Here is a 144,179-nt window from a genome sequence, read left to right as displayed (position 1 = left end):
TGAATCGGTGTAGAAATGAGAAAATTATAGTAAAAGGCAATTTTAGGTGGGCGTGGCCTATGTGGGTGGGGCGCCCCAGGGTTGGTAATGGGGCCATGCATAGCTGAGATTCGCCATATTGTCATAAGAGAGGTCCAGTATCAATTTGAAGTGAATCGTGAACTCGGCTATTACGTGATAAGATTGTATGTTACTGTAGTGTACGAAACGACATCATGAAAACAAGCAAACAACAAAATGGTAAAAAATACTTGGGTAAAATAAATTAATATATAGGTTTATTTATCATAAAATGCTAGATTGTTATCACTCCTTATCGCCAGTAAAGAGAGTGCACGCAAAGACAGTTCAATTTGCATCATATGCAGTTCTTTTGTTTCATATGTATGCTAAACTGTATGATATTGTCATTCGATGGAAACGAAACGATAATTCATTCAATGGAAAATAAAATGACTACAATGTTAAAAAATTGTAATGTATTCCGCTTTTAGGGTTTCGTTTTATAATTGATTAAATGTACCTTTTACACGTTCTTTCGCTTATGAACACTAACAATATCTACACCACTTATAATTATAATCAAATTAATGTATGTGTTATTATCTTTGAAATATAATTTATCAAAATCTTACACAATGAATACGAAAGAATATTTATTGTTTTGTTTTTGGGACTGCCAGTTTTTAGTCTTCCGACCACGTTTACTCTGATGTTAATAACTAATTCGTATTTTTATACAGAGGAAATTATATTTATGAATATACATTTATTGGTACTAAATATTATATTTTGGCGCTATTATTTAATAGTTTTAATGTTTATTTCGGATTTTTGTATCGTTTTATTGACTAACCAAAGACATTTATACATGTTTTACGTTACTGTAACCATTTTTTTGCCAACCAGTCAGTGCGCATGCGCGGAAAATCCCGAATGTAAACAATAACATTCAACTGGTCTATAAAGCAAAATGTGACTTAAATTAATAATAAAAAATACCAGTATATCATCAGTATGCCAGTTTTGTCTTGTCAAGCTGTCGAGATCCAGAAAGTGCTTCATTCACATCGAATATATCCTTCGAATTCCATTTATTGTTGCATTACTAAATAGCGAAACAAGCCGATTTAAGCTGTAAGAAAGTTTTGAAACGCGTGTTATCAAGTCTCTCATGGGCGAAGCCATTGTTGTAGAAAGTGATTCATTCACGTCGAATATATCCTTCGAATTCCATCCATTGTTGTCATTAGCGGAGATTTAGTAAATAAATAATTCATATAAATATCTAAATAGCGAAACAAGCCAATTTATGCTGTAAGAAAGTTTTGACACGAGACTCTCATGGGGGCGGCCATTGTTGAATGTTGAAACACGAACGACAACTCTGCTTGGAGAATGTTATCAATGAAAATCAACGAGGTCGAGGTATTTCGATTAGAAAAAATGAGTTTTCTCAATCGGACTGGCTCTTTCTTTTACATAGGTCGTCATTGTGAAGAATTTTTTGATGGTATCATACCTTAGACGATGCTGAAACAGCATCGTCAAAAATACGTTAATTTACGAATTAAACATTGCAGTAAATGGTACGTTCATAAACATATTGGTGACGGGTGGCGCAGAGGAGTGACGCGTTAATGTCAGTACATGAAAATGAATAGAAATGAAATGGAAATACATTAAATGAAGCATTTAATTTTAGGCTACAAATATGTTATATTTTTTAATGTGGTTGATCGATAATTTAATACAATGCTCATTGATACCAATACATTTATTATAAGATTTATGGTGTGGTTCATACTTTGTTAGACTCACAGACTTTTCCTTAGCACCAACTTAGATATACCTTGAATTTCTTTTTTCATCTTTGTAATCATAAGTGGAGTTTGTGTGAATCCTGTATAAAATTACGAGAGATTGTAAATCAATGGCATTTTCCTCCTGTTATCTAAATCTCACCACAGTAGACATTAAACGTAAACTACATTGGTGTTCAGAAGTCGAACATCATGTCCTGTGACTGTAAGTAATATTAAATACGTTAAAAGAGCGAACAACTGAAGAGCCTTCAGCGCTTTGATTTATCTTGAGCTTAAAACAGCATCAAGTCGACGAAGGAAGGATATCATTCAGTGTTCTTTTGTTAGTTTGATTGGAAATTGCCTGATTGTGGTTGGTCTTCCACGTGAGACGCGTTTATCTGCAGAAAAAGGTAAGTGAAATATTGATAGTTTATATGTCAATGTTTATAATCATTTGCATAGTTTATATTGTTATTTTAACGTCGTTTTCAAGTAAAATTTAACTACGGATATGCAAAATTAATGGTTAACTGAGTTGCTATGTACTCTGTGTTATTTTTATCTATTTTATCAACGATATTGAACACTTTCTGAACTATAATAATTACGCATCTATAACCTTAGATTAGTGATTCATTGACATATTTCCATTCGCCAATTATACTGTAATAATTTCAGCAACACTGAAAGATCTGCAAAGTTATTTTTTTTTTAATGTACAAAAATTGCTTGCGCTTGAAGCTTCAAATCAATGTTAATAAAAAAAGGAGGAATGTTAAAAAAGGCGGGAATTACACACTAAATGACATGATATATATAATTGAACATCACATATCTTTTTCGATTTAAATTTTCATGTACCCAGCTCATCAAAATGTTAATATTCCCTGACGATTGAACATAATATATCACGCTATTGCTTATATTTAAATTTTCAACTCGTGTTGGGCTTAAACAAATCCTTTAAATAAAAAATGGTAAGCGCATATCAAATTTTCTACGACAACTAAATATTTCCAAGTTGTTGCTTTTCAAAAACAATCTGCACATTCGACTAGTTGTTATTGAAAGACAGGAATGTTTGTTACATATTATATAAATAGCATAGGCGGTTTAGGGAGCGCCCCAAAAATCCGACGAGCGGAAATTATTTACTGTACCTCGAAAAATATACCCCGCGAGTGGTGCTTAAGGCCCAGTCTCTTTATGATGCCGGTGGAGCCCGGTGCGTGATCCGGATTCTACCGTGTTGAACCGGGGCTCTACCGAGGTGAACCGGGGCTCCATCGGAGCGACCTGGATAAACCGGGGACAACCGGGGCTCCACCGGGAAAGTATTTAAATGTTTTATACCTCCGGGATTCACCAGGAAGGGCCGGCAACGACCGGCGCAGCACCGGAAACAACCGGGACGGCACCGGGAACAACCGGGACGGCACCGTAGCTCCACCGGGGCCCATACAGGCCCCGGCAGAGCTACGGCAACGCCCCGTGTGTCGCCGGTAATGCCCTGGCGGAGGCCTTGTGGATGCCGGAAGAGTCCCAGTATATCTACGGTACATCGGTAAACCGGCGCTCTGCCGGGACGCCACCGGCATTCACCGGGGCTCCGGCTGGGAATTACCGGCGGCGACCGGGGTTAAAACGGGGCGTTGCCGTAGGTCTGCCGGGGTCTAATGCTGGTATGGCCCCGGTGAGTGCCGGCGGAGTTACGGCATACCGGGGCTCTGCCGGGACGCTGTCGGCATTCACCGGGGCTCCACCTGGGCATTACCGACGACAAACGGGGCTCTGCCAGGGCTTCACCGGGATAACCCGTAGCTAGTCCGGGGTTGACCGGGACTCTGCCGGGTTGTTGACCGGCTTCAACCGGGGCGGCACCGGAAAATAGTGTGACCGCGTTGAAAACAATTCCACGAATCATCCCGGTTCTCGCCGGTCGACCGGCGTTAGCAAACCGGGATGGACCGGGGCTCTAACGGAAATAGTGAGACTTGGGCTTTACAAAAGAGGCACGGGTTTCCGAAAATTTCGACCAGAAAGCGCTTGTAAGAAAGTATGTAACAACTCTGTGATTATCAGTGCTAATTTTCATGTGCTATATTCACGTACACCTGATTTGTTATTATCAGTATACCAAGTTTGTTCGGTGTAATAAAATAAATATCAATGACAATTTTCGGCTTGTCCCTCGAGGTATTATGTCCTCCTAGTGCTACGGGGACAATACTCTTCTCAGGTGTACTATTCACTATACTTCACGTGACTGCCATATGCCGTATGTCTATGTGCAAGTCACAGCAAACTTGTAATATCACTTGAAGATCGAAAACATTATATTTCAATAGGGCTATAATTCTGAATATGCTTCTTGTGTGGGGCTAAACGAAGTAACACGGGTTTGCCAAAATATATTGCGTTGAAGCAAAAAATGTGTGCGTGCTTATTTAAAAGTCTAGAACAACTCATTATTTATGAGTGCCTATTTTTTCTATAAAAATGGAAGCTCGCATTGTTCATTATAAAAAATGCATGTTTGTTCCAGACAATAACATTAAATCATAAACGACACCTCTGCAATGTTCACTATTCCTCTCTCAACTGCCTGTGATATTTATATAATATTATTTATGAGTCACTAGAACACGTCAAGTCATTTATTTTAAGATTTTATCACCAAGTAGTGGATTGTTTATGAAAGCCACTCAAACTCTATCAGATAAGCGGTAAATCTCGTAGCTATTTTTTGTGTGTTTTATTAGTTTTTTGGCCCTGTCATAAAGCCAGTATACGAAGTAACAGGTTTATAAATGTCCATGTTAAAAATTATAGCGGTGGCGTAGTGAAAAGGGTGAATATCTAGGTCCCAAGTTCTATCAACATTCTTTGAGGAAGTGGCGTTCACAAGTTGTACTCCATAAACATCAACTTAATGTTCAACCCTTGGAAACAGCCTCTAGAGTATCTAGTATGTGGCTTACTGCACAATAAACTGTAATAAATGATTAGAACTAATGCTTAATTGTATGTAAATGTGTAGAACGTAGACCTTAAACATGCCCTCATATCCTGTGCCTACAGTGGTTTACTTAAGGATAGTGGCCAACAATAAATATCTTTAACAAGAGCTGTGTTAGTGAAACACAATGCCCCCTACTGCGCCGCTTTGAAGCCATATATTTGACGTTTGACCTTGAATGATGACCTTGACATTGACCTTTCACCACTCAAAATGTGCAGCTCCATGCGATACACATGCATGACAAATATCAAGTTGCTATCATCAATACTGCAAAAGTTATGACCAAGGTTAAAGTTTTGGGACAGAATTACAGACAGACAGAATGACAGACAGACAGGCCAAAAACAATATACCCCCGATCATTCGATCCGGGGGCTTAAAAAGATATTCAGCGTATGTCCTAACTTTGAAATGAAGGTAGAACATGTGTCTTTCTCTATTATTAAATTAAGAGCAACGGTTTACATATTGTTGTGTACTTTTATAACTGAATAGTAGTCGCATATACACCGCATTAAAAGTGTGTTATGAAGTGCACGTATATTTAAACCGCGTGATAGTGTTCGTAGATACACATTTTACTACGTGAGAGCACGTCATATGCGTCCTAATATGGTTTATTGAGAATTAATTATTTCGTCATCGAATCATATGACCCGTTAATATTTTATTAAGACGCATTTGTCTTTCCACACATTCGAATAACACGGTTACATCCGCGTAATGCTAAAATTGATATTATAGCGTATGCACTTGCGCATTCTGGTCAAAGGCTACGCTTTTCGTTTAAAAAAACACGCAAGAGTTCGTGGTATCTCCAGAGTAGCCTATTCAGTATTCATACCCTGATAAGATTGCGCGGATGCGCAGGCTGGGCTGCAGTTACGCTTGCAGCATATTGCATAAGACCGATTTTCGCATGAAGCGGGTCTTTACAAATCTCATTTCGTCTTGCAAATGGAACATAAAACCACGATACTTTAAGATAAAAAATTGAAGTCACAATTTTTTTGTCATAGTAAACTGGCAAATGTCAGTAACCTTTTCTTGCTTTCATACGTCACACATTTGTGGCTAAATAATTAAACGATTTCCCTTCTATCATGGACACTATACTGTTTCGGTAGTTTTGTCTCACAATGCAAGAAACGTGGTATTTACTGATTTTCATTCATTTCTTTCTCTAAAATTTGTGTTATTTGATATCTTCAAAGCAAAACTGTGTTATTAACATAAGGCGTCTATTGATAGTACATTCCGTCTTGCCCTGACGATTTACTGACCCAGACTTGACCCTAAAAGTTTTTGGGTAATTTTACTGGTAATTCGTTATTGTACATGAACCTGGGCCAAAATGTGTCCGCATCTTCCTACACGGAACAGTGTTACATCCTATACTTCAGAGACTCGGTGATGCTGCCAATGTTCTGGGTGATTATGCTCCAATCAGCCAATCAAATAAATGAATTGTATTCATTCAGATCTGCTGGCGTTACGTTCATTTAAGGTGAAATGCTGGTTTAAAAACCTACGCCGAAAAAGATTGTCATCATAATTTAAGGATTTTATGTGCATCATTTTCCGGCTTGAAGAAGTATACACCCAGAGAAATATTCATATAATACAGTTTCTAAACTAAATTCATTACAACAATATCATTCCTTTCGTGGTATGTTATTCTCAGCGTATCTGCTAGATTGGATTCTCAACGGGATTGCAGAGACTCTCAATCTTACAAAACAAGCGCAGACCTCTAGGAAGAAAGTTTAAATATTCTTTATATTCTGAAGAGGTTTTAAACAACTTTTATTCATTTTACCATACCAAACTTGTTTGAAATGACCAACAATTATATATTTCAATTAGCCAATATTAACTTGCACAATGTTTGGATTTTCAAATATCAAACCAAATCCCAAATTATGTGCATGGTCTTTACATTTGAGGTCCACATTTGTATAACCTTTATTACAATCGTTTAAAGCTTGTAAGTAAAGCTCGATTGGTCATTGTCGGCTCGGGTACTACTTACATGTACCCCGGGTACACAAAAGTATACTTACATGTACCCCGGGTTCGGTAAATATACTAAATAGCACCCGGGAATTTTAACGCTAAATCGGTCGTTGTCGGCTTCCTTTTTAAACATTAGTAAAGTTCATATTTATGTCAATTATCTGTTAAATGGCCTCTATATTATCAAAACTCGTACTCAAAAAGCATGTTGATACAGTTTTTTTCGTAATTACGGTAATCGGTAGCGTGTTACGAAATCGGATTTCGGGCGGGAATAAAACTCGGGTACAGTCTAATATTGAGCGGGTACGTTTTAGTATATTTACCGTACCCGGGGTACATGTTAGCAGTACCCGAGCCGACAATGACCAATCGAGCATAAGGAAACAATGTACATTATTGTATATTAATTGTTAAGAACTTTTAACAAATGCACAGCGACATTATGTGTATTTATTTTTACCTGTAGCATTCGTTTGCTGAAATTTAAATACATGTGCTCAATATCATCTGACTTTGTAAACCCCATTTTTCTGAAGCAAACATTAATATAGAACCCACACAAGAGTCAAACAACTGACAGACTATTTTGGTATATTTCTAAAGTACTGCATTTAAACAATCGTGTATTGATGGCCTTAAGGGTACTACCAACAAAATATTCATGTGTTAATTAAAATATTCCAGTATAACTGTATCTTAATAGTTAAAGATATCAACCACTGCAATATCATTGCCATTGTATGCCTCGTTTTCGCTAAAGTTATTTAAAATGTGTCAGTTAACTGATAATTTGTCACTGGCGGGTGAATTCCAGTAACCGAAGCCCAGTGAGTTAAATAGTTGTTTTGTGCCACCACAGAGTTGATGGCATTAAGAATTACACGTGTCCGTCCTTACATCAATAAGTTTCGTAACGTGTGTATTTAAATCGTTTTAATTACTGGGTTGATTTCGCTCAAACTTGTTCATTTTAATCAACATATGTGTAAATGATCGAAAGGTCGGTTTTTCTACAAACACTGCGACCAGTGTTTGTAGAACTATAGTATTTTTTCGTTTTGAATGTATAGTCGGTTTTCCTGTATCCGAACATGTGTCATTATTGCATGCGTGTCTGTGACACATATGTAGATCTCTTCAACGAAATCCCCCATATTTATTTTGATAAGTCACGAGCTCTTTGAAGAGTTTGAACTGTAGACAATAGCTTTTCGCTATGCACTCGTTTAACTACATGTATAAGTGTTAATGAGTGTTCCAGTGTTGATTAAAAATATTTTGAATAATAGTATTTAAACTGCTCTAAATAGCTCACGTGAAGATGCGTGTAAGAAATTGTAAAAAAAAGTATTTTCAACTTTGAATAAATATGAACAATAAATAAATTGATAGTAAATGCCTCTTATCATATTGACATAAGCATACAGATTATTTTTGCAGGTGATAACATTGATTTCATGTTCTTTATGTTTATGAACATTAGTCTAGCTTCGAATGTACCTTCTGAATATCAGAATCTGTATATGTTCACTTTTGTTCTATTATTTCAGCAAAGAATGGCAGGAGAAGAATGTTTATCTAAAGTAGCAAAATTCCTTCAAGAAGGAAAGGCACTGAGATCACTTTGGAAAGGCACACGATTAGAAGAGCCTAAATTATCCGACATATTTACTTGGATCAGCCACGAGCTGTTCCGAGACATCGAACTGACGCCTATTGCTCTACGACATGCGATACAAAAACATCATTTAACCGGCCGGAAAGATATAACAGAGGTCCTCATAGACATATTTACCGGATCTGGGCAGAACGAGAACAAGTTAGAAGAACTCCAAAATCAAGTACTTGACCCACAGTACGACAAGGCAAATTATGTTATATATTTCTATTGTCTAGCAACGTTTATTGACATTGACATTTATGTCGTCAATTCGGAGAGTAACAATGAATGCAAATGGAACGAATACAAGTCATTGAAATTACTGAATATTAAACAAGAAATAGATTACAGAAACAAGATGTACAAGTTTGATGTTAACAGAAATAAACAACCCGGCTTCCTGATGGCGTACATGCACATGGATGCCAGCGGACTGCATATGTACATAATACGATCACAATCAAGCCAACCTCGGAGACCGGAATGCAAAGGAATGGTCGAGCTGGCGGCACGTCAATTGAAAAGTGAATAATCGTAACATTTTTTTTTTAAATTTATCTCACTTGCTAAATGCACAGGATGAGCTTTGGGCCGTCTTTTTTATTGTACGTCGTCAGACATTAGTCATCTATAAAATTTCCATTCAAACGAGATCTCCTGAACCGCTTGGCAGATTTTAACAAAACTTAGCAAGAATGATCCATATTTGATCCTCTTTCACAGTAGTTTACATTTCCCGATGCGCTGCAGATGTAGTTCACTATAGCTTAAAAAAGAATTTAAAAAGATAAAGTCTCAACATATCTTCTCTGAAATTGGTAAGTTTAAGGGTTTAATATTAATTGTGTCACATTGTATAGAATTCCCTTACTTAGTTTGTCAAAAGCATGCATGTGTGTCAAAACTAGCCACAAGCGGGGGTCACATCATTACCATATACTAACACAGTAAATAACTTTTTTTCTTTAAAACCGCAATGGTCAGGATTTAATGTTTGGTGTACAACCTCGTATAGGGGTCATCTGCTGAATTTGTTCAAGTCATACCCCTGGGGTCTAAATTGGCCACGCCACAGGGGTCGCATCATTTATAAAGTCTTGGTGTGTACTATAATATAAGGGTAATCTATTTATTCAGTTTTTAAATAATGTATTGTGTCAAAAAACGTAACATATTTATATATATTTATATAGATGATATCTTTACAAATCTTTTTTCTGACACCGCAAGGTCAGGGGTTAAATATTTGATGTGTAAACCCGTATAGTTGTCATCTACTAAGTTTGTTAAAAAAATTCCACTGGGGTTAACACTGGCTACGCTCCAGGATAAAAGCTTTATATAAACATAAAAAGTAAATAACTTAACAGACACGATTCTGAAATCAAAAGGTTTTTTGTTTAATTTTTGACAATAAATAACGTATGAAGGTCCTCTACAAAGTTTGTTCAAATCATGTCCATGTGGTTAACACGACCCTCGCTTCAGGCATGAGATGATTTTTTAGACTTATATATTAAACTGTTTTGAAAATATTCTCAAACCAAAAATCCGCGAGTGGTATATTTGACCTGTAACACCATATAGGCGGCCTCTACTTTGTTTGTTCAAATCATGACCTTGGGTTCACCGCCTGGGGTTAGAGGTAACATGGGTTCAAAAATGGCCACGACCAGTTCCGCAGGTGAGCGATCAAATGATTATCTTGACCCTGGTCTTTATGTTTCACGCCTAAAAGCACTTATATTAGTTTAGGCGATAATAAATATACGCATGTTGACGATAAATTTAAATAACCTGTTTGATGGTACATGTATTTGAATAGCTTATTTTCGACTGTGTTTGAACGCAAATAATCAGTAATGTTTTCTGTTACAATAGGTACTCCACTAGTTGCGATTACAGTTCCGCCCTCGTTGGTTGTTGATGTTCAACAGAATGTCGCTCAGATACCAGAGAAGTGCAAGCGCATCAGCTTGTGGGTAGAAGAATTTTGGAAAGCAGTGTGACAAATATATCAGTGTCAGTGATAGTATTTTATCGATTTATGCGCATATTACGTACATTTACATTTATTATCATATTACGATCGATCGAAATAAACCTAACCTAACTCTAGGTCCATTGTTTATATACTTTAGTCGTGAAACAGACTGCTGGCATACTTCTGAAAGGGAAATTGAGGTCCCAAATTTAGACTCTTGGAGTAAACATAGAGTACCAAGTTCTGATTCCACACTCCGCCTAAAGTTAATAAAGCATTTGTCAGACGCTTCAAGGGATCACGTGTTAACGTTCTGCAGAGTAAGTACTAAATACACTTATTATACCATTTGCTATTCATGTCTGTTGAAAAAATCAGGCCACAATTGAAAACTTTAACTTAAATAATTTGGATTCGTCTTTGTAACCAAAATGAACATTTGTGAAACGGCAAATTGCTGTATATATTTCTTGAGTTATTCCCTTTCAAACCCTTATACTAGCATCATTCTTAATAAATAAATGAACTGCGCAGCCATGCTCGTGATCAATTTAACAACATCTTACTTATAATCGTCACGATCGGATATGAGGTTACCGAAACAAAGGCTATAATGTGTTCACTTATGAGTGTAAATGTGTTATTTGACAGCAACATTATTAAACCAGAGGAGAAAAGTTAAAATCTCAAAGCAAGTTAAGAAATGCAAGAGTGTTATGGAAATTTACACACATATATTAGAGTTATTTTCCAACTTTGGTTTTAATTAATACTTAAGTTTTAACGTAATAATAATATAAATACATGTTAAACTACACATTAATAAGTGAAATTTTTAATTTTTAGATTCTTTTAAGGCGTTGCGAATTCAAAGTTTTAGAGTGTTTGAGTGACCACTTAAAATCAGACGGTAAGTATGGAATGAAAACGATATAAAGGCAATGAATTTAATACTAGTCTATGTTTAAAGTTATTAATAAGATTTATTTGAGAAAATAAAGATGCAACGAAATTTACACTTTAGCAAGTTTATTGATTTTTGCATTTAATGAATTCAATCTAGTTGTAGTTATTAAAAAGCTACTTATGTTAGGGTTAAATCATTTATATTTGTCGACATGAAATTCATAGGTTTAAAAATAACCATTTTGTGGACACTAACTTCGTCGATTTCAATAAAATAAATGTTCCCAAAAACATAAAGTAATGCGGTATTCTGTCATGCGTGAATATTTTTGTCTTAAGAATAGCACTAACTTTCAATGTGATGTTCATTTTGGATTTATTTCAGATATTCCATTCAAACATAAATACGCAGTTTTAAGCAATTTTGAGACGGAATTAGGAAAGTTCAATGCAGCTATATCAATCGGGACAAAGCCGTCTGAATTGCAAGAAAGGAGGGGAAGAGTCAACAATGCAGTCATTGGTACATCCATATCCGGTTTGGTTGGAGGTGTTCTCGGAGTTGTTGGTCTTGCTCTCATTCCAGTAACATTCGGAGTATCCTTAGGTTTAACCATTGCTGGTGGTGTGATTGGTGCCTCAAGCGGAATAGTGCAAGGCGGTTTCCGCGTTCACGAAGCGGTTAAGCAGAACCAATCAACTGCTCAAATTAGGGAAACGTTGGAAAAGGTAAGAGGCGACTTTGAAAAAGCGCTTACAGATTTCACGGGAGAATTCAATCTAGATGATATTGGAAACAGCGGTCCTGAAAGTCCAGGTTTGAACATTCGAGGTAGTTTATCGATAGGAGCGATTTTACGGTCAGTTCATAGCGGTGTTGGGATAGGTTTTGCAGCTGCTAAAGTTGGGGCCTCCGCTGCAACAGCAGCGGCAGCCGTTCTTGCTCCAGTTAGTCTTATCCTTGACGGAGGATTTATGGCAGAAGCGATTTATGGCAAGGCAACAGGTAATCACACCGAAGTCGGGAGGAAACTTGAATGTTTACGAATTTTTCAGACTATTGTTAATGCGACATACCGAGGAAACGCTGACTTTAACACAAACATTGTCGAAAAAATCATGAAAAACATTTAAGAGGTAAACATAGGCGAAATTACCATCGTTAACATATTTCTTATGGCCGGTGCAAAATATGTTTGTTAATACACACGTAATTTTATCTTCAGTTCTTGCAATATGAAAAAGACCTTTTTTTAAATCTGAAGTGAATTATCTAAGTGGACGGCTATCTTCTTATTTGGTCTCTTTTTTCCTCCTGTGTAAAATCGCTTTTCAATAGTATAATACTTATTTGGCATGTATCAACCGAGGAGAATACCGTTATGACATCAAGTTTTTAGACATGAAAATGTATTTAAACTTTACATCACTACTGTGTTTGCTCTTTAAGATGTATTTTGAATACGTTTGTAAATACATGTATGTTGTTTTTGTAATTGTTTAACCCCAATAATTTCTAAAATTGTGTTTGAATATTTGTCTTGTACCTTATTAACCACATAATTTTTCTGATTGTGTGAAAGGTATGTTTAGTTGCCATTAGTGTGACAGATCTATGTTGCAGTTGCCTTTATATATATTTCAATGTGAAATATACACATATGTATAACCTATTGTGATGTTTGCAGTGCTCTAAACCGGTATTAGCTCTACTTCCTTTGCAATGACCGAATGTTGCACCTCTTTTGATTGATCCGTATGTGTTTAGTGCTGCGTTGTTTGCATCTTCCGATCCAATGCGGTGACACCTACGTTGGTATATTTGTATGGTTAGTGCTGCGATGTTAGAAACGAAAATTTTGGTATTGGAACTTGGGTTTGTTTTATGAAAAAAAAATATGGGTCCGCAACACCGCGAATGGTGTCAGTAAAACTATTCAACTTATTATTAATTGACGTTCTACTTGAGTAATCTATATATTGCAAGATATAAATACAGGTAACATAAAAATAGTCTTTGAACGAAATTGCTCTCGTTAGACATCGTCCCATTAAAGGACATCGGTGTAAGACTGATACTCAAACGAGACATAATTACATACAAAGAAAAAATTAACGAGGCATAATCAATAAATATGTGAAATCATGCATGGTATATCCGATATACCTGAAAATCTGTATTCTTGTGTTAACAAATAGTCACTGACAAGTGGACCGTTATTGGCATAGAAAGTTTGTCAACTATACCATTTACAATATGTAGACATATATATGTACATAAATCAAGTACATTTTCCCCATGTAAGTGAACTGAGGCTGAGGCCCTGGACAGTATCTGAGCAGAAAATCAGCGCCATCATATCCATTATTATAACCCCCTTTGGAGAAGAGGGGGTATATTGTTTTGCACATGTCGGTCGGTCGGTCTGTCAAATTGTCCACCGAATGGTTTCCGGATGATAACTCAAGAACGCTTAGGTCAGGATCATGAAACTTCATAGATATATTGATCATGACTTGCAGATGACCCCTATTGATTTTCAGGTCACTAGGTCAAAGGTCAAGGTCAAAGTGACTCGAAACAGTTAACTGGTATCCGGATGATAACTCAAGAACGCTTAGGCCTAGGATCATGAAACTTCATAGGTACATTGATCATGACTGGCATATGACCCTATTGATTTTCAGGTCACTAGATCAAAGGTCAAGGTCACAGTGACTCGACACAGTCAAATGGTTTCCGGATAATAACTCAAGATTGCTTAGGCCTAGGATCATGAAACTTTATAGGTACATTGATCATAACTGGCAGATGACCCCTATTGATTTTCAGGTCACTAGGTCATAGGCCAAGGTCACAGTGACTCGAAACAGTAAAATGGTTAACGGATGATAACTCAAGAACGCTTAGGCCTAGGCTCATGAAACTTCATAGGTACATTGATCATGACTGGCAGATGACCCCTATTGATTTTCAGATCACAAGGTCAAAGGTCACAGTGACCTGAAGCAATTAAATCATACTCTAACGTATTCACACAATGGCTGCCACTACAACTGACAACCCATTAAGGGGGCATGCGTGTTTTACAAACAGCCCTTGTTTATTTTGCCTTAAACAATATAATCACATGTATTGCAAACCCTGCTATAAAGATCAACAGGACAGGAACAACAATTTTACCATATTCATAAAAACATGTCATATCGCTTGCTTAATTTTCAAACAAATCCACATTAAATGTGCTACATACAGGATACCCATGCCGCCATATATAAGTTACACGGAACAAAATCCTCTTAGATATTTAAACATGTTTGATCAAGTTTAAACCAGAAGATTATATTATAAAAATTGTTATATCCTCGACTCCACGTTCTCCAGCTTATTTTTCTTTAATTTACACAATAAGTACATCACTATTAGTACGAGCTTTTATATGCTGACATTTTTTCAAGAAGTTAAAAGGCAAATATACACTAAAATTGATATCACGAGAACTCTCTGTCCAAAAAAAAAACAACCTTTATCATAAGAGCAAAAAATATAAACAAAAATAAAACATCACGTTTTAAGTTGTTCGTTTGCGAACAACTAAGGGTAATACCACGTTTTGCAACCCATATTTACTAACTACGAATAACCTGATAACTGCCACATCTTGTGCCGATAAAGAGTTTGCCATTTATGTCAGAGGTTTCAGTTTTTCCACTATATTCATTCACAAATGGACAAATGTGAATATCGTGTTAAATTGAATATTTTTTAACGGAGCGGATATAGCAAACAACATTAAACAATTTTTTAATTATACGTGTCGCGGAAGAGAATGTTTATGAATGATTATGAATGATTTAAATAGTTCATTTTTTTGCTGCGTCTTAATCACGCGGTATTTTGCGCAGCACAGTTCATTCGAAATCCGAGGCGTTTAATAGATACGGGAAAATAAAACTACTGCTGATGAACAAGAAATATGGAGAGTCCAATACACTATCACGAGTCTGTTGTGCAACTTCGTTGAGTGTGCTTGCTAGTACAGCAGGGTTATATCTAAATATTAATATTAAGTTTTCTAGTGATTTTCCGTACTAAAATATTTGTTGAATAATCAGTTTTTATTTAAGTTGGTCTTTTCGAAGAAAATGCGTGCTGTATTACTAGCCTTTATTCCGGACTATTTGACAGTTTTTTGTTACATTTATCTCCGACAAGCGAAGGTTGGGGGGATTATATTAATCTATTAGATGGTTTGTCGGTTTGGCTGTTCATTACTTTGTGGGCTAATTTCTCAATTACAAGTGGTTAGCGTGTGGCTACGATATTAATTAGTAAAAACATCATTTCAAATGAAAAATAATCAAATTATTACGAAACAACAACTTTTCTGAAAAACAAAATTCACAATCAAATATATTTAAAACAAGGTATTCAACTAAAAATTCATCCGACAGCAGGGTGCATCGATTTGAACAGCCATAACTTCATCAATTGTGTAGCGATTTCAATGAACATGGTCTTATTTAACGCAGAAATAAATTTCCTTTCTGGAAATGTACATATTTGGCAATAGTTTTACAAATGCATGGCCAAATGTTAAGAAATAACACGATAAACTTTAATCGACCTTTTACATCGCAACAAACATAAAACCTTTATGTAAAGAAAGACGCAAAACAAACAATTAAACCAGCTTAAAGTCGAAAGCTGGATTTTCAAAATTGACACATATAGCAAAGGAAAGGAAAGTCAAACGGTAACGATGTACTAATTTTTTGCACCCGAATATCTGATGGTCTGACCTTTTGCTTGCAGCTGAAAGAGAGAGGGCGGGGGGAGGGAGATGAAAAAAGATAGGGGGGATAGGGGAGAGGGAGAGGGGGTAGAGGGGAGTGTTCAGGGAGAGAAAGGAGAAAGGTTAATGGAGGAGATAGGGGGGAGGGAGAAGGAGAAAGAGGGGGAAATCGAGATGGAGAAAGAGAGAGACCGTGAGGGAGATTGGGGAAGGTAGAGGGGAGAGAAAAGGAGGGAGAGTGGCAAGAGAGGAGTCGAGGGAAAGATACAGAGAGGGAGATTGGGAAAGAAAGGGAGAGAAAGAGATGGAGAGGGAAGGAGAGAAAGGGAGATGGACAGGGGAAGGGAGAGAGGGAAGGGGAATTGTGTGTATGTGACGTTTTGTGAATTTGCTTTCGTTAATAAAAGATTGGATTGGAATATTTCTATCAAGAGTTTAAACGCATAACCAAATCGTTACCTAATTAGAAACTAGAGCTTATTTGAAATAATGCTATAGTTTGGGAATTGAGGTTTTTGTTTTACAATATACAATTATTGATTTTATGTGGAATATTGGTACAAATATATGTGTGATTTAGATATTTCCGTTCTAAGAATGTGCAAATACAGTCTAGTCTCGTGGTTTGTTGTTGATAAATGCAATTTTCATTTTAAATGTTCTAAACCTGTTTAAATTTTAAATGGTAATTTTCATTTCTATGTTAGTGTTTAGGGTGTTAATGCGCTATTTAGTTCTGTTTTATAAATTGTATTGTATGTACTTTTTGAAGTGTTATTAATCCAACTTTTGACTTTAAAACATTTGTCTTGTATGTTTGTATGTTTGAACAAGGAATAAAACTTATCTAGGACTTCCTTTACTATGATCTCACATCCACACCGACTACATTTTTAAGCGACCCATGATTGGCGTATTTATTACACTTATTCTCACACATTCCATTACACAATGAAACAACATTTTCAACATTTTTGAAAACAGATTTGGCATACCGACTATGCACCAGATTGTATGGTTGAACGCACACTGGACAGAGGTCAGAATTCCTACAAACAGAAAATGCATATTAGATGAGAAGGAAAAACATAAATAATATACAGTCGGACCTGAGGACGCGGCCACATGAGCTATGCGGCCAACCTGCCGTATGTGGCCAGTTCCGGTCCGCCCGTTAATTTCTGCTCTTTAAAAGTCCGTGTTAAGCACTATTCTCTCGTATGCAGCCAGCGGCCAGGCTTCTTTGTCCAAACAAAAAAAATTGACATGTGTATAACGGTCGAGTGACCGGATTAATGACGCGTGTAATTAATTTAGGTGGTAGAAAAATGTTCAAACTGTAAAAACCGCAAATCAATTATAGACTTTGCCTGTGATGAACAAAACCGATCAATAAACAGAGATAAAACGGATTATACGGGGGTGTGAATTAGTAAAGACAATTATCGTCGATCTTTACAACCTTTGTTTAATGCGAGTTTTTAATTTGTCAGTGAACAGGGTGTTTATTATAGAAATGATGTTGATAAAAGAAGTTTGTAACGGTCTAATTAAATGAAATTACACAACGTAATTTTGATTGCCGACAATTACATTACAGTTTGCGTTTACTCTAAGGTATTAGTAGAAAACTGAGAAAATGAATTCCCATAAAATGGACGGATTTTATGCGATACTAATCATTTATGATGCTAAAATGTCTAAACGCAAATGCCTTTCGTTAGAGGATCGGGTAAAAGTTGTGCGGCTTCTTGAAAGCGGACGTTCGTCGAGAGACATAGCGTCCGAGTTTGGTGTCGGAATTATCATCATCATCATCATTATCATCATCATCATCATCATCATCATCATCATCATCATCATCATCATCATCATCATCATCATCATCATCATCATCATCATCATCATCATCATCATCATCATCATCATCACTATCATTATCATGATCATCATCATCATCATCATCATCATCATCATCATCATCATCATCATCATCATCATCATCATCATCATCATCATCATCATCATCATCATCATCATCATCATCATCATCATTATCATCATCATCATCATTACACCACCATCATCATTACACCACCATCATCATCATAATCAACACCATCATCATCCATAGCAGCAGCAGCCCATTATTATTATTATAATTATTATTATTATGATTATTATCATCATCATCATCATTATCATCAGCAAGTTAGATGGCCGAGTGGTTAAGGGGATGGACTGCTAATCCATTGAGCTCTCTTCGAGTAAGTTCGATTCTCATCTTACTCGATGTATTTTATTCGGGATCAATTTTAAATAGCTGTTTATGAAAAATTGATACATTAAATAGATATATTACATTTTATTAGTTATATGTCACCGCATTCAAAACTCACACTCAATCGATGTAGCTTGTTGTATATAACAATAGTAATAATTAAAAGGACATAACATGTTATGTTTTGGAGGCGTATTACTTAACGTTTAAATAACATCGTTACACTGAAATACAATAAGTGTTGAACTCATTTATATGGAACGAAATTTAAAGACATGTAATATTCATATAAATGACAATATCAATTTCAATTGTGTCATCATCGTCATAATGAGGGACGACTACACAGTAATCATCCGCCAGTCAAGTTTGTTTTGGGCTGCTGTGAGTAGCTCTCCCATGGAAACAGACGCCGACTGTTTCACACTGTTCATTCAGCTTTTCTTTGTACGGCCTCGTGATCTCCCTCTGGAGTGCCCCGGATCACAGTCTTGCAGAATGAGTGGTGCCTGGTGACGAGTCCACATCAAGTCCGCGTTCGCCGTTCGACAGTCGCCAGGAGGGAGTCTTACGGGCAAACACGTGCTGCTGGCTTGTTCCTGACGTAATCGTTGGCCATGGGCTTCATGTAGGATATGCGGAGCAGGCCTGTATCATGCGTTCTGTTATTGTTGCGCCACTTTATCAAAGTGAGCACAAGACGAGGTGGCCGAGTGGTTAAGGCGATGAACTGCTAATTCATTAGGGTCTCCCCGCGTGAGATCATCCTCGTCGATCTTATTTCAATCGGGATCACTTGATAGTAGACTTAAAACATAAGTTTACATTTAATGAGCACAGTACCTATATTATGTACATGCCATCGCATACAATGCGCACATTTCAACGATATAAATTGTATTACGTAAAAAAGTCGATGTCTATCTGTAGCAAAACCTAGAGGCAAATACATTAAAATGCTTGAGACGTATTACTTAAGGTTACAGTACCACCACATGTTTCACTGAAATGCAATAGGTGTTGGCCGTGTGGGAGGGGGGGCCACAGTCTTTCACAGTGAGTGGTGCCTGGTGACGTACCCAAATAAAGTCAGCATTCGTAGTGTCACAGTCACGGTGTAGAAGCATTTCGCTCACCTTTCTGTCAAAATGCTGCCTATCTGTTCATTCTTCGCTGCCCCTCTGTCATAAACAAGAAAAATGGATGCTCGGAATTCACAAAACAGGTAAGAACATCTAAAATTAAAACCTGTAAACACATTTGTGCATAAAAAGAGGTGGTCCATGAGTTGAAGCATATATCCAGCTACATGTACATAGTATTCCGCAGGTCAAAACACTTATTGCAAACTCTATCGAAGATGGAATGATGACGAGGGTGGTGGAACAATCGTTCATACATGCCACTTTGATGACTTTTAGCATAGCTTTTCCGTAATATGTAAAATATCTAGTGTCATTGATATCATCTATATGATCAAATCTTTACGTTCAATGTACGTTATATAGTAAGTTTTATCAATTTTACTAAAAAAATGCCTACTTTCGCTTTCGTTGAGGCACGGAAAGCATCTCGATCGGCTCACTTTTCTGGCACGGGAAGCCTAGTCGTCGAACCAAACCGCTTGATATATCAAAGTTCTCTTCTCGAGTGGATGTGACTTATTATAGGCTAGACTTTTACAAAATTGAATCTTGTATTTGTGCCCTTTTTTAGCTGTAAAAATTTCATAAATATATTATATATATATATATATATATATATATATATATATATATATATATATATATATAATTGATTGGGATTACCATGCCTAGATAGCTTCTATATAACCGGTATATGGGTGGAAATATTGTACATGACTGTATAATCGGATGAGCACAACAGATAATATTAAATATTGAACATATATACGTATGTGTACCATTTTATGACTACAATTTAACACCTTGATATATTTGATATGTTAGTGTAGGTGTTCGCATCTACAAACATGTGTAACGTTTTGTGTAAAATAATGTGTCTTTTGGACATACGGCAATTTATTTACTTAATAAACTGAGTTGAGTTGTCGAAACCCTGCTTTGGACACAATTTACTAATTCAAAGTTTTAGTTTAATGTAACTCGCCTTTTCGCCAGTTTCTAGATGTAGTCTCCAATCTTAAAATATGGAAGTCGTTAATAAGTGTACATCAATCCTTTCCCAGCACACAGGTCGAGAAGCTTATAACGTACCGAGTGTCTTAAATCATTTTAGGAAAAATGCATTGAACATTTAAATAAGTAAGCATACTGTAACCTTTCCTCCCGTTGGCTACAATCATTCGATTTGCATTTCTTAGGAACAACATGACACATATTTTTATTGCAATTTTCCGAGGACATAAGCAGCTCTATATTGATACAAGTCTTACATAATATGTAGTAAATCTAAAGCAACAAAAATGCAGTGAACATTGGCCTTTTTTATAACAGGAAAATATTGGACTTGAATTTTGTTAAAAATATCCTATCCAGGCCTTAAATTTGAGATATGTACTTGAATTTTTCCAAATCCGCCGAACTTCAGCTTGGAGTCAAAATATCTCAATGTATTTTGTATTATAGATATTCCTTTTTTCAATGTCGATATTTCAGCTATAATACAAAGTGTCCCTTAATTTGTAATGGGTTCTATCCCAATGTGAAAACGTTATTTAGGTCTCCCCCATAAACGCCGAGAGAGTTTCAAATAAGCCTTAGGCTTTTTATGCAATCGAGCTTAAATAAATAGGTTTAAACTAGTGTCCCTTAAGGATCATCAAACCTTTGGCCATGGTCAACTTACATCATTTCTTAAAATGCAAACAACATTACATTTTTACAAACAAGATTTTTTTTATATAATGACTTTATTCATTATTATTCATGTTTCAATACAAAGGCGATATTGCAGATGCAAATTGACATATCGAAATTAGTCGTTACTTAATAGCATAAGCACAATGCAACACTAATTACTTGTATTTGCATACCACGAGGTATTTCAGAACATTTTGACTACAATACGAATGATTTATAAGTTGTATTTAAAAACTAATAAACACCACCGAGGGAATTCTAGATTTTTAATGATCGAATGCTTTGTCGGCTATAGGGTAACTTGTCAACGAGTCTGAACAGGTTAACGATACATTTCTACAATAATAAGCTATTGGTTCAAAGTCGAGACTAAGCGGGTGCAGGCGTATAGTATCATACCTAATATCTACTTTGTTCCCTGCTTTTTGTTCATAGAAATATAGTTTAACATGAAAATCGACTTAATACGCCCATGAGTCGAAGTCAGTCGCCTTTAAGACAAACACAGGTTAAATGACTTAAAGAGGCTTTTTCACAGATTTTGGCATGTATTTAAGTTTGTCATAAAATGCTTAATATTGATAAATGTAAACATTGGATCTAAAAAGCTCCAGTAAAAAAATCAAAAATACAATTATAAAAAGAAAAGAAAACTCAACAGGGCTCGAACCACTGACTCCTGGAGTCCTGAAGTAAAAGTCTACCCACTTAGACCACTCGGCCATTCGTGCTCAATCAATGAGTGATGTATTATATATATTTTATAAGCAATCCTCGTAGTTTTACAAAATATAACGACAACAACAGAACTCTCCAAATTATTTAATCGTTTCGTGTTGCAACGCTTTATAATTTTCAGGTTTTTAAAGCGTCAAAAGATGAATATAATGTCTATTTTAGAGGATGGTAAATGTTTAGTATTACTCTTTCCTCACAAATATTATAACTAAAACGAAAATTTATAAATCTGACACTATTTTTTTTTCTTTTAATTTTGTTAATTTACCAAAACGTGAAAAGGCCCCTTTAAATGACATGGTGACTCCCGGTGTATAATGGAACATAACTTGTATAGTAGGCAAAATACAAATCGCCCCATCGCTTGTCATGTAAAACGGATTCCAATGTTATGCAATATACTGCCAGTTTACTGCGGCATTTAATCGACATAATAAATCATTGATTCATTTAAGAATATTTATTTAAAAAATGGACGTGTTTATTGCGTTTATCAATCAAACTTATTAGTTATACGGATATTTTTCGTTTTCAACATATTGCAACAAATATGTTTTGCTGTCGCGATTTTTTTAAATAAAAAATCGATTTTGTTCTTCCTGTAGAACGACACACTTGGCCACATGCTCACCAATTTTCCACCTAAACTTTCCACTTTTTTATATGGGCGTTGTTCGCCGAACAAACAGTCTGCATGTAAATAAATAATGCGCTAATAGAATAGCGATAATCCTACTTCATATATTCCACAAACAACATAAATCCAAACGAAAATGTACCGCTGGTTTAATGAATGTAGACGAACATCCATTATCTAAACTACGTAGACATCGACATCTTGCTTTAATTTTACTGTTGCATTTTTAACATTTACCTTTTTGAACCTATTCTGAATAAAAAGAGAAATGAAGACACTATTATGTTTCTATGATCTGTTATATTGACCCTGAATAGGACTGTCAATCTGTTGTTAAATCACAAACAATTCCTTTACATACGCCTGACTATAATCACTAAATTGCTGAATTGACTGAATAGGTAGCAAGAAGAGTTAGTATAGTATTATATGTTCGGATAATATATATTTTGAATATGGATTATACACGAACGGACAGTTCAATGAACCGTTTCGTTTATTAACTCAACATATTATTTCACTTGAAATCAATGGTACAATAATAATGTTATTAAACATGTAAAATGTTATAAACGTTGACATATAAAACATAAATAAGACTCTTACCTGTATCTGTTTTCTTACCTGACAGATGAACGCATCATATGTGGAACCCCAACAGTGGTTCTTCCATTCAACTGACACATTTGCAATTGGTATGAGCATTTGACGACATGATGTAATTTATAGCTCAAGATAACGTTGTGAAAGAGAATAACCCGACGCAATCTGGCTTTCAAAACTGTTTATCGCATCACATGATATTTGCTTTATTAAATTTTCGCAGAAATCTCCATCCATTCGATCAAAAGTGACGTGTACAAATGAAAGAGATAATAACTCTACGTGACTAGAAATCACATTAAATCTATCTTACGAAGTCTCCTAAATAGAATGTATTTATAAACAATTAAACCATGCAATATAATCGTATATACAACACAAATATTATTCAATATGATATGACTCGGTACACAGTTTGTGTACCTATTATATAAGGTTTGTCTCCTTGAGGTATCCGCCGATTTTTAATTTTCTAATTATAAACGTATTATGCAGCCATGCGACGTTGTATACCTTAAACTCCATCATTTGATTGACTAGCGTCTTATTGTAAATATTTTCATGTGCATCGCATTCGTCTTCATTTAAATCAAGGACTTGGTCTTTATTATGTATTTTACAAAAACTTGCACTTAAATCATATATTATAAATACGGTATATGAGAAAAAACGCACCCTATACATACACATGTACACATATGACTTCATTTTAATTGATAAAATAACGATATATTGTTTCTGTAATACCAAAATCATCCACGCAAAATCATCCACGCATTATCAGCCACGTGAGTGGTTCAATGTACATTTTCAACAATTGACCGGCTGATCACTGGAGTGTAATGTTTATTTTGAATAACATATTATATGTGAGTGCAATTTTGAAGATATGTTTATCATTATTTAAGAGATAAGTTTGGGTAATAACTATTAATTCATTTATCGCACCACGATAACCTTTGTCGTGTCTCGTGATTTGTATGGACTTCAATCCTCCCATATCGCTGACCTTAGTTCGCCCTCAAAAGGAAGTAAACACTTTATATTTAATTATTCACATACCCATGTTGCTTACGTGTATATATCATGGATACCGAATATATTTAATACTCGTATTAAATTTTTTAATTACATTTGTTTACTTGTACGTCTTTTTAAAACAAACTTAAAGTGATGTTAGCCTTTGCATGTATTTTGGTGAACGTTCGCGATGAAAAGCTTTTAAATACGGATATAACACACGTTGACAGCCATGTTGCATCAATACACCTTAACAGACCAGACTTTGTTATCACTAAACAGTTTATTAAATGTTGTTTGTATAAGCTGTTCCTATTGGTCAACCATTGTCTGAGTAGACAAGTAATGTTTTTTCAAGGAAATCTTCGGTATCAGTAATGATAAATGTATATGCCTTAAATTGAGTACAAAAGTGTTATCATTTGGTACATGTTTAAGTATTCCAATCAGTGTAGTTATGCTTCGCAAATGAAGAAATGTATCATGAATACAATTTCTACTTATAAAGAGACTTGTTTTCCTTAATATTTTACATGCAGAAATATGTTAAACAACATTTGAAAACTTCTATAGGAGAAATATAACTGGAAAAATTGACAGAAAGTGCTATTATACTGCCAGTCTCCAGGGTTGATGCTGCGACAATGTAGTTAATGGAGCTAACCCAGCAATCAAGATGTCAGAAAATGGAACATCAATAGGAACATTAAAACCTACGAACACGCCATGCTTGCGGAAAGATCATTGCACTGACCCACGAAGTGAAGCGCTATCGCTGGGACATCATCGGACAAACCGAGGTAAGATTGATAGGCTTCACAGAAACATCAACGGACGAAGGGGACAAGACGTTGTTCAGCGGGAAATTCTCCAAACATTGCCACGGATTCATCGTAAGCTAGTCAGCATCGCCATCAGTTGGGACCCAATTTCAGCCGACTCATTTCCATCCGTATCTCAGAGAGATCACACACCATGACCATTACGCAGGTCTACGCACCAACATTAGACTACAAATACGAGGAGATTGAACAGTTTTATGAAGAGTTAGAGCGCATCACTGCAAAGTTTCCAGAGAAAGATATCCAAGTCGACCAGAAAAAAATATGTTTGGACCAAACGGCCACCAAGACTGGTCAATGACAGTAGGAAGATTTGACAGAGGGCTTCAACCACACAGACCGTCAATAACAGCAACATGGTATGCTCCAAATGGACAAGTACACAACAAGATCGATTTAATGCTGGTGCCGAAACGTTTAAAGTCAAGCATCAGCAACGCGAACACAAGAACGTTTCCTGGCGCAGGCATCGGCAGTGATCAGGACCTTGTGCTCACCACCATCAAAGTGACGATAAAGAAAAGACGCATGGCCCAAAACTCTCGCATTAGAGGGACTGAAAGATAAAAAGATAGTAGAGGCAATTCAAGCACAGATATATGGCAAGTGTTCAGCCCTGGACATCTAAGACAATTAAATTGCCACCATCAACAACAACACCAAATGAAGTCCTGCTGCCATCAAGAAGTTTTTGGAAGAGAGTAAGAAAGAACCAACCTACGAGACACAAAAGAGAACTGATGACTAAGAAATACACCAGCCTGGACACTGGGACAAAATACCAGAAAACGGGAAGGGAGGTGAGAAAAACGATAAAATGGGCAAAGAAATAGTAGTGAGGAGCAATGTGTAAAGATTGAAAATAGACTACTACGGGCAACAGTAAGAGGGCATACAGTGCTCACGAACACAAGTTAGCGCAAGGCCAGTGTTATACTAGACGCTGACGGAAACCTCCTGACCGAGAGCCTCGCAGTGCTGAACTGGTGGGTCGAAAGCTGCAGCGTCCTGTATAACTGCCCGCTTCAAACACGCCCAGTCTTCTTCAGAATGATCCCAGACAATAAGCCCACGACAAAAGTCATCCCATACTGAAGGCAGAGAGGGGGGAGGGAGTGCGCAGTCTGAAGGCAGTACAATATCCTGAATAAAGCAACGTCCCTTCCGGACTGATTAAGTACGGAAGCGGGGCAACGATTGCAGCAATGACAGCAGTATTCCAGAAGATCTGGGAGGAGAAGAAGTGGCCGAAGTAGTGGACCCAGTCCGCAAAAGGGCAACGTCAAGCTGTGCAGAATTTACGAACGCTCATCCTTAACAGCCATCCTAGCAAAGTCATACTTCGCATACTTCTCAACCGACTGAAAAGTAAGGCAGAGTAACTGCTGGCGGAAGAGAACGCTGGATTCAAATTGGACGGAGCACAGTGGAAAATGCAATGTTCAGCCTAAGAAGGTTGTGGACAAGCAGCTCCATCGGCTTCGTAACCAAAGACAGTCTATACGAGAACTTCGTAGTACCCATACCGGTGTACGGTTGCGAGACCTGGACACTTAACGCTGACACATAACGCAGGATACAGGCCGTTGAACACACGTTTTTACGAAGACTGCTCCACATCTCCTACATAGTGCACAGGACCAACGAGTTGGTCTGGAACAGGTTGGCCCACAAGAAACCCTTCTGGCGATCATCAAACGAAAAATGTTTGTTTTGTTTTGACAAGACTTTGCTGCAGGGCATGTTTGAATGAGTTCGCCGTTGAGGCCGTCGGAGCAAACGCTGGATTGACAATGTGAAAGAGTGGACGTCTCTCACCATGGATGAGCTACTACCAGCAGCACACAACAGACCTAACTGGCGAAATATCTCCGTGTCGTAGTCTTCCATCTCTCCCTATCAGCCGTACCTGTCAAGCGAATGATAATAATGATGACGTTGAGATGAAATTATAACCTGTTCTTCATGCAACCACTAGTCCAATAAAAATGATTGTTAAAAGTAAGATAACACAATAAAATATAATATAAAATAAAAAATATCTATTAAGTTTCATTTATTGAAACTGCTGTGTTTATTATTCTTGTTGGGCATATTGATGAGTGTCGAAACGATTGGTTTATAACACACCTATAAATACAACTGTACCGCGCGCTATTAAAATGAAATAACACGTTCACTGCACCTGAGTCGCCTTCACTCTTAACAGGGATAGTGAGATAAGTTACCGCGCAAGACTAGAACGATTGCTCATGTTTATCACGTGTTTCTATATCAGATTACTGATTAACTGTTTGCAGCTTAGCTTTAAAACGAGACCACACAAATACGATGAATTTTCGTAATAGAGATAAGTATCTGCACGTGATGACAACTTACAAGCCACACATTGCCCCCGATCTTCTTGTCTGTAAACAAAGTACATAAAGTCGACTATAATTCTTATCGTCCGCTGCTTCATCAACAAAATCCCAACATCATAACTATTAAACGAGAATATAAAAATATATTTGATAAAAATATCTATTGACAAAATATATAATCGACATGCATATTATTATAAGGAAAACATGTAATACAGCTAATGTCTGAATCAATACAATTCATTGTACATATTTGGACAGTGCTCTCGTTATTGTTCACCAACAATTAGAAGACTGGTCAATGTGAATATTTTAAGAAACACAATTTTAATTGTTGTCATGTTTTAAAAGGAAAAATGTAGAATATTTTCTTTACATCAAGTCAAAGCGAAGCCTATCCAAGCTACGTACTATAATCATAAAAAAATATCCAAGCCAAGTCATATATTCAACACAAAATCATTTTACAATAATACTCAATTGTGCAAGAACAATCAAGTAATACTGCTTTTGTAAATTCTTTGTTACGACATTAACCCATTCACGAACTCGAAATCATACATGTAGAATGCTTGCTGAAATATTGATTAATGGACATTTAGTATGTCAGTATATACAAATACGCTTCAAAATCAACAATAAGTCACCAAAAGGGAACAGGAAACATTCAGAACGCAAAGCAATATATCTACTCTAGTGAAAGGCCTAAACGATTGGCGCGCAGTAGTTCCACTACATGCGAGCTTGAACCATTATGTGATGTATGTGTTACCTTGGTCCCTTGTTGCGTTATGATGTTATCCAACAAAGAAGAAATCTTTGTATTCGAACGAGCTGATTGTCTAAATATTTAATCCATGATGCTCTTGACAACAATAAGTTCTTCATAGCATGGAAAGGAAATTTAAACAGGTAAAACATGCTTATACTTACTATATGTTACACAATTGGCAACAAAACATACCTTTAACATAATCGAAAAAAAGCAAGATATCATTGACCTATTTGATAATTGCTTTTAATGATGGTTTTAATTGGAGGTACTGGTGTATGGTAGCAGTGTAAGAGGATGATTTTATCAACTGCCATTGATTCTTGATTAATAATTGAGAATTTGCTGTGCATAATAGGCTTTGTGTGCACAGTTTGTCAGGATATAATATCTTATTCTAGGACTGCGTAAAGGGCACTACTTTCTCGGACATATGGAATGTTTATTTACTTATAATGTCTATTATCAAATTTAGGTTTTGAGACTGTATCCATATTGGTTTCTTGTTTTAAGTTTAATTGATCCTATGAATTAAACTATAACCATTTTCACATGCAGTTTTGTTATTTCTAGGTATGCAACAAGGTTTGATTGGACAGCCACCAAATGAGTTCAGAAAGTAGCCTTCCTTAAAGACAACAAGAAATTGTTTTGGAAGCAGAGAATATCAGAAAATAGCTTATATGTTGTCAAACACCATCTTTCAGTAGGTGGAGACTGCTTCAACGTAAGTCGTAGTAACTCACTGTTTGTTTTTTGTAAATAATTATATTAATTGGTTTTGATAGAGAGGTTCGATGCACATTATATTTTGTCAAATTCGCATCAAAATCAGCTTCAACATTCAAAATCTAGGAAGTTAACAAGATGGATGGGTTTATTGTCCTCGTCAAGTACAAACTACTTTAGAAAAAGCTTGTGAACATTTAACATAGGCGGCAATTTTCATTATATGGCATCAGATAAGGTGTGTTTGTAAACACCAAATATTTGTCCAATAAACATGAAACGTGGTTTAACACTTTCCTACAACAGCGAAGTGAAAATGAAATGTACAAACATCATAACACCAGAACAGCCTGTGAGTTACCTGAAATCTGTTCAGGTGTTATGCTATTTGATGCTCATCAGAATCTAAATGTTAGAAATGAACCTTACAGAATTTGAATCTAGTTAAAAATGACTTTAATTAAATTTAACTTTCTGAGAGACGTAAAATGTCAAAATACGTATCTAATTGTTAAAGGATTAAAAGTGATCCCATTCATTTGATGTGTATTGCTGTCAGGTTTCTTGGCAGTTTCCCTAGTTGTATGGCTAATGAAAATTACGTGAACAATCAAGTACAGTGTAGTCTCATGTTATGCCTTAGAAACATTAAACATAAAAACATGTATTTCAGAAATACCTCAATATATGTGATAAATTGTTCCATTTGAAAATACACATTGCCGTAAGAGAGTGGGGCAGTGTTTCTGTATGGCTTTAGAATGAGTTTGGGATGGCTGATGTTTGCCATGAAATTTAATCAGATCATTTGTCTTAATTATATCCTGTGTGAATTCAGAAACGATTGCATACTCTTATGGCCACCATTTAAAAAAGCTTATTTAAATTGTTAAAACTAAAGTTGGTCTGCATTCTAAAGTAAAGCTGATAAATCGATGAAACATTTATATAAATCAGCATATAAACTTTTGCCCTTTGGTATTTTGCAAAATTAATTTCAATATGACCAAAGTTCTGAGACGAAAGTGGAATGTGTCCCTGTCATAAAACATTATTATAAGTGTCCGACAGACACATGTCTAGATTATATATGCATTTGGTCTTTGGCCATTGCCATGGGTATGATGCTTTAATTAAAGAATGGTCTAAGTTTGAACTGAGTCTAAATTGAAGTGGATGGAAGTTAGCTGCCTTACGGGAATTCCACACATTCCTTATTCTTTCTATCACATATTTTTGACGATGCAACAGGTCTAACACTTAATGAGTCTGATAGCCTATTGCTGTCACTGGATATTAACCGCTAAACTGAACAACCTTTAAATGTATACTTTTTAAAACATCATATTGCTCCTACACGTACTCTCTTTAAAAACAAAAGTTATTTAAACATTGCTTTTGTTGATGATATAAGCTGCCATATCATTTTCTTGTTACAAATATGTGTAATGTCTATAAATTGTATATGTGTTGTATGTTGTTGTTTTTAAACCAATATTTTTCAGGCTGAGCACGTGTTTAAAGACTACCCAGCAGGTATGCGGTACATTGGCTTCTTTCACAAGGGGAAAGTCACGCAGCTCTGGGCAACCAATCTGGCTATGGGGCCAAGTTCACACTTATCTCAGTTGTAATTGACTTCAGTCATAACCATTGACAGGGTGACAGAACATGATACTGAGTCCAACACTCCCGTGTCTTAATAAATGTATATGCATACATAATAATTCAAGCTTTAAACTAACTTATTAATCACATGTTTGAGCTCACTATTTCAGTTCATTGTGAGATCGCCAGTTGTTAGTCATGTGATTAAAGCAGATTTGAATAAAACTTTATAGGAAGATTGTTGGATTACCCTTTTTAGAGGTCAAATCGATCTAATGTGCTGTACAAGAAGGTCTCTTAATCTGTTCTATATATCTAAAATGATTAACTCCTGTAAAACAAGAAAGTTTGTTGTAGGTGTGTATCATGGAATAATGATCGTTTTGTTGGTAATAAAGCAATTTCTGAAACCTCAGGATTCACAAGTCTCAGGTCTTCGATATTTGATATGCAACATCAGATAGTGGTCCTGTACCAAGTGTCTTCAAAACATATCACAGTGGTTTAACAGGCCTTGCCAAGGGGTCTTTAGAAAGATTTGATGAATAATACTACCTTAAGAAATTGTCTTATCTGAAACAACAAATCCCACATTTGTTATTCACTAAACTGAGCATAACATACTCATAGTGAGCATTTGTAATCACCTTTTGTGTGTCGACTGTGCCCAATATTTGCCTAGTTAACACTCTAGAGGCCACATGTATTGTTCAATCTCCATTATACTTCGTCAGAAGATTTGTCCCAATGCTCTCGTCTGATAAAGAAACTGGGCAACATTAAGCCAATAACTAGGTTACTGGGTAATATGAAAGAAAATGCTTATTAACACTCCAGAAGTCACAATGTTTTTCAAATGTTGATGAAACTTTTGTCAGAGCATGTGTTCTTATGATATTTATTGAAAAACATGGCCACAAGTGTGGGGGGGGTTCCTTATATGGAAATAGTGACACTTAGTAAACACTCTAAAAGAATGTTTTCCTTTATGACTGTTTTGATACATCGTTAACTGTGTTCGATAATCGTTCCGTTCTATTGAAAAATATAACTGCTAATGGATGTATTAGTAAAGCTTGTGATTTTGGCTAAAGTGGAAATTTTCAACACAGGTTGAGGTAGCTTTTTTAGGTGATCACAACTATGAAAGTATAGCAATAACAGGGTAATGTTAAAGTTGTTATTGATGATGGGTTGTTCCTGTCATGTTGTCTCCCATTTATAAATAGTATGTTTAAATGTATACATATACATGGGACTGTGTTGTAAATTTTTCCTATTACAAAAGCTTTTACAAATAATGTGCCAGTGTGCCTTAAATTCTTTGTCATGAAGCGTTTTTATTCTAATTTTTTATCACAAAACCAGTTTCAACAGATGACAGTAAATCTGCCAGTGTGCCTTTATTTGGTGTGTAATATGTCATCCTGATATAATTCAAAAAGTAAAACATAAATAGTTCGATTTTAATCATAGGAAGCCTTTTAGATGGTCTTTTTGTATGTCATGTCCGTATTAAACATGTTATATTGTAAACACCTTACAATCGTCTTGAAACAAAAAGCCATAACAATTGACCAGTAAATTAAAATTTTGTTTATGTGACATCTCTTTTGAATTTCATACTTTGTCATGAAGGGTCAAAAACTAGGTCAGTATGTCAATTTGAAATACCTTTATGACACATTGAAAGTCAGATTTCTTTCCTTTATCATCATGAAACTTGCAAGAAAGCATTTGTTTCTATTAATATCCATGTTGAGTTTAAAAATTGGTACATTCCGTTTAAAACATTTCTGCTAGAGTGTGGGGCAGTGTTTCTGGTGTGATTTTATAAAAACCTTGTGAACAACCAAGGAGTCATATTTTTACCTAATCACCATGCAACTTGCTTAGAACTTTTTATATTATACCCGGCCAAAGACAGATGTATAAAGAATTCACGTTGTCCGTCTGTCACAATTTTTTAGGGCCATATCTCAGAAACTATATACGATAGCAACATGAAACTTTATGGGTGTATAGATATCAATACGTAGATTTTGAGGGGTATATCAATTAAAGTAATTTGCTTTTAATTAATAATTTCTCAAAGAGTTTAAACATTTTTCGATGAAGTACCGAGCTAAGTGATGCAGTTTTCCTGGTATGACATGATAGTACATGTATGTGTAACAGATTTTTATTTAATGATTTCAAAATGGTTAAACAACCGGAAGCGTCCTTCTTTGTCTAATGTTCAGACTTGGGCTGACCATTTAATCTTTAATGTCACTGCCAACATGATATCTGTGCCATTATGGGTAAAACGCTTTGTAACAATTTATATCTATAACATAAATGATACAAAAGCAAATCAAATACATACATTTTCTCTCTGGTGAGCGCATCAGGGCATTTGGCCTTCATGTATTTGATAGTTGACTCTGTGAAGATGTCCTCTAAAACACTTAAAATATGAAGCCCCTGTATTAAAAAAATATCTGAAAATGTTTGTTTTCCAAACTATGATGCACAGAAGTTACATTTGGTTCCTAACTTTTTAATATTATACGGTAAGGTAAAATGTTTGAAGAAAAAAAGCAAAATTACATTGATGTAAGGATTTGTTTTCATACTTTGTCTTATGGTATAAAATTGATTGCAGTGTGAATATTTGATGCATACACTAAGAAGTAATATATATATATATATATATATATATATATATATATATATATATATATATATATATATATTGTATCTTATTTATGTGAACCGTGTGTAATATGTCGTAATATTGGGGTATAAAATGGCCACAACCTGTGAGGTTAACGATACAGAGTTCCTCAAATGTGATAATGTTATGCTAAGCATAGTATAAAATGCAATAAAGAATTATTCATTTTCCATTTTTATGAAAAATGATATCTTTTTGTAAAATCTCTGTTCTTGATACAACTTGTTTTAAAAGGGTTTAACTAAAAAGCACGCGCTTTTCATTATACGCACACACTTACAATTATATAAAGGTTCAATAGCTTAAATAATGTGTAGTGGTAAAGAGTCATTACTCACACAGATTTGATCGTATGTTATGATATGCTTGGTCTAGACAGCCTATTTATTTAAAGCATGACACAGTGTCATTCGTTGTTGGCAAATGCTTCCTTTATTACTATATAATTTAAACGTCACTATCAAATAAACACAATCCTAAAATGATTTGTATGCACCCGGATCGAATGGTCGGGGGTATATTGTTTTTGGCCTGACTGTCTGTCTGTCATTGTAAGTGTCTGTATGTGTGCCTGTCACAAAACTTTAACCTTGGTCATAACCTTTTCAATATTGAAGATAGCAACTTGATATCTGGCATGCATTTGTTTCTCATGGAGCTGCACATTTTGAGTGGGGAAAGGTCAAGGTCATCCTTCAAGGTCAAATGTCACTTTTTTCTAACATAGCTGCCGTGCGGCTTCAAAGCGGCGCATTAGGGGGTATTGTGTTTCATTAGCACAGCTCTTGTTTATCAGTTTTGTTATTAACTATTTTTCAGACTAAAACAAATTACTAAAATAGTACATATATTTTATTAAATATTTCAGGTTTAGATAAACTCCAACGACAAACACAGCTTATTTTTGGTGTGTTTTTTGATGATGAAACAAGCACTTTTTCTGTGTATAAAACTGTCAATTTATTGTGTATTCTTTCTGATTTTTTTCTTGATTGTTGTTGGTCATTTTCTTTAATCTTTACGAGAATAGTACATATATATCTTTCTAACATTACATATTGTTACACGTTGTGCAATCATATTAATAGTTGTATATCGTATTAAAAAAATATTTGTATGTGATGTTTGAAATGTACATTAGTCGATAACTGGTATACCAACGGATAAACACAATCGACGCTAAATATTGAATTACATAAGTCTTACAGGTAGCTCAAGTAGCCGGTAGCTAATACATATATTGTTATAGTAATGTATGAAATGGGATACTTTCACATTTACACTAGATATAGTTAATAATACCAATGTTTTCAAAAACAAAATTCTTGAAGATAACGTTTCAAACTCAACCCGATTATTTTGCAAGATGATCCCATCTAATTGTCTTCCAAATACCGATACCATTAGTGCAGCAATATACTTTGAAAGAACCCACACATATGGAGATAACAAAAAAGCTGGAACATATAAAATTCTTATCACATACTGAAACATCCGTTATTATTAAAATGAATCATTGATGGATAAAATGGGGAAGCGTTTGTTTGGACCTACGGGTAAGATGTGTTTTTCCAAAGTTTTGGAGATCTGTATAACTTCTACATTTGTATTCATTTAATGCTCATCGTTACTCCATGACAGGTGTAACTCAATACATGTACTGTATTTACTATCAATACAGTATATTTCCAGTTGCTCATTTTGAACCGCTGTTTTTATGATTTAAAGGGTTTTAAAGAAAAAATAGCGATGTTTTGTACTTAAATATTTGATAAATAATCAGTTTTTATTTAAGCTTTTTGAAGAAAATTTCTGCTTTTTTACACCCCTTAATTACGGACTATTTGAAAGCGTTTGTGTTACCTCCATTCCATACACAAGTACTTTTGGAGGGATTATATCGGTCGTTTGGATGGCTGTTAATTTTTTCTGCTCATTAGTTTGTGGGCAAACTTCTTTCTTCACTATTTTTAAATCGACTAAAATTAAACTTGAAGTTTAGATATGCAATTAATTAGTTTTCATGCCCTAGTTATCTGCGTTGTATGCTCTGAGCATATATATTTTTACGACAGAAGCATCACTGTTATAAAATTTATGTAGTTAACTGCTTTTCGAATTTCTGTTGCGATTGAATTAAAACTTTAAATATGTGTCATCACTATGAAGTGTATGAGTAAGACACTTCTTATAATGCCAATGATACAAGTTCATTAGTTATTTTACCTTTCACTTGGTCATTGTTATGGCAGAGGCATAAACAGGTCCTAAGTATGGGCAGCAAACTACTTGAATATTTCTCAAGACATTGAAATTGGAATGTTTATTACTTGTTACTATGAAATGTTTTATAGTTAAAACGTGTTACTGTTGTTCTGTATACATAACTTCAAGACGAACAGGAATTGTAACTATGTGACAAAGGTAGTAACAACAATACTTAGCAACGAGCCTTTATTCCACATTTGGGGCACACACAATATCTTACCACTATGAGACACAGGTACGCCACACAAAGAACGCATGTGATTAAACGATATAAACTATGTAGACTATTAAATTGAATTGGACTGTCGACTGATGAAGGATGTTATTTTCAGGGACAACTAAGCCCGCCACACACTAAGTTTCAAATGTTAAATATTGATTTAATAAGCAGAATAACTGTATTAAAATGTTCTGTTTCAATGTGTTTCATTTCTTTCCTTGGATTGTTCGCAGCTTTCATCAGTGTATCAGTTATATCAAGGTGGTCAGTGACTCATACTTTTCATAGGGACATTAAACAGTGCTAGGGCCACTCCAAATTGATCTGTTGGTCGTCGGATTTGCCGCACCTATTTTTTCAAAATGGAAAAAAATATTTTTTTTACCGCTCGCACTAATGTTTGTGTCCTTCTGTAACCATAGCGCATGTATTTTTTTAATTTGTGAAAGAAAAAAAACGCGATCTATCAGAAACGATTTTGACGCTGAATACGAATGACAAATATATTGTTTCGTAACCTTTTTAATCGAGAACTGCAGACGCTTAAAAGTTCGATCGAGACGACCAGAAAAAATGGCTTTCTGCGCGAGCAGTAAATGTTTCGCTGTCGTGACCGTTTTAACAAATTGCGGTAAAAAGTTGCTGCAGCCAACCCTTAAAAATACAAACACATCTTCTACGTTCTGTGACTTATTTGAATGTGTTTGTTTACGTTCGAACATGCATCTATCAGCAGATACCGTTGAAGCATGTTCAATTTCAAACAACATCGGGAAACATGAAGTAAGTTTTTTAATACTTTTTCTTCATTAAATGGGCATATGGACAGTATGTCCCTATATGTAGGCAAATTTGTCGTATAACACAATTTTAAGTGAACAAAAAATAAGCATAACATCATTAAATGCTGGTACTAAAAGTTTCACAGGGACAACGTTTTATAATTTTAAAAAGACATGGTTGACGGAACATGTTTAACAGCTAGGTCCGTGTATTTCAGAAACATAAAATAAGTTCTTTGTAATGTATAAATTTATTTCAGAAAAACACAATACCGTACTAGCCATCGATAGGCCCCTTTTAAAATAAGGTAGCTACAAAAGTTTATATGCATGACCTTTGTCCGACTGTCTGTCATTATCATCTTCAAGTTCTATTGCAACATGGTATACATTTTCACAGCATTGCAACATGGTATACCTTTTCACAGCTTTCACTGTTTAAAACTTCAAACAAATATAAGCAGCAGTAGGTAAACATGTGTCCCTCACTTCAATGATGGTTTACATGTATAGTTCGTGGTCAAATGTCATATACAACTTACTCCTATAAATATGAGGTCGATATATATTTTTTGTAAAAAACATGATTTGAATGTAAAATATAGCTGTTTAAACATGTATCTCATAATAATGCAATCTTTTTCTATCGAAATGTGACTTTTTTATTCTTCGCTCGCTCGAGAATTTTCCTGTTTTCAAAAAAAAATAATTTTTTTTCGCTCTCCTTTTCAAAAAAATCCGTAGACCAACAAATCAATTTGGAGTGGCCTAGGTATCATTTGGTGATATTTAAAATTATAAACTTTTATCATATGTGATACATGGTTGTATAATTCAATCTTATGTGTTAAATGTTGTGTTTCTGCCAAATGGCGTCACGTCATGTTTTTGTTTATATTAATATATTGTACTTATCAATTGATTTAAATTAAACTGTGTTTTAATTTTAAAGTCACGCAAATATATCTCACCTGCTACAAAAATGACCTAATCCGATTGTTTTAGAGCGGTCTCTACATATCTCTAGAACATTACTTTTTACCATTAAATTTCTATATTTTAACCCTAAACAATCCCAAACCTCCCATATTTTGATGCACACATTCCTATATTTATTCCTATATTTTCATTTTAAGTCAGTTTACAGCCTGGTTCTCTTAACATACCAAACTGTCTTTTTTTATGATTTTGTGACCACAACAAATATATTTTGCCCAGGAACATAAGATTTTTGTTACCACAACAAGTATGACTCAGGGACATTAACATGTTGTTTAATGAACATACTGATATTACAATTACATAAATACTTTTACATAAATTATACTTGGATGGATATTTGGAGCATACAATTGTGGATGTTTACCTATTAATAAGGAAGCACGTGTCGTTTAAATTATGATAAAATAAACACGCACAGTACATATTTGAACACGAATGGATTAACATATGCAATCATGCTGACTTTCTTCTTTAAAGTTTTAGATTGTTATATCTACCAGTGATGCTCAACCCTAACTTCTCAAAACACATCAATTAACAAACTCCTTGCTACGCAAAACAATAAACAAACTCATTGCTTCGTAAAAACATGCATACACAACAAAAGCCTGCTTCTTTTTACAATTAATAATCAGAAAGACAACAATCGACATACCGTTATTACTCTAAGTTTTCGGACTCTAACGTTTTTTGTTACTACATTTTCGGACATACGGGTTTTCGTCCATAATTAATGTCTCTTCATTTTCGGACAGTATATCTTACCGCACTTTTCTACAGACGGCCCCTTGTTTGCTTATCTTTTGTCACTTTGATCATGGATTATTACAACGGGATTCAGGTCATAAAACCTTGCAGATTAATGCCTGAGGGCAATGGACCATAACATTCGCGTAATTGGGTAAATAACCATGTGTACTGGTAGAAAGAAATGGATTCACCCAACAACATTGGAAACAGTGTTGTCCTATTAAGGAAGCATAATGTTTTCTGTTTTTATGTTTTTGTCCCATATCATTTCAGGCAAGAGTAAGCAAAGCTGAGATGTATTAATTTTTTAAGCAGAAAAAAAAGTGTTTATGACGAGATAATTATTGTACATTGATGCATTTACCATTCAATACAATATATTTTTTTGGGTAACTTCATTTTTGTCTTTTAATTTTTCGGACACCTATAATTTTTGAAGATTTTTCGTATTTGAATTTTCGGATACAAAAATAATAATATTATTTTTAAATGTCCAAAAACTTAGAGTTATTTCGGTAGTCGATCGTTTCTTCGTTTGATATATTCTTACGGACTATAATAAACATGAAATGTCAATCTATTTCACCACACATATGGCGAAACAGGAGTTCTGATACAAAAGAACACTACTGTCATAAAGCAACATACAATTATGTAACGTATTTTTTCGCGACGACTTTCATTCTTTTTCAATAAGCCCACGGTAAGCCGAGTCTTCTGCTAAGCAGAACGCGCCCCAAAGCCGTAATTGCAAAGTTACTCCGTCAAATTACATGCTAGGTGAGCAGGTGACATATCAAGCAAACGTTTTTCAAACTGTTTAACCACATTGTTTGTGCAACAGAATATTGGTTACGCAATCTGTTTTGTAAGCTTACACTTTGTTGTGGATGTATATAAACACCAAACAGTGTCATAGCTTGTTTTCACATTGTGCTTATGAATCCCATTTAAGTTTCAATGGCTGTACAAAGCCAGTGTACGACCAGCAACAGCTTCTGCCTTCCTCCGCTGATAGTCCCGTATTTTTCACAGAAGTATAACATCGTAACTTGTTGTCTCTAGAATTTGGAACCTTAAGTCCCGCTCTCCTATTTGTACGTTGATAGCCGTTAGTGATGGCTCCTGTGCATTGACCTTCTTTTGAAGCTCAGTTGCTAAAATTGTAAAAAAAGAACACGTTCGTTTTGCACAAAAAGTGTTTGTTTAACTTCACTAAAAAGGCATATTACAAACTATCTTTATTATAATCTCAACATTGACAATTTTCTACTTTAAATATCAGTGCTATGATGAAATAATGTTTGTATCCCCTACTTTGACCATCTATGAAAATACCAATTTTCATCAAAGTACATTTAATTATTGCAAACTAACATAATGTGCATATTCCCCACATGGCCATCTATCCACAAACTGAGTTTTATAAACATATCATATGTATTTTTTTAGTTATTGCAGGATTCAGATACTAGTGTTACGGACTTACTGACAATCTTCACTCGCCCCACCGGGTCGTCGTTGGTCGACAATTGTTTTCAGTTCCTCCATGATGTTGTTTATTGTTGTTCGTTATACACACAAAACAATGTTATAGCTTGCTTTCGCATTATGTTACTGAATTCCATTAGAATTGTATCGACTTTCTATATTGTAATGACAAAAAGTGACCACCCCATTTTACACGGGTCTTAAGGATGACCCAAATTATTTGTATCAACAATTATCTTGAAAATAAGTGCATCGTCTTTAATATATTTAGGATTCTCTAGAACACTATGTTTCACACAGAGTGGGCATCCAAATGTTACATTCATGTCTGTAGTGGGTTTTCTAAAGCTAGAGCTGTTGACATCGGGCATGAACGAGTCCGTCAAGTTTGTCTGGCCACTGTCCTGGTCCAAAAGCTGTATTGTGACCTTCTGTTTAAATGGCCATGGAAGCAGGTTGTCAAACTCTCCTTTCATCACCACGAAGAACAGTTTCAAGTGAGTACCATTGACCAAGCCATCTCCATTGAGGTACACCTGTTATAACATAATGTCATACAAGTATATTTAATGAATGACCTTATTGTCAATATTGGTATTTGAATTATGCCTTGTACTAGTGGATGTCCATGCTTTCTCCATAAAACTTCGTCTGTAATATAAATATGTCACAGTTACGAATACACTAGGAAATCACTGGGTGGTGTTGATATTAAAAGAACCCAGTATAAGTTATTCAAGCAAGTATGAGTTTATAGGTGACTGTTTGTCCACTGACTATGTAAGATATCATTGTTACACAAATTAATTTGGAAATAACAATATACACATATTTTAAATCAAACTATGTACACTCACAATTTTGTACCGTACACAATTTCTAGGAAATGTTAATCAGCAACCTCAATTAAAATGTAACCAAAAAATTACAGTTAAAACGTCTATTCATGAATAGTTAAATTATCAACATTTTAACCTCCCCCAGAAACTTCTGAAAGAAGCAATAACAGTTTGTAGTTTAATTAAGAAAACAACATACCTTTGCACACATTTTGTATCCATAGCGATGAGTAAAGAATGGCTGACTGTACAAAGATAATGTACGACCTGCAACAGCTTCAGCCTTCCTTCGCTGATAGTCACGTATTTTCCACAGAAGTATACCATCATAACTTGTTGTCTCTAGAATCTGAAACCTTAAGTCCAGCTCTCCTATTTGTACGTTGATTGCTGTAAGTGACGTCTCCTGTGCAGTGACCTTCCTTCGTAGCTCAGTTGCTAACATTTTAAAGAACACGTTCTTTCTGAACAAAAATTGTTTGTTCAACTTTACTAAAAATGCAAATTACAAACTATCTTTATTATAATCTAAACATTGAATGTTTTCTACTTTGAATAGCAGAGCTATGCTGAAATAAGGTTTGAATCCCCTATTTTGACCATCTATTGACACAGCAATTTTCATCAAAGTACCTTTAATTATTGCAAACTGACATAATGTGCATATTCCCCACGTGGCAATCTATCCACAAACTGATTTTTATCAATCGATCAAATGTACTTTTTGAGTAATTGCAGGATCAAGATTTAAGTGTTACGGACTGAGTGACTTACTATCTTCACGTGTCCCTCCGGGTCGCCGTTGCTCGACAGTTGTTTTCAGTTCCTCCATGATGCGGTTCTGTGCCACGAATTGTGACTGCACCTGGGTCAGCCCCACGGTGTTGGATCTGATATCCTGGTACAACTGATCCACACGATCCCTGGTCGCAAACAGCTCAACCTTCCTCTCCAAATGTACAACACGCTGTACTACCTCAAACATGTTTAACTGTAATTGAAGTTCGGAAAATATCTTTCAAAGCAGGCAAGTTATCACTGCTTTATGAACACAAAAATCCTTTCCCGAGTCAATTCCCATCATTTGAAAATTTCATGCTATTATGCCTTGCTTATCCTTATTGAAACTTTTACCAGCTATTGATCATGTATCAAATACAGTAGATGGATGATTTTGCCATAAGACATGGCGGAAACCCGAAGTATATATACTGTAAATGCTTTGCTCTTGCATTCTAGCATAATTTGTACAAATTGTCTCCACGAAACTCTGCTTATGTTTGGATGAAACTGTGTGCTTTTTTATATCAGCAGGAATCATGTTTCATATTGTTAAGAAAAATAGCGCTTTCTCAAATGATTAAAATGTATATGATAGAATGGCATTTTATTCACATGATGTCACTTTGAAACATGAATCATGGCACGCGAAACCATGCTTTTTACATTTACTACTTAATTAACATAAATTTAAATAACTGTCAAATCCTTTCTTAATAGCTACACAACAAAAATTCAGTATAATACCCATATCAAAACTCCTCTTATTAAGCAGTTGAATAATACTTATTGTTTTTTAGCAACTGTGCGCGCAGTAACTATGAACTTGATGTAGAAAGTTATTGACCAGAAACAATCTATATAATGTTCCCTACTCTACTCTTCCCATTGTTATAACCAAGATTTGACAATTCTATTAAAACATATTCAACAAGAGCACCGCATAACGGGTGCCACGCTAGGCTGCGAAAGCTTGTCAGAATTTTTTTTAGCGGTCACAGTGACCTTGACCTTTGACCTAGTGACCCAAAAATGGGTGTGGCGTGTAGAACTCATCAAGGTGCATCTACATATGAAGTTTCAAAGTTGTATTGGAATCACTTTGATTTTAGAGGCAATGTTAAGGTTTTAGCACGACGCCGGCGGACGACACGACACAACAAGCTGGCTATGACAATAGCTCGGGTTTTCTCAGAAAACAGCCTCGCTAATAAAATTAACCTTTGACTCGCGACTCTCTGTCTGTAGTTTTTGAGTCAGAAGACCTTTCCTTTCTGTTTCTGACTTGAGTGTCCTTTGTTCTTCAATCAGTTGCTGCAAACAGGTAATACATAAATGCTTATAATTTACAAACGAAAATTAAAGTAAACTTCTGTTTAAAATTATTTATCTTTAAAACTAAATAAAGTAAATTACGCAAACAAGAGGCTCAGCCGCTGTCAAACAGTGTTTATCCCCAGCCACAGGTGCATTGTTGTGAAATGGGTACAGTCAGATCTTTCAATCGAATTTGAAAAAAGAGAAGAAAAAATCCAATCACAAGGCCCCTGCATAAATCCTTAAACATTAATGCATAACCTTGACAATAAGTGGTGTACACTAGGGGATAATTAATCTGTAAAGTTTTAGCAAAATTGCATGCATAAAATAAGAGGAGTTGCACAGAGAAGCTTTTAAGTTTAAATTTAAACTTTAAGTTATAACTACTTAAAATAGGTATTTTTCAAAGCCAGTATTTAAAGAGGAGTTGAAAACACAAAATAGTTGAAAAACAAACAAACTTACCCTTTTTTAATATAATCTACACATTAAGCTCACTCAACTGTAAAACTTTAAGCGTGATTGAAACATTATTTAAAGAAGAATTGAAAACAAAAGCTTCAAAAGATTCTATTTTACAGAACATAAACACACACAGGGTCATACTTCTGTCTAAAATCGTTGCAGCCCCAATTTCTTTCTAGACACCAGCTTTGTGACATACTGATGGACAAGTGCAATGCTTATTGGCTCCCATCTCTGAACAAGTTTTATGAAAATTGCATACAAAATGTAGGATAAATTGCAAACAAAAAGTTTGTGATGACCAGAAGCATACACACATACACGAATGAAGTCTACCCTTTGTTTATCCCTAGATCTTTTGGCATAAGCCAATTAAACCAAAATGAATAGAAATCATAAAAGCAATTAATGTAAAGAATTGAAAGAGCAAATCAATACTGCTCTTGACTGTTTGTTACAAAAAAATTTACTTGAATTTTGTGTTCGAGCTCCATTTTCTTGATCTCCATTTTTCTTGAATATATGGTGACTTGTTCAAGGTGATATGAAGTACTCTCCTGTAGATGTTTTGCCATTTCTCGTTCCGTGCCCTGTAGAAAAAAATTAGTAAAATAATTCAACAAGAGCACCGCAAAGCAGGTGCCAACACTTGGCTGCGGGTGCAGTTTTAATTTTTTTATTTTTTTTTAGAGGTCACAGTGTCCTTGACCTTTGACCTAGAGACACAAAAATGGGTGTGGGGTGTAGAACTCATCAAGGTGTAGCTACTTATGAAGTTTCAAAGTTTTAGGTTGAAGCACTTTGATTTTAGAACCAATGTTAAGGTTTTAGCACGACACGGACGGCGGATGAGCTGGCTATGACAATACCTCTGGTTTCTCCGAAAACAGCCTAGCTAATAAATAATGTGACTCGCATTATTTTCTACATTCACCTCAAGATGTTCATTGCAAAATTCTATCCTGAAAGTGTACATAGACAAGTTGATGGAACAAAAAATTTAACAAAAAGACCTTATTAACCATGTCAGACAAGTCAACCATCCAACAAGTTAGGCATAGGATTTGGTGGTATTTATAATTCACGTGCATTTCAAAGTCTCTTTAAAAATAAATTACATTTTCCTAACAAATGTTAACTTCAACAAGGCTATTGTCAAGCAATATGGTCCCCTACCGGCTCCACCATTGTCAGAAATTCCACCATTTTCAGATCCAATTTTTTTTTGATAGCCATAGCAACAACAATTTTTGACGTAGGAACAAAATGACGTGCATAATGTCAATATTGCCATCTATCCATGTTGCAAGTTTCATGAACAAATACTAAGAACTTTAAATGTTATCGCATGATCCAGAAAACCACCATTTTCAGCAGTATTTCTAATCTATTTGTTGCCATAGCAACCAGAATTTTTGACAAAGGAATAAAATAAAATGACGTGCAATATGTCCATATTGCCATCTAACTATGTTTCAAATTTCATTAAAAAATATTAATAACTTTTAAAGTTATTGTAGGATCCAGAAAAGTGTGACAGACAGACACACAGACAAACGCACAGAGCAAAAACCATAAGTCCCCTCCGGTGAAACTGGTAGGGGACAATAATATGCAATGGATATCAATTAGGCAGCAACATTGTTTTCATTAAATGACTAGAAATTATTACTTAATTATGTGGTAGTTCATAACGGTAACCATCCATCAATGGAACACAAGAATAGCTTTGAACAAATCATTTCAACAAACAAGAGCTGCTGGAAATGTATTAGTAACAAAATTAACACTTAATTTCTAGAATAAAAGCTACCATCAATCCTTTCTCATGTGTAAAATGTGAACTTTTTATAAACATCAATACGTCATCCATACAATAAAATTTACACAATGCTGCAAAACAAAATAAACCAAAATAATTCAAAGACTTTACCGTGAATTTGCACCCAATCTCTTTGAAACTACATTCCTCCGGTTTGTTTGGACACGCATCTTGGTGAACTTCCAGCTGAAACAATTTTAACCGCCTTTAAAGTTTCTTAAAGGATTTCTTTAAGATATTTGTGGTGAATTGCTCTAGACTATAGAAGTGTAGAAAATATCATAAAGTTTTTTTGAGCTCTGAGACATTTGTCTTACCCTTTTTTATACATGTACCTTGCCAGAACAGTGTGTAACAATAATGTTCAGGCTTATAAGACCCAAAGACATTCCCAACTCTGCAGAAATATACTTACAGGAACACAACACAGCTTCATAAATCTTCTCATTTTCATTAAACGTCTGTTGCTATTTTTAGTACCTATTTGGAAAACCAACTAATACTTTTTTAACAGGAATACCACCAAGATCTAATTTTAGGTTTTTGGAAAATCTATCAATAATATTATTATGGTTTGGTTAGGCACAGTGACACCACCATAAATTTGTCAGTGAAACAATTAAGAAATTAAGACAAAGTTTAATTTTGTTTAAATGACAAGGACTAAATGACTATATTTTATTCATAAAAATCCAAATATGTTAATGAAACAGATATAATTATTGCAAAATTGTGGAGTCTTCCAGATAAATAAAATGTCTCTCACACCTACCGCGCTTCTCTTGAGTCCCTTCATGCCACAGCCAAATGGACAGTCCAAGGGTATCTCCGTACATTCATTCTGATAATGTTCCTGAAAGAAATGAGCAGGCATATTACAACGTGACTTTTACAACTATGAAGATCTAATGGGAAAAGGTATACTTTTTATACAAAACATTGTACAAAATCCCAGACATTAGCTGTGATTAGTATTTCTGCATTACCACGGATTTATTTGAAACAGTGCTCCAGCTAGGATTTGAAAAGGGCAGGCGACTTTTTTATCAAAAGGGCACTTTGGACGCGCAGTATTTTGTCAAAAGGGGGCCCAAGGAAGGGCAGGGTGGTGGTTCGGGAGGGCAGGGCGCCCTCAAATTTAGGCCAAGCTGCAGCACTGTTAAAATGTACGTCTATAGGACATAGGATTCTGCAAACTATTTTCATATGCATTTGCTCATATTGTAAAGTTTTGTTATTTTATAAGATATAATGTTGTCAACTTTTATCAAATTATTTTTTTTATACATTTTCCAGAAAAATAATAAATGACCAACAAAACAGAAAATACTTTGTAAAGCCTCCAATGCAAGTGAAGTTGCAGGACTATATACATACAAAACTATTCATATTTATCCAAGCATCTATCATATTTTCTATGCCTTTTTTATAACAATAAAATCTTATAGAAATTATAACATTTTCTTTATTCAGTGAGCCAAGGAAAACCGCTTAACTATATATGTATAAATACAATGTTACTAGAAAATCAGCAACACATATTTGTCATAAACATCCCATTAAAAAAATTCAGGGTAAAGATAATAAGAAAATTAGTTGGGTCGGCTTTGGTAAAAAATGTAAAACAAAGATCATTTCCAATCCAGTAAGTAAATAAATACCTCTAGAAACTTTCAAAAGGCCCTTAATGGGAGCTCACAATGTCAAAAAATACTTCAGGGTCAATCAGACATGGCAAAAGCCCATTGGACATTGCCAACAAACATTTTAAAAGGCAGACGTTAAAATGCAATTGGTCGGACTGACTTAACGGTAATTTTTGCTTCAAAGATTGTTACCTACTGCCTGACAAACAACAATTTCATAAAGGACAAACATCTTATATTCAGGGCTCGACATTAACTTTTGAAGCCACTTGTCCAGTTGGATAAGTAGACCATAATTTCACTTGTCCTGACCAAAAAGCAACTTGTCCTGACCATTATATCTTTATTCTGCTCAGTACTTTGCAACATAATGAAATAATACAAAATGCTCAAATCATAAAGACTTGAATCGTTCAAATTACATGTAAACATAATTGTAAGCAATTTCAATACAAAACGAACTGACTAGAATAACAGGAAAACTCAAGATTATTGATTTTTAAACATTATACAAAGCCATAATACCTGGCAAAAACTTGTGTGTTGCCAACATCTAACAGAAAATGTTAAAAGTGTTGTAAATGTACAGTACTTAACTGATATTTTGAAAAAAAAATCATTCTATACATAGGGAGGACGTCACTACGTTAATTGTCTGTAAGATGGGTGTGTACCGGTGTCGTAAAATGCATATTCTTTACAAGGGAGAATATTCTTGTTATCTTGACAAAGAAAAAAATGTTAAGGGTTGCTTCCCTTGTGAACAGTTCAGTGTAGTACATGTATCACATGGAACTATCGGAATATCTCGGGCTTCGACGATTAAACGTATACAAAATATACTCGGAAAAGTTGAGTTATATCTCCACAGAAATAATGGCTTTAAAGCCATTTTTTCTAAGTTATACAATTATAATGACCACTTGTCCTGTCGGACTAGCAAATTTCTTTATTTACTTGTCCGGACTAACAATTTGGTTGTCCCGGACAGTCGGACTACCTTTAATTTCGAGTCCTGCTTATATTTAGTATTGATTAACGAAAAACTTCTGTCATTCAACGATGGAGAAAATGTTTTTGATAAAAATAACACAATTTATTAAAGTCACAGAACGAGTGTTTGTAAATTGGGGTTCACTCTACTGAGACAACTTGCAATGAAAAAAACATCTTAAAAGATTATCATTCGAAAATGGAAAAAGACAAACATAATTTTTTAAGTAAGTTTATCTGTGTCTAATCAGATCCACGTGCATATTCTGCTTTATAATGTTTGTTTGTGAAATGGAAGATATTGAAAGGTAGACTCATTAAGTATAATTATTAATCTAAGTAAAATACATCAAGTAAACTCAAGTTTGTATGTTTATAGGTGTAAATATACATGTATAGCCCAAACTGAAACTAAAAAGCTTAGTTTAATAAATTAATAATTATTTATTTCCCCAAATCAGGCTTTTCGTGCTTTTGTTTGCCCTCTTTAATCAACCATGTGTTAAAATGCCCTTTTAATATCCCCCGTATGATGGCATATAGCAATGGGACTGTCCGTCCGACCAGCATTTCATTTTCCAGACTTTTTTCCTAAACACTTTCAAATATTGGCCTTTTTTCCTAAACACTTTCCGATATTGGCATTTTTTATGAAACACTTGCAGATATTTACCTGATACTTGGTGCGTGAGTCTACTAACATGACTTACAGATGAAGTGAGAGTTTCTTTCCAGTCCATTTATTTTTGGCGAAGAAATGGGCCTAGTACTAGCCTAGAAATTTCTCTATAATAACCGTTTTCCGGATTTTTTATTTTTAAATGCTTTCAGATATTTAGCTGATTATTGGTGTGTGAGTTTACCTACTTTAATACAGATGAAGTGTGAGTTTTGGGCCATTGATATTTGGCAAAGTTATGGGCTTTTGACTAAATTTTTTTTAAAAATAACACTTCTGAAATTTGTTCCATAAGGCTTTCAGATACTGTCAAAGGCTGATAACTTTTTCAAATATCAATGGACCATAACTTCATCATGATATTTTTTCTTAAGATAAAGCTGCTGTGTGGCTTCAAAGTACAGTAGGGGGTACTGTGTTTCACAAACACAAGTCTCGTCGAATTTACTTTGCCATGCTTCTATGCCTTCCTGGGATAACTAGAGCTTTGTCACAGACGTATACCCCCATGTGCCGCATTGACACAGACTATTTTGCATGCTATCTTCACAAAACAAGAGAATCAAATTTATTGCGATTTTTAAGAATTATTAGGCCATTATCATGTGGCCATTTCGACCTTTAACTCTTGAAAATTTTCGCATGACATGCCGTCCAATGAATGTGAACAAAATTAATGTACAGAGTCATTTTAAAAATCTCACAATGAATGACATAGTTATGGCGGGACAAGCTCATTTATGGCCATTGCTTATCTTTGAACTAAAAGTGTGACCTTGACCTGGGAGATATCGACGTTATTCTTTCGCACAACACATCGTCCAATGATGGTGAACAAATGTGCCAAATGATTTTAAAATCTCACCATGAACGACATAAGTTATTGCCTGGACAAGCTTATTTATGGCCATTTTTTATCTTTGAACTCAAAGTGTGACCTTGGAGATATCGATGTAATTCTTTCGTGCGACACACCGTCCCATGATGGTAAACAAAATTTGACAAATGATTTTTAATCTCACAATAAATGATAAAGTTATGGCCTGGACAAGCATTTCACTTTTGAACTCCAAGTGTGACCTTGACCTTGGATATATCGACGTACTTTTTTCATACAACACACCGTCCCATGATGGTGAACAAATGTACCAAGTCATTTTAAAATCTAACAATAAATGACAAATATGTATGAAGTTTTAATAATTTCCTACCTCTGGAGATGCAATACATAGAGTAATAAATGACAAATTTATGGTCCGGACAAACTTTCGGTTCAAAACACACTTAGTAACCCCGTGACCTAGTTTTTAACCCAGCATGACCCATATTCAAACTTGACCTAGACATCATCTAGATACAACTTGTCACCAAGTTTGGTGAAGATCGGATGAAATTTCGGGACGGACCGACAGACCGACAAAGTGACTCATATATAGCCCCAATTACCAATAGTAATTGGGGTATAAAAACTTATAATTCAAGCCTGTGAAATTTACAACTGGCTTGTATTTTTTCTCTCTTTTTAGGCTAGTCCCAACTATTTTTGGGTCAGATCAGCAGGTCAACAAGAGGCTGTCACCTGGATGTATCCTCTTCCACAGGTGTATTGTTGTCTAGATAATACAGAAAGAATTTGAGATTGTTCAGAGACACTTTTTAAGTGATTTTAAACAAAGGGCAATAACTTCTATACACCTTCACAATAAATATTCTATAGCTCTTACAGATTATTGTTCCGTAAATGTAAGAAGAACATCACAAGCATAATATAGGACTTGCATACACAAGCATTCACATTAAATTTTAAACAAAAGGGCAGCACTCCTTAAATAACAGGGCATAGGCCCCGAGTCCCTAGCTAAAATGTGACTTACATATGCTCTATATTGACAACTTTCAAAGAGGTTCACCAAAGGCTCATTCCGATAAAGTTTGGCTAAAATTTGTCAAGAGGTTTTGGAGAAGTTTTTCCAGTAGAAAAAAATATTGGACAGACGGCACAAAACATATCCTATAAGCCGTCATGAAAACTATATGCTTAGGTTTTATTGATTTATCGAAAAACATTTATTTTAATGTCTTATCTTGATTTATTACAATCATTTGTATACTTATAGCTTTGAAAAAAAAAGTTCTTGTAAAGTGTACTTTGCACTATAAGTATTTCATGATGTTTTATATGAAAGTCTTTATCACAGTTTGAGTTACGATTAACACAATAAATTAATGCTGTAATTTGGCTTTGGTCTTCACAAAAATTAAATATGGAAAAAAAAATTAAAACAGGGAAGTATCTCCAAACAAACTTAGAGGTGAATATTGGATCTTTTGTAATGCACTTCCTCTCAATGTCCCCTATCACTATTTTATTTAAATACCTTCTGGAAAAGAACATTTAATTGTGGGTAATAACTCTGTAAATCCTGAAAAGATATTAACAATTTTTTACACTGCCATTCCCCTTAATGCCCTATTTTACCATATGATTTTTTAATCCCTTCCATTCTTCAAGTTTTGCTCCTTACAAGAAGCGGGACAGACTAATGAACAGAAGTACTGATGATGTAATATAAATATAAATACCTTCAGGGCCATAATAGCACATTCTCAAAACCTTGACAATATGCACTGTGGCACTTGGAGTCTGCTATAAATAGATCTCTACAAGTTTGACAAAAAATCCCTTGCAATATGTAGGAGGATGGAGGATGCCCACTGAAGAGCATAAAGGACGGAAGTGCTCCTACAGAGATGGAGAGCAGCCTACAATTTCTACATCTACCCATTTCAACACCCATTGTTCTCTGGTGCCCTCTTAAATATTATTGGATACTAAAATTTTAACACATCATGTTGGCACGGCCAATATTACTTTCTGTACAATCATCTACACATTAAAGTAATTCATTTTGTAAAACTTTGAGTAAGATCCACACAGTTGTTATATAGCAGTTGAAAACAAAAGCTCGGGGACATACAGACATAGGTAAAAAAGGGACAAGTGCAATTCTTAATGCCTCAATTTTTGTTGAAAGTAAAAAAAATGTGACCCTTTTGATTCCAGGAGAATTATTTGTACAACATAGTAAAAGACAACTAGATAATGCTTCATCCCATATATGAAAGCCATGTGCTTTGCAGTTTCAGACAAACATTAAAAAACATATTAAAACTGCTTATATGTCATTGAGATAAATGTTCTGACCAAAGTTTCATGATTCGGCAATAAATATTTCCTATGGAAATTTACAATAAATGTTCTGACCAACTTCATGAAGTTTGGGTAATAAATATACTTTCTACAGCGTTTACATGCTTTAATTAAATTTGACCTGGTTATCAAGTGTTTGACCCATCATGACGTGGTATCAACCTTAGTCAAGACATTATTCTGACAAATGTTCTGTGCAAGTTTCATGACTGTTGGGCAATCTATGCGGTCTCTGCAGTTTTTCAATACGTTTTCTTTAAATTGACAAAGTGACCAAGTTTTTAACCTACATGACCCCCTTTCCAAAATGGCAAAGATATCATTTTAGCAAATGTTCTCACCAAGTTGCATTAAGAGGCAATACATGTTGCCTCTACAGAGTTTACAAGGCAAATTTCAAAATTAGTATAATACTCATAAATTAATTTTTAGTGTCAATTCCCCATTTTGGGATGGGGCCATGGCTCTTTGGATTGGGAAATGTCACATCATTTTGACAAAAATTGAGAAACTGATTCCTTTTCGTTTTTGCTTTCAAATACTTTAAATTGAGAATAATTTTTTTTATAATTTAATAACTAAGATTCAACTTATAGAGCTTGACAGGATGGGGAACTAAATGTTGTGATATAATAAAAAATATATATTAGTAGTATTATTTGTAAAACATTCAATAGGGAATTATAGGCTGTAATATGAAAAAATATATACTTCTTGATTTTGGGATTTTTACCCCGCCGCCCCCCCCCCCCCCCTACCGAAACAAACATCAACAGAGCACTATGATGATTATGACACATTTTGAATATCATTTGTAAATTGTGAACTCGAGCCATGACTTTGGAGGTAATATAGTTCGTCAGTGCTTAAGTCAATGTACTAAAAATCTGAAAATGTGTATTAACATAAAATATCCCTGTATATTGATTTGTTGAGACAATTAGAGCACAAACTATTAATGAGACAAATTAGTATTGTGTTTATGGGACTTTTTTTTAGATATTACACTTTAAATGCTTTATTAAGTTTAGGAAGTTTATTTTCTAATGACATTTTTCAAAAGTTAGTTTATGTTTACCTACAGTCAGAAGTTGTCGTTCATAAATAGTCTCGACTACTTGATAATCAATGACAATTCTTCTATCTTAGATTGTAGACTAAAACATATTTGTTTACAAGTTTAAAAATGAATCAATATATATATATATATATGTATAGCTTTGTAACGTTTGGCGTCAGTCCAATGAGGATTCATGAGTAAATAGAGACTAGACAGCGGAAATGACACTTCATTCTTATGATTCATTTTTTTCACGAGCCTTGTGGAGCACTATCGTTTATAAATAAAGCCAATTAAATAAGGAAGTTACAAAATTAATTGCTTTGTGATTATGTACAGGACCACTTACAAACAAAAGGAATACCTGTGATAAATATTTTGTTCGAAGGTCAGGGACTAAATTCTTTGTTCAAGTACTGGTGAGTCACATGTATATGAGTCATTCGCTATAGAAAATATCCATTGAATAAGAAATAGAACTTTGTTACAGTGCAGATAATTATCTTTGTAAATGAGAATTTATTTAACAATAATACTACAGTCAATGTTGTAAGCCTTATCTTAAAGATGTGAGCCAAGACCTTTTTTTCCAGAAAATGATTTTCAGCCACCAATGATGTATATCAAATGATGTATCTCAAAGTTCAAACTATATGAAGGGTAAGATGGCATATTGAACAGCCACACATCTAGTACGCTGTTATCCTGACAACAATAAAATGTCAATTATCAACCAGTGAAATTCTAATATGGTTATAGAGCTGAATCTGCTATATATAGTTAAGTTAAAATCAGATAATTCACAAGAAAGAAATTCCCAATCATGAATATTCAAATGCTATACACAATATTGTTGTTTATCCACAGCTTGAATCCAATAATGGCCTGAATGGAGGATTCCAGTCAAGATTGTTCAGACGTTGCAAAAATGTCAACCCATGATTGCCAAGTAATTTTCTAACGGGGAATACATGCATTTAAATTTAGTATTTTTAACAGGGTAGTTCTCCCCGTGCTCAAAATTATCCGAAGCGAAATTATTTGTGTAATATACAAAGTCTCAATTTGGAGTTTGCAGCTTCCTTAAGCCAAATTATTTGTAAAGGAATTTTGGCTGTTCTATGAAGTTTCATGACGTAAAAATTCTACCAAAAAGTAATAAGTGTGCCCAAAAGATAAAAGCCCAGCTGAAAAAGAAGCAATGTTGGGTGTAAGGCTAACTACCATCCATTATGAAAAACAAACTAGCTACAGAACCGCCAAACAGAAACTAGAAGCTGTCAGGTCCAGGACAATCACCATCATCAATACATGGAAAGTCCGAACCATGTCTGAGACCATAGAGACAGCGCAAGTGGCCCCAGAGATTACAAACTTCAACCTCCCTATCATAAGAATTAGCAAATCAAGATGGACTGGTTCTGGGCAGAAGCGACTGACATTCGGCAAGTTACTGCTGTTCTTGGGGCAGTCACAGGGAGATGCAACACACACACAGGGAATAGCCTTGATGCTTTCCAAGTCGGCACATAGAGCTCTCATCAGATGATGACAGCTTCTTTCCGTGCAAAGAAGATGACCAAAATAAACTAGACATAATCTAGTTTAAGCTCTTACAAAAGACAGTTAAGAGGAAAAGTATAACTTAAAAAAAACAGACTGTTCACTGTGATCACAATGGTAATGGGTGACTTCAATGCCAAGATAGGCAGTGGAAATTAAGAATATAAGATAATGCAGCTGCAAGGGTTAGGCAAGATAAAGGACATCGGCGAAAGACTTGCTGACCTGTGCCGCTGTGCACCACAAGTAGACTGGCTACGTTGAAAGAAACCAATAAGCAAGAGGACTTCCAGGTCACTCTCTCAATTATATTCCAGGTCCTAGAGGAGCTTCTTGAAGAAGAGATGATTAGCCAGAGGTGGAAGAAGCAGTGACCTCAAGATGCAAAAACAATACTGGGTCATATGTCATAAATCCAAAAGGAGTAGATATTAGAAGAGGAGCTTCATAAAAGTAAAGAAAGGCACAAGAAGAGTACACATAAGCAAATAGGAATGTCAAGCTAAGTATGCCTGCGCGCAAACAGAACTACATAGTGACATAGGCAACTGAAGCAGAAGAAGCAACCTAACAGAACAATAGAATGTACTCCATCACCTAGATAATAGCTGAAAAGTATGCAAATACAGGGAGGCCAGTAAGGGACAAAATTGACTATATACAGAGGCGTGATAACATATGACATCGAGCAGAAGAAGAGGATTGAGCACTTCAAGTAGCTACTCAACATGCCAACTGCTGCAAACCCACCAACTACATGTATGTGTCAATTAAGTTATGATTACTCACGAAGAGATCAGCAGGACCACCAAGCAATGGAAGAACGGCATGTCTGCAGGACATGACACATTACAGCATAAGCTATAAGGCTGACATCGAATTCAGTTGAGATATTGTACCCGCTTTTCATCAAAATATGTGAAGAAAAACACCAACGGAGTGGAAAGAGGACTACCAAATCAAGCTTCCCAAGAAAGGCGACCTCAGATCCTGCTACAACTAACCCAGCCATGCCCATCATTCTGGAACAATCCCTTGAGTAGGACTAACACCTATACGTAAACTTAATTGACTATGAGAAGGCATTTGACCGAGTTCACACGCAGTACCTCTTAAGGCTACTGGAAAACTACGGAGTGCCAGAAAATATCACCAACATCATAAGGAAGTCTTATGAAGGGATGATCTGCAGAATCATTCATGGAAGACAGGTCACAGAGTCCTTTTGAATAAACACAAGTGAAGCAAGGCTGCGTACTCTTACTTTTCCTGTTTCTGCTGGCCATAAATATGGACTTGACAAAGTGCTATGGATTAATTCCCAGGATTTCATATTTGAACTTGAATTTTGACCATGACCTTGCTCTTGCGGGTGTCAATCTGTTTCACCATGCTTACAACCTCTGCAATCTTATTTACTTCAAATAGAATTTCCTACTGTATCCCTTTTTAGTAATTCACATAATATATTTTCTGTATTTCAAAGAAACCCACCATGAGTAAAATATTCTTGAATTATATTATATATACGACCAAGATTTTACAGCTTGGTCTTTTTTGTTATTGTGCGTATGGATATGAACTTTCAAGTGAAGCATGTAAAAACAGTTTTGCTTGTTTTCAGCTTTTTAAATTTGTCCATAAACTAGACACGAACCAAAACGTATCAATGTTTTTACCATAAAATGTAATTCACATGATTTTTATGAAAAAATATATAATAAACAAGAGATGTGTTTGTCAGAAACACAATCCCCCCTACTGCGCCGCTTTTATTGTTTATTTTTTAGCTCACCTGAGCACAATGTGCTCATGGTGAGCTTTTGTGATCGCTTTCTGTCCGTCGTGCGGGGTCAACATTTGCCTTGTTAACACTCTAGAGGCCACATCTATTGTCTGATCTTCATGAAACCTGGTCACAAGGATTGTCCCAATGATATCATGGACGAGTTGAAAAATTGTTACAGTCGGTTGAAAAACATGGCCCCCAGGGGGCGGGGCATTTTTCCTTATATGGCTATTGTAAAAACTTGTAACACTCTTAAAGTCACATTTTTGTCCAATCTTCATGAAACTTGTTATTATATCCCTTTAAAAATATTACTTCCCTTGTGAACATGATCTGTACCTGCCAAATGTAAATATAAATTATCTCCCTTTAAAACTTGTTACTTCCCTTGGATTTATTTTTGTTTACCTTTGACTTTGACGAATGACCTTGACCTTTCACCACTCAAAATGTGCAGCTCCATGGGATACACATGCATGCCTAATATCAAGTAGCTATCTTCAATATTGAAAACGTTATGCACAATAATAAAGTTTTCGGACCGACAGACAGACAGACGGACAGACGTACAGTTCAACTGCTATATGCCACCCCACCGGGGGCATAAAAATGTTCTTTTAATTCCTAAACAGTACAGCCCTTCAAAAATATGCAATAGTTTTGTGTCATAAAACAAAACCTCGTTCAATGATGGTTACATGATCTTATGTCGAATATTGTAACTAAATAACGCCAATGTGATTTTCGCCACATTCCAAACAATAAAAAAAGAATGAATATGAAGGCAATTATTTACCTCAGTATTCATCCATTTTAGTGTAAATTTACAATAAACATCTATCCAATGTCCTCATGACCCTAAAATATTGGTTTAAAACATGCTCAACACTACTTGAGGCCTACTGTTTAAACACACGCATACTTAATTGGTTAAACAATATTTTTTATGATCCATGGTGCCAAAGTTCTTTGGCCCAAGAATGGATCCTTTTATGTCACAGTTCATTTTAGTAAAAACGTTCAAAGTTAGGTTGTAAAAAATACCTCACATATTGATCAGAGTATTGATTAGGCCTACTCGACGTTTAAGTTCATTTTTAAAAATATCTTATTGATTTTAGTATTGGTTAAACTACTAATCAATAATTGCTTAGATCAAGTTACAATAGTAAATAGCTAGCTTAATTCCAAAATAGATAAACTTGACAATTACAATACCGGAAATGCTGTAAAGTAAACGCGACAATTATTCCGTCAATGATTGGTTGACCAAGAAAGTAAAGACATAATGTAATACATGCATATGTCAGCCATTTGTTATCTAGTTGGTTGATACACGAGGCATTTGTTTTACATTTATAGGATCAATATATAGCAGGTAACAGAGTCATACATCATATCTAATTATGAATTTATCTTTCCTCATTTGACATAATACTTGATAAAGGAAGAAAGTGATGACAAATGTTATCTTATCTTAGAAAGCAAGAAATACTTTTGTTATTGGAAACAGTATGTATTTTTAAGCAGTTAACATAACAAAGTGTCATACATGTATTACCAAAGGATTTTGGTTGGACATCAAAAGGGTATAAGTGTATCTAGTAATGCTGTAGAAGCCAACTTACTCACTTAATAGGGGCCATAGTTTTTGTAAATAAAATTTAGTATATATTTATGTATTTGATAATGTGTTTCAAAGCTTTTGATTAAAATGCATTTGACGTGTAGATTTAGTTGTGTGCAAATAGTGATAAATCTAAGGACATGCCTTTAAATAAAAAAAGGTTGATAACCTTGAAATAAAGCACAAAAATCTGATATATATTTATATATAGAACACAATTTTGAAATACACTTTTTCATTGTGTTTCAATTCATACTGTTAATAAGCGACCAATATAGAGGACTGACAATATTTTCTGTTTTCCGTCCATTACAAGAAAGGGTTCCAATGAAAATCATGGTAAAAATAAGCCAGAACTGCTTAAGAATGTCTTTTTAAATTAATGACCGACAAGGAGGAGTAAGTAGTTAAGTACTGTGAATATTTTCTAATGTTTTAACTACTCATCAGAATAAGAAATTATAGGATTAAGGTAAGTTAGTTTAAATTAAGGTAAGAATAAATATAAAGGAACAGAATTATGCAGACTATCATTAACCTGATTTTTATAAAAATGCAATTTTCTAAAATAATTTTCTGAGATAATTGGTAAAATAGTTACAGTTAAACACTAACTTCAATAATATCTTATTTAATTGTTCAGCATTTCAACAAAAAAAGAAAAGCTGTGACATCCTGTTCTATTGGACATGAAGTATTGAGCCAACCGTTCAGGAATAAAGGAAGTATTGTATAGACTAATCCGTGGTCTCCAGCGGAATGTTAAAACCACTCTTCAGCTTCACAAACATCACCAAGAGCTAGTTTTTAAATTACAAAACTAAATACTGATGCTCTTTGGCATAAAACAATACACATATAAACATGTTATATCCCTAAGTGATGATTTGCTAATATTCAAGTTAATTTTAATTCAATTGACAGATTTGAAAGCATTACATTTATAAACGTGCTGCAATGTACCATGTATACATCACTCTTGGCTTAAATACCGGTAATTGTTCAGACACTAAGGAAACAAGTTTTCTCTTCTCATCATGCTCAGGTTTACAGCTCCCAAAAGTGATGAAAGCATTTTGCTAAATCCCTACATGTTGTACTGGTTGAAGTTTATATACTGTTAATGTACAACTGTAGTAGAAAATCATGATAGCAAATATGATAAGATTCTTGATCTGTTTTCATGTGGTGTGTTCAATAATGGAATAAACAAGGGAAAATATCTACAGGATTACACTTTTAAAATAGCTTACATTCACAGGACATACTTTTTCAAACTTTTTAGGGACTGGTCGACGACAGTGCCTGCAGTTTTGAAGATGGTATTCACATTCACTGTAGTGACTATCCATTCTTGTCGCTGGTAACATCTCGCGGCATCCTTGCTGTGCATTGGGGCATTCCATTGCTGTAAATGGACACACTAGTAAGTGCTTCTGAAAACAAGCAAAAACAACATGTGATCAAATATAAGCTACGCAATGTTAGTTATGAAAACTGGTTAAACAACATGCAATCGCCATCCCCTTTTTCCTTTCACTTATGGTTTTGATTATTTAAAATTAATTGTTACTGAAGCATTTTTCACAGTCAATAAAGGATAAACTATATAAACTTTCTTAAAGCGTTATAAGACAGGCATTCACAAAAGATAGTTCAGTGTTAAGGTTTTGAAGAATAACAGTTCCTGCATGTAACAATAAAGTAATATGTGATAACAATCAGGAATCACCATTCTTCACCATGATTTTGGAGCAACATGTAAAAATATATTTGCATTTTCCATTTCAGCTACAGTTACATGTATTTGTTCACATATGGTCAATAGAAAAACAAAATCAACTATTTGTAACACAATTGTAAATCAGGGAGAAAAATGACACTAATGGCATAGACTCATACTGAACATATGGTCTGAATGGCTACTGCGATAGACTATTCACTCAAAAGATAATAGTTTGAAACCGAATAGGGACACATTTTCTTTTTTATTTTCTTATATTCTTTTTTACATGGAAGCTATTTTGTTCAGATGTTTAATGCTAGAAATTTAAGTCAATTACTGACACACTTCAGAAATTCCCTAATCTGTGAACGAGTCCCATTAATAGGGAGAGATGAGGACCTAATGTGCAAAGGCCGATAAACACCAGTTTATACTTTCCTGCAGAGCCAATTTGGAGGTAAGATAGCCAAAATCGTGTTAACTAATACTCGTATATCAACTTAATTTGGTCATTAAATGTATAAGATCAACTTTATTTAATAGGCAATGTCACATAGGAAAATATGCTGCCCCTTCCAAAATTCCACTTTTGTCTACAGAAGTAGCATTTTACAATGTTAAAAAGGAAATGGGAAATTGCAGCATAGGATAATATGAATCCATCAATGATTTAGGAATTGGAATATGCAATTACTAGAACTTAATAATCAATACTACATAATGAAACCCCTTGCCCAAAACAGGCTTTTGATGAGCTTCTCTGAACACCGTTTGCCCCTCATCCATTGTCAATATTTATCTTTTGAACACTTTTCGGGACACATTTATTGCCTTATCTTCATGAATTTTTGTCAGAACATTTGATGTCTCATCTTAGTGAGAATCTGGGTCGTGTGTGATAAAAAAAACTGGGTCACTAGGTAAAACACCAGAAAAAGTTTGTGGACACAATTGAAGTCACATTTATTACCCATTAATCAAATTACTTACTATGAACATTTGTTTCAAAGATATCTCCACATAGTCAGTTTTCTTTATATGAATATCGTAAAACCCAGTGAACGCCCTAGACGTCACATTTCTAGTACACTGTTCATAAAGGTTATTGAGAATATTTGTTTTACAATATCTTGGCAGAGTTTGAAAATGGTTTAAGTCTGTTTTTTAACACCTAGTTGGCACAGTGTTTTGGCCAGTCATGATGAAACTTGCTACGAACATAATTTCTTATAATATCGCAAAGTGAAATAAGGATTCACATCTGTGGAAAAGCATTACCACCAGGGCAGGGAAATTTTCATTTAATGGCTATAATAAAATTGTGTGGACCCAAGAAGGCAATTTTATTTGGCCCAGTCTTCATAAAACTAGCACAGAGCATTTGTTTCAATGATATTTTAGCAAAGTTCTTACATTGTTCACAAAAACTGACAAAAGCTAATCCTGCGACCTTTGGTTATGAAGATGTGATTAACCTAGTTTCCATTTATTAATAAAAGGAACATACACAGGTCATGACTTTGGTAAAACAAACTTAAAACTTATACCTTGATTTGGTCTCTTATGGCCTCTTTTATGTTAACATCACTAAAATGTTTGTGTTTAGTTGCTTTGGCTTTTTTCTTAACATGTGTACATTTGTTTCATGTATACATTACAGTGTAAAAGAGTAGGTATGCTTTTTTAGCTTACCTCCAGATTTGCCCATCTACACTGCTCCTTACAACCATGTGACTGATTTCTGCAGTAAACTTGGAGATGTCTGATCTCTTTCCGACCAACAGCATCCGGTGTGATCTGTGTATTAGATTAAAAATAAATTACTGTGAACCACATACTTAAAAGTTACACAGCTTATTACTTTCTCTATATAAAGTTATACAGGGCAAATAAATTAATAATACATTTTCAAACTTGCAACACCATGTTTGGGGCCTGTATAAAGCAGTGCTACAATTACTCTTACAATTACTCTTCCCTGCTACAATTCATCTTCGCATTAACATAATGCAAAGACTTAACTTATTTAAAATCCCACAACTTACTTATACTGTATTTAAGGAAATCAGTTTTTCTTGACAACATATTATTTATCAGTTAATAGTTTTGCATTAATACCTTTAATGCATGTAGTAATAAGTGAAATACTATGCCATGTCTTATCAAATATCTTAGAAAAATTATGTACGAGTTTCCAGTGAAACTCACAATAAATATAAAAATATGATCAACGTGTCCCTAAAATTAAAGGAACCAATAGACTTACTGAAATTAACTCTTTTTGAGGACGGTGCTAAGCATTTGCACTTTGTAAAAATTAATTTGTAGCTTTCAATTTTTTTTTATTTTAAAGACTCGCTACAGGTCGTTATGAAAATCATAAATCAAAGTTTTAAAGTTAATAAAAAGGGGCATATACAAGTCACATTACACATGTATTATTTTTTGTGTAGTGAGACTTTGATAGTAAAGGTTTCTTAGAATTGTACCAGTAATAATGTCAGATATAAAGTCAGAAAGTCAAAATCTAAAGCTTACATCAGCAACAGTCAGTTCCTCACAATCAACTTCTTTCGCTGGACAAGGGACCTTTCTAATTTTGTCTAAGAACAAAAACAACCACACCGTTTTATATTTCTGTAAGCATCTTTTTAAATAGGGGATTGCGTCAATTATTTTAATGAAACAAAAGTATATTGGTCAAGCAATATATATGTTCGTTCATTAAAAAATTAAACAATGTTTCTGAAAAGCTATTTCAGTTAAAAACATAAATACCTTTAGCTTTTATCCATCATTTATTTAGTTTCATTGTGTAAACTATATTTTGTGTAAATTATGCATGTACCTTGAACGAAACTAGAACTCGGCATACATGCTTCGCATATCCTATGGCCACACGACGTCTGCATAGACTTTCTAGCTACATCATGGCACTCTTTGCACCTGTAGTTATTGACCATTTCCTCGTTCACAAACTTTGGTTCTCCATGTGGAGTTTGAATTGAGGCCATGAATGACTCTCAATTGTTCTGTTGAAGAGAAAGATCTAGAGCTAAAATCCACCTTATTTAGAATGTGACACAATATCAAACCATGCTTGTCCTTTTTTATCATGATTTGTTACATGGCAAAGTTATTTGAAAGGCCATCCATGCTGAACAGAGTTATGCCCCTGCACGTACCAAGTGTTACGATTCACCTTTAACAGCAAGCAAACTGTTTCTGGTCATTGGCCTTAGGCCATGGCTCATGTCATCGCATTGCACAACGCTTATCACTTCCGCCAAAATTCACACACAATTGACCAGATTATTCTCAATACATTTTTATATTTTCAACAAACATGTTTCCTAAATAAAACTCTTTATAAATTAGTTAGTAAAGAGGGAAGTTCAGACATTCATTGTGTTTTATAAGTATATAATGCTCGAGTGCAATTCACAATTTTTACATCCAAATTGTTCCAATTTGAACATATGTCGTCTTCCATTAATAAGATAGCGTTTAAAAAAAACATAAAACATAAAAAGTAGGTGTCGTTTTTATTAACAGAATCATATAATTCTCATTAAAAGCACTATGAAAATTCACTCTGACTCTATTGCTTTCACTCTTTTATGTGTGTCTGCTATTATACTTACTGATCAAAATTAATGATGAAGATGCTTATGATGAAAAGTAACTGCTAACTTGTTACTGATATTATGTTCTGATGTTTTGTCTGATAGCTGAAACATAGAATAAAATAAAAATTACAACAGCTTATACAAGGGATTGCAATAACACTTCTGAAATATAAGCATATTGGAAACTTTTTTTAACAAAACAACGTTTATTTAAAGTTTGATACACTTTATGTAATCTTTTTGGAAAGCAAAAATCTTGCACCTAAACACTTAAAAAAACATGCTAAGCTTGTCTGAGTCTAATCCTTATTATATAACACTTGACAGGTTAATTTAGCTCATAAACACTGAGTTGGGTTAGCACATGTTCCCTTTGTTTTCAGTATATAATTGTTGCTATTAGAAAGTCAGGGTTGTTTACTCGTTTATTCCGCTTAATGCTAACAAGAGTAACGGTCTAATTCAACTTACTAACACCAGATAATTATGTAATCAAATTAACCACTTAAACGTTTGCAAGTGCTTCCAATGAAATTCTGTTGGCTTGATTAGTTCTGCCGTTTTACAAAGTTCACGGCCGCATTGCCAGTCTAATAACATTATAAATTATTAATTTGCCACAGCCACTGATGCTCCCACAAAAAATGTTTGGACAGAGACAGATCCTTTACATATTCTGCAGTAGCAACAAAAGACAATGAGTTATATTTCAGGCATTACTACTACCATGGGACATTTTCGCAGCCTAAATTTCTTTCTAAAAAAAGATCTACACATAAAGGCCATTTTACTATGAAAGTATGAGTGCATTCCGCACAGAATTTAAAGAAGTTCAAAGTTTAAACGTTGAGACTGGAAAAACACATAAAGGCCATAATTTTTACAAAAATTTACTACACTTTTGAAATTAAGGACATGTATTAAATTATTTCGTTATGGTAATGGCTATAGGATATCAAAAACCTCATATAACTGGACTACTCAAAACAATTATTAATCTTAGTGTTTCTATACAATGGAATCGCGTAATACCTATGATCTAAATCACTGCCTGTGTAGCAAGGGCGCGGTAAAGTTTTCATTGCAATCACATCAATTTATTTCGAAAATGAACATATTAAAATGTACATACAGAACAGATTTTTCCAAATAAACCCAGTTTTTCTACATTTAAACCGATTTTGGGGAAAAATTACGGCGACAAAAAAAGAAATTGGGATAATTTGCGTCATTACGTCTTCAGTTTGGGAAATTGGTGTAATAAATGTGTTGCTAACAAATACTGTTGTCAAGTTGTTAATATTATATTTACTTAGGTTCAAGCCATTGAGCTGCATTGGAAAATTAATATTAAATTTTGCATTTTATTCACCAAACAAAATTGTTTTTAGTGAGGGGAGGGAAACCTTCAATTCAATTCTTTCGGACAGCAATTGAGATTTTTTCCAGATTGGGAAAGTGCCAGTTTCCGGTACTTCATAAAGAAGGAAAAAAATCGGTGTGTAATTTCTGCATGCAGCAAATATTTTAGGAGATCGTCTTAAAGGAACTATTGAAAAAACGATAACCATTCGCAATTGTTGCAGATTATGCACTGCAGAGAAAAATTCATGAAACTAGAGGACAATGATGGATATGGAAGCAATACGCTGTCTTCATGTAGTTACACGTTAGGTAAGTTATTTTAAAATTGCATGATAGAAGACAAAGTTAAGAATTCTGACATGTTAAAAGTTAAACATGGTCAATGTTGACTCATGACCTCTTTAAGTAATCTTATCCTTTTGGGGAGGGAGAGGGGGTTGTTGAAAGTTATTTTAAAAGTGCACAGTGTTTTTTTTCACCATTTTGGGAATGGGGCCGGGTCAATTTGCAATAGGAAAATTTGCGGCGTTTTGACTGATTTGGTATAAAATTGTTGTTGTTGTTGTTTTGCTAAAAAATGCTTCAAAATTGAGAATACAAGAATTGTCAGTACTAAATTTACTAAGGTTGAAGTTACATGGATGAGAGATAAACAAAATATTGAGATTAAAACAAAAATTAAACCTTCCATTGGGAATTTTAAGCTCCCACTTAAGAAAAATATATTCTTTTTTCATTGGGAATGGGGCTGATTACCGGACCCGATTTTGAATGAAACAAGAGATGTGTTTGTCAGAAACACAATGCCCCCTACTGCGCCGCTTTAATTTAAATATTTTTGTTTTTTATTATATCCCTTTAAAAAATATTGATTCCCTTGTAAAAATGATCTGTACCTGCAAAATGGTAAAAAGAAATGTTCTCCCTTAAAGCTTGTTACTTCCCTTGGATTAGTTTTTGCTTTACCTTTGACCTTGACGGATGACATTGACCTTGACCTTTCACCATTTAAAATGTGCAGCTCCATGAGATACACATGCATGCCGACTATCAAGTTGCTATCTTCAATATTGCAAAAGTAATGGCCAATGTTAAAGTTTTCGGACGAACGGATGGACTGACAGACGGACGGACAGTTCAACTGCTATATGCCACCCTCCCGGGGGCATAAAAACACACCGGTGCATGATACGTGGATTTAGCTTAAGTGAATGGCAGAGGTGGAGGGCTTCAATTTGTGTGCCACAGTCTATTAAAACTAGAGCTTTGTCACAGACGTGACAGACATACCCCAACGTGCCGCATTGACACATGCTATTTTGCATGTTGTCTTCACAAAACAAGATAATCTAATTTATGGCGATTTTTATCCCCGCCGAAAAAAAATTCGGAGGGGATATAGTAATTGGTCCCGTCCGTCCGTCTATCCGTCCGTCTGTCCGTCCGTCCGAAACTTTGTCCGGAGCATAACTCCAAATCTATTCAATGGATTTACTTTAAACTTAGAATATAAAGAGATGGCAACTAGGAGCAGTGCTGTAACCAAGAACCATAACTCTATCTTCTTAAGATTGAATTATCTTCCCTTTTATATAACTTTAAAGTAATTTTTTGTCCGGAGCAAAACTCTAAATCTAGTAAAGGGATTTACTTGAAACTTGAAACATAAACAGATGGCAACTAGGAGAAGTGCAGTGACCAAGAACCATAACTCTATATACCTTAGTTTTTTTTAATTATCTCCCCTTTTATATAATTTTAAAGTAAATTTTTGTCCGGAGCATAACTCTTAATTTACTGAAGGGATTTACTTGAAACTTAAAATATAAACAGATGGCAAGTAGGAAAAGTGCAGTGACTAAGAACCATAACTCTATCTACCTTAGTTTTTTAATTATCTCCCCTTTGACATAATTTCAAAGTAAATTTTTGTCAGGAGCATAACTCAAAATCTGCTAAAGGGATTTACTTGAAACTTGAAATATAAACAGATGACAAAGAGGAGAAGTGCATTGACTAAGAACCATAACTCTATCTACCTTAATGTTTGAATTATCTCCCTTTATTTAATTTCAAAGTAATTTTTTGTCCGGAACATAACTCTAAATCTACTGAAGGGATTTACTTGAAACTTTACATATAAACAGATGGTAAGTAGGAGAAGTGCAGTGACTAAGAACCATAACACTATCTACCTTAGTTTTTGAATTAACTCCCTTTGTTTAATTACAAAGTAAATTTTTGTCCGGAGCATAACTCTAAATCTACTGAAGGGATTTACTTGAAACTAGAAATATAAACAGATGGCAACTAGGAGAAATGCAGTGAACATGAACCATAACTCTTTCAGCCATAGCTTTTTATACATCTCCCTTTATTTGTTTTACAAATATTATTCTACTCTCTAAAACAAATGTTGTCATACAAGCAAATACATTTCGGCGGGGATCTGGCACTACTGTGACAAGCTCTTGTTAAGAATTATTATGCCGTTATCATTTATGGCCCTTTTGACCTTTGAACTCTTGAATTCATTCGCATGACACGCCGTCCAATGACTGTGAACAAAATTAATGTACAGAGTCATTTTAAAATATCACAATTAATGACATAGTTTTGGCTCGGACAAGCTCATTTATGGCCATTTTTTATCTTTGAACTCATAGTGTGTCATTGGCGTTGCAGATATCGACGTTATTATTTCGCGCGACACACCGTCCAATTATGTTGAACAAATGTGCCCAATGATTTTAAAATCTCACAATGAACGACATAGTTATGGCCCGGACAAGCTCATTTATGGCCATTTTTGACCTTTGCACTCAAAGTGTGACCTTGACCTTGGAGATATCAACGTAATTCAACACATCATGTTGGCACGGCCGATATTACTTTCTGTACATTCATCTACACATTGAAGTAATTCATTTTGTAAAACTTTGAAAAGGTTTTTAAAGGTTTATCCAATGCAAGATAATGTAAAACAAGTGAATACCAGGGTGAGAACACTCTTGATCACAGGGGCTAAATTTGAACAATCTATACCACAGGTACTAGAAAAAAATGTTTGGTCCTTAAATAGTCTCTTATTATATATATAAGGACCAAACTTTCAAGAACCTGTGATCTATACTAAGGATCACTACCTTATGACATATTGCAAATACCAAATTTCTGACCTTTGCCGTTTCAGATGTGTTTTTAGTTTTCAGTATATACATATAAAAAGAAAGTAAGAAACCCCCAGGGCAGGGCCAAGTTGACCCCAGACGCATTATGTAAAAGAACGTGGTAAACCTCAACAATGTTGCATAACAAAAAAGTATATGGGATTTGCAGTTTCAGAGATTTTGTTTTCTAAAAAGGACAGCAAGTTACTCCCAGGGCAGGGCAAATTTAAACTCATGAGGCATTTTCTCCACAACTTTTAGAGAGGACCCAAATACATTGTTACATAACTAATAACAAACATCTGAGCCTTGTGCTTTCAGAGAACATTTTGAAAGTTTTCAATATATATTTACACGGAAAAAAAAGTTATCTCCAGGGTGGGGCTTGATTTTAGCAAATTGGGATAATTTGAAAAAAACGTGTAGACGACCACAACATGATATTACAAACATAATATTAAATCTCTGGGCAATCCTGTTTCAGAAGAGCAGACTCCTTTTCTATATATTTTACAGGAAAGAAATTCCCAATCATTAATATTCAAATGTTGTACAAAATATTGTTGTTTATGCACAGCTTTAATCCAATAATGGCCTGAATGGAGGATTCCAGCCAAGATTTTTTAGACGTTGCAAAAATGTCAGCGCATGATTGCCAAGTAATTTTTCTAAAGGGGAATACATGCATTTAAATTTAATTATTATTATTATTCACAGGACAGTTCTCTCCGTACTCAAAATTGTTCGAAGCAAAAGTATTTGTGTACTATACAAATTCTTAATTTGGAGTTTGCAGCTTCCTGAAGCCAAATTATTTGTAAAGGAATTTTCATTTTGGCTGTTCTATGAAGTTTTATAACGTAAAAGTTCTACCAAAACGTAATAAGTGTGCCCAATAGTTGAAAGCCCGGCTGAAAAAGAAGCAATGTTGGGTGTAGGGTTAACTACCATCCATTGTGAAAAACCAGCTAGCTACAGAACCGCCAAACAGCAACTAGAAGCTCCAGGACAACCACCATCATCACTACATGGAAAGTCCGAATCATGTCCGAGACCGTAGAGACAGCGCAAGTGGCCACAGAGATAACAAAGTTCAACCTCCCTATCATTAGAATAAGCAAATCAAGATGGACTGGTTCTGGGCAGCAGCAACTGACAAACGGCAAGTGACTGCTGTTCTTGGGGCAGTCACAGGGAGATGCAAAACACACCCAGGGAGTAGCCTTGATGCTTTCCAAGTCGGTACATAGAGCGCTCATCAGATGATGACAGCCTCTTTCCATGCAAAGAAGATGATCAACATAAACTAGACATAATCTAGCGTAAGCTCTCACAAAAGACAGTAAAGAGGAAAAGTATAACTTTAAAAAAAAACAGACTGTTCACCATCATGCAAGACAGACAGAAGAAGAACAGCATATGTGTGCATCACCATGGTAATTCGTGACTTCAAGGCCAAGATAGGCAGTGAACATTAAGAATATAAGATAATGCAGCTGCAAGGGTTAGACAAGATAAATGGCATCGGCGAAAGATTTACTGACCTGTGCCGCTGTGCAACACAAGTAGACTGGCTATGCTGAAGAAACCAAGAAGTAAGAGGAGTTCCAGGTCACTCTCTCAACTACATTCCAGGTCCTAGAAGAACTTCTTGAAAAAGAGATGATGAGCCAGAGGTGGACGAAACAGTAACTTCAAGATGCGAAAACAATACTGGATCATATGTCGTAAATCCAAAAGGAGTAGATATTAGAAGAAAAGCTTCATAAAAGTAAAGAAAGCGTCAACAAAAACAGCAGCAAAAGGCACAAGAAGAGTACACAGAAGCAAATACGAATGTCAAGCTAACTATATCGGCGCACAAATAGAACTACATAGTGACAGGGGCAACTGAAGCAGAAAATACAACCAAACAGAACAAAAAATGTACTCCATAACCAAGATAATAGCTGAAACGTATGCCAATACAGGGAGGCTAGTAAGGGACAAAATTGACCATATACAGAGTAGTGATAACAGATGACGTCGAGATGACATCGAGCAGAAAAAGAGGATTGAGCACTTCAAGTAGCTACTCAACATGCCAACTCTTGCAAACCCACCAACTACATGTACAAGCGATGTGCCAATTAAGTAGTGCGCACTCACGAAGAGATCAGCAGGACCATCAAGCGATGGAAAAACGGCATGTCTGCAGGACATGACACATAACAGCAGAAGCGATAAGGCTGACATCGAATTCAGTTGAGATATTGTACCCGCTTTTCATCAAAATATGTAAAGAAAAAACACCAACAGAGTGGAAAGAGGGCTACCAAATCAAGCTTCCCAAGAAAGACGACCTCAGATCCTGCTACACCTAATGAGAGATACAACTGTTGTCCTTCCCAGGGAAGGTGTTTAAATCGCACCTTACTGAACCGAATGAAAGACACTGTAGACTTGCATCTCATAGATCAACATTATGGCTCCCAAAAGGAAATCTTGCGCAGATCAGATCCCATCTCTGCCCATCTAAATATGTCTCAATGTTGTTCCAAAAATATGTGAACATTATGATATTTTCAAAACGAATGCATATTTGTTTCAACAGACATTATAAATCCAACATAAATCACAGAAGCTAGATTCTACAATGCCATATTTAAACATATTTTCGTTGTTGGGAACAATGTTAATCAGATATTTGTACTGAAACGTTCGTAAGGAGGAATCGATTGTGATTTTAAGATAATTAGTCAATATTGATTCCCAATGTAACTTTTTTTTAAGTATTTCCAATTTTTGTTCTTGTATGTTGTTTGTTATATGTGCATTCTCTATTAACAGTTCGTTTGTAAATTTGCATATTGTGTTGTCGAGGTAATTTTATTTATTAGGTATCTGGGTGGAACGTATGAAATTTCTTCATTGTTCACTTTTTCTTTCCAGTATATTGGTATACAATCAACTAACGTGTGGTACTTTAAAAAATCAGAAATGGGGAAATCATATTATTCTTGAAGTTCTGTGGTTAAAGATATGTCAATTTGTGTAATACCTCGATCGAACCATATTGAATTGTTCCATAGTATATCTTTCCCTATGATTGTATGATTGTCTTTATAGTTCGCGCGGCACCATCCTTTTAGGCATTCAGTTAGAAATTTAGATTTCAATTCCAAGAATCTACGTTGGATGATTTTAGGTTGCATTTACAGATAAAGAGATTGCCATTATTTTCAAGCATGTCACTGTAAATTCTTGCACATTTTGTAGTTGGTTGGTGGTAGTTTTGAAAAAGTTTGTTTCTCGCGATAAATCTGGTTTTTATAATCCCACAAAAATGAAATTATTGATTTCTTTATATCTTTTATAATTTCATTGTCTGGATTATTTAAAACTGTTAATGGATATATAAGTTTCGGAAAACCGAATGGTTTTAGAATTGTATTTTTTCCCATTAAACCTAGTGTTCTATGGTCAAGAACTGCCTAGGAAACTTGGGGGCGACTATCATTTAAATAACGAGTATGCGCTGATTTAAAAACTTTTATTTATTGACTTAGCGATTCTCTGAAACAAACAGGGAATAAATAATAAATACATGCAAACACATTTAAATTATACATTCAGATATCAAACAATCAGTAAGTAACAAAGATCTACATTTGTAAAAACTTTTAAATCCAGTTCACAAACAATAGAAAATACCGATACTGACTTGAATATTTACTTATTATTTCGAACAAACAGTTTTATTAATTCATGTTGATACAAATATAAATATTATTTAGCGATACTGGTGTCAGAAAGTCCTTATTAAACATTGAAGTTCCAATTCATTTTTCTGTCCGTCAACGGTTTTCACAACAATAACGATAGCGTCGAATAACATGACGTCAGCGTCGTATAAAAATGGGCGCGTCACGTAATAACATACACTGACGCCATTGACATTATTTAAGAAATGTATACGTTTTTTACATTCCCCACCATGAAATTACATAAATTTCATAACACTATCATGCACAAAGGACGTAATTATTTTAAACTCGGTACACATAAGTATTCCAATTGCCAATTACATAACATTTAAACATGCAAGCAGACGTTACTTAAATTAAGTTGTAAAATAAAAATATTGGCAAGCCTTTTCCCATTTCAGGCAAAAATAAAGACTATCTTAGCATTATATTCAGCTATCACATAACTTTTCACTCTAAAAGAGTTTATTCTCAAAAATGTACATTGACGCCTCTAAATGACATAATTTAGTAATAGGTTTTACTGATTTTGAAGCACATGACCTGACCACACAGCTACGGACACGTCCATCTCAACCAATGTCGACTTTGATTACTCTTTCTAGTCCTCCTGGGGGCTTGAGAAGCCACTTTGTTTCAGAGTGCGTCATATGGCGCTCGCTCTTGGACTGGTTACACGATTTTATGGACGTCCGTATCTCCTTGTCGCCACTCACAAGGTTGGTAATACTATTACTGCAATAAGCAATCAGGTCGTTGATACAGTTGCTACTGGTAACGGCGTTTTCATAGACATTTTTATCAACTACTATGTCATTGGCTTTCAAATTTATTTTGGGTACAGTTTCCGGCGAATGGGACTGGTCATTGCGAAAGGACTCCGGTTCAAGCAACCACGTGTTGGGGGGGTATAGTGTAGACTGCTTCAACCGCTTTTGATGCTACATCAGCGGGGTTTGACTTTGATTCAACATGACACTGTAGGGACGTTGTAATGTCAGGAGTTACTGTGGATTCCATAGAGTACAGTACTAGTTTATCTTCAACTGGCATGGGATTTTTGTCAGACTGGGTTTTAGTGTCAAGTTCAGTAGTTTTTTCATGGCGCTGATCTAGCAACATGTTTGTTTGCTGAAAGTTTACATTTATTTCACGCGATTTGGTATCACTAATTGTCCTTATTGGTCCGCGTACAGCCCAACCTAAGCGTGAACGTACTGCATACAGCTGATAACTTCCACCTGAACGCACTTCTATTGGGATATGGACTTGGGGCGAATCTGTACCAATCAACAACTTCACTTGACTTTCGTCTATTCTCGGTATTTCTATATCAGTCAAGTAAGATAGGTTGCGTAGATCGATGTGTTCTGCTGCAGAACGCGTCGAAATTGGTAGTTTCTTTACCGACCAAACGTTACGTAATGTGATTTCGTCGTTACCATGTTACGGCTGCACGTGCAAATCGACTTCCTGTCCGTACAGTTGATTTTCGGAGGAATTAACGGTTGACATTTGGAATTTGACGGGTTTACTGGCAACGTTTAGATTCTTTAGCAAACGTTCATCACACAGCGTCTTATCCGAGCCGTCGTCTAATAGAGCATACGTCTGGCATGATTTCCCGTTCTCACCTTTGACAAATACAGGAACGATTCCTAGGCAGTTCTTGACCATAGAACCATTTGTAGATGCGCAATTCACTGAAGTGTCCGGAGGCAGCTGTGTAGCTGTGTGATCAATATCAGGGTTTACCCAACTATGTAGCAATATATGATGCTTTTGTTTACAGTCAGACACACTACATGATGCGGGTTTTCTACATTAAGTGTAAAAATGTTTACCTCTTAAACAATTATAGCACAGACGTAATTTTCGTACAAGTTTTGTTCTATCCTCTTAACTCATGGACGTAAAATGAGTACAACATGATAAATCTCTACAAGTACCTGAACAACATCTGCATTTCCAATCATACATATCGTTTTCATTTTCACTATGCTTGGTAAACATAGAAACATTTGAACCCTTGCTAACATAAAGTGTATGTGTAGACAAACTATTTTCGCCCTTGGAATGGTGACCTTCAGCAGCAAGGTCAAGACCATACATAGAACTTGCGACCCGCGACCTCTCGTCAACAAATTCAGCCAAATCAGCAATGCGCGGTTCTCTACCAGACTCATTTATGGAGTAAGCTATATCTACCCATTTGAATCGCATATGCATCGGCAGTCGTTTTACAATACGTCTTAAATTTTCTGAATTATCAACATCTGACACAAAACCCAACTGCGACAAGGTCATCTCGCATTTTTGCATCTCTAATGCTAGCCTAGACATACATTCAACATCTGATGCGTTAATTTGAGGGCCATACACAAGCTTATCAATATAAGATCTGGTAATGACATAAGGTCTGTCGTAACGTGAAAACAATATAGATCTGGCACGCTTATAACCGTCATTTGGTTCTAATAACACACAGTCCTCTATACACGATTTAGCCTCACCTGTACAGTACTGAATTAAATAACTCAGTCTGAGTCTATCATCACTTATTCTGCATTCAATGTTCGTTTCGAAAAGTTCCGGTTTGGGTAAAAAAAAACCTCTGGTAAGGTTGACGCAAGCTGTTAAATGCGGTGTCTATGCTAGAAAGAGAAGGTTATAAAATACCTGATTGAATCGAAAAGTATTTGTGTTCTTACCATACCGTATGTTTTCACATTCACTGTTCATATGTGATATCTTGGTTGCTGTACTTGCCGGCTGATGAATATTCACGCCACTGAATTTTTCACAGTCTTGCATGTTCTTATCATCAGCTGCACGAAACTGATCACGTGCCGCGCCGGAAGTAGAGTATCCATCGCCGTCTGTTTTCCCGAGATTCCGTTGTGCGTACCCGGAAGTTGAATTCTGTTGAACGCGTGTAGCTTCTTTTTTCTAGACGATAACCGGAAGTTAATATTTGTGATGTATGAGATAAGTCTTCCGCCACGGCCTGGTCCCACATCGATTCCTCTAGTTTAGCTTCTTCGATTTTACATTGCTGCTCTAATATCTGCTGCTTTAGTTCGAGTTCTTTGCGCGCACGTTCGATTTCGTGCTTTTGTTGCAACATTTTCATCTTATTCTCCGCGACTAGTCTTTTAGCCTTTGCCATTCTGCGCTTCGCTTGCGACGATACTGAATTAGCTGAACTAACACTGACAGTTGAATATCTTTCATTATCATCGGGATGAACGCCGGACACCCATTCGGTATACCTCTCCCGGAACTCAGTGAAATTTGTTTTACAACTTTCATAGTTCTTTTCTAAATTATCTAGCGCGTCACTATCCTCGCAGACATCTAAGATTTGTAAATGTGCGGTTTTGAACTGTTCAAAGCGGCTGCATAATTTGCTGTATAGCTGATTCTCCTTTTCTACATTATCATAATTAAAAATGTTTTTCTCAAGATTATTGTAAAGTCTTGTCATTTGAGCTAACTGTGTTGTACGTGCTCGTTTTAAAGTAGAAAAGTCTTGATTATTATTACCTTCCGTATCTAAAGTATCCATCGTGACTATTTCTTTCGCTGGATCCGTAATCATAGTTAATTTTACTAGACTTAACTGGTTGCCTGTTGAAAGTCGAGTAAACCAGATCACACTTTGTCATGTTTTTAAAATAAGCTCTAAGTTGGCTCCGCTATATATGGAAGATAATTTTACTCCAGTCAGTAATATTCACAATAAGAATACTAGGTTCAGAGTTAGAACACAGTCAGACTCTCCTAATACTGATCTAAACATGCATGATTGCAATAGGTTTGCCATTCCAAGGGTCAAGGGTTCTGGCAAAAAGTCATTTGCTTTCAATGGGTGTACTCTCTGGAACTCTCTTCCTCAGCATATCAGAGATGCCAAAAGTATTCCATCTTTTAAACACAGTGTTAGGGAGCATTTTTTAAGCCAGATAGATTTTTAATGTGCATCTCTTTAAGATTTTTTACTGTTGATTTAACTTTAATGTCAATATAGATAGATTTATTGTGTCTTATCTAGTTGCTGTATGATTATTCTTTAGCTTGGCAAATAATTTTATGTTAATTTTTAAACACTTAAATTGTGATAACTTCTTAATAATTGTCTAGTCGAGAACTTATCCGCATATATTCTATGCATTTAGGTTAGTGTAACTTAAATATGTTACATGTCTTTCATTATTATTCACTGTGATATTACTATATACTGTGATATAAAACGTTGTCTCCTATGTCATACAATATTATAACTAAAGGACCACAATGGAAATAAGGGTTTAATTGCAAACCCTTTATTGTGCAATCCATAACGTATAATGTTGATTGACATGGCTTTGTTTATACATGCAGGTTGTTTTTTATTACTTTATGTGTGTATATAACATGCTGCCATGTAAATCTATGCATTTTATGTTGAAATAAATCTATCTATCTATAGAAGGTCGTCTAGCAGACATCAAATGTAAATCAATTGACAATCGAGAATTGTTGGAAACTTGGGGGCGACTATCATTTAAATAACGAGTATGCGCTGATTTCTAAACTTTTATTCATCGACTTAGCGATTCTCTGAAACAAACAGAGAATAAAAAAAAATATGCAAACACATTTAAATCATACATTCAGATATCAAACAACCAGTAAGTAACAAAGATCTACATTTGTAAAAACTTTTAACTCCAGTTCACAAACAATAGCAAATACCGATACTGACTTGAATATTTACTTATTATTTCGAACAAACAGTTTTATTAATTCATGTTGATTCAAATATAAATATTGTTTACCGATACTGGTGTCAGAAAGTCCTTATTAAACATCCAAGTTCCAATTCATTTTTTTCTGTCCGTGAACGGTTTTCACAACAATAACAATAGCGTCAAATAACATGACGTCAGCGTCGTATAAAAAAGGGCGCGTCACGTAATAACATACACTGACGCCATTGACATTATTCAAGAAATGTATACGTTTCTTACAACTAGTTTACATTTTATTTTTCGAGGCAATTTTAAAACTTTTTAATGGTTTGTTTGATGTTATACTCGGTCATTTCGTCAGCGTTATTCATAAATTTTATTCCTAACGTTTTTGCAGTTTCTAATGTCCAAGAAAAATTATGTGTTTTTTTACAGAAAATAATGTTTGAAAATTTCATACGTCCTATGCGCAGAACAGTGCATTTATTTTTATTTAATATTAGGCCTGATATTTTTGAAAAAGTGTCAAGGGGTTGCCATAAGGGTCTCAAATGATAATCTAAAGACATCCAGAAGGAAACATGCGTCATCGGCGAAAAGCGTTTGTTTATTTTTTGTATTTGTCAGCCTTATACCCGAGATATTTTCGTGTGTGTTTATTTCATTTGCCAAATATTCTATACAAATAATAAATATTTAAGGATACAGCGTGCAGACTTGTCTTAAAATGTTGTGTATGCTAAAATATTCAGAAAAGTGACCATATTTTGTCTACCATTCCAGAGGTCCCCGGTTCAATTTTTGGCCGGGGTACTGGAAATTTCAGAAATACTTCAAGTGTTTCCCACCCAATTAGAAATGTTCTGGTATGAAACCCAGGTAATTCTCGCGTGTATCGGTGCTATACACAGAGCACGTAAAAGAACCAGGGTATCTATTCGCAGAAGAGCTATGGTATCGCACCCGGATTCCTTGTATCTAAATACTGTCTCTTCTTCATGCTGTCTCCTCAGCAAAACAAAAAAGGACCCCATTGGAAATAAGTGCTTGTACTTTCATGGGTTATTATTTGACTGCAAGGTAAACAAATGAACAATTGCGGAGTTAAAACCAAATTTAACTAAACTGTTCCTCATGAAAGCATGATCAAGGCTGACGAATACCTTATTAAAATCTAAGAAAAAAATAGCCCATTTTCATTGTAAATATTTACTTTTTCAATAGCTTCTAACAGGCATCTTACATGTTCTCCTATATAAAATGTACCTTCCATTCCCAAAGCCTGGTTTTGTTCTGTGCCTATAATGGTTGGAAGTTTTTTAAAATTCTATTTGCATTGATTTTGATGCTATTTTGCAATCACAATTAAGTAGAGAAATGGGTCTCAGATTATTTAAAGTTAATAGATCTTTATCACATTTGGGAAGTAAAGTTATGATACTTTGTTTTTGAATTTCTGTTTCCATTATCATAAGAATAATTTGGTGAATTTACTAGGAATTTCTTTATATCTCTACAAAATATTTTATAACAAGGGACAAAATTGTCACAAAACCAGGTTTTCATTGTGAAAAAAAAATCTGATAAAGGGAGAAAACTCAAACTGAACTTTTGAAATGAACAAACAAAATTAACCCCCTTTGTAAGTTTGTTTTTAAAAAAAATCTATTTTTAGTCGTGGTGACCTTGACATTGGAGATATTGACGTGATTCTTTCGTGCGACACACCGTTCCATGATGGTGAACAAATGTGCCAAATGATTTTAAAATTTCACAATGAATGACATAGTTATGGCCAGGACAAGCTCATTTATGGCCATTTTTGACCTTTGAACTCAAAGTGTGACCTTGAGCTTGGAGATATCGACGTAATTATTTCGCGCGACACACCGTCCAATGATGGTGAACAAATGTGCCAAATGATTTTAAAATCTGACAATGAACGACATAGTTATGGCCCGGACAAGCTTGTTCCGCCCGCCCGCCAGCCCGCCAGCCCGCCAGCCAGCCAGCCAGCCCGCCAGCCAGCCAGCCAGCCAGCCAGCCCGCCCGCATTCGCCAATCTAATAACCATTTTTTTCCTTCGGAAAACCTGGTTAAAAATCCGCAATTATACCATCGGAACCCGGGCTTATCCGAATTATTGATCATATTTACATTATTGTTAAAAATTTCAAATGGCTGCTCTCCTCGATATTATTATCTTTTGTGTACATTTTTTAAATAAAAATATGTTATATGGTGTATGATTTTCTCAGGATTTTATTTTATTTTATTTCGTCAATTTGTATTTGTTTTATTGTTTTCTAGCGAAATATTTTGTATTTGTTCGGTTCCCTCAATCCATTCAGCTTTACTCCTAAACATATAACTTTTATTTTATTATTATTAAACTCATGTCATAATTGTTTTGCATTATTTAATGTTCTAAAAGTAAATTATCGTCGAATTTGATATTAACTGATTTTCAGTCTTTATAATAATTTTGCATTAGCTCATTTTCTTGCGTATTTGTATGCCCCGGGTAGGGTGGCATATAGCAGTTGAACTGTCCGTCCGTCATTCAGTCCGTCCGTCCAAAAACTTTAAAATTGACCAAAAATTTTGCAATATTGAAGATAGCAACTTTATATCTGGCATGCATCTGTATCTCATGGAGCTGCACATTTTGAGTGCTGAAAGTCAATGTCATCCTTCAAGCTCAAATGTCAAAAAAACAAACCCAAGGGAAGTAACAAGCTTTAAAGGGAGATAATTTATATTTATCATTTTACAAGGGAAGTAATATTTTTAAAGGGATATATTACAAAACAAAAATATTTTAATCAAAGCGGCACAGTAGGGGGGCATTGTGTTTCTGACAAATACATCTGTTGTTCATTCTATTTTTATGGCTTGAATATCTTATGATTTCTTCCCTTATTCTTCATTTAATGAATTCCAATAAGGTGTTTGGGTTAGCTTCTTGATTAAACTCAACAACTTAATTTATTTCATTTTTTATTTTTGTCTGATATTCAGTATCTAATAATAACGAATTGCTTAATTTAAAATACCCGGGGTCTCTTTCTTGTTTGTTGGTATCAAATTTCATTTTAACAATAGAATGATCCGAGCGATAACATGTGTGTATTTGGCAGTTAGTGTTTCGTCATCGTAGTATTTAATAGTATTCTCTAATGTGTTGTACAAATTGACGTCATCATAATTTGGTGCATATAGATTAATCAAAATTACGTTGCTATCTGATATACGTAGTTTTATAAATTGCATTAGTCCAACTAATATTTCTTTATATTCAATTGATAAAGAAGTGCCAATTATGTCACAGATACATGATTTATTAATAAGAATTCCGACGCCGTTGATATTGGTGCTTTTGCCACAAAAATATTGCACTGTCCAAGAAGCTCCCCAATTTGTATTATCATTCTGAGTATTATTTCGAATTTCTTGTAATACAACAACAGATAAAGCCTTTTGATTTAGGCACCTTAATGCTTTATCACGCTTATTCTTAGTCCCTAAACCCTTTACATTAAATGCAACAATTTGTATATTAAGTATAATATATGAGTAGTACACATTGCACGAAGTTCTGCTTAGAATTTGTCTTCTTATAGTTTTTTACTGCTTCAAAATATGTAGCGTTATATTGTCTTGTATGTTTGTGTCATGTGAAGTCTTATTACAGAGTTTTCTTATTTGTAACATTTGTTATATATAAATTGGAATTGGAAATACTTGTTTTCTGGTATATAATGCGGATTTTACGTTATTACCTTTTATTTTGCAATATCATTTATGTGTTGTGCATGTAAGCGGGTGTGTAAGAGTGTGTGAGAGCGTATGTGTGTGCGGCTTGTGTGTATGTGTGCGTTTGTAAGCTGGGAATATCGCATCAAAATAATATTTTACGTCTTAAAGGTGGACAGTATTTTACAACATAAACAATTTTGCAAAATACATAGTAACTAAGCTGTGCACTTTGTAGAACTATCGTTACATGTAAATACAATTTTGTAACATACATACTTTTGCAACATACATATTAAGCATACAAAAAGATTAACAAGCATATGTATGTACAAAAAGACACCCAGCAGTTTTGGTAATATACACAAAAGACAGCTACACAAAAAGATCAACAAACATATGTTCGTACAAAAAGCATCCAGCCGTTTTACAAAGTAGCGTTAACAACTGAAATACACTTATATATAATACATTTGTTTCATTTTATGTGTACGTAAAAATGCCAATTTTCCAACAAGAAATGTTAAGATGTCTTTTAATTCGATACACTATTAGAGTAGTGAACAGTTTTACTTAAATAACATTTACGATTAGGGTATACTAGTAAATGTATTTGCAAACGTTAACTATGATGTGTAAACTGGGTTTGTTCTTTCACTTTTAAAAGGATCTTGATTTATCGAAAAATTAAAATAATCAATTTTTTTTTGAAGATTTAATTTATGTTTTCCACAAATTATAAATATACATTTCATGGTTAGTAATATCTAATAAATATCACGACAGCCCGTGTGTAGAGGCTTAAATTGTCGAAAGCAAAAGTATCAAGCTTCTCACAAGGCTTTTGGTACATTTAAACATATTATGGAGGCATACTACTCCACTGTTGTTTTGAGTGGGTATTTTTGTATGAAGTATTATTTTACTGTTACATATATTTTAAACTATTTTTTGACATTTATACATCAAACATTGAAGTGGTTTTAATTTAATAACATATCAATACTGTACGGATTAATTTAATCCGTTGTACAATTGTTTGTTTGGTGTTTGGTTAGTCCATGCACAATAGCGGTTTACATTTTGATGATTTTATACTGATTGGTATTTATTTGTGATTGGTTGAGAATGTTGCACGAGCATTTCGTGAATGTATAGCGCACATGACCTTTCACGAGCATAGAGTGTATTTGTGTGTGTTTATTGTTCAAAAAAAGGAATATACTCGTTTGTCTGCGGTTTGGCCATGGCAAGTTTTTAACCTTCATTAAACTTACTGTGAGTAGTTGTTTTATAATTCCTTTGCCAAAGTCAAAAATGGTTCCAGTCTGCTTGTCATCTAAGACCAGTTTCATCTGAAAGATGGTAAAAAGAATGGTTGAATACATGTACATATCATAATAAGATCGAAACGTCATAAAATACTTTAAATTCATTAAAATATGACTGAATATGGCTGATAAACATTATTTTATTTATTTAATTTCGTAATTAAGATCCCACAATTAATGCTCCTGAAAGTATCGTGATTAAGAAAACACGTCTATTGCACCCTATTACCGGCTATACATCTATATTATTTTAAACAGAATAGTTTATTTTTGACTTAAGCATGTGAATCTCATCGTCGTTTACATACATATCAATAAACATATTTCGTGAACATATTTCGTGAGAATGGCACATGGATGGGGTTAATACATACTGATCACACAATGTTATGCGTATAGTTTTACAAATATAGCAATAATTACATAATTCTGACCTTATTTTCTTTATAACACTACATATATATGACATTTTCTCTTATATTGAAGAATTTTAAACTAAACATGGCTAGCTTTCTTAATACAGTTTTGTTTGAACTATTACGTAGTTTAATAAACTTGAACATCTTTGGCCGGATTCTATAATATTTCGGAATTTATGCATTCCTAACATCATTATAATAAGGCCATTTAAGAACAAAATGAAATTCATCATTGATGTCATTTAGGTTGCATAATATACATTTGCGTTGATCAATGTCAATGTTCTGGTATCTGTCCGTTTCTATAGATAATGTGTGAGACGACAAACTTAACTTAGCAATAATGTTTATATGTTTTTTATTTTCAACAACATCAAGATACGATGATCTTTCAAATACTGGTTTTAGTTCCTTATATAGGATCATTGATTGTATTTTCGATGACCAATTGTTTGCATTATTTTTAGGTTCAATTTCTAATCTCTGTAAAACTACAACTTGTTTTAAGAATACAATTTCCCTGTTTCTCAGTATGTAATTTAAAAAAATATTTAACCATCCTGACGTATCTGTCAATATGCAAGGAAAATCGACCGACTTCGGCATATAGCGCTAATGAATTTGTTGACATTTTTACGTTCAATAGTCTTTTACAAAATTTAATGCTTTACTGATTGAACCACCTTTTCGGAATACATTGACCTTGGTTTTTTCAATGTTAACTGTTAAATTTCACTTATTGCAGTAGGTTTCTAAATTGTATAATGACCCTTGAAGACCCTCTTGTGTTTCAGAAAATAAAACCGCGTCGTCAGAAAATAATAAGAGATATATGTTTATTTGATCTAATGTTATGCCGGCGTTTATTCCATTTTGCAGACTTAATTTGATGTCATAAATAAAGAGTGAAAACAATATGGGCGAGGTTATCTTCCCTGAAATAGACCAACGTTACTATTGAATATGTCTGACGGTGAACCCATGTGTTTTACCTGTAATTTTACTTCATTATACATGGATCGAATAAGGGTCAAGAGTTTTCCGGCGATGCCCAGATTAATCATTTTACTCCATAATTGACCGCGATTGATGACGGCATATGCTTTCCGGTAGTCAATATAACAACAATACAGTTTTTCTTTATTCTGCAACTGTCTTTCTAATAGGGCATTAAGAATAAATATTGCATCTACTGTGCGACAGTTTTAAGCCGAATTAAGCATCCGTTAAAATGTCATTTGTTTCCGCTCAGTGTTTAAGACGTATATCTAATATACTTGTAAAAAGTTTGGATAACAACTAATTAACGTAATTTCCTCAATAGTTATTTGAGTCTGTAATGTCGCCACGTTTATATATTGGTATGATAACTCCGGACGCCAAGCTGCGTGGAAAACACGTTTTATCCATTATGTAATTAAATAATGTTTCTAACGGCTTTGATAGCACATGTATTGTTTCAGTAAAGTATTGATTATATTGTCCTGCGCATGCGCTTTATTGTGTTTCAATCGTGTTGTTGCCTTTATTATCTGTTCTATCGATATAGGATTATCAAGTTCGGAGTACGAAGGTTGTGTTTTGCCTATTGTCAAATTCTTTTAATAAAGTTTCGACGTCAAACGAATTTAAATTTACACTGCCTTCGTCGGCTAATCTACTGAAATAATCATGAAATTCGTTTAACGTTATCGTGTCTGAGATTTGTAATGAAGGTTTTCGCCTGAATAGTCATTCACGACGTGATTTCCGTCTCATATTATTCATTCGTTTGCTTTGGTCATTTTATATTTTAATTTCGTTGTCCTAAATGTATAATTGTAATCCTTCTTCATAGAAATCATTTGTTCTCGCCTACGTCCATTTTTATTTAGATTGTACTCGTTTAAAGCTCTTGTTAGATGAGATTGTTTGTTTTTACACTCTTCGTTAAACCATTTTGTCTATTTTAAGAAGAATCTAAAAATTGGATTATTTCAGGTTTTATAATGCGCTTAACATATTTATCCCCATTTAAATTTAAATATCTTGAGAATTATCCCACTAAAATATCAGGGCGAGTGTTTTTATCAATTTGCGATAATAGCTTTTGTTCCAGATTCTGAACATCACACGATACATCACGTACAAAGTCGCATTTGTTATCTGGTTTCCATTTAAATAAACAATCGGATTACTATTACTTGTTAAAACCGCGTGCGGAAATTAAATGTAAGCGGCGCATGATTAGAGAATTCCGTGAAATTGTTTACGGTAAAATCTAAAATATCACTGAAAATGGTACGCGCAGTTAATAAATAAGCTACTGCGCTTTCACCATTATGTGTACAGCACGTAATATTCCCTAAAGTGTAGTCGTTATGTAACCGTCCATTCACGATACGAATATTGGTTGCTTTGCATAAATCTAACAAGAAGTCGTAAAAACGATTTGTAACTGGGTCACAATTTGAACGTGGGATAAGGGTTTCAATATCTGGGTCAGAACCAAAATCAATATCGCGTATATGCCTATCATTTTCCTTGTAATATGCTTTGTGTCCCGTTCGCGAGTTTGTATCTCCCGTTAAAAATACTTTACCTTCCGTTTGATAAAAAGTAATATCACATTCAATAGTTTGAAAAATAGCATAGGTAAACAAAGAATGAACAGGGGAATTTTCGGGTGCAATATATACAACACATAGATATACATCCTATTCAATATAAAAAACAGCTTATCTAATTTAAGCCAAACAATGGAATCAATATCATTTTTACCAATATGGCACCTTTACGAATATAATTTTTAATATAAATAATAATATCACCACTTGAGCGCTCCGCTCTACGGTTTTGCAATCGTCTATATGAATGAATTGATTTGCTGTAGCCTTTTAAATCTATCGTAGAATCTGTATTTGTCAATGTTTCAGTTAAACATATAATGTCATGATAGGAAAGAAAAGATGTAAACTTACTATTGGAACATTTAAGTGCACTTAGTCCTTTCATATTCCACGTTACAATTTTAACGACATTCTCATGAACATCCTATTCCACATACACTTGTTTGTTTATGTATATTGACGTACAACTATAACATTTATTACAGATTTGTAGGCATTTCGTGTTAAACCCTTTGACATAGAAATTATCTGTTTGTCATTTTAAAGGCAGGTCCCAAAATGTACTTAAAAGAAATACGTCAGTTCCAGAAAGACGGGTTAAACCACTGTATTTTTGCAATAAATTATTTTTTTAGATATAAAACTGCTTCGGAAAGCAAAAAGGTGATTGTGTGTTATCTTCTATACACATGCACACATACTGTATATTATAAGTGATAAATGGTATTTGTACATCAAATTTCGCATAGGTCCTGAAAGTAAACAACGCATTTGTGCACGGTTTTCCTTCAATATTTGGTTATTACCGACTGCTTCGATCTTGAAACAATAAATCGAGGGAAGCATTAAAATCATTTAGCCAAAAGAGCGTATTTATTTTAAAGAAAAATAAACATAGCTTGGCTTACCCGGAGAAAATGGACGATCCTCTTCTAGATCTTCTTCAATAATTTGAGCTTTTGTGAGATCATACGTAGAGCTTAACGTTTTTTGTGGTAAAGGCACAACCCATGTTAAAAATACGCACCCAATGTGTGACTGATAACACTGGGAAACACTCTTTTCCATTTTCCTGATTCCATTGGCTGTTTCGATTGGCTGTTTCGGCTATGGAAAATAGTTGTATGGCCATAGACGAGAAAGACCGGTTATGGAAGAGAAAGACCGGTTATAGAACATTTAGTTTTAGAAAGACGTCGGAGGACTAAAAGATAAAAAGTAAATAGTAATAACATAAATTTCATTCTTAAATACGAATTAAATTATATGTACTGGTACTAGTCTTCTATCTTCAATGGTCCAATATGGATGTGTATGGTGTACTTAATACATAAATAAACTACACGTATGGTTTATAAGTTTAATGTACATCGATAATAAATATATAATCATGCAACTTGATAGTGCGCGTGCATGTGATGAGCGCTACTGCAAGTCGACTATGGCCACAGTAAATAACTATTAAAATGACAACATTGCTCATTTCTTCAAGTCAACTATGGCCACAGTGAATGACTCTGAAAATGAATTTTTTTTCGTTACTGCAAGTCAAATATAGCTACAGTAAATGACTCTTAAAATGTCACCACTGTTCATTAATGAAAGTCGACTATGACCACAGCAAATGACTCTTAAAATGACACAATTGTTCATTACTGCAAGTAGACTATGGCCACAGTTAATCACTCTTAAAATTACACCATCGTCCATTACTGAAAGTCGACTATGGCCACAGCAAATGGCTCTTAAAATGTCCCCATCGTTCATTACTGCAAGTCGACTATGGCCACAGTAAATGACTCTTAAAAAGACACCCCATTTTTCAGTACTGCAAGTCGACTATGGCCACAGTAAATGACTCTTTAAATGACACCTACGTCCAATACTACAAGTCGACTATGGCCACAGTAAATGAATCTTAAAATTACACCATTGTTCAGTACTGTAAGTTGACTATGGCCACAGTAAAAAACTCTTAAAATGACACCATTTTTCATTACTGCAAATCGACTATGGCCACAGTAAATGACTCTTAAAGAAACACCCTCGTTCATTTCTAAAAGTCTTCTATGGCCACAGTAAATGACCCTTAAAAAGACACCATCGTTCATTACTGAAAGTCGACTATGGCCATAGTAAATTACTCTTAAAATGTCACCACTGTTCATTACTGCAAGTCGAATATGGCCACAGTAAATGACACTTAAAATGACACCATCGTACATTACTGCAAGTCGACTATGGCCACAGTAAATAGTAAATGACTCTTAAAATGTCACCACTGTTCATTACTGCAAGTCGACTATGGCCAGAGTAAATGATTCTTAAAATGACACCATCGTTCATTACTGCTAGTCAACTATGGCCGCAGTAAAAGACTCTTAAAATGACACCCTCGTTCATTACTAAAAGTCGACTATGGCCACAGTAAATGACTCTTAAAATGACACCATCGTTCATTACTGCAATTCGACTATGGCCACAGTAAATGACTCTTAAAATAACACCATCGTTCATTACTAAAAGTCGACTATGGCCACAGTAAATGACTCTTAAAATGACACCATCGTTGATTACTAAAAGTCGACTATGGCCACAGTAAATGACTCTTCAAATGACACCATCGTACATTACTACAAGTCGACTATGGCCACAGTAAATGACTCTTAAAATGACACCATCGTTCATTACTGCAAGTCGACTATGGCCACAGTAAAATACTCTTAAAATGACACCATCGTTCATTACTGCAAGTCGACTATGGCCACAGTAAATGACTCTTAAAATAATACCATCGTTCATTACTGAAATTCGACTATGGCCACAGTAAATGACTCTCAAAATGAGACCATCGTTCATTACTGCAAGTCAACTATGGCCACAGTCAATTACTCTTAAAATGACACCATCGTTCATTACTGCAATTCGACTATGGCCACAGTAAATGACTCTTAAAGTGACACCACCGTTCATTACTGGAAGTCGACTATGGCCACAGTAAATGACTCTTAAAATATCACCACTGTTCATTACTGCAATTCGACTATGGCCACAGTAAATGACTCTAAAAATGACACCATCGTTCGTTACTGAAAGTCGACTATGACCACAGTAAATGACTCTTAAAATGACACCATCGTTCATTAATACAAGTCGACTATGGCCACAGTAAATGACTCGTAAAATGACACCATCGTTCATTACTGCAAGTCGACAATTGCCACAGTAAATGACTCTTAAAATGTCACCACTGTTCATTACTGCAATTCGACTATGGCCACAGTATATGACTCTTAAAATGACACCATTACTGTGGCCCAAGTCGAATTGCAGTAATGAACGATGGTGTCATTTTAAGAGTCATTTACTGTGGCCATAGTCGACTTTCAGTAATTAACGATAGTGTTATTTTAAGAGTCATTAATTGTGGCCATAGTCGACTTTTAGTAATGAACGATGGTGTCATTTTAAGGTTTATTTACTGTGGCCATAGTCTACTTTTAGTAATGAACGATGGTGTTATTTTAAGAGTCATTTACTGTGGCCATAGTCGACTTGCAGTAATGAACGATGAAGAGTCATTTACTGTGGCCTTAGTCGACTTGTAGTAATTAACGATGGGTGTCATTTTAAGAGTCATTTACTGTGGCCATAGTCGACTTTTAGTAATGATCGATGGTGTCATTGTAAGAGTCATTTACTGTGGCCATAGTCGACTTTGAGTAATGAACGATGGTGTTATTTTAAGAGTCATTTACTGTGGCCATAGTTGACTTGCAGTAATGAACGATGGTGTCATTTTAAGAGTCATTTACTGTGGCCATATTCGACTTGCAGTCATGAACGATGGCCTCATTTTAAGAGTCATTTACTGTGGCCATAGTCGACTTTTAGTAATTAACGATGGGTGTCATTTTAAGAGTCATTTACTGTGGCCATAGTCGACTTTTAGTAATGAACGATGGTGTCATTGTAAGAGTCACTTACTGTGGCCATAGTCGACTTTGAGTAATGAACGATGGTGTTATTTTAAGAGTCATTTACTGTGGCCATAGTTGACTTGCAGTAATGAACGATGGTGTCATTTTAAGAGTCATTTACTGTGGCCATATTCGACTTGCAGTCATGAACGATGGTCTCATTTTAAGAGTCATTTACTGTGGCCATAGTCGACTTTCAGAAATGAACGATGGTGCGATTTTCAGTGTTATTTACTGTGGCCATATTCGACTTTTAGTAAAGACTATAGACTATTTATAGTCATGAACAATAATTCGATTTAAAAATAATCTTTAGTGGTAAAGGATGAGGTGTGCTAACGAATTCAATTTGAAATATTATTTTGTCACGCCGTGGCTAGACTTCTAGAAGGAAAGAACTGACCTAGCACGACTGGTCCTGAATGCATTTAAAGTAAGGTCTGAATGAACGCTTTCTTCATACAGCATTGCAGTACAATAACTACATCCTAACAAAAGAACTTTAGCAAAACCCATTTCATTAATTTTTTTATAAGGCTTGACAATGACCCGACCAGCCCGAGATACAATTCGGCGAGCTCTTCATTAAAGCATGCTGTAAGTTTTTTCAAGTTAGGGTAATGGAAACTGAAGTTATTGACCGTAAAACTTCTGCTTGACGCCCCCGCCCGTCATTTATAAATATAAAACCAAGAATTTTAAACTTCGTATAACATGATGAAGCTAGGTCACCGCTTAAGATCGTTGAATACCAAGCAGGTTGATTTAAACACCTAACATTCAGCCCAGAGAGAACCACAAAGCACACAGGAGTGAACGAATCTTAACATCAGAAAATAACATTTCAAATTTAAAAGAAAGAAATGAGAGTTTAAATTCAATTAAATTTTGTAGAGTATTAGCATTGTTTGTTTTTTATTTCCAATCTCTAAAGGTACATATGATCGTTTTACACTCGAACCGATTCGATTTCAACATTCGCCAATTCATTCAAATTCTTTTAAAAGCGGTGCTCACAGTTTTTTTGCATTTTTGAATTTTATTATTACAGTTCGTGTAATTGAGCATTCGTATACAACAGGAAATCATCTCTTGGTATAATTTCATCTTGTCAACACGATTTCAAATATCAGCAACATTTCGTTCAAAGACATAACGCAATGTAGTAGAAATAAGCATTTTTAAAGAGGTCGTCATCTATGCAAGCAAAACAAAATCTATGAGGAGAAACTAATAATTTAACTCTCTCCCAACGTTGTGTTATAACATATTTTTACAAGATCACTTTATAAATTAGTATATATTTCCTAACAGCATTGGGTTCATAAGTGCATATGTACGTACCTTGCAGAATATTAAGACCTGTTCCTTTGAACAGTCTGACAAATGTTTTATTAACTTCAGACGGAGTTTCTCATCGGACCGTGGAGCTGTTAATCTACGCCAGGAGTCTTCATTGGGTACCTCGATTGTCGTTTCATAAATATCCCAGCAGTCTGTTGCAATACTTAAGATTACAATTAATGGATGTATTAATGTAACGTTGACATGTATTGATATAGAATAACAATAACATAAATAAATGCACATCATATAAGCTGTACTCGATAAAACAATGTCATGCATGTAAACTTTGCTTACCAGTATTCTTCAGCCCAGTAGCGGATGCGCTTGTTACCTGGCGGTAACCGATTGACATGCTTTTGAACATCATCAATCAGGGATTCTGGCATTGCAATTTGATCTAGTGGAGTGCCTATTGTCATAGAAAATATTGCTGATTACTTGCGTATATATACAATGGCAACAAACCTGGTTAAAAATCCTTCCTTAACAATCACCTACAAATTAAACTTATTCTGCTTTGGACGTCTAAGTGAAATAATCAAAGCAGTGTTCAGTACATTGACTTTCAAATACAACGTCTTCTTCAATAGAAGAATTTACATGATTATATTTTGGCAACCTGGTCGCAGTTAATACAAATTGTTATTATCTTGGTTATATTGATCGTATTAAACCCGTCATTATCAATCACTAATTACGGTCATTCCGTTTTAAAAGTTTTGTCAATATCGACACAGCAGTTGAATATACGCTGAATATATTATATTTTGGAATACACGTTTCGTTGCGGACGTACAGACAATAGCAACGCTAAATGTATTCCACTGGGGGGGGGCAAAATGAGCATCAACGTGTTAATGTTTGTATCGCTTAGACAAAACTATACCAGATATGTCATAACTATTAAACATACAACAATCTTATATTAATCATAAATAGCACATACAATTGTTTTGATTAATTATGTTGATATTGTTTGTAGAATTCAAAACCGATACCAAGGTAATGCATTCATCACATAGTTACAACAAAGCTAAGAAGATTCACCAACATTTCAAATGCCGTGCAGCCAGCTCTACCAATCCTTTGCATTCCGGTCGCTGAGATCGAGCGGATGATGTTGGTCGTATTATATACATATGCGGCCCATTTAAATCCACATGCATGTACGTCATCAGGAAACCGGTTTTTCTATTCATGTTGACATCAAATGTGTGTGTTTTGTCTCTGTACTTAATTTCTTGTTTAATGTTCAGTAATTTCAATGACTTGTATTCATTCCATTTACACTTGTCACCATCCTCCGATGTCACGACATAAATGTCAATGTCAAATAACATTGCAAGGCAATAGAAATAATTACAGAATTTGCGTTGTCATAATTTGGGTCGAGCACTTGTTTTTGAAGATCTTCGTACCTGTTAGCATTCGGTCCAGATCCGGTAAATAAATTTAGGAGTACTTCTGTAATGTCTTTACGGCTTGTAAAAATGTGTTCTTTTACTGCATGCCGAAGAGCAATGGGTTTATTTTCGATGTCATCAAACAGCTCGTCACTAATCCGCGTAAATATATCGGGTAGCACAGGCTCCTCTGGTCGTAAACCTGTCATTAGAGATCTCAGTGCCATCCCTTCTTGGATGAAGGTTGCAATCTTTGACAAACTGTCTTCGCCTGCCATGTTTAACTGAAGTAATAAAAACTATATATACAGGATCAATGTAGCCCTTACATGGAGAAAGACTTAAAAACTGTATTTATATTTTTACAATGGATAACGGTTTCATATCCCGAATTTAGTTTAGTTTATTAAACGACATAAGAAATACCGCAACTTATTTAAATGCGGGGTGTTAAACACTGTGTATAAAAACCTTTCTGTGTAATTGCGGCTTTAAGCTGGCTGTGTCGGAACTTGTAAACATGAAAATGATCCCACAAAGCCCTCTGAAAGTTTTCCCTGGCATTATGTGCACAATTGCATTGCCCCCATATTAAGTCTTCAGTTTGATTTTTAAACCGGTTCCGTCCATGTGGGATCCTATTGCCCCAAGCAAGTTTATATGTGTACGAAAACACCCCCAACATCAACCCATTGCAACGATAACACTGTCATAAGAATGTGTCCTTATTTAAAAAAAAACACACACTGTTTTACGCTATAATCACACATGCACAACTCCGGTCTTAAACGGATTATGATCACGTTTTTGTTTTGAGAATTTCTCCACGAATGGTACGAAATTTAAAATTGTTGGTTGCAAAAATTGTGATTGTTGCGATGTATTAGGATGATTGATTTCGGTTTATACTGACACGAAGGATATTTATGTTTTAACGTGATTTTGCCTTAACCAGGAAGAACTTGGTGATGAACGTATGTCAACCTCCGCGCAGAGATTTTACTGGTTAGGAGCATAGCTCGATATCAAATACCTGCTTTTATAACCAACCATGTTATGATAGCTAAGCCAAGTGGTACAATAATTTTCCCAATGCTAATTTTACTTTGTAATTTTTTTTATTATAAAGAACCTAAAGTTATACTCAATTTGTAAAATATAAAAGAAAATGATACTACTTTCCATATTATAATACTTAAAACACAATATTAAAAGGTTTCTAGATCTGGAAGGATTTTCGTGTGATTACAGTGGTAATGGCCAGTAGCCGTGGGGAGTTTGTACGTATGTACTCATATAAGCTCAAAGCATTCCATTATAATCATTGAACAGTCGACTGATCAGACTTATTTCATAACCTTTCATGTCATTGTTTGATTTCAAAAGAGCCAAAAGTAAAAGGAGTTGTATTTCATTATGAAATATGCATTGATACATGTATCATTGACTACCTTAGAATACCCTCAACGAACCACATTTTAGTTAGCATGCTACATAAAGTGTTAAATACGAACGTGACGTACTGTAAGCATTATAAAAGGGGAAAAAAACTCATAAATGCGTTGATGATTGGGCCGAAATAAATGTCTTTGGTGAAGACATGCTGAAAAGTTGCGATTCAGTCGATTAACAAACCGGAATAAGTTCGCCCACAAACTTATGGAGTGAAATAAGGTCGATTTCAACAGCCTTTTTCTAGGGCTAGCTCGTCTGCGACGCGGTTATAGTGCCTGACCACCACTCTGGAGAACGGGTTCAATCCCGCGTTGTCGCTCAAGATTTTTTGATTATTTACTTATGACATTCAATTGGGATACACGGACGGACAGACGGACAAACCTAAAAACCGATAAAGTGACTGCAATATAACCTTCCCGAGGGTGTTATCAACTTCTATATTGCGAATAAAATACAAATAAATAATATTAACTTAAAAAAACTTAAACTTACATATAAACACATACCTGTTTTTCAACATTTACCTTCCAGCTTTGAAAGTTAAACAAGACCTTTAATAAGAGGAACTTTGCCTTGTAAAGGTAATTTTAAAAAGAACCAGTTTTTTAATTGCTTAACGCGACGGTAATGAATACCGTTAATGCCATTCAAGTAAATGTAAACCGATAAAGCTGCTTAAATATCAGCTGAACGATATGCATACACAGTATTCACCCCAGCTTAAAGCGCCTCATTTCGGGCAAAACATGTTGTATTCGAGTGCAAATCGCCGTATTCAGAATTCTTAAAATAACTTGTGTCAATCTTGTGCAACATTACATTCGTGTATGCGAGAGCATGGAACGACAACTCTGCATGTAGATTGAACCCATGTAAGAGGGAATGCAATCAAGTCCACACTAACGGAATCCTCACGCATACGTAAACATTCGCTGCTGTTTATTCCAAATTATAATCTTTCTGTTATCACCCCAGCTTTTCACCTTAGCTGACCTTTGTAGCCGATCATTCAATTTGAATATAAAATTTCCCAACGGTACGCCTGAAACTTTTCGAAGTAGAAAACGTGCAATCTACAAACAGTTTTCACATTTAAATTGATATGTTATTTTGGGAAGAATACGGTGTGGTATAATAAGGGATACTACAGTGCGTTTAGCAACGATGTTAACTGCGTGTTCATAATGAAATAATTTTATCTGTTATGGTAAGGCTTGAGAGATGGAGCAGCTTCACACTCAACTCTCGACATCAATACAGTTTGTGTATGCCCCTTTAAATTAAAAAGATTGTCATCGCCAGAGCCATTGTACTTAAAGGCTTTGTTCTCATGCTTAGTTATTACTACGATATTGCATTCTGTGCACTCGTATATTTTAGATCACCAATGTATTGTTGTTCAAAAACCTGATATACGCTTTGACGAAATTGTTTTAATTTTGCCCCTTTCGGAAAAACAAGGATTATCCACCGAAAGTGACATAGTGCACGCTGACAAGCCGTCGACTGCCTGTCGGGCTGACCTAGTTTCGGCCGGGACTGTTAAGTAGGATCGGCCCCATGCATGTAGCCTATTTAGCCTTCATCTGGTATGCGTTATTTCCCAGTGAGTGGGTATTCCCCTTTAAGGGCCCTTTTCGGACAAACTGTATTCATGAAACAGATGCATGATGGTGGCAGTTTGCTGCATTGTTGACCATGGAGAAGGGCGATTCAAATAACGCACGAGTCGAGTCTTATGTAGATTCAGAAAAAGTGGGGTTCGATGGCTACGAAGACGGTCATTATAACAAAAGACACTACGCACCGGAGACGATGAAACAAACGTGAATCATATTGTGAGTTTCAGCAAAGAAACAGAATGCTTATGTAAAAAAGGAAGACTTTTTGATTCGTGACAGAAACAAGGCCAGCATGATTGCTCTGATCCGCACAACTCTGATTAAAGTGGGATGCTATGTTGTTCTGTCTTCAGGGGATGCAGACGTTGAAATTGTTAAATCAACAGTATAACGATCCCGTCGTAGCCCCAAAACATTGGTGGACGAGGATACAGATTTGCTCATCTTGATCCTGCATTACTTCGAAAGGGACAATAAGACCATCTACATCCGCTCTGATGTAAATTAATGGTCAAAGGAACACAAAGTGATTAATATTAACCGTTTGAAAGAACTCTTATGCTTATTCAGGCTGTTATGAATATTCAATGATTTGCAACAACGGTAAAAAAAGAAGTCTACAGAAGTTGGTAGAACCTGGTCCTATCATGAAGTCATGTGCTATTTCATTCTCTCCTTCAAATGTCGTAAACTGGCTGGCTGGCTGGCTGGCTTGCTTGCTGGCTGGCTGGTTGGCTGGCTGGCTGGCTGGCTGGCTGGCTGGCTGGCTGGCTGGCTGGCTGGCTGGCGGGCGGGCGGGCTGGCTTGCTGGCTGGCTGGCTGGCTGGCCAACGAAAACAGAAAGTACAACCCTATGACCGAGAAGAGGTATACGTGGGTGTTAAATTTTATAAAAAATATATTTTACACACGAAGCCTGTTTAACAATCATATCAACATTGTCCAAGATTAATTTTGATTGGACAAAGGAGCTCATGTGATCTTTTAGATTAATATGATTTGACAATTACAATATCATGTGTGGGTTAAAATCAATTAATTCAGTAAAAAGTAAGGCGCATATGAAGAGATAAAAATAATATGTGTATATAATATTATTTATCTTTTAGTATTATGCTAAATAAAAGGTCAAAGGCGAGACTTACTCATGTGTAGTAAACAAACACAATATTATTGATTGAAAATGGCAATTAATTGGATGTATGAAAAAGAAAAACACATGTTTTTATATTTGACCTGAAGAAGGTGGCTGTGACAGGCTCACAGGCAAAACCTTCGACAAAGAGGCCTGTCTGGGAAGGGCACAACCCCAGTTATTTGAATAATACTAAAACAGGACCTAAAAGTTTGGTAGATTGAAGTGATATGGGAAAAATGGTACATTAACCATTAGAATGGTTTGATTTTAAGTCAAGCCTAAAATGGTCGTTGCTATTATGGACATTCGTGAGGAATTACGAGGCAGTACATTTATTTTGGTTTCGTTAGGTATGTTCCCATAATAATCGCTTCGAAACTTTAAAATACCGAATAAAAACTTTGGTCCGTTTTCAAGTCAGTAAAATTTGTTTTAACTCATTTTAAATGTTTATTTGAATATGAATATAAGAAGATCTGTACCACGTACCGTTTGCTTATCAAATAAGGCCCTTTTATTGTTCGTATATGCCAATGAAAAAAATTGAAATAAACTATTCAATAATGCTATTTTATGTAAACAGTGTGTTTAAACAAGGTCGATCTCTAAATACATTTTACAACTCAATCCTCTTGTTACTTCCGAAAGCAGTATGAAATTCCCGCCAGTCGTTCGTTAATAGTTGTTTGTTTATGAAAGAAAGAGAGAGAGAGACAGACAGACAGACAGACAGACAGACAGACAAACATACAGACAGACCGACAGAAAGAGAGACAGAGAAAGAGAGAGAGACAGAGACAGAGACAGACAGACAGACAGACAGACAGACAGACAGACAGACAGACAGACAGACAGACAGACAGACAGACAGACAGACAGACAGACAGACAGACAGACAGACAGACAGACAGACAGACAGACAGACAGACAGACAGACAGACAGACAGACAGACAGACAGACAGACAGACAGACAGACAGACAGACAGACAGACAGACAGACAGACAGACAGACAGACAGACAGACAGACAGACAGACAGACAGACAGACAGACAGACAGACAGACAGACAGACAGACAGACAGACAGACAGACAGACAGACAGACAGACAGACAGACAGACAGACAGACAGACAGACAGACAGACAGACAGACAGACAGACAGACAGACAGACAGACAGACAGACAGACAGACAGACAGACAGACAGACAGACAGACAGACAGACAGACAGACAGACAGACAGACAGACAGACAGACAGACAGACAGACAGACAGACAGACAGACAGACCGACAGACAGACAGACAGACAGACAGTCAGGCAGGCAGGCAGGCAGGCAGGCAGGCGGGCGGACGGACGGACGGACGGGCGGGCGGGCGGGCGGGAGGACGGGCGGGCGGGCGGGCGGGCGGGCGTGGGTATTTGAAGGTTTTTCTATATTCTATGGAAAATGTTGATGCTGAGACGGGACCATTCTTACCACAAGGGCATTGTGTTACCAAAATTAAAGAGGACTTTAAGATGATGCTACATGACACATATGAAACTTTAACCCCTATAAATTTGGGTGATTTTTTATTTTAAAATTTTTAAAGCCACCTATAAAACCTTCCGGCCTAGTATTTCCGCCCATCTGAGCGATTTAAGTCATTTTGGAATAGGGTCACCAAAACTCCTTGTCCAAATGTGATTCCAATTTACAGAAGACCATCTACCAACATAGCTAAATCCGCTAAGTTGGGTAATTAGGTCACAGGACGAAGAAAGAGCTTTGAAAAAAAAGCAGACTGAAAAATTAACTGAAATTGTACAATTTAGCATTCAGATTTGGTACACGATAAGAATATTGCTAAAAAAATAATGAAAATTCATCGGAGGCTTAGCCACTGGTGAGCATCCCAAGGTCCTCTCGTTCTGCTTCCAAGCAAATTTTGGTTGTGCATATACTATACTTTTTACTTTGTCGATCTGTCAGTATGCGTTCTGTGTCTGGTTTATAACGTGGTCGTGCAGCGAACTTTCATCAACTTAAGCAATCAATATAGAAAAAGTCGTTTAAAAAAATACTGACCGCGGTAAAGTAATAATATTAATATACCCAAATGTACATATGGGATATCAATACGCACGTAAAAATGGTCAAATTAACAACAGACAAACAAAATGATTTAAGAACTTTATTTGAAAACTGGAGTCCTGAGACCTGCTTTTTGACGATGCAGCTCGTCTAAGTTATCATACCATGAAAACATTCTTCCCAATGGCGACCTAAGTAAACGTTCGAGCCAGTCCGATTGTGTTAGCTAAATTGTATCAATCGGCATACATCGCTTATTATCATTGATAAAAGGTTAAGTTAGCTTGGTTCCCGTCCTCTTTCAATTTTATCGAGAGGTTCGGGACAGGAAACAAACACGAAACTGCCAGGTGGCACTTCAAACTCTGTGACGCTGGGAAAAGATCAAATGTAGTTATTTTTAAATTGGATCGATAATGTAACCCGCCTCCCAGTTTCGCAGAATGGGTCAAGTTCCCTACGGGTACTACTTCCCCATACCCACAAAAAAATTCGTACCCATACTTTGCCGTACCGAATTTTTTATCGTACCTAAATTATTTTTGGGCATATATTTTTCGTACCCAATTTTGTTTTTCGTAACTAAATTTTTTTTCGCACCCACATACACAAATGTGGTGATGTAGATAAACGTAAATTGATGCTTTTATATCGATTCTCTTCAAAAGCATCGTCATTCCATTACTGTCAGTACTTTGATTTTATATGCATTTTTACGTTTGTTGAATCGTGATTTAAATATGTATACATGGAAGTAAGTGATTAACTCTATTTTGTATCTATTGGTGCAGATAAACACACATTCATATACCCATGTTATGTTTGGTTTCATATTGGAAATGTTTTAAATTGTTAATAGTGTACACATTTATTTCAATGATGTGTATTTTTTCAAACGATCACTAAACAATGATGTATCAGGAAAATGGGCAATTTGAGAATAAGATACATGATACTATTAATTACTATTGCAGATTGTTTGTACCATAGATAGCAAACAAGATGTGTTTGTAAAACCATAGTTATGCCCCTCGCCGCTTTTTGACAATAAACATAGGACAATAAATTCAAAATTAAAATAAGGCATTGTTTCATGAACTAGTTTCAAAGATCTAAATGGTTAATAAATTATATCAGATCTTTTTTTAACAAATGGTTATGATTCTGATTTGCATTCAGTAGAGTTAACCATGACTTCATTTAAAAGGGCTCATCACAAAGAACATGTAATCAAACACATTCCGCCGCTTAATAAACACCATAACTTTCATATCAATTGGAAGAAATAGAATGTAAACTATTAGATCACCGTTATTGTATAGACTACTATACCGAGGAGATCTGAATGAACCGATCATAACGTAATGACAACCTAACATAATGTCAACTGAACTCAACATAATGTCAACTGAACCCAACATAATTAACAAAAAGCAACAAAACAGAATTAAATCGACTTGACCATGTATTTAAGAAGTACGCGAAAGTTATATGAATTAATTATTTTTGGTGCACATATCGTTCTATAAATTTTGGTAGTTTGTCTGAGCTGTCTTTTTCTGATATAAAAATGTAAAACAAAATCAAGAGTCACCTGTTTTATTAATTTGTTATTGTGCCTTAAACAATATCATCGTTTGGGTAACCTCACAAATATGTCATAAAGAATGCAATCGTGTAAAAAAGTGTGACAACTGTTGAATGAACCTCATTTTTCATTTAATATTTATAAGTATTATTATCATTAAGGATGTTCGATCGTTTTGTGAAAATTTTCAAAATATCCGGAATGCTATAATTTTTTGTATGGTGATTAATGGATCTGTATCTGAAATAAATATAAAATAAAAAAGGGAGGTCACCGTGAATAATTTTGAGATAACGAAGGTTTTTAAATGCCATGTGCGTTTGAAAAAATGTCATTTTTGCAGAGCATAAAATTGAGGGTACGGTAAAATGTTTGTGTTTAATACATTTAAAATGGCATAGTAATATTGAGATTGTATTAGATTAGCAACTGTAACATTTGTATTATCATACTGAACACTTTAAAAACCAAAAATATTGGAAATCATAAAAAATAATGAGTAATAAGTATGACTAGTTTTTTGTTTGTTTTGAATTTTTTATTGCACAGTTCAAAATAGATAACATGTAATACAGATACATATTTCTGTTGATGTAATATTCATATTCATTTGAAGTTCTCAATAATTAAAGGCAACTAGCTTAGCATTAAAATGAAGTAAAGAAATTGATAGGTCACCTTGGATTTTTTTTTGCTACAGACATTTTAATATGGACTTAATTTAACAAATATAATGACTAACATTGTAATAGTAATTAAAACATATCTATATAATAACTGCTCTATAACAATCAAATTATCAACTGAAATGTGATACACGTAGAAATATTTATAATGTACATTGTTATGAAAATATTTCAGATGTAACAAATGAAAAAACAATGTTGATGTTCAAATAAACATCTTAAATTACCCCACCCACCTGTTACCCACGTTGTGGGTTGTAAATTGAACATATGTATTATTTTAAAATTATTATTTTTAGAACTGTGTGATGTGTATTTAAAGACAAGAGGGACATGATGGCCCTGCATCGCTCCACTGCTGAAAAAAGGCTGAAAAAAATATTCTCGGCATGTGCAAATACTTAAATATAGGCCCTATTTAAGCACATGTTCACTTTTGTGACCCCCTGGGGTGGGTCAACTTTAACCCCAGAGGCATAATTTGAGCAAACTTTGTAGAGGACTACTATATCTCACTACATACAAAATGTGGTAGCCCTAAGTCCTAGAGTTAAGGACAAGAATATTTTAAAAGTTTTCACAAAATAAGCAAGATATAAACGTATACAATGTTCAATTTTGTGACCCACGGGTCAGGGTCAAATTTGACCCAAAGGGCATTATTTGAACAAACTTGGTTGAGGACCATAAGATGTTACTGCAAACCAAATTTGGTAGTCATAGTCCAAATGGTTTTTGACAAGAAGATTTTTAAAGATTTCACAAAATAGGCGCTTTATAAGCGTATATTAAATTGTGTGACCCCCGGGGCAGGGTCAAAGTTGACCCCAGAGGCATTATTTGAACAAATTTGGTAGAGGTTTATAAGATGTCACTACATACAAAATTTGGTAGCCCTAGGACCAATGGATATGGACAAAAGATTTTTTAAAGTTTTCACAAAATAAGCACTTTATAAGCATATGTTTAGTTTTGTGACCCCCGGGGCAGTTTCAAATTTGACCCAAGGGGCATAATTTGAACAAACTTGGTAGAGAACTATTACATGTCACTACATACCAAATTTGGCAGCCCTATGCCATACTGTTATGGACAAGAAGATTTTTAATTTTTTACAAAAAAGGCCTTGTATAAGCATATGTTCAATTTAAGAGGACTATAAGATGCCACTACATACAAAATTTGGATATGGACGAGTAGATTTGTAAAGTTTTCACAAAATAGACCCTATATAAGCATATGTTCAATTTTGTGACCCCGGGGCGGGTCATATTTGACCCCAGGGGCATAATTTGAACAAATTTGGTAGAGGACTATTAGATGTCTCTACATACCAAATTTGATAGCCCTAGGCCCAATGGTTATGGACAAGAGGATTTTGAAAGTTTTCACAAAATAGGCAGTGACCCCCGGGGCAGGGTCAAATTTGACCCCAGGGGCATAATTTGAACAAATTTGAAAGAGGTTCACCCCAGGAACATTCCTGAGAAATTTTATCAGAATTGGACCAGTAGTTTAGGAGACGAAGATGTTTTAAGGAAAAGTTAACGCACGGACGCATGCACGCACGACGGACACAGGACCATGACATAGGACCATGACACAGGACACTGCCCTTTGGCCAGTGGAGCTAAAAACCAGACATCAATTAATATATAATTTTTTTACAAATAGTACTGCTTTGTGCTGTGATACACTATTGTTTAGTGAACGGCATTGTTACAGATACTGCAAAAAGAATGTCAATAAAAAAGGTATTGTTCATTTTTTTATGTTGTACGCATGTATAATAAGGCTTCTTTTAGGATGTCAAAAGCTGGACACATGAGAAATACATTTGTCTTTTTTGGGGGCCATCTGAAGCTGATTTTTCATGGTTTTCTTAACTTTGCCAAATTATAATTTATGAAATTCAAGATAATGATTATTTCACTGTTATTCGGATATAGAACAATGTAAACAAGGGACAAAATTGTCACAAAACCAGGTTTTCATTGTGAAAAAAAAATCTGATAAAGGGAGAAAACTCAAACTGAACTTTTGAAATGAACAAAAAAAAATAACCCCCTTTGTAAGTTTTTTTTTTTTTTAAATCTATTTTTAGTCGTGGCAACCTTGACATTGGAGATATTGACGTGATTCTTTCGTGCGACACACCGTCCCATGATGGTGAACAAATGTGCCAAATGATTTTAAAATCTCACAATGAATGACATAGTTATGGCCAGGACAAGCTAATTTATGTCCATTTTTGACCTTTGAACTCAAAGTGTGACCTTGACCTTGGAGATATCGTCGTAATTATTTCGCGCGACACACCGTCCAATGATGGTGAACAAATGTGCCAAATGATTTTAAAATCTGACAATGAACGACATAGTTATGGCCCGGACAAGCTTGTTCCGCCCGCCCGCCAGCCAGCCAGCCCGCCAGCCAGCCAGCCAGCCCGCCCGCATTCGCCAATCTAATAACCAGTTTTTTCCTTCGGAAAACCTGGTTTAATATGTGACACAAATCACACACATTAAGCAAAGCCATGTTTGCAATTCATTAACAAAAATGTGTTGTTGTCCATATATAGGATACACATGTACACAACAACTACTAATGAGAGCAACAACAATCAAAATTCAGGCTACGCAAATACTTTTATCAGATTAGTACATCTACAAAAAACAACATAGAATACAATTAGCGGGGCAATTATGTTTCACACACCATCTGTGGTTTAATGCACTGCCAAAAATATCTTACAACTTAGGTGAAACATGAGAAATACAACTGACATAAGAATCACAACTATGTTTGTCATCGAGAAGGAAAATTTTTTAGATTTCATAGCTAATCTATATACAAGATGAAAATTACAATTGTTTATATGTCAGGCAACAAATAACTCGCTATTGCTCATATTTTTTTCTCTGATTTTGTTACTCTGATTTGTCTGTGTGTAACCTCTGACAGGGGGCTCCTCAAACCACTCAGTCCGTTTCTTTTTGATACAGTACTCAAATGTTTAAGTTGCAATCCACTTCCTGCAACTTTCCTTGCAACACCTTGACTTACACGCGTATAACTTTTGTATCAATCATGGTTTGCAAAGATTTGATGTTGGAAGCAACATTTAGTTACACATTGTATGCTAATACTGCTCGGTCATAGCTGAATGAATATTTGTTAACAACATTTTGGTCAAGAGGAACAGAGTTCACTAACTTTTGAAAAGCTAAAACATCCTGTAGAGCGCCATGTGCCATGTATAATTCACCAATGACGTCTTTAACTAAATTTTTCTGCTAATATGATTTCATATTTGGTAAGTATCTAAAAAGCCACAAATATTTTGCTGAAACTCAGACATTTTTCCACAAGTATGGATAGCATGGAGCAACACTTTACAATCAAAAGACTCTATATTATGCCCAACTAAAATAACCGGTGAACATTTCTGTAAGAATGTTATAAAACTTGTCAATGCAGATTTGATGGGGACAGCTGTTACTGTTTGTCCATTGACAATCACAGAGTCGCCAACAACTTTCACTCCAGTTATTTCTGACGCTTTCAATGACATCTTCTTCTCTGGCATCACACGATGTTGAAAACTGACCAGTTGAATGCACTGTAGCTATCTGAATTAAGTGAGAAGTACGCTCTGAAAAAACAAAACAAAAATTTTACATAGAAATTGCACAGAATCCATTTTAGCTCCATTAATAGGAGAGCCCTGGGTCGCTCACCCAAGTACAATGTAAACTTCTTAAAATACATTTGCAGTGTTTACAATAAACATAAAAGGGAAAATCATTGCCCCCCCCAGGACAGGACTTATTTCGAAGCTTAATTTGAACAATCGTAGAAGAGATTCCTTCACATCCGTTCTCTATGCATTGTGGTTTAAGAGAATTTTTCAGTTGAAGGGTCATTGATCGGAAACAATTTTCACACTTATTGTGACCTTGACCTTTGACCAAGTGACCATAATTTAAATAGGGGTTATATACTGTCCAATTCCTATGCACATGGAAAGTTAAAAACCAATCTGTGACAAAGTTGACAAATTATTGATTGAAAACTAAATGATGTCCAAAACACATGCCAGTCCGAAATCCCTGCTTTCTACTGTGTTAAGTAAATTCATGGCACTTGAGTTGACAAGCACTGCATGCTGAAAGCGATTCGGCCAATGTGTCGAGTTCAACGACTCGTCTACCAATTTTCCAACTGGCATCGCTGTTGTCACATGTGGTCACGCTTACCGACGATTCGATAAAAAAATCGTCAAAATAACAGTGGTCATACCGGAAATCCTGATTGTCGGTGGAAATAGTATTTCTATTGAAATCCACATTGTGCTTTGGAACGTTTTTTAAAAAAATTACCTTTTAAGTTTCGTTTTGTATTCCGAATTATATCCAAATTAGACATTTTAAATGAAAATTATTAAGCCAAGTATCTGATTCTCATTGTTGACAAGTTATCGTTTCGTTATTAATAGACGCTTGTTTTTGCACAGAAAATAACTTCTACAGCATAAGCAAGCGTTTCATCGATGTCGATCACGAAGTGACGTCAAGCAATCGAACGCTTGGTTTCATTGCAGTAAATCTCGAAAATATGTAATTAACGAAAATTTATAGGCGCATAATCAAAACAGTCAAACTAGAATTTTCACTCGTTTATTCAAACCTTATCTTTTGAAACCGTGAAAATATACAAAGGTTTTTATTTTTTACGATATAGTGAATCAATTAACGTAAAGTGGAAACGATCGAACATCCTTAAATTTCATATCCCAAAAGGCAAGTATATATCAACAAGTGGTTAGTATTTGGGTAGATGTGTTTTTGTTCTGCTGTTCCCAAAAAAGTAAAACATTCCATATAAAAGATTATGTTATTATTTGTTACTCTCACACACATAGACTTCATCCAAACAAACTCAAATGATTCGATGATTTTTCTTTGTATTTTCTTCCCGAACAAACAAACCATGCACAACTCCCGATCCTAAACTGAGCAGTTTTAAGCATTTTCAACATATTTTGTTATATATTCAATTGATACACAAATGTCAGATCATATCGGAATTGAAATGATTTGAAAAGCATTGCTTTTTAATTGGCAAATCAACAGTTCTAATGGTGAAATGCAAATCTTTGATCATTTGTCTATAAACAACGTTCCATTAAACATTATATCTCAATGCTTGCTATACACAAAATATAACAGTAGTGTAAAGAGACTCACTCAAAGGACCACAAACAAAATGGCAGGTATTTATGGATTCACGTCCTTGATCTTAACGTCCTTAAAGGGCTGAAATGAATGACAAAATGTTAAAAAAGAAATATGAAAAGGCCTTATAAATTATGCATAATGCTTTTATGTGATAACAATTGAATGGTTGAGACGGTTCTATTTAAAGCAACGTTTTATTATCGACGGGGATACAACTTTTCTGCCACACAAGAAAGGACATGGTGGGTTGTATGTCGTTTATGAGGCACAGTAGCAACGTGAAGTCACACAACTTTTTTGTCAAGGAGAATGAATACACACAGCGTGATAATCGCGTGTTGAACACCTTAAGAACTTTGAATGCTACGGATAAAAGACTACGGGTAGAAAAGTAATAGACCGAAGTACTGAACCATGTTTGTCTTCACAGTTGTAAACTTCACTCACATAATGTGGGGCATTGATCGCGTGGGAATTGAACAGGCTATACGACAAATTTAACTAGTAATTTAAACCCTTATACAATAATAAAATACGTTGTTTGTTCCCATGTTATGTTATATGTTTTGGAGCGAACTTGTAAAGTTTAGAGCAATTAACATGAAACGTAAACTATGTAATTACCATAAAGTGTAGATGAGCTCCATATCACCACAGGGAGACATTTTGGGGAATATTGAGTCATAAATAAATCCTTTTATGAAATCGAAATACCAGATACACATGCATTAAATCATCTTTGATAATTTGTAATGCCTCCAGTTGGATGGCATATACAAGTCGCACTGTCCGTCCGTCCGTCTATCCATCCTTTTGTCCGTCCGTATATCGTTCTTGCGTTCCGGTTCCGGATTTTTTTCTAAAGGATTGCAGATATTAATATGATTTTTGGTATGTTAGTCTTCTGAACTGGTTTACAGATACAAATAGAGTTTCGTCCCGGTCCATGGCTTTTGATGTTGTTACGTACCTTGACCTACGGGCAAGGGTGCATTTATATTTCCACTTACCGCCGTTAATAGACTGAGATAACGGCGCAAAGCCCTATCTTTGCCACTATCATATATATTCATCAAGGATAAGTATGCACTTAAATTATTTTAGATGAAATAGTGTCATTTGAAAAATCCTTCTATTATGTGTAAGTCATTCATATAGACTAACACAACAAATATCTGGTCAATGTCTGCAAGCGTTCTGAAAAATGTCAGAAAACCTTTATTTAAGAAAAATATTTTGTCTAAGGCCTGTTTCTTTTTCATAGATCAATAGACCCTAAACTCGTCATGATATTTTGGGGGATAAAACTGGTGTGCGGCTTTAAAGGTAAGAAAAGGGCATTGTGTTTCACAAACACAACTCTTGTTGTAATCTTGATATCAATATTAACCCATTTATGCCTAGCGTCTAGAAAATAGGCCTTGATGCGGCGTCTCATCTGGGTTTGCGCTGTTTGCCTAAAGGAATTTCTGTAAGACATTTTCTAAATATAGGAATAAATATACTAGACATCCCTAATTTTGGAAATAAATTGATCCAGTTTTGAAGGATGGGAGAGTCCACTAGGCATAAATGGGTTAATATAGTTATAGTTAAACTCTTCGATGAACGCTTTTGTTTGATTTGTGCATGAAATGCTTGTGAATGACATGTACTAGCCAAGTCATCCATCTTCCTCTTAAATATTCTACCAATCAGCGGAATAAAACTATTGATGAACACCTTAAATGCGTTTTTAGACATTTGTCGGAAGTCAAAAGGTTTAAGTTGTGAAATATATTCAGTGATCGGTCTTGAAGGGACTACACTGTTTAAATAACGGACCAATCTGAGCCACCCGATATTAATTTTTTACGTGCGCATATAAAAATAGTAATCATGCTTTATTTGATGTGAACACGGTACGTGGCACAATTCTTGTCATCAGGAAATTTAAATTGATTGTAAAAAAGAGCGAACAATTATTTTTATGAAATGCAAACATATTCCAAAAACATCAAAGTTTGTTTTGTTTCTATATTTAACGCTCTTGAAATGATTGCTTTAAGAAAATACAAAAACGATAACACAATTAATGTTCGACCGGAAAATCCCTACGAACGTCCGGTAAAAATGGCGCGTTAAGGCTTGACCGAAAATCGAAGCACGTTTACGTGCGTCATGAAGTGCTTCGTTACAAGGTGATGTTTTGTAAGCAGTGTACGTTTGTTCAATAACTTGCACGCATGCGCACTAAAGAATGTACGCATGCGCAACTAAGGAATCAGGCTTCATATACCGGTACGTTACCAGCCGGTTGTCATTTGATAGACGTGTATCAAAAAAGAAACATGGTTGGAGCGAAAACCTTCTTGTCGGCATGCACGTGTGTGAAGTTAGCCAATTTAACGTATTTAGCCTATTTAGCCGGTAAAGTACATAGGTTTATACATATTTCATTTTTAGACAATTTAGCCTATTAAGCTGAAATCTAAAGTTTAGTTAGCCTATTTAGAAGGTTTGGTACATACTTTCAGAATATATTACACAAAATGAATATGATTGTGAATTATTCCCATGGCGAGTGGGTATGCACCTTTAAGGGCCCATTTCTGACAAACAAGAGTTTTCCCCGGAAACGACCTAGTGCACGCTGAACTCCCGTCGGCTGCCTGTCGGGCTAATCTAGATTCGGCCCGGGGTTTTAATTAGGGTAGGCGTCACGTACAGCCTATTTAGCGTATTATGTTCTATTGTCATATAGAGTGGGTATGCACCTTTAAGGGCACATTTCGGACAAACAAGAGTAAGCCCCCGGAAGCGACCTAGTGCACTCTGAACACCCGTCGGCTGCCTGTCGGGCTGATCTTGTTTCGGCTTGGGGTTTTAATTTGGTTCGGCGTCACGTACAGCCTATTTAGCGTATTATGCTCTATTGTCATATAGAGTGGGTATGCACCTTTCAGGGCCCATTTCGGACAAACAAGAGCTATCCCCCGGAAATGACCTAGTGCACGCTGAACTCCCGTCGGCTGCCTGTCGGGCTTATCTAGTTTCGACAAGGGGTTTTACTAAGGGTAGGCGTCACGTACAGCCTATTTAGCGTATTATGCTCTATTGTCATATAGAGTGGGTATACACCTTTAAGGGCCCAATTCGGAGAAACAAGAGTTATCCCCGGAAGCGACCTAGTGCACGCTGAACTCCCGTCGACTGACTGTCGGGCTGATTTAGCTTCGGCCAGGGGTTTTAATAAGGGGAGGCGTCACGTACAGCCTATTTAGCGTTTTATGCTCTATTTTCATATAGAGTGGGTATGCACCTTTAAGGGCCCATTTCGGACAAACAAGAGTTATCCCCCGGAAACAAACTAGTGCACGCTGAACTCCCGTCGGCTGCCTGTCGGGCTGATCTAGTTTCGGCCCGGGGTTTAATTTGGGTCGGCGTCACGTACAGCTTATTTAGCGTATTATGCTCTATTGTCATATAGAGTGGGTTTGCACCTTTAAGGGCCCAATTCGGACAAACAAGAGTTATCCCTCGGAAAGGACATAGTGCACGCTAAACTCCCGTCGGCTGCCTGTCGGGCTGATCTAGTTTCGGCCCGGGGTTTTAATTAGGGTAGGCGTCACGTACAGTCTATTTAGCGTATTATGCTCTATTGTCATATAGAGTGGGTATGCACCTTTTTCAGGGCCCATTTCGGACAAACAAGAGTTATCCCCCGGAAACGACCTAGTGCACGCTGAACTCCCGTCGGCTGCCTGTCGACCTGATCTAGTTTCAGCCCGGGGTTTTAATTTGGGTGAGCGTCACGTACAGACTATTTAGCGTATAATGCTCTATTGTAATATAGAGTGGGTATGCACCTTTAAGGGCCCATTTCGGACAAACTAGAGTTATCCCCCGGAAGCGACCTAGTGCACTCTAAACACCCGTCGGCTGCCTGTCGGGCTGATCTAGTTTCGGCCCGGGGTTTTAATTTGGGTCGGCGTCACGTAAAGCCTATTTAGCGTATTATGCTTTATTGTCATATAGAGTGGGTATGCACCTTTCAGGGCCCATTTCGGACAAACAAGAGCTATCCCCCGGAAACGACCTAGTGCACGCTGAACTCCCGTCGGCTGCCTGTCGGGATGATCTAGTTTCGGCCAGGGGTTTTTATTAGGGTAGGCGTCACATACAGCCTATTTAGCGTATTATGCTCTATTGTCATATAGATAGGTATGCACCTTTAAGGGCCCATTTCGGAAAAACAAGAGTTATCCCCCGAAAGCGACCTAGTGCACGCTGAACTCCCGTCGGCTGCCTGTCGGGCTGATCTAGTTTTGGCTCGAAGTTTTAATTCGGGCCGGCGTCACGTACAGCCTATTTAGCGTATTATGCTCTATTATTATATAGAATGGTGTGCACCTTTAAGGGCCCATTTCGGAAAAACAAGAGTGTTCCCCCGGAAGTGAGCTAGTGCACGCTGAACTCCCGTCGGCTGCCTGTCGGGCTGATCTAGTTTCGGCCCGGGGTTTTAATTTGGGTCGGCATCACGTACAGCCTATTTAGCGTATTATGCGCTATTGGCATATAGAGTGGGTATGCACCTTTAAGGGCCCATCTCGGACAAACAAGAGTTATTCCCGGGAGCGACCTAGTGCACACTGAAATCCCGTCGTCTGCCTGTCGGGCTGATCAAGATTCGGCCCGGGTTTTTATAAGGGTCGGCGTCATCTACAGCCTATTTAGCGTATGTATTATGCTCTATTAAATGGCGAGTGGGAATGCATCTTTAAGGGCCCTTTTCGGACTAACAAGAGTTATCCCCCGGAAGCGACGTAGAGGAAGCCAAACTCCCGTTGGCTGCCTGTCGGGCTAAACTAGTTTCAGCCCGGGGTTTGAATAAGGGTCTGCGTAACCTACAGCCTATTTTGCGAATTAGGCTCTATGTACATGGCGAGTGAGTATGCACTTTTAAGGGCCCTTTCGAACAAACACGGGTTATCCCTCTGTAGCGGCATAGTGCACGCTGAGCTCCAGTCGGCTGCCTGTCGGGCTGATTTGGTTTCGGCCCGGGGTTTTCATTAGGGTCGGCGTCACATACAGCCTTTTAAGCGTTTGTATTATGCTCTATTTACATGGCGAGTGTGTATTCACCTTTAAGGGCCCCTTTCGTACAAAAAAGAGTAATCCCCGGAGGCGACCTAGTGCAAGCTAAACTCCAGTTGGCTGCATGTCGGGCTGATCTAGTTTCGGCCCGGGGTTTAAATTAAGGTCGTCGTCACATACAGCCTGTTAGCGAATGAGGCTCTATTTACATGGCGAGCGGGTATGCACCTTTAAGGACCCCTTTCGGACAACGAGTGTTCCCCCGGAAGTGAGCTAGTCCACGCTGAACTCCCGTTGGCTGCCTGTCGGGCTGATCTAGTTTCGGCCCTGGGTTTTAATTAGGATCGGCGTCACCTACAGTCTTTCAAGCGTATATATTAAGCTTCATTTACATGGCGAGTGTGTATTCACCTTAAAGGGTCCTTTTTGGACAAACAAGAGTTATCCCCCGGAAGCGACCTAGCGCAAGCTTAACTCCCGTTGGCTTTCTGTCGGGCTGATGTAGTTTCAGCCCGGTGTTTTAATTTGGGTCTGCGTCATCTACAGCCTATTAAGCGAATGAGGCTTCATTTACATGGCAAGTTGGTATGCATCTTTAAGGGCCCTTTTCGGCAAACAAGAGTTATCCCCCAGAAGCGACCTAGTGCAAGCTTAACTCCCGTCTTCGGAGCCTTTCAATATACGAAGATTTACAATCCTTTCAATTTCAGTTAAAAATACCCAACATTTTATAATTATGTGACATGTTTGGCTTACTTTATCTGAATATTGCAGATTTTGTATTCATTTGTATTGGTAATTTACAGGACAGAACAAAGGGTTATCATCCTTATATGTTTATGTAAAACAAGTGACCTCCAGCGTTAGGCAAGTTTTGACATCAAGGGCATAATGTTAAATAGTTCGGTAGATTTTTTTTTATATTCTATATACTAAATGTGTAAGTCATGTGCATTGCGGTTTAAGTTTATCAGTTTAAGTAAAATTAATAAGCCCTTGGGTCTAGGGGTTACTAGTTTTACTTAAACCAGTTTAATTCAGTTAGGGAGAAACCCGATTTTAATATGTCTTCTATGGCAAAAAACATTGAACATATTTCCAAACATTGTAACAAAGCACAAAAGCAAGAGTATAAAGCGAGAGCTAAGAATAACTAATATATATGGCGTTCTCTCCAAATTACTGTCATACACGGCATGTGCTCGTTCTGTATTAACAGATATTGTTTTGCAATTTTGTGTTAAAGTTGTTTAAAAAGCGACGAGTGTTTCATTTCATTTAAATTGAATGATCAAATGTACCAAAGTATTTCTATTGGACCTATTATTTGCTTTTTAGCAACCACTCAATATTGACAGTGAATGAAGAAGACTACAAATGGAATTGCACTCAGAATCATAACCAAATAAAGCTTTTAATCGTTCTTATTGACAAACGATCTGCATATAGTATTAATTTACGACTGCAATAGCCTTGCAAAAAAACTATTTCGAGATTCATCGCCTCTTCAAATAAAGACCAAAACGTTTGTCATGATTGCACGAAGTCTTTAGAATTACGAATAATTGAAACGGTATTGAATTCTATCTTTTGCATTCATAACCCTGAACAAACGTGTCATATTTATCCGCACTATGTATGCGATCAAATCTTTCATCTACGTTGCTTTTCGTTGCTTTTAATTGCTTGCAATACTCAAGATTCAATCCCTAAAGGTATTATACATACAGCACACAATCCAAACACGGTGCATGCCTCAACTAAAAAAAAATCAAAAACTAATTAAGGAGATATCACGCAACAAAACATTTAAACCTTAATATACTCCGGGTACAGAAAATATACTTACAAGTACCCAGCCAATTTAGACTTTAACCGAGTTTTATTCTCGCCCAAAATCCGATGACGTAAAACGCGCTACGGAAAACAAAACAAAATTCTCTATGAACAAAGCCTGCCTCATCGTGCTTTTTTAAGTGAGAGTTGCGATAATATAGCGGCAATTTTACAGAATATTGTAATAAAAAAAACATAGTTAATTTGAAAATAATTCGCCGACAACGGCCAATTTAACGTTAACATTTCCGGATTACTTTCAGTATATTTTTCGTACCAGAGATACATTTAAGTTTATTTAAGAGTACCCGGGGTACATTTAAGTAGTACCCGAGCCGACAATAACAAATCGAGCATTAGTAAGTTACCCTTAACATAGGTAACCAAATACCACAAGTGGCACCAATTATAATGATAAAAGTCAATTAAATTTTAAAAAGTCTTTCATGAATAAGGGTATGTCATGATTAATAAGAATAATCATGACCACATTTATCTGTTACTTATTTTCGATAGTTTTTTATCCTTTTCTTTATTTACACTTTTTTTTTCATTCCATTCAAATGTGTGACACGCGTTCGGACTATTGTCAAAATGTTAATATGCTATCTAGTCCCGCACTCTGGATCAGCAGACGATTTATTGCTTAAATCTCACGGTGGATTCCGGAGATAGTTGATGTATCATGATTGCTAGTCCCTTTAGATAAAATAAAATCTTGTTAGTCCTAAAGCGGCCCTTTAAGGTGCATACCAACTCGCAATGTAAATAGCGCATTATACGCTAAATAGGCAACGCGGACCCTAATTAAAACCTCGGGCCGAAACTAGATCAGCCCGGAAGGCAGCCGTAGGGATTTCAGTGTGGACTAGATCGCTTCTTCGGGATAACTCTTGTTTGTCCGAAAGCGCCCCTTTAAAGTGCATACCCATTCGAGATGTAAATAGAGCATACTACGCGAAGTAGGCTTATGTGAAGAAGAGACAACTTCAAACCCCGGGCCGAAACTAGATCAGCCCGGAAGGCAGCCGACGGGAGTTCAGCGTGCACTATGCCGCTTCCGGATGAAACTCTTTTAAGTCCAAAAGCGGCCCTAAACCTCGTAATGTAAATAGCGACTATTACGCTAAATAGGCTGTTTGTGACGCACACCATAATTAAAACCTCGGATCGAAACTAGGTCATCCCGACAGGTAGCCGACATAAGTTCAGCGTGCACTATGTCGCTTCCGGGGGATAACTTGTTTGTCCGAACACTGACCTTAAAGCTGTATACCCATTCGCAATGTAAATAGCGCATAATAACCGGACCTAATTAAACCCCCGGCCGCAACTACATTGGCCCGACATGCAGCCGTCGAGAGTTCAGAGTGCAATAAGTCGTTTCCGGTGAATAACTCTTTTTTGTCCGAAAGCGGCCCTTAAAGGTTCATATTCGCTCGCCATCTCAATAGCTCCTTATACGCTAAATAGGCTGTATGTGTCGCCGACCCTATTTAACCCCCCGGGTCAAAACAAGGTTAGCCCGACAGGCAGCCGACGCCAGTTCAGCATGCACTATGTCGCTTTCCAGGGATAACTCTTGTTTGTCCGAAAGCGGCTCTTATACACACTCGCCATGTACATAGCGCCTAACCCACAAAATAGACTGTTTGTGACGCCGACCCTAATTAAAACCCGGGCCGATAATAGATCAGCCCGACATGCAGCCGAAGTGAGTTCAGCGTGCAATAGGTAGCTTCCGGTGGGATAACTCTTGTTTGTCCGAAAGCAGCCCTTAAAGGCGCATACCAGCTCGCCATGTAAATAACGCCTCATGCGCTAAATACGACGTTGTATACGTTGTAGGTTTTATACGACGCCAACCCTTATTAAAACCCCGGGCCGAAACTGGATCAGCCCGACAGGAAGCCGACGGGAGTTTAGCGGGCACTAGGTAGCCTCCAGGAGATTACTCTTGTTTGTCCGAAAGCGGCCCGTAAAGGTGCATACCCACTCGCCAGGTTAATTACGTCTTATAGGCTAAAAAGCCTGTATGTGACGCCGACTCTTATTAAACCCAGGCTAAAAACCTGGATCAGCCCGACAGGCAGCCGACGTGAGTTCAGCATGCACTAGGTCACTTCCGGGGTATAACTCATGTTTGTCCGAAAAAAGGCCCTTAAAGATTCATGACAACTCGTCATGAAAGTAGTGCATAAAACGCTAAATAAGCAGTTTGTGACGCCGACCCTATTAAGACCACGGGCCAAAACAAGGTCAGCTAAACAGGCAGCCGATCGAAGTTTAGCTTACATTAGATCGCTTCAGGGGAATACGTCTTTTTTGTCCGAAAGGGGCCCTTAAAGGTGCATACCCACTCGCCATGTAAAAAGAGAAAAACAAATACGCTAAAAGGCTGCAGAAGAGGCCGTCCCTAATTAAAATCCCGGGCCGAAACTAGATCAGCCCGACAGGCAGCCGACGGGAATTACGAGCACTAGGTCGCTTTCGGGGAATAACTCTTGTTTGTCCGAACGGGGCTATTATAGGTGCATACCCACTCACCATGTAAATAGCGCCTAATTCACTAAATAGGCTGAAAGTGACGCAAACCCTAACTGAAACCTCGGACTGCAACTAGATCAGCCCCATAGACAGCCGACGGGAGTTCAGCGTGCACAAGGTCGCTTCCGGGGGATACCTTTTTATTGTCCAAAAGGAGCCATTATAGGTATATACCCTCTTGCCAAGTATTTAGAGCATAATACATACGCTAAACTGGCCGCAGGTGACGTCTAATATAAACCCCGGGCCGAAACTAGATCAGCCCGACAGAAAGCCAATGGGAGTTCAGCGTGCACTAGGTCGCTTCCGGTTAATAAATCTTATTTGAACGAAAGGGGCCCTTAAAGATGCATACACGCTCGCCATGTAAATAGAGCATAATACATACGCTGAATAGGCCTGAGATGGCGCCGACCCTAATTAAAACCCCGGGCCGAAACTAGATCAGCCCGACAGAAAGCCGACAGGAGTTCAGCGTGCAATAGGTCGCTTCCGGGGAATTACTTTTTTTCCGAAAGGGGCCCTTAAAAATGAATACACACTCGCCATGTAAATAGTGCATAATACGATAAATAGGCTGTAGGTGACGCCGACCGTAATTAAAACCACGGGCCGAAGCTAGATCAGTCCGACAGGTAGCCGACGGGAGTTCAACGTGCACTATGTCGCTTCCGGGGGAAAACTCTTGTTTGTCTGAAAGTGGCCCTTAAAGGTGCATACCCACTCGCCATGTAAATAATGCATAATACGCGAAGTAGGCTGTAGGTGACGCCGACCCTAATTAAAATCAAGGGCCGAAACTAGATCAGCCCGACATGCAGCCGACGGGAGTTCAGCTTGCACTAGGTCGCTTGCGGGTGATAACTCTTATTTGTGCGAATGCGACCGTAAAAGGTCCATACCCACTCGCCATGTAAATAGTACATAATGCGCTATTTTGGCTTAAGGTGACTTCGACCCTAATTAAAACACAGTGCGGAAACTAGATCAGCCCGACAGGCAGCTAACGGGAGTTAAGTGTGCACAAGGTCGCTTCCGGGGGATAACTCCTGTTTGTCCGAAAGGGGCCCTAAAATGTGCATACCCACTCGCCATGTTAATAGAGCATAATACGCTTAATAGGCTGTAGGTGACGCCGACCCTTATTAAAACCCCGGGCCAAAACTAGATCAGCCCGACAGGCAGCCATCGAGAGTGAAGCTTGCACTAGGTCGCTTCCGGGGGATAACACGAGAGTAAAGCTTGCACAAGGTCGCTTCCGGTGGATAACAGCCGAAACTAGATCAGACCGACTTACAGCCGTCGGGAGTTCAGCCTGCACTAGGTCGGATCCGGGTTATAACTCTTGTTTGTCCGAAAGCTGCCGTTATAGTTGCATATCCACTCACAATGTAAATAGCTCATTATACACATAATAGGCTGTATGTGACGCCGACCCTAATTAAAACCACGGGCCGAAATTAGTTTATCCCGATAGGCAGCCGACGTGAGTTCAGCGTGCACTAGTTCGCTTCCGTGGGAAAACTCTTGTTTGTCCGCAAGGGGCCCTTAAATGAGCATGCCCACTCTTAATATAAATAGCGCATAATACGCTAAATAGTCTATATGTGACACCGACCCTTATTAAAACCCCGGGCCAAAATTAGATCAGTCCGAAAGGAAGCCGACGGGAGGTCAGCTTAAACAAGGTCGCTTCCGGTGTATAACTCTTGGTTTTCTTAAAGGGGCTCTGAAAGGTGCATACAAACTCGTTTTGGAAATGGCATGTCAATAGCCTGCTAAACAGGCTGTATATTTTATCCTATTTAAATTTTGCAAAAAATGCAAAATAGGTTGAGCATTTAGTATGACGCTATTTAGCCTGAAAAGGCTTACTCTTATATATGTTTCAACCTATTTAATAAACTTTCGAAAAAGGCGTATTATGGCGAATAGGCTTCTTATAAGGCTAAATAATTATGTTTCAACCTATTTAATTAACTCGCTAGGTAGACTGAATAGGCTGCTCAATAGACTTAAAGTGAATAATAGGATGTTTGTCTCAACCTATTTTATAAGAGTTCTTCAAAGCTAAATAGACTGAATAGGTTTTCTAAATAGCCTTAATATGAGGTATGTTTCAACCTATTTCATATAATTGTTAAATAGACTAAATTAGCAGGAAATGCTGCTTAATAGACTTAAGAGGCTAAGAAGGATGTATGTTTAAATACATGTACTTAACTTGCAATTTGGCTTTATAGGCGGAACATACTGCTAAATATGCTAATAAGAACGTTTTTTTCAGCTTATGTACCAAACTTGCTAAATAGGCCAAATAGGATGAAAAGGCTGCTTAATGTGCTATATATGCTTAGTATGATGTATTTTCCAACCTATGTACTGAACTTGTTAAATAGGCTATATAGGCTGAAAACGCCTCTAAATTGGCTATATAGGCTAAATAGGATGCATGTTTCAACCTATGTACTAGACTTGTTAAATAGGCAAATAGGCTGAAAATGGTGTTAAATAGGCTTAAAAGGCTAAATAGGATTCATGTTTCAACCTATGTACTAAACTTGTTAAATAGGCTAAATAGGCTGAAGATGGTGCCAAATAAGCTAAATAGGCTCATTATGATGCATGTGTCAATCTTTGTACTTAACTTGCTAAATAGGCTAAATATCCTAAAAAGGCACTAAATAGGCTAAATAGGATGCATGTTCCAACCTACCTGTATGTACTTAACTGGTTAAATAGGCTAAATAGGCTGAAAAGGATGCAAATCAGCTAAATAGGCTCAATATGGTGCATGTGTCAACCTTTTTTTTGCACTTAACTTGCTTAATAGGCTATATAGGCTGAAAAGGGTACTAAATAGGCTAAATAGGATGCCTGTGTCAAGCTATGTACTAGTTTTGTTAAAAATGCTAAATAGGCAGAAAATGTTGCTAAATAGGCTTAACAGGCTAAATAGGATGCATGTTTTAAACCTATGTGATAGACTTGTAAAAGGGCTAAATAGGAAGAAAAGGCTGCTAAATATGCTAAAAAGCCTAAATATAATGCATATGTAAATTTATGTACTAAACTTTTTAAATAGGCTAAATAGGCTGAAAAGGGTGCTTAATACGCTAGATAGGCTAATTAGGATGCATGTGTCAACCTATGTATTAAACTTGTTAAATATGCTAAATAGGCAGAAAAGGGTGCAAAGTAGGCTAAATAGGATGCATGTGTCATCCTATGTACTTAACTTGTTAAATAGGCTAAATAGGCTGAAAAGGGTGTTAAAAAGGCTAGGTAGGCTAAATAGGATGCATAGTTCAACCCATGTTCTAAACTTGCAAATAGGCTAAATAGGCTGGAGAGGGTGTTAAATAGGACAAATAGGCTAAATATGATGCATGTGTAAACCTATTTACTTAACTTGTTAAATAGGCTATATATGCTGAAAAAGGTGCTTAATAAACTAAATAGGCTAAATAGAATGTATGTTTTAACTTATGTACTAAACTTGCTAAATAGGCTAAATTGGCTAAATAGGTTGCTAAATAGGCTAAATAGGCTAAATAGGATGCATGTGTCAACCTATGTACTTAACTTGTTAAATAGGCTAAAAAGGCTGAAAGGAGTACTAATTGGGCTTAATAGGATGCATGTGTCAACCTATGTACATGTACTTAACTTGTTAACTAGGCTAAATATGCTGAAAGGGGTCCTAAATAAACTAAATAGGATGCATGTTTCAACCCATGTACTAAACTTGCTAAATATGCTGAAGAGGGTGCTAAATAGGCTAAATAGAATTCGTGTGTCAACCTATGTACTTAATTTGCTAAATAGGCTAAATAGGCTGAACAGGGTGCTAAGTAGACTAAATAGGCTTACTATGATGTATGTTATGACATATGTACTAACCTTGCTAAATAGGCTAAATAGGTTGCATGTGCCAACGTATGTACTTAACTTGTAATTAGTCCATAAAGGCTGAACAGGGTGTTAAATAGGCTCAATAGGCTAAATAGGATGAGCCTATGAACTAAACTTGATAAATATGCTAAATAGGCATAGCTCACAAACGTTTCAGCCCGATAGGCAGTCGACGGCTGATCAGCGTGCACTAGGTCGCTTCCGGGGGATAACTCTTGTTCGTCCGAAAGGTGCTATTAAAGGGGCATGCCCACTCACAGGCAAAATGTCGCGTAATACGCTAAATAGGCTGAACCTGACTCCGATCCTAATTAAAAGTCCCGGCCGAAACTAGTTCAGCCCGATAGGCAGTCGACGGCTGGTCAGCGTGCACTAGGTCGCTTCCGGGGGCTTGTTCGTCCGAAAGGGGCCCTTAAAGAGGCATTCCCACTCACAGGCAAAATATCGTGTTATACGCTAAATAGGCTGCACATGACTCCGATCCTAATTAAAAGTCCCGGCCGAAACTAGTTGAGCCCGATAGGCAGTCGACGTCTGGTTAGCGTGCAATAGGTCGCTTCCGGGGGATAACTCTTGTTCTTCCGAAAGGTGCTATTAAAGGGGCATGCCCACTCACAGGCACAATGTCGCGTAATACGCTAAATAGGCTGCACCTGACTCCGATCCTAATTAAAAGTCCCGGCCGAAACTAGTTCAGCCCGATATGCAGTCGACGGCTGGTCAGCGTGCACAAGGTCGCTTCCGGGGGATAACTCTTGTTCGTCCGAAAGGGGCCCTTAAGGGGCATGCCCACTCGGAGGCAAAATGTCGCGTTATACGCTAAATAGGCTGCACCTGACTCCGATCCTAATTTAAAGTCCCGGCCGAAACTAGTTCAGCCCGATAGGCAGTCGACGGCTGGTCAGCGTGCATTAGGTCGCTTCCGGGGGATAACTCTTGTTCGTCCGAAAGGGGCCCTTAAAGGAGCATGCCCACTCACAGGCAAGATGTCGTGTGATACGCTAAATAGGCTGCACCTGACTCCGATCCTAATAAAATGTCCCGGCCGAAACTAGTTCAGCCCGATAGGCAGTCGACGGCTGGTCAGCGTGCACTAGGTTGCTTCCGGGGGATAACTCTTGTTCGTCCGAAAAGGGCCCTTAAAGGGGCTTGCCCACTCACAGGCAAAATGTCGCGTAATACGCTAAATAGGCTGCACCTGACTCCGATCCTAATTAAAGTCCCGGCCGAAACTAGTTCAGCCAGATAGGCAGTCGACGGCTGGTCAGCGTGCACTAGGTCGCTTACGGGGATAACTCTTGTTCCTCCGAAAGGGGCCCTTAAAGGAGCATGCCCACTCAAAAGCAAAATGTCGCGTAATACGCTAAATAGGCTGCACCTGACTCCGATCCGTATTAAAAGTCCAGGCCGAAACTAGTTCAGCCCGATAGGCAGTCGACGGCTGGTCAGCGTGCACTAGGTCGCTTACGGGGATAACTCTTGTTCCTCCGAAAGGGGCCCTTAAAGGAGCATGCCCACTCACAAGCAAAATGTCGCGTAATACGCTAAATAGGCTGCACCTGACTCCGATCCGTATTAAAAGTCCAGGCCGAAACTAGTTCAGCCCGATAGGCAGTCGACGGCTGGTCAGCGTGCACTAGATCGCTTCCGGGGGATAACTCTTGTTCGTCCGAAAGGGGCCCTTGAAGGGGAATGCCCACCACTCACAGGCAAAATGTCGCGTAATACGCTAAATAGGCTGCACCTGACTCTGATCCTAATTAAAAGTCCCAGTCGAATCTATTTCAGCCCGATATGCAGTCAACGGCTGGTCAGCGTGCAATAGGTCGCTTCCGGGGGATAACTCTTGTTCGTCCGAAAGGGGCCCTTAAAGGGGCATGCCCGTTCACTTGGAAATGACGCATACGAGATATAGCTAAATAGGCTGCATGCACGGGGTCGACCCTAATTAAAAGTCCCGGCCGAAACTAGTTCAGCCCGATAGGCCGTCGACGGCTGGTCAGCGTGCACTACGTCGCTTCCAGGGTATAAATAGGCTAAATAGGATGTGTATGTCTACGTATGTACTAAACTTGCTAAATAGGCTAAAAAGGCTGTTAAATAGGCTAAATAGACTAAATTGGATGTATGTTTTAACCTATATACTGAAATTTCTAAATAGGCTAAAAAGGCTGAAGATGCTGTTAAATAGGCTAAATAGGCTAAATAGGATGTATATTTCAACCTATGTACTAAATAGGCTAAAGAGGCTAAATGGGCTAAATAGGCTAACTTCACACACGTTCGATTGACCACATACTGTTGTATACAAAAAACACTAACGGCTATACTGTAATAACAACATAATTTCACTTACTAAACAAAAAGAGCGCTCGTACATTGTTATGTTTCCACAATTTATTATGTTCCCTTACCAAGAGGTATACCCCAATATGCTAACATCATTGCAGTTTTTATAGCACACATATCCATAAGGGATAAAAATGGAATCGAATATATTGAAACTGATTCTGCATAAGAATAACTATCTCGAACAGAGTTAGGTTGAAGCAAGTTGAATTGAAAAACGTTTTCAATCACGGGTATTCGCACATCATGAAATTTATTTTAAGGTGCAAATTATATGTATTTTTTGGCCTAATTGACGATATTTTAATTGCTCGAGATTTGACGATTTTTTAATCTCTGTCAATCGTACATTTGTTAAATGCAACATGGACAACTCAGTCTTTCGCATAAAACCACAGGTGGTTAGTGTGTGACTATGATATTTATTAGTAAAAACACCGTGTTTACATGCTGCTTTTAAGAAATGTACAATTGACAGAGCTACTCTAGTTGTAATTATTACTTAATGTATCTATTTTGAGTGAAAATAATCGCGCTTTTAAAATACGCGTTTTCTCACCAAAATAATTAACAAAAACTCCGATAACAGGACTCGATTGTAGTTTAGTAGATCTATGATTATGTTATGCTTGGTGACAGTCATTCACTTAAACCTGTCTTGTAAGTTCAAGAACTGATCTCAGAATTATATGTTATTAAGTTCGAACGAAGTCAACTTGGCGGTCTTCTTTTTAATTTAATATATTCAATTATATGAAAAACTAGTTTGATTACAAATATACTGTTGGCCAGCATGAGGAAACTATATTCATGCATTTAAACTTCCTCAAAGTTTACAGGTAAGAGCAAAAGTGGTTTTGAAGGTACACGCAGGCAATATTAAATCATTGCGGTAGTTTGGACTTCAAACGATTATATGCACTTGTCTTATATGACTACTCGCATACTGACAAACGGTCTGAGGTCTCTTAAATTCGAATGGTCAGAAGGTTTGTCCCAATGATATTTTGAACGAGTTCGAACCACAAATCAGTCGGTATGGAAGTTGTTCTTGAAAGACTAAAATGCTACCAAAATTTGCTAGTTCGCTATAAATAACACAGTTTGACTTCAATTTCCTATCGAAAAGTATTGTGCTAGGATGTTCCATTTATAAGAAACAAAGGTATTTATATAGATCCGCGTCATGCGAAAATGAGTCTTATGCCATATGCGGCTATCGTAGCTATGATCCAGCCTGCGCATCTCGCAGTAGGTCAGGAGATACATAATGGGACCACGAAACCTTACTAAACTGCGCAGACAGGGCTTTAGCTACGCTAGCCAACGCGCCATAAGACCTATTTTCGCATGAAGCGGCTAGAAAAGTATGATTTGAATGTGTCGGAAGAAAAATGCATGTCGAAACAAAACTGCATGCAAAAAAATATTTAAATAAAATATATTTCGCGGGTGAAAAAATAAACTCATAATAAGCAAATTGAGGATTCAAATGATGTGATATCCCGTTATTTATTTTTCATTTACAAACATTTACGTTTGGTTTGAATACACGTGCAATTAATAACAAAAATTTAAGCGGTGAATATGCGATAAACAAGATACAAAAAACAACCCCAACAATTTAAATCTTTTTGTTAAATTAAGTTATTTAAAGCGTATTTTTCTAACTTTTTAAAGCGTATTTTTCTAACTTTATTTCAAAGTCACGATATTATATTTTAGCGTTTCCGATCGACAAAATCGCCAATGGCTATGAATCTGACAGCTCGCGATTAAAGTTGAAAATGTAAAAGAAAATGGCGATTGTCCAAAAAATCAAGGTAACTCTATAAATTATATAGTATTCATTAGTTTAACAGAGCTCGGTCAGCAGCTGGACCATGCACTTCGCGGTCGGGGGAGAGAGTCACCCGCAGAAGATTGTGTTGAAGATTCCGAAGAATCGAAAAGCGGAATGTTAATTGTCCGTAGGAGGATAGTGGTTTCAGTACATCGCTGAGAAGGGTTGGATATGGGAACTCCCTCGGGCGGCTTTGCAAATCAAGCGAGTACCGTCATCCCTCGACCCGGACGTCCTCTTCTGCTAACTTCGCTGACTCCCAGTTTTTGGAAGGATCGCTAAGCGGAATGGTAATTGTCCGCAGGCAGACAGTGGTTTCACTACATCGCAGGAAGAAGGAAGGGTGCAGCGTATGTGGCAGCGTAGAGGACGGGCGGGCGGACCTTGGGCAGAGAGACAGGCCAGGATTTCGAGGGGATGGCCCTATGAAGATAATGGAATTGTCGAAGGATGGCTGTACCTAGTACGCTCAACGTGCTGGGGAAACCGTTCTGGGGTTTGGGTCGACAGCTTGTGGCGTCTAGAGAGGCCATACAAGCAGCGCAGCGCGCGAGGAGCGGTAAGAAGATCTTCTTTAATTTTCAGAATTCCCTTTGCAGAGTAACCTTGTCCTTTAAAGGGCAACCAGACATGAATTGTCGTTAAATTGTCTATCATTGAACATTAAGGTGTCATTTACCACCATGCACTAGTCTTTTTGGATCAAAATTGTTTAGTTGACGAATACCCGGGCAGCCGAGGTAAATTTGACAAGCCTTATTACAGTCATGTGTGCTGATAAAGATGCGTCATGAGAAATTCTCATGTTACTTTCTAGTCGCCAAACTGTAATTTTCGCCGTGCAGTCGGTTCCGAGAATGCTTATGAGGACGGAGTTAACTGGCGACTATTATATTTTACTGACGTCGGTCAATGAAGTGAGCGTTTACCGCAGATTGTTTAACACATAATTACAGTTTAACCATTTTCTTAATATAAAACGGCAATTAATACAATAAATTTAAGACAATGTCGGGTATCATCCTCACACCTTTTGACTGTAAACAATAGGTACGTATGAAAAAACAGTATCCAGATTAAGTTTGCAAATCCAGATTATTTGCAAACTTATTTTTTTTATTTATTGAACAATTGTAATGAAATTTCGGATATTTGTAGGGGGCATTGAGTACATACATATAATTGAAAAAAAGAGTTAACATGTTTTTGGAAAGTAGAGTTATTTGATGATAAAGTTGCCATCTCCCGTGGGTTCCCAACGGAGTTTTGGGTCCCCTGTTCAGAATTGCAATTCACCCACGGGAGTTTTATTCCAGACGGAAGAATTTTTCCTATATTTTACAAAAAATGTAATTTAAATATTATGCTTTGTTTACTGTTTCAATGTTTACAAATACACATGCTTAAGTCATAATTGTAAGAAATATGTACTTAAATAAGAAAATAAAGTGTTTGTAGATTTTCTTCTTCCGTGGGGTTTTTATGGGGGCCCCCGCCAAACACCCATTACCATTAAACTCCCGTGGAAGGTTTGATGGGTCTCCCGTGGGAGGTTTGACGGGAGACCCCGTCAAACTCCCATTTTCAATGAGCCTCAATAGGGGTTTCAAGGGAGCCTCCCGCCCAAAGAACACCCGTGGGAGTTTGATGAGGCTTCCCATATAACTTAAATACAAATTAAACACCTATTGAGTAATCATATATGCATGTTAAATTCAAAATACAGAAAACATCAGTGTAATCAATCAAATACAATATCAATTTTAAACATTTTCCAGCTTCCTGTATTCAATATTTTGCTGTCTAGCGCTACTGTGTTTAAGTTATTTTGTTCGCTTATTATCTTTTTTCAAATAATTGATTTTCAATAATAATCTTCTATATAATATACAATATTATGTATATTGACTCATTTCATGGCTGTCAAACCAGAAATAAAACAAAAATTTGTCCATAAAGAATTACATTGTTGTTCAGCAATATTTTTGAGCTAATGCTATATGGTAGCCATATGCTTTCTGTAATTAACATTAACAAGTTTATGCTAAAATCTGTTTATCTAGTCAAATCATTGGCTTGCAATATATTGAATATTTTAAGGTCACGAAAATATGTGACAACCAGATTGATTTTTTACAAGATCGTTGCACCATCCTCATGCAAATACCAGTACTTGCTGCTCTGACAAATGTTTGTCCAAGATTCATGTTAAAATTCATTATGTCTGTGGACGAACATGTTGTCATAGTTTATAAATATCCACACATAACACTGACAATTACACTGTAAATTACAGGAAACAGTTTGGATTGAATGGCAATAATCCACTTGTATACTCGATTATTTTTTTGTATTTATGTATGTTCTAAAATAAACATTTTGTTGGTCAAATGTTTTTTAAAAAAATCCATAAATTGAACAATCATGAAATTTTTCACACACTTAAGTGCAATTCAGTGTCGTTACAGTATTGTAGATCTAGTCACAGGCAGCAGTATCATAAATTGCCCTGCCCCCCCCCGGGACCCTACACCCCCCCCCGAGTTTACCCCAGGGGTTCCAGGTTGTTAAATGTACACGTATTGTGTCTGGTTTGACTTTTCAACAATGAATATTGAGAAAAAACACAGTTTAAAAAAATACCTCTCGTATAGGTATTATATATACACTATATAATACTTATACGAGGGGTATTTTTGTCAGTAATTGTTGTTGAAAAGTCAAACCAGACACAATACGTGTACTTTTAACAATCTAAAACCCTTAGGGTAAGTTCGGGGGGGGGGCAAATTTATGATACTGCTGCCTGTGGATCTATTCTGGGGGCAATTGCACTTTACCGGTACGTAAAAAAGAACGGAAAAGCGAACCCTTACCCGCAAAACCTAACTAATAATCCTAAAACCTAATAATCCTTTTTATCCTATATATTTCCTTAATATCGGGGGCTACCGCCCCCAAATCCCCGCTTTGTCGATAGTGGTAAACAACTGCGTACCGGTAAAGTGCAATCTAGCCCTAGTCTGTGTGGTTAATCAAGTGTACTGTAGATTATTTTTAATTTCTTGAAAATCAACTTTTCACAACAGCTTTATCTCTTCTGCATTTTTAGGGTTGAAAAGCCACAAGTTGTGAACAATTATGTACATTTATTATATTTCTTAGTTCCTTCCTCACCTGAATAATTACATGACAGTGTGTGATGATGAATATGCATTATCGTGCTTATCACAATGTGTGGACCTGGAGCTCCTGCAGTTCAGACTCAAAAGGTGGGAAGAATTTTCAATATAAAAAGGCTTAATTCTATGCATTAATCTCTGACTCACTGAAAAACATATTTTAAAGTTGACATGGTCTTGTGCCATGTGGGTCAACTAGAGTACCTTTTAAGCCCCACCTATATTGTATAGACCAGTTGATTGTTATTGTTTACATTCGGGATTTTCTGCGCATGCGCACTGACTGTTTGGCAAAAACATTGGTTGCAGTAACGAAAAACATGAAAAAAGAGCTTTTGTTTAGTCAATAAATTGGTAATATAACCGAAATAAACATTAAAACTCTTAAAAAATAGTGCAAATATATCATATTTAGTACCAAATAAATGTATATTCACAAATAAAATTTCCTCTTCATACAAATACAAAGAAGTTATAATTGCATAGAGTAAACGTGATCGGAAGACTAAATACTGACAATTCCACAACATTAAATTAGCGGTATTCTTTCTGATATTAAGACTTAAATAAATCATATTTCAACAATAATAAAACATATATTAATTGTATTCTAATTATAAGTGGCGTGGATAGTGTTATTTTCCATCAGCGATCGATAGTGTCAGAGATGCATTTAATCAGTTATAAAACAGCAGACATAAAAAGCGGAATACATTATTATTTCTTAATATTGTGGTAATTTTCTTTTGCGTGGAATGAATTTTCGTTTCGTTTACATTGAATGACAATATTAATACAATTTAGCCAGGTGCGTAGCTGGCATTTGTTGAGCTGTAGGCCCGGATATGATACATAAAAACGGGGGGTCCGATGTCCTCCCCCTGAACATTTGTAAATCCTATAACGCTTGAGGTGGGATTTAAAGCATATCTAGACAAATAATAAGATAAGAAAATATAAGACTTTTGCCTGTTTTGCTTTGGTATTTACTGTTTTATCTCAATGTCAGATAACTACATTTTACTGTATTATCTTAATACCAGAGAACTAAATTTTAAAACAATATGGAACAGAGAAACATTTAAAAGTGTAACACTCCACTTATTCACAAGTCAAACCATGGAAATTCTTTCCAATAATACTGTCTGCATGTCTATAGCGGCACGTTTTTTTTTGTGCGGCATCAAGGGACCGAACCGATCCGGATTCAGTCAATGGATCGGGATACGGGGGACAACTGCCCCATTTTAAATTTCCGCGGTCATAAACATCATTCGGAATGTTTCTTAAAAATCCAACGATAATCGGTTACAACATACTGTAGTATTGAAAGGGAGACAAGTAGAGTTACATGTAGATCTATGTAAACTTGTAACAGCAAGTCACGTGAAAAGAAGCGAGCTAGAATCTATGCGCATAGAAAGAAGTAGAGTTGATAATTGTAAGATTTGTCCTTTGAACGAGACCAGAATCCATCGTCTGAGGATTATGTCAATATGAAATGCATATTTCTAACACCTCACACCCTCAGGGTCAACATTTTAATGCGTTTTCGAAGTTGAACCTTTTTTTTCATGTTTCAAAAAATTGTAGGCCCGGGCCTACAGGACACATTATATATTACTAATTCTTGATAAACCTTTGTCAGAATGTTTATCTAGGCCAAGTTTGACTATGACGCACGTGCATTGAAACTCTTGGAAAGTAGATAACAATCTTAGAAAAACAGTGTTACCACTGCCAGGGTGCCGGAGCGCGTGACTTTGTGGGGTTCCACTTTTTAACTTTTATAGATATAACACGACAGTATTATTTCAAATAGCTTTTTTAAACAAATTTTTGTTAAGAATTTCAACTAGTGCATAAAATAAACATGTTTTTGCTGCGTATGGCAGTGTGAAATACATCAGAATTACTTTTTATTTAATAAGCATGTGTTTTTGTTCAAAAATTGCATTTTTTACTGCATACGTTGTACACGGTTAATTGCCGGATATGTTTCACGCAACGTACAATTTTGTCACCGATTTCAAACGTTTGCAGGGATTTATTCTTATACCTAAAGATATCGGCACAAACTGCAAGAAAAACTGTCTTTTATGCACTATAGATTTTTGCAAATGTATTTCAATAACTTGAAATATTTGCAAACATAAAGTTCTTAACGGTGTGATTACATTCTGTCCAGCCCGTGTGACCCCTGAACCCCTGAAAACCCCGTTGATTCTGCATTCTGACTACAAAGGCCACATTTATGACTCAGTTGTTATAAAAAAATGTTCAGAACGTTCACCTTTACAAAATCTAAGCCGAGTTTTATCATTTTTCATGTGCTTTGAACCAGTTTATCTCAGGTCAAATCATATCAAAAACCTTGTTTCCTATCTGAAAGGCACTTTTGTAATCGTGATGACAAATAAGTAAGAATGCGTATCTTTACATTACCCTGTTCAATTTCGAATCTGCGTCATGGTTGTGCAAAGAATAGTCACCAGGTCAAGTTTCGACAAATGGTTTACCTGGGAATCGGGTGAGCACTGCAGGGCCAGCATAGCAACCTTGTTCATTTTTATTCCATTTGATGTGTTTTGATGCTTTATGACCTTCACTTGGACATACTTTGTTTGAAAACAAGTTTGATTATTATAGATAACCTTAATCAACTTCTTGCGTGTACATTCTAACGTAAACATGCAAATGTATGTATTCACAGAACTTATTCAGCCTTGAAAGAAAAGCATACGCCAGTGGATATTAATTAAACATAATTATCCTGAGTCCTGTAAAATAATATTATTTTCAGTTTCAACATCTGAACTTGTGCAATGCTCTGTTTTAGAAATGTAGCTGAAAAAGTTGTAAGTTTGGTATAATGTTTGTTCTATTGTACCTACGAACACCTTCCAAACTAAATTAATATTACCATAGTATGTTGTAATCTGTATTTTGCAATCTGTACTAATTGTATTTGGTAACCGAGTTAGCGGTATAACATGAGGGTATATTGACAATGCTTCATTTGAAATTGAGTAAATACACGTTTATGTGAAGAGTGATTTAAATAAATGTATCAATTGTACATGTCGTAAAGAATGCATGTTTACATAAGGCTATCACAAGCAAACGTTACCTTTTAGAAATGTGTTCGCATTTCTTTTTGTAACTGTATACGGCTCGAAACGAATAGAGTTAATACTAACATTTATCATTTTATCATAATTGTATATTGTGTAAAAAAAATACCAAAATTTGATTTTTAACGATAATTCATATTTGACAAATATATACCATTAACAGTGCTTTTTAAAACTATCATACCATTTCAACTGTCAATACGCCCGTTAAATATAAAAACGAGTTATAGTGTTTTATCAAACTGTAATACCACATCGGCCGTCGATACGCACTTTACCTGCATGTTAGTAAAAAGGATTGGATATTGATTACTGTTAATATACACCTGTTTGAGTCTGACCAGTTTATAATAAAATTGCCTGAGAAAATTCATGAAACTGTTGCATAATGATGATAAAAAGTTCACTTGGTAACGACTAACTTTTAAATGACACAATCCATTATGCTGAATACCGGTGCAGGTGAATGTAATTTGTGTGAATTGTACAGTTTAAATAAATTAATAAAACGTCACATAATTAGCATAGTGCTCGTAAATCACATTCATATGCAAAACAATGTCAGCATAAACACTAAACCAGGACTGGATATCAGGTGGTAATCAATTTAAAAATACCAATGTGGATGATTTGTCTTTAAGTGATACAACAACCTTCCACCATACGGCATTTCATGTAGCGCTACGAGTAATTGATTGGTTATGTAACTCAACGATGACACAATAAATCGTGTTGGCTTTAATTGGATTGTCCTATGGAAAGATGTTATTTTTTGTATTTCGAAAATAAATACGGATGTTCTATTTAACTAAATATAGTTGTATAGATGCGTGTTATCAAATCACTCGTGCTTCGCACTCGTGATTTAATTCCTACGCATCTATACTCCTTACTGTGGGTTATTCGACAACAAACCATCATAGAAAAATATTATTTCGATTCTAACACGATTCTGATTGATTTGGTCAAGCTATAGCACGTGAACTATATTTTTCAATACTCCGCCCTTCTTAGTACAAAGTTCACTATTTAGTGACGTCATTGAATTGTACAAACATATGACGTCGTTTTTATTCATAAATATTTTGCAAATGACGTCACTTTCATTTAAAACAACAATCGTAGAAACTTAATGACGTCACGTTTATTGATGCTACTGAAAAGCCATTCTATACATAAATGGTGACGTCACTACGTTATTGTCACCTCTATACTTAGACGCATCACGCACCTCCATTTGGAGGCATTTATGACTACGACACAAAGAAGTCCGCGGATGAATGAAGAATTTGCTTTATAAGTAAACTTTCATGTTATGATTTAAAAGTTATGTATAATTTTGTTCAGTCTTACGGTCTTATGTTAGTAGCAATTAAATTTTCGTAAGTTTTCAACAATTTCGCTCTTTATTCATTTTTTTTTAAACTGTACTTTCACTTTCGGTTGTATAACAACATGTATCCTTTATTGACGAAAGTTTGCAATGAAATAGCGTTTTCAAAACCGCTTAAAAAGTTTCAGAAGGTGTATCTGATGCGTGTTATGAATAGACACAATGTCATAGCTATATTGCCGACTAGTATGGGAACAATTTGGTATTTCAAGTGGCTCCATTTGCGTTGCAAGAGAAGTTCAAATTGACTTGTTCAGTTTGTTAAATTTTGACACCCTAATTATATATTTTTTATAAGTGCCTGAGAGATTTTTTTCTTTAAATAATTGTGATCAATGAAAATTTTAGTAAAAGCACAGCATTGATGTTCTATGATGGTCATTTTTTAGTGGAATAGTATGTTACAATAAAACAATTGTAGCTATTGTATTAATGAACTTAGATTAGGTGTCATCTTTAAATGGGGTAGTAATTCATTATATGAGATTAGCACATTATATAGTTGAAAAATAAATAACACTTTAATGACTTACCATATTAAAATAAAGTAGCATAAAATATGTTGCAGGTCATAAAATGTAAAACTGAAATTGAAGAAGCTTTACAAATATTTTACACTGACAACACTGTTGGTTTTCCAAAAAAAATCCTTCCTATCTACCTGCCCTAGTTTTTTGGGGCAAATTTAAATATTATTAATATCATTGAATTAAATTATTAAAATATCAATATGTTTTGATTACATTAGCTTATTTTATTATTAATAATAAATACTTTGCAAGGAAAGTCCAATTCTGTTTTAATTAGTCTTAATTAGGTACTAGTAAAATTGAAAATATCAGTGACATCCAACACTTGGCTTATATGCGTATGAATGCATATTTTCTTTGACAGTTACAAAGTACCCTATTTAATTGGATTAAAAACAACAAATAACTATAGTTCCACAACCCAGCCCAAGTTGACTCAAACTGAATTAATTCATCAATTGATCCTATTTAATTATATTAAAAACAACATGTGTAAGATTTTGAGAATATCCCATGTATTCCCCTAGTATTCCTCTAGTACACCAACATGCAAGTCTTACTAATGATTTACATGCACTCCTTAAACAGTTTAACAAAAATAATGAATGATTAATCCAAAGAAAACAACAAACTTCATATAAAAAGATTACATAAGCAAAATAATCATTTTGATAATAAATCAAGATTATACTTCAACCAAACCATTATAAATTTATTGTGGGGTGGGGGGAGGTAATGTAAGCACTAAAACTAAAATGGGGGAAATGTCTGGGGAGGGAACATCTTAGGGGGGCGTCCGGAATTCCTGCTAAGGGCGACAGTGTTGTTAATGTTTCTTTAGAAGAAATAACTGAAGGAAAGTACTCATTGGTGTATGCCCATCCAGAAGCATTTCTGAGCATATCAATTGGAACTGCAATATTGAGTGCATTTGAAAGAGATATAACTGTTTCATGCATTGCTTTTGATGAAGCCCACAAGTCATGGTCCTTTAATGGTAGCTTTCCTATAAGGGAATTTTATACTTATTTTTTACTCTACAATCTAGCTCTTTTGTCATAAAATGAGAAAGTTTATTATCCAACAGGTTTTGTGTTTGAACCTCACAAATTTTATAATACCAAAGTCCCATCATATAATCATCATCACAATCAGCAGCAGCATTATCATCATCATCGTTAGCAGCAGCATCATTGTGTTGTATTATCAGAATTCAATACAAATACAAACACAACCATTACAACTCTTACTACTACTACTACTACTAATTAATGAATTATCTACTACTACAACAAGAACAACAACTACTACTACTACTACTTTTACTGCTACTACTACTACTACTACCACCACCACCACCACAACCACCACCACTACTACTACTACTACTTGGTACACCAGAACTTGTTGTCCATGGAGACGATAATGAGAACTCCCAGAGTATTGATCGAACCCACGCCCAGCGGACATCATTCTCTACACCATAGCGACCATGAATTAATATTTGACGCCATGTACAACATAATTCACCTTATTACAAAAAACATGGAATTCACAAAATGACTGAAAATGCTTTAAAATAAATGCAAATTTGACATTTGAAACAAAACAACCTAAGCAATACATAATAAGAAACACTACATTATTGAAACACTGATACCATGAACATTTTAGGGTGTAACACCTTATGTACATGTACCAGACCTTTTATGTACTACCGGTACTTTGAAACTTTATGTACCACCTACATAAAATATAGGTGGTATTGTCCATTCATTCATAGCAGTCCTAATGAATTAAGGTCATTCTCTAAACATGATTAAAGTCTAAAGAAGGAAATAATTTGATTTTTTTACAGTTTGAACATTAAGGTCATTCTCTCTTCTCTTCAAAGTATCACATTTCAATTATACAATATAATACAAACATTTTAGACTTTATAATCCTCAGTCAGGATAAGATAAGAGACAAATGAATTTTTATAATTTATTTCAATTTCAGGTAAGACTAATAAATCATTTATTAAGTACTACATGTACTTGGGCTAATAAATTAAACTAAGACACTCAGTCACAGTCAGTGACACTTAGACAATCTGATAAAATATAAAATCTATAGCCAATATATAAGTCTAAATTAATAAATACTATCACACAAAATACATTTCATCAATAACACACATTCATATTAAATTAGTTATCTCTTTATATTATAAATATGGTACATAAAGTGTCAGATAGTGGTACATAAAGTGTCGGTACATAAACGGACTGGTACGTAATGTGTGACATTCAACATTTTAAAAATCAGTTAACAATATATGGACTTCATTGTTTTGCATATACGCAATCAAAGCATATTTATTGAAAATTAAAACACTGTTCATGGCTGTATCTTTTTATTTATACATGCATAAACTATTCTGGTTATTAATACATTTTTAAAATTATATATAAACAAGAGCACCACATTATGGGTGTCAAGCTAGGCTGCGGTGCAGTTTTGAATAAATGAAATTTATTAAAAGAATTTTTAGAGGTTAGTGACCTTGACCTTTGACCGAGTGACCTCAAAATGGGTGTGGTGTGTAGAAATCATCACGGTGCATATACATGTGAGGTTTCAATGTTATAGGTGGAAGCACTTTGATTTTAGAGCCGATGTAAAGGTTTGAGCACGACATGGACATCTGACGACGAGCTGTGACAATACCTAGGCTAGGGTTTTCCCCGAAAACAGCTGAGCTAAAATTGAGCGCCATTAGTCCAAATTTTTGACGCTCTTAAATATTAAGCTACTTTTTATATGGGTAATATTTGGAGCAAAGAATTTAGCCCATATAAAAAGTATCTCTAAATTCTTTGCGCGTCTTATAAATAAGACTAGAGCGCCATATAAATTAAATGGAAAACATACAACATTATGTCAAGAAAAATAAAGCTGTAAAAATCTCACCTGCTCGTCTTTGATGTTGCAATTAGCACATTCAGCATTTTCAGTATCTACTAAATAAATATATGAAAGTGCCAAATGTCCAAGATACCATGACGTCCTCCTCAAAATGTTAGATCCTTTGAACTCCATTTATTTTATCCCTGATTAATCCTCTCACACATGATGCCTACATGTAAGATTCCTTGTAATGTTCACAGCGTTTATTTTAAATCGTTTACGTTCTCAAATTTCAGCAGGTATTTAATTATAAATATTTATTTTTGATTTAATTTACTATTTCGAAGATGCAGTCTTGCAACTTGTTAAAGGGATCTTTTCACGCTTTGGTAAATTGACAAAATTGAAAAAAGTTGTTTCAGATTCGTAAGTTTTCGTTTTAGTTATGATATTTGTGAGGAAACAGTAATACTGAACATTAACCATGCTCTAATATAGCCATTATATGCATCTTTTGACGATTTTAAAACCTAAAAATTATAAAGCGTTGCAACGCGAAACGATTGAATAATTTGGAGAGTTCTGTTTTTGTCGTTAAATTTTGTGAAACTACGAAGATTGCTTATATAAGGTATAAAATACGTCACAAACATGTACTCGGCGGAATAGCTCAGTAGGCTAAAGCGTTTTTACTTCAGGACTCTGGCAGGACTCCAGGGGTCATTGGTTCGAAACCTGCTCCGGGCAATGTTCTTTTCCTTTTTTTTTCTTGATTTTTTACTGGAGCTTTTACGATCCAATGTTTACATTTATCAATATAAAGCATTTAATGAATAAGTTAAAAAAAATGCCAAAATCTGTGAAAAGGCCCCTTTAAGTTAGTCTAAGTTACGTGTTTAGTGATTCTTACAAACAATAGACTGACATGAAAAGTGGCTCCTTTTGAAGCACAAACTGCATCCATGTATATATTACAGCTGGCCCGGTTTGATGGGGCCTTTTTTTGATAATAATTAATTACCATTTTTCACTTCCGTGTTTATTATGTTTACCAACGCCATGATGGAAAAAAGTCCGTTTCCCACAATGCTTAGCGCGCATTCACACAGGTCAGTAAGACCGGTGTGACACAATGCTGAAAAGCTGACATGCTATAGATTCTAAATGTTTTCTGTATTACGCTTCCTAACCAATAACATTCTTTGTAGGTGTGATTATGCCACTTATCACCAAATATACAATTTATTGTTTCAATGCATTTATATACATGCTACATTTATTACATTTCTTTAAGGGCGGGTTTTAGCACGTGCATTTTACTGCAATATTTTCTTTATTTATTCGGAACTATTTTCGAAACATTAAGCTCCGCCCATAAGTTATTGCAGAATAACCCACACTTGATTTCCTTCTTTGTCTATAGAAAACAAGTCGCGTGCCGTGTTCGAATTACCTGTAACTTTAAATTTAAACGATACCAATATGTTAAGGCAAGGTTTACTATAAGCGGTCTTGAAACGTAGCTTAAGGTGATTGAAAAAATCAAATAACATTCAGTATAAACTTGTTTGAGTTATTGATCATTTTGAAGATATAGTGTTCCACTTAATTTTGCCTAAACATATACTTAAGGACAAAAGCACATTGGAAGAACAGTGGTTTTAGATTATACGTCTGTTGAAGATAAGTTGAGAACAATCTGAATACAATATGGTCAATATTATTCAAATACTGGTAAGATTTTCAGATACTACAAAAGCGTACCATTGCTATTCGGTTGGCGATAATCATTGAGGACAAAGGCAACATATATTTTAAGCTCTTAAATAGTGACAATTACCAAATGACTTCGTAAACTGGTGTATTTAAAATTTCGCACGTTACTTAAGAACTGTAGAGTTTCAGTGAATGGATTTCTTCTAAACTAAAAAAGACCAAGGTAAACTGTTATAATTTGTATATTTTATGAATATTTAATCTTAACGATTTATAGTGGGGGTTATGTGTGGTATTTGTTCAAGAATGAATACAATCTACGAATGATAAAAAACAGTCTTATATTAAGTCATCTTTAATTTATGTTTTATTTTATGTCATTCATTTTTATGCGATACTTCGGCAGAATTTATACACGAGCTTGATACGGTCTACACAACGAACTCAATTTGTATAATAGTCTGTTCTTTTAATATTAATGCTTATTTATCCTTTTCGCTGTTTATTTTGTTATTCCGTATTAAATACAGTCAATTAAACGAGGCGCTAACGAATCTGTGCTCAAACTTTATAGCAAGCCGTAATATTCAGGGGCGTAGCTGGCATTTGTTGAGCTGTAGGCCCGGATATGATACATAAAAACAGGGGGTCCGATGTCCTCCCCCTGAACATTTGTAAATCCTATAACGCTTGAGGTGGGATTTAAAGCATATCTAGACAAATAATAAGATAAGAAAATATAAGACTTTTGCCTGTTTTGCTTTGGTATTTTACTGTTTTATCTCAATGTCAGATAACTAAATTTTACTGTATAATCTTTATACTAGAGAACTAAATTTTAAAACAATATGGAACAGAGAAACATTTAAAAGTGTAACACTCCACTTATTCACAAGTCAAACCATGGGAATTCTTTCCAATTATACTGTCTGCATGTCTATAACGGCACGTTTTTTGTGCGGCATCAAGGGATCGAACCGATCCGGATTCAGTCAATGGATCGGGATACGGAGGAAAAGTGCCCCATTTTAAATTTCCACGGTCATAAACATCATTCGGAATGTTTCTTAAAAATCCAACGATAATCGGTTACAACTTACTGTAGTGTTGAAAGGGAGACTAGTAGAATTACATGTAGATCTATGTAAACTTGTAACAGCAAGTCACGTGAAAAGAAGCGAGCTAGAATCTATGCGCATAGAAAGAAGTAGAGTTGATAATTGTAAGATTTGTCCTTTGAACACGACCAGAATCCATCGTCTGAGGATTATGTCAAAATGAAATGCAGATTTCTAACACCTCACACCCTCAGGGTATACATTTTAATGCGTTTTTCGAAGTTGAACCATTTTCATGTTTCAAAAATATTGTAGGCCCGGGCCTGCTGTACCTAATAGCAGCTACGCCCCTGTTAGTATACGAACGGAAAATCGCTGCATATTATGCAAATTGAACTATCTTTGCATGTATACATACATTGAAAGCTCTTTACTAAAAATACAGAGTGATATAAATCTAGCGTTTTATGAAAATGCATACATGTAATTTATTTAACGCATTTTTTTTACCTGTTGTGTTTGTTTTCATGATGGTGAATACACGTAATAGCGGAGTCTACTTTTGAAGGTACCCGTTAAATACCTTAATTGCGAAGCAGTCAATTTGCACGATATTTTAAATGCATAGTTATTAAACAATGTATTATTATGATTAAATTTGCTAATATATATATATATATATATATATATATATATATATATATATATAGATATATATATATATATATATATATATATATATATATATATATATATATATATATATATATATATATATATATATATATATATTATATATATATATATATATATATATATATATATATATATATATATATATATATATATATACACTAGTTCCTGTTAATCCATTTCCGACAAATGTCTTCTTTTTTTAATGTTAAAATATTTTATTGAAGCAACTGTTCAGTATTTTAGCTTTATAATTTGGCTTAAATGACTGCTCAATATGCCAAGAGATGACATGAAGGTATCGTTACTTGTGTTTAATGACCACACACTGATCTGCCACAAGTCGTGTGGTTTATGCAGGGACCCAAGTATAGGTCCCTGGGTTTATATCACCATGTTTCCTTTGTAATTGTTTGTCTGGACAGTATCCGATCATATGGAGATAATCAGTTTGTGATTAACAAACGTGCAATTAAACACCGGGATATAAATGCTGCAACAAAGAGTGTCAAAATTAGTGTGAACACTTAAACAAAACAATAACATTAATCAAGAGAATTGAATTAATGTGTAACAAGGTAAGGTTTTTCAGACATATAAAGGTTACAATCAGTTACCCTATGTTGCGTACATAAAATCGACCTATTGGTTGTTTGTTTTTATCCTTATTTGTTTTGGTTCATTAAATTTAATTTATTCTGAAAAAAAAATCAATTTATGAGAATGTTTTAACAACAAATGGTCGTGAAGAAATGCCAAGTAGAGAGATTTTTGTGGTCATCAAATATCGAGCTCTTAGATTGTGTTCCATTCCCGAGTTCGTTGTTAGTAAAAACAAATAATAACAACAATATAATCATTCCAAAGATGGATTGCCTTGCATGCTTAAGTTTTATTCAGACATAATTAGTAAAATCATATTTGATATTTTGCATGATTATCATTAAAAACGATGTTTCTGTCAACCTTCTCTATTATGCGCTTATATGAATTCTACCTCTTTTTTCCAACCAGTGGGCGGAGTCTAAACTTTGCAGGTGCGCGTGACGTCACTCGTCAACTGGTCTTTTGTTACACAAAAAACAATTAATTCTATCGTTAAGTACCTATTCTCGAACCTCGAACCTTCATTTGTTTACATTTCATACGCATGCGCGAACACGCACTTCGTCACCTTTTTTTATGTACAGTCAAGTTACCATTACCGGATTATTACCCATAGCGGATCACTTTGATGTTCAAGTCTGCGTAAAGAGATAAATAGTTGACATTTTTAGAAGATTTTTTGCAAACAGCATCTTCAAGGCCTGTTCTTTAAAACGCATTGATTGAATCGTTATCTGAGCTACTCTTTGTCAAACATTTCGGTATGTTTTGCTGACATGTATTTACAACTTTGTTGACTTCCGTCTCATTTCCAAATCGAGGTTGAACATTATTTGCGGCCACATGCTATAACTCTGTTGGAAAGTAAGAAATTTACGCATTAATTTAAGGCCATTTAATAGCCTTTGTGCCTGCAAAAGTCCATTTCAGTTTTGATTCGTGTTTAAGATTTCGCACCACCTTTAATGAAATGAAGAATTAGGGCCATAACGGATCAAGCGTGATAATATGCGTATTGATAATATATTATATTAAAATATATGCAAATCCTGTTGATTCTTTCAATAAATGATCTCAATCTTAATGTTTTATTTATGCTCCATGTTCAATATCGATGATTAGATATGATTCAAACAATATACATGGTTTATAACATGCCCATATCTTTTCGATCTATTTAGGATTTTCAACAGATAATTCACACAAGAACGTCATGCCTTAAGTGTAGATACAAGATGACATATAGAAAACAATTAATGACAAAAACAATGAATATGATTTATAACTGGCAATTTTACTTGGTCATTGTAAACGACACAGTTCATGTTTCAACAATTCAAATAGCGTGTTAGGTGCCCTCCTGAATGGTTTCGATCGCGTGATCTGTTATGGCTACAACTGATCCGTTAATGCATGAATTCTGACGCGAAAAAAGGTATCACAAATACATTTTGCCTGCGCTTAGAAATAAGACTATGTGCTTAAACAGTAAGCAAAGGTAATATTTAATCTAACTGGTATAAAAGAAGTCTCAAACCATTTATTGCCTTTCACCAGAACAACTGTATTACACTACTGATCCGGTAATGGTAACTTGACTGTATATGTAATTTGTTTATGCCGACTTGCACGTAGCGGCAAATCAATGAAAATGCATAAAAAATATGTCAAATTAATAGATAAATCATAAAACACGTAAAAATTGTAGTATTCATTATGCTTTTTACATATGTAATGATTTTCATTATAACAACTTATAAAAACATGGTCTTATTCTCGTTCTCAACTTTGCTTGACAATTTACACAAATCGGCTGCTGTAAAAAGTCACGTGACCATGGTCAAATCATGGGGTGAATTAATTTTTAATGATGTACACTGAAGGGTTCGAAAGCAGGTACTCGTTGTTTTGGCGGCATTGACAGTTTTACATGATATGGTGGTGCTGGAAACTTGCAAAAAAATTGTAATCAAAAGAGGATTAACATAACAATTAAAGTTGACAGCCATGTAGAGTTCTATGTCAAAAAGAGTTCCTATTAATATGTTTCACTATTTTCAATCTTAATCGTCACTATATTTGACGTGTCGAAAATTAAGAGGTTTCCTCCCCAGACGTTTTCTCCCTGGATGTTTCACCCCCATGACCATTTTCCAATTAAATAGATCTAATTATAATTGTTGTTATAAGTGCCTGAAATTTTTCTTTTATTAATTGAGATCATTGAAAAATTGAGTAAAAGCACAGCTTTGATGTTCTTTGGTGGTCATTTTAAGTGCAATAGTATGGTACAATTTAAAATATTATTGTATTAATGAATTGAGTAAAAGCACACCTTTTATGTTCTTTGGTGATCATTTAAGTGGAATCATATGTTAAAAAGTAAACAATTATAATTATTGAATGAATGAATTCATTTTGGTACAAACTAATTCAATTATACCTATATATACTAAAAACATTTTACACTGATTCATTCTGTTATTAGAATTTACTGCAATACTATAATATTATACATACATATCATAGTGATAGACATTTTCGGAGTTTGTGAATTGGATATAATATTCATATTCCATTTTGATGCATAACATAGTGATAGACATTTTCGGAGTTTGTGAATTGGATATAATATTCATATTCCATTTTGATGTCTATATATCTCTTCATACATTATTATTTTCCATCGAATTTTTTACATATTGATTCAGTCTGTCATCACGATTATCATACAGTATAATAAAAAGTTGGACACTAATATGTTTAGTTATGCAGAATATTTACTATTGACTATTACTATTAACCATCACATTTAAAAAAATTAAAACATTATTTAATCTGTTGCCATAAAAATGTGACAGCATTTTAATGTTTTCGCTAATATTAAAGTAACAACACACACCTAACATTATACAATTTATCAGGCACTCATGGTGCAATATACAAGCGTTGATTAGATTAGCAAGTGTATTATACAAGATATATACAGCTATCGTATAACGGGTACTTATGGTGCAATATACAGGCCCTTTAATAAATCACCATTGATGAGATTATGTGACATCTTTAAAGAGGGATAGTCATTCATAAGATGAGATTAGCAGTTTAGCACATTATCATACAAAAACATTTTTAAATAGTTTATCACTCACTGTATTAATTATTATAAATGAATTGATTTGAATTTACTTTAGTATACCCCTTTCCCTGATAGACCTCTTATCTGATCTGCCACTCCAGGCCAATACCAGTCCTGCTGTTCTGATAACAGTGACTCCATATACAGCTGATAAGCCTGACTACACCATCTCAATAGGGTTATTGGGAAAATAATGGAAACATTCTCAACTGTTACACCTGTCTTGTTTAGGCTTAATTTTCACTAAGTTTCTTGCATTTCACATTATTTGTGTCAATGTAAATATCGTAGAGAAATAAATTCTCATTCCAACCATATAAATTTTAAGTCTGTATTCTAATAAATAATACGAGGATATAAGTTATAACAAGTAATACAAGCGTATGCGAATGCAACAAGAAATGTAGTGAGAACCCCACCTTAAAATATTGAATTGTAACATTAGGCGATTACTCTTTTGATTTGTCGGCATTTTGTTTTATTTCAGACTCCATGCAGTTTAAAGATCATAATCTCTGTGCTTTATTACCGAAACTCGTAAGTTTTTGAACGCATGTGCTACTGAAAATAGCCACCGGGATTGCGTTTTATGGCCCAACAAGCACAAAGTGTCTAGGACCCGTGTTTTTTTATCCCTAAATGTTAGATAAGCACGTGCACTATTAATTATTATGTTGGTCAGTACAAAAGGCTTACTGGAAACCGCCGACTGCGTCTTTGTTTTATTGCTCAATCAAGCACCAAAAATCCAATATCCTGTGTATTACCAAACACAAACTTTAGATTAGCACGTGTCGTCTGTCAAAACAAGTGTTATACATGTCAGTTTACATCGAAGTAATTCTCGAGTATGATCTCGGAAAGGGGACTTTCTTTAAACATTTACCATTACGATATTATTTTTTTTCATAAGATTTGCTAAAAACAAATGAGAACCATACAAACCTACACATACAACACGAAATATAATTAATTATGACAAATTAAATTTAAAAAAACGTTGGTTTATTTTCGAAAAATCGATTTTACTTTCTCCCAATTTCCATAAAATTACTTATACATGATGCATGAAATCTAAATATAGATGATGCTGTTAATTGGTCGTAGTAAAAGAATATGAACTGAACACGGCACTTTGTGTGCAATCAGATACAGTACAATAATTGTTGCAATATTGAACGAACTAAAAGATGATTGTTCTATAGGGTTCTATTTAAATCCGCCTCAGGAAAAATAATAAAACACACGCTATTGCACTTTTCAACTATATTATACTTTTATTACACTATAGTTATTTAAAGATTTCACAATATACTTTACTTTTCTTATAAAGCATTAAAACAACTCTTTTCTATTATTCCTATTATTGCTATAAAATATTTCCATGCCTATGCTGCTTTCTCTATAAAACCTAAATTTTAACTGAACTAAAACAAAGCTTATTCTAACAGCTATTTTAAATGTCAAAACATCTATTCAATTTGCTACAGGAAACAAGAGCATGGTGAAATTAATTCTCTATCAACAGAGTGATATTTAAAGTAAACAACAGGCAACACAATGTTGTTATTAATTTCATGGTTAAATGCTATCCATCAATTTCCCTGCAGAACATTCTCCCCTACCTTGATAAACTTTAGTTTATCAAAATGTCAAGTATACCAGATGTATGCTAACTGCTTATGCTAACTGTACTCTGTCAAATTTTAAAAGTATGCCATATACTATATTCTATCAAATACTGTAAGTATAAGACTTATTCTGTATTCTATCAAATGTTAACAGTATGGCATATCTTCTGTACTATTTGCTTATCTAGATTCAGTGGAAGCGTTACTATTACTATACTAATTATAATTTACTGTAATATCAGACTACAATACAAGCAAGACACTTTAATCTCAAAATTCTCAATTACAAACAATCACATTATTTTTATAAACAAAACTATAACATTTCACATGCATATATATGATAAAAGTTTGAAATAAAAGCAACAAATAATATACATTCTCTATCATCAAAATGTCATACAATGTATAGTAAACTAAAATGTGATTATAAGACATAAAGCAAAATTTCAAGCTCTTCAGTTTCACAAAATGTTCACTATGTTTGTCTTCCCAAAAATAGGATATACAGTTATTATTATGCGCTCTGAGTCAAATTGCAAATCTGCATATAAAACTTTTTACACCTAGCAGTAATGGTTACTGTGGTTGCTTTGTGGATTATTATGCCACTTAACACAACAATCAACTAGCTTATTTACACTTGCACTTGGTCTTGAAGCTGAGTTCATGCTCTAATCTTCTTCCTCTGGCACAATTAAACAAAGTCTTGTAATTGATCTCTTCAAAACTGATTGACCAATACGAACACTGACAGCGCGAACATGACCATCATCTCCTGGGAAAATCTCCACTATTCTACCAAGCGGCCATCGACCTCTAGGCTGCTCTGGATCGACAACAAGAACAACGACTCCTATCCTAAAGTCTCTGTATTGTTGAAACCACTTCTTTCTGCCAGCAAGCATTGGCAGAAACTCTCGCAACCAACGTTTCCATAAGTGTTTCACGAGTTCTTGTACACGTCTCCAGCGTTTAATTGGGCTATAATCTGTGTCGTCAACTGAGTCTGGAGCAAACTGGCCTCCAACTTGTCCAAACAGGAAATGGTTTGGAGTCAGCGGTGTGCAATCATCAACATTTGCAGACTGGTATGTAAGTGGACGAGAATTAATCAAACTTTCAGCACCTGTACAAGCTGTGATGAGCTCTTCATCAGATATATCAGCCGATGTCAAGATTGCTGATATTGCTCGTTTTGCTGATTTAATCATTATTTCATGTACGCCACCCCAGTGTGGCGCCACAGGAGGGTTGAAAAACCACTGTATTCCTCGGTTAGCAGCACTTTCTTTGATTTTGTCTTTGTCAACATTCTGCACTAGTTCTCTTAGTTCTTTATCTGCCCCGACAAAGTTAGTGCCATTGTCAGAATACACTGAAACTGGTAAACCTCTCCTATTCACCATTCTGTAGAATGCATTCAAGAATGCGTTTGTGTCGAGACCAAAGGCTATTTCTAGGTGCACTGCCCGTGTTGATAAGCATGTAAATAGACAGAGATATCTCTTTGCTCGTCTTGTTCCCCTTCCCTGGATTGTTATGTATAGACCACCAAAGTCTACTGCGACATTACTAAATGCACGCATGGTTACTCTTGTTCTCACTTTTGGTAGAGGTGCCATGATTTGATCCTTTGGATGGCCTTTCCTCCGTTTGCATTCAGAACACTTGTTTTCCCAGTCTCTTATTTGTTCTCTAGCAGCTACAATCCAGTATTTCACTGACAGATCAGAGAGTGTTTGGTTTGTTCCGCTATGATTGTTCTTTTCATGGGCATCTTTCACTATTAACTCTGTAACTGGACTCTTTCTGGGTAGTAACACAGGATATTTAGTGTCATACGGAAGAAATTCAAAGTACTTTAATCTACTGTCACTTCTCATCACCCCTTCGGTGTCTAATCTTGGATTCAGTTTAATCAGTTTGCTGGAAATTCCTACTTTCTGATTCTTACTAA

The 144,179-nt window shown here is 35.7% G+C and overlaps 3 protein-coding genes and 3 long non-coding RNA genes across 7 annotated transcripts in view; 2 read left to right on the top strand and 4 right to left on the bottom strand.

Annotated features, from left to right (window-relative positions):
• The first annotated feature begins 7,657 nt into the window (after window positions 1–7,657).
• On the top strand, window positions 7,658–10,530 carry LOC127836484 (uncharacterized). The gene is made up of 3 exons (XM_052363142.1): window positions 7,658–7,676; window positions 8,400–9,033; window positions 10,391–10,530. Exons 2-3 carry the CDS (start codon window positions 8,406–8,408, stop codon window positions 10,516–10,518), a joined length of 756 nt encoding a protein of 251 aa, XP_052219102.1. The 5' UTR covers window positions 7,658–7,676; window positions 8,400–8,405; the 3' UTR covers window positions 10,519–10,530.
• An 8,052-nt stretch (window positions 10,531–18,582) lies between these two features.
• On the bottom strand, window positions 18,583–23,556 carry LOC127836489 (uncharacterized). 2 transcript variants are annotated; one of them, XR_008028781.1, is made up of 3 exons: window positions 23,319–23,556; window positions 20,019–20,192; window positions 18,583–19,657 (listed from the first exon to the last, which is right to left on the bottom strand). It is a non-coding gene; the product is annotated as an uncharacterized LOC127836489 (long non-coding RNA). The 2 variants fall into 2 exon arrangements; XR_008028782.1 differs by having other exon boundaries at window positions 23,301–23,372.
• Window positions 23,557–37,878: 14,322 nt separating this feature from the next.
• Window positions 37,879–85,372, bottom strand: LOC127836480 (TNF receptor-associated factor 3-like). Its single transcript, XM_052363133.1, has 15 exons — window positions 85,050–85,372; window positions 81,060–81,137; window positions 63,028–63,114; window positions 62,232–62,415; window positions 61,922–61,986; window positions 61,076–61,180; window positions 58,926–59,093; window positions 45,862–45,942; window positions 45,201–45,275; window positions 43,738–43,857; window positions 42,704–42,796; window positions 41,477–41,693; window positions 40,902–41,140; window positions 39,862–40,399; window positions 37,879–39,529 (listed from the first exon to the last, which is right to left on the bottom strand). Exons 4-14 carry the CDS (start codon window positions 62,395–62,397, stop codon window positions 40,064–40,066), a joined length of 1,665 nt encoding a protein of 554 aa, XP_052219093.1. The 5' UTR covers window positions 62,398–62,415; window positions 63,028–63,114; window positions 81,060–81,137; window positions 85,050–85,372; the 3' UTR covers window positions 37,879–39,529; window positions 39,862–40,063.
• On the top strand, window positions 59,734–77,817 carry LOC127836492 (uncharacterized). The gene is made up of 3 exons (XR_008028786.1): window positions 59,734–59,840; window positions 64,599–64,686; window positions 77,702–77,817. It is a non-coding gene; the product is annotated as an uncharacterized LOC127836492 (long non-coding RNA).
• Window positions 85,373–89,138: 3,766 nt separating the features above from the next.
• On the bottom strand, window positions 89,139–92,978 carry LOC127836488 (uncharacterized). The gene is made up of 4 exons (XR_008028780.1): window positions 92,836–92,978; window positions 90,520–91,155; window positions 89,763–89,877; window positions 89,139–89,628 (listed from the first exon to the last, which is right to left on the bottom strand). It is a non-coding gene; the product is annotated as an uncharacterized LOC127836488 (long non-coding RNA).
• A 49,915-nt stretch (window positions 92,979–142,893) lies between these two features.
• The window catches only part of LOC127835894 (uncharacterized), a 1,401-nt gene continuing 115 nt past the window's right edge, over window positions 142,894–144,179 (bottom strand). The window contains exon 1 of the mRNA XM_052362315.1: window positions 142,894–144,179. This exon is cut by the window's right edge and continues 115 nt beyond it. Within this exon, the coding sequence (XP_052218275.1) occupies window positions 142,894–144,179 (1,286 nt within the window).

This window comes from Dreissena polymorpha, chromosome 6, assembly GCF_020536995.1.
Source record: "Dreissena polymorpha isolate Duluth1 chromosome 6, UMN_Dpol_1.0, whole genome shotgun sequence".
NCBI classification, from domain to species: Eukaryota; Metazoa; Mollusca; class Bivalvia; order Myida; family Dreissenidae; genus Dreissena; species Dreissena polymorpha.
Note: the sequence above shows the minus strand (reverse complement) of the source record. Positions and strands in the feature narration are given on the sequence as shown.

Bases quoted from the DNA above. Each gene is read 5' to 3' on its own strand.
- LOC127836480 (XM_052363133.1), bottom strand. From the start codon at position 62,397: ATGGCCTCAATTCAAACTCCACATGGAGAACCAAAGTTTGTGAACGAG. The intron at 42,797-43,737 runs GTAAATTTTTTT...ACCTGTTTGCAG, and splicing joins AGCTCGAACACAAAATTCAA to CAACTGATTGAAGAACAAAG. The intron at 40,400-40,901 runs GTATGTTGTTTT...ATGTTATAACAG, and splicing joins GATACAAAATGTGTGCAAAG to GTGTACCTCAATGGAGATGG.
- LOC127836484 (XM_052363142.1), top strand. From the start codon at position 8,406: ATGGCAGGAGAAGAATGTTTATCTAAAGTAGCAAAATTCCTTCAAGAA. The intron at 9,034-10,390 runs GTGAATAATCGT...CTGTTACAATAG, and splicing joins GGCGGCACGTCAATTGAAAA to GTACTCCACTAGTTGCGATT.